The following is a 144,179-nucleotide window of genomic DNA, read 5'->3' on the forward strand; positions in this document are numbered from 1 at the left end:
GATAAGCTTGTAAAATGTGATGCGTGGTTATGAATAAAACTACTCAGAAGTTTATAAAATAGTTAAATTAGTTCCACTTTAACCTACTAAATGAGGTTGTTATATAATAGTATGACACACACAAGGCATTGCACACTTGTATACATTTAGCTAAGGCTACTTTTGCCAGATGAGCTTTTAGACGTTTTCCTGTACTGGAGTATTTAACAAACTTAAGTCAAGTATTTGACTACTTACTCCTGTTACAGAGACTTGTAATGGGGCCACAGTTCTGATTAAATATACGCCTTTGTTATTTTCTTATGAAAAAATTCATAATTTCTGTTTTAGCCTTCAAAAACATGCACTGGACATAAACCTGCAAAGCTGTCCACATATTCCCTCTGTTAGCTGAAATACAAAGATGAAAAAATCTGTCTTCTCCAAACATTTTTAACTTAATTTTACAAGTGCAGAATTCATTGTCAAGCACACATTTATGAATGATGATGCTGAAAACAAGGCTTTCTGTTCCTGTATGAATGAATGAAAGGTTTTGCTGTCTGCTTTAGCCTACAGTACATCCTAACATTGTACTGAACACACATGGTAACACTGCACTCTAGTGGACCGTTTAATTCCATGTTCTCCATGGAGGGCTCTGCTCCAGATGAAGGGCTTTAATGAGTAGGATTGTCCAGACTGAAAATTAACATTTATGTGGATTTATTTGCTTTTTTCAGACTGTGGTGCACTGAAATGATCATTTAGTAGAGTGAGGCTTAATTGAGAGTAAACCTGTTGAGTCAATGTTCAGTGATGAAGTACTGGCATCTTGCTTAAAGAAAAAGTAAAGCTACTGTAATGAAAACACTTTACTTCAAGCAAAAGACTTGTTTTGATAGTTTTACAAATTGGAGGCTGCACTTGTAGGCTGTAATTTACTTAAGTAATATTATGAAATGTAAAACCACTCATGGCGCAGATTCTGCCAAAGTAGGCTAAAAATGTTTTACAGGACAAGTGTTTTATTATTACTGCTGCATTAATGTGTGCATGACGGGCATTTTGACATTACAGCTGGCTGCTTTGCAGCTAATTTTAACTAAGCCTACTTTACAATTAGTTTAATTTATAATTCATAATAATTGTCCTATTTAATAGGCTCATTATAAGATTCGTAAGCCTATGCTATGTAAAACCTCACTGCTATAAATGAATATGGATAGATACTGTAATGAACTGCAAAAACTTGATTTATATTTTGCATTGTATTGTATTGTATGTAAAGGTTCGATAAAGCAGCAGAAAATATATATACTCAACTCACATAGACTAATTCAAAACAGTAGCCTATTTAACCTAATTACAGCAGGATACTTAAGTAAATGTATTTTACTCAGTTACTTTACGACGTTACCTAAATCCTCTGATGAGAGTAGCTCTATTTAAATTAATGCTGTTGCCATGGCGACACCTAGAGGCCAGATCAGGCAGTTCACCTTAATTGGAGGCTTCAACAGGTTGATGATGTCGGTTTATGTCGGCCTAAAATAAAACTGGCGAACAGTTAAAACAGCATGAGGTGATTTTATTACATGTTCCATGTGAAAAATATCGTGACATTTTGAACGGAGACTTGTGGAGCTTATTACAAGAAATGTTGGGCTGGGCGTGGACGTCGTTCTCAGATTAGCCTAACATGCTAACCAACAAACAGAACAACATGAGAGATTGGAAACAATCTTCTGGGGAGAGTTTATTGATTAAAGTGACCAAAACCAGGCTGACTGAGGGGCTTCAGGAGCACATCTGAGATCTAATGGTGAATTCATTCATTCATAGTGTCCACCTGTCATCCAGGTAATATAACTTGCTAATTTAAGTGCTAACTGTAGCTAGCTTAATTTGTTTACACTGTCCAGACATTATTTTGAAGCTGTCTCCTCGACTTAATAGGTTTATCTCTCACTTTATATTAATTTTAACTCATTGGAAGCAGTTTTAACCTGACTGCTCAATTAATGGTGGCTGTTATGTGGCATTTCTGTTTGTAACCCTTTCAAATAGATAGATAGATAGATAGATAGATAGAATTACTTTAATGATCCCAGACTGGGAAATTATTTTGTTACAGCAGTAGTGGGTCCGCAAATAAAACACTTTGTACATAACATAAATAGAATCCAATATATACATAGTGTATATATATAGTGCACAGTGTGCTATAAACAATAAACAATGATAATATATACAACAAAACAAAATATGCAAAATATACTATAACAATAATAATATATACAACAAAACAGTAGAGAGACCAGAGTTCTCAGTCAGGCAGAGGTGAGAGAGTTATTGTATAAAGTGATGGATTGTGGCAGGAAAGATTTCCTGTATCTATTGCTACGACAGCGAAGCTGAAGCAGCCTTCCGGAGAAGGTGCTCCGCTGTCTGACCAGTGTGAGTTGGAGAGGGTGGAGAGGATTATCCATGATGGATAACAGTTTTTTCAGTGTCCTCCTCTCCACCACAGCCTCCAGAGTATCCTGTTTGCAGCCAATCACAGAGCCAGCCTTCCTGATCAGTTTGTTGAGTCTGTTGGTGTCGCTGGCTCCGATGCTGCTTCCCCAACAAACCACAGCAAAGAAAAGTACACTGGCCACCACAGACTGATAAAAGATCTCCAACATCTTGCTGCACACGTTGAAGGATCTCAGCTTCCTCAGGAAGTAAAGTCTGCTCATCCCCTTCTTGTAAACAGCTTCAGTGTTAGATCTCCAGTCCAGTCTGTGGTTGATGGTAACACCCAGGTACTTGTAATCCTTGACCGCCTCCACATCCTTTCCCAGAATGCACAGAGGTTGGAAAGCCGTCTACCTCTTCTTCCTGAAATCTATCACCATCTCTGGTCTTGCTCTTCTTCCTGAAATTATCCCCCTATCTCTGGTCTTGCTGATTGTTTCAGACGCAGGTGATTCTGTTCCATCATTTTAAATGCGCTTATGTAAAAGTAATAAAGTCAGGGATGTTGCGGATATTTTATGAGTTCATGATCTGTAAAACATCTGAATGTTTCTTTTTTTCGGTTTCGTGAATATTTCTTGTCCCCAAAAAATATCTGCATATATGCCCCCACATCCCAAGATCCCTACTAATGCTGCCAGTAGGTACTTTTAAGCATTCTAGGCATTTTACAAAACTACATGCATCCTTTTGCATTATTTTAATGTGGATATTGTTGGGGTGCGGAGAAGCACACAGGTACATGCAACTCTTCAATTACAATAACGTCTGTCATGAGATCTTTCTCTTTTGATAAAAATTCTTCCCGAAACTACACACTGCACACTTTAATATAATGGTGAATTGGATATTTTGTTCAAAAAAATTTAATTGTTAATGCTTTTATTTTTATTGTTGCATTAAGACGCGGCCTTTTTATGTCACTTTTTTCAGTCCAGTTGCTTAACTTGGCAAGTAAATTAATCAACAGTCTAATCAGTGAAGAAAAACAATGTATTTTTAGTAGACTTACATGGAGATATGTGTTAGTTTACGTGAAAACTAACACGTGGTTGATATTAAATACATAGATTCCAGTGTTTTTTAAGACAGAGGAGGAATTATACCCCACCAGCATTGTATGACATTTACAGACTCTTATTATATGGAAAAAGATGCAAACATTTAACTGATGGTGGCTTTAAAATGAAATATTTTGTGCAGGATTTTGCTGCGGCTGATGTTTTCGCCTGTTCCTCCAGTAGAGGGCAGTAGATACACACAATCCTGCTGTCCTCTATTGGCTTCATGCCTTTGCTGCTTCTCTGTACTCTGATGTGAAGTGCTTTGGTTCCAGTTTGGTTTGGATCTAACTTGTATTGGCAAGGTGCTGAATGGTTTCATAAGGGCTTGGCAACAGTAGTTAAACTTAATTGGCTGTCCTAAATTAAGTTTGTAGGGCTGTTATTACAGGCTGCACTGCTGCTATCAACGCTGACGACCTGGTTGTTTATGTGTTACAGCTGCTGAATGAGTGTCGCCCACAAACACTATGTTGTTGTAAATGACTGACCGGCGTGACTGCCATGCTAACGCAGTGGAACTAACCGAGGGTCCAGGGAACCCCGGAGGGCCTTTGAGGGACGTCAGGAGGGACCCTGGTAACGTGGCGGAAAGTTAGGTCTGATAATGATTAACATGAATTTGCCCCTATTGGGAAAAAAAGCTTTAGAAAATTAGTGATTTGAATTCTATTTCTATTTTTGTTTGCATTAACATCTCTTCACACACAATAACTCAGAACAATTAGATGGCAGTTCTTACTAATGATCAAACAGTTAGGTTTTAATTGTTAGCTGTTAGCTTAAATGTGAATAGTTACATCTTCTGTGTAATTTAATTACATACATTCTGGTTTTGGACTGTTGGTTTGGAAGATTTTGTCACTTGGTTTTGGGGAAATTGTGATGAATATTCACAAATTTAAATCCCATATAATTAATCAATTAACAGAGAAAATTACTGGCTGGATAATTGTTGCGGCCCTACTGGTCTGATGTTAATGCAGTGGAATTAAACATGTTGAACCACATTATTAGATTAACGTCTGTAGTGTGAGCTACATTGTCATATCACAATAAATACAACTTTTTATTAAATACTGGAGCTAAATAAATTAGTCGATTACTTGATTATGAGGAAGTGGAGGTTCGGAATCGACTGATGTATTTTTTCAAGGCTTATACCAAACTGATTGTTAGAAATCATGGAAACCGATAACTGATATCTTGGACTGATTTACATGCGCAGTAAAGATAAAAATCTTAGATCAGTATTTCCATTGTCTGCTACTTCATTGTTCCTCTACACTATATTCAGGTTATTCAGAGTCGAAGGTTTTTACTTGATGACGTGTAACCAATCAGGTACAGTTGTGGGCGGGACATTGAGTGAGACCACAGAGTGGTGACTGCAGACAGAGAGAGGATGCTGCATCAGAGCCAAAGTAGCATTTTTATATGAATTAATCTTATCGGCAATCGGACGTGAATCGGAATAAATAAAACACTCATACAGATCAGACAGAATATTAACCTGGATGTCGGTTTGTCCCTAATGAGCGGCTTCTCTCGGCCAAGAGATTTTCATTGCATCTAAACCTCTTCAAAAGAGGTAGTGTTGCTTTAACATGTAGATATTAAACAAATTAGATGCTAATCACTGAGCTGTCATCCCCTTCTTCCAGCTTTTGTGCCAACAAAGCTAACCAGCCACTAAAGCTTATTTACCATATTGTTTTACCATATTTACCATACATCCATGAGAGTGGGCTCCTTATAATCCTTCTTGCAGTGAGACTGGAAATGTGCATATCCCCCAAAATGCCAACATTTGCTTTTTCCCCAACTCTTCGAATGTGTGAATTAAGTTTAAAAGTGTTGTACATTGAACACTTGGACTGTTGAAACAGACAGAACAGAAACTGTGAATGTGTCTCGTTGGGTTCTGTGACGTTGTGATGGAGTTCTCTTCAGACATCACTGTTGTGTCAAAGGTGAGTTGCGACTTTTTTAAAAAAACTGCGCACACTGTGTGAAACCCTTAAACCCTTAATGTTTTTCCTGTTAATTGTTTGTTAGATGATGTTTCTTTACGTCTTCCGTGCCGGCGTCTTGTATGTTTGTGCGTCGGGCCAGCCTGTCTGTCTTTAACCATCATGGCTTCGGGGGGGTTGAGGGTCAAACCTGTTAACCTCTCCATTGAGGAACACATCATCGGGGGGGACGTTGTGCCGTTCGCTACACCTTTAGGCGTACAAGCAGACACCCTGATCCCACAGGCAGAACGCAGCTTTCAACACCGAGCAAACATCAGATCTGTCAGCGGATCAGCTCGCTAACCCTCACCCCCCATTAGCCCGCCGTGTTTCACTCCATTGCTTTTATTTTACGGTGTACGGATAGAAGAGATGCAGCCGATTGAGGGATGATGTGTGCGCCACCAGCAAGCAGCTTCAAAAGAGACCTTTACTGTGTGTGAAACTGAGACATTAGCTGTGTATTTGTAGTGTGATGGCATTTATAGGAGCAGAAAGTGAAGCCCCTGTTGTGGGATTTTGCGGACAACTTGTTTGTTGTTGTAGAGCAGCCGGTGGTGTTAACCCCTGACCCGGCTGCCCTCTGACCCGCGGGAAGACAGCTCCATCCACGCGTCAGGGAGAAGGGCTGTCACAACAGAAACATCCAGAACACGGGGAGGAAGGGGACAATCTGGGCTTGTGTGGCTAACGAAGGATCAAAACCGCCGCACGAGTTGAGAGTGTCAGGCTACCGGATACATAATCCGTCTGCAGGAGAGTGTGAATAGACGCCACAGGCTGGAGAGGAGGGTCAGGATTAAGAGCTCAGCTTTGTTAAAGGTTTCTGGGAGCAAGTGATGTATGCAGTGAAGCGTCTAATGACTGATTAAGTCTGCAGTGTTATCAATAGCGAAGATAGTCAACCGTCAAACTTCAAAAGTAGAGCTTGGAATGTTACGCAGATTGATCTATTTCCTCATTTCTCATTGAGAAAGACTCAGGATCATGTTGATGTTAGAGGCTAAAATCAGCCAAAGCAGCAGTTTAATATTGTATTTGTGGATGAAGTAGAGACCCACACATGTAGGTTTTGGATTATTCTGACATATTGTCTGCAAAAATGCCCAAATTTCACGGTTGCCAGTTTTTCACATGTGACAAATTTGCTGTTTTACCTCTTCAGCGTTTTGGTTTGTTTGTCAGGAAAATTCAAGTATAAAGAAAGTTATCTCATAGATTATGTTCCCAGAAACCATCAAGGACACATCTTCGGTATATGCTTGTTTTGTGCGACCAACAGTAAAGCTTCCTTTGATTTTGAAAAAACATCTTAGTTTGATTTTCTCTCCCACAAACACCAACAACTCCTGCCTTCCAGCATCTCCGAGGGGTCATGTACTTTTTTTGTGCTCTCTGTTGGGGCCTTTTAAATCATGTTGTTGCATCATGTTGAAATGTTACAGGGCTCAGTAGTTGATGACTGTCAGCCAATGGTGATGGACGATGTTGTCGCCTATTGCCGCAAGCCTAGAACATATAGAACATATAGAGAACAATGTCTTACAGTTCGGAAAGAACGTTAAGCCAAAGCTCAAGCTGCTCAGAGGAAAACTTCTGGGTTAAATTTGGGTTCAAATGGTCGAGGTTCCTGCTTTTACATCGGCTGTTTATTTTATCAGGAACTCTGCATCCATCAGATTGTGAAGGCTCACTGAATTTATCACTGTTTCTGCTGATAACTACATTCCACTGAGGTTATAAGTTGCACATTTGTCTGGTATATTTTCAGGTGACAGTTCCTATCTACAGTACCTCGCTGACGTGACCAAACACCGCTTGAGCAACTGCTGATGGAGGGTTTTTTTTCCTATTGGTGAAGCCTTCGGCTGTCACAGGAGAATGTGGAGGTGGGTGACCACAAACATCCGTGTGCCAGCACGATGTCACACATGTATCACACAGGGTCAACATTATCTTCAAAGCCTGTCGCCTCCAACATGTGATACGACTCAGACCTGAAAAAAATAAATGAAACGCACGGCAGACATCTTGCATTCCTGAGCCCATTCCACAGAGTACAATAACTTCCTTGAATTCTTCGACCCTCGACGGCGGAGCCAGGGCACATCCTGTTGTCCTCGCAGCACTTCCTGCTCACGCAGCTCAATCAGTCTTCCTCGTTGCCATGGCCACTGGAAAACACTGTACTCATGCTTAATAGGCACGCTAGCAGGTAACGCTCGGATGACAATGGAGTTGGCAGCAGATTACGTTGGCATCAGTTTGCAAAAAGTGCGAATGATCGATGTGATTTCACAAAGTCCATTACCTTTGTGATGTTTGACTGAATGAAGAATTTAAAACCCAAGGTGGCTTGTTTTCATAGCTGCACCGGTGCATCAAATGGAGATACTCTAGATGTCATTCTGCTTCATTTTATGTCTATTTCCCCCCATAGAAACCCAAGACAAGAGAAACATAATGATGAAACTTTAGAAAGTTTGATCAATGGTGATATTATCTTTTTTCACCCTCATGCTGATGGAAAGTCAGGTGAAGTTTCATAGTCCACAAAAGATTTCTGGAGCGTCACAGCAAAACTGTGTTGCAGCATTCTCCTAAATTGAAGTAGATGGGGATTTGTGTTTTAAATTGTAAAAAAAAACTATTGAAAAATGACTTGAAATGGCTCCATACAGTTTGCCTGCAATAAATCAAGTCTCTGGAAGCCCCAGGATCCAAAATTGATTTGAAAAGATGTTACTCACACTCTTGATGTGCAGTCGAGCCCGTGCACCCACTTTAGACACGAAGCAGCTACTGTTAAAAGTGTGTTATAGTTAGCCAAATCATTGTTTTATTCTCTCTCTCTTCAATTGTTGATTTCCTTTCAAGTGAGGTGCAGACAAGTGGGGGCAAGTCCATTGAAATCAGTCGAGGTTATAATTAGGCAACAAAACCATTTTGTTTAAGGTTAGAAAAGGACTGTGGTCTTCAGAACACGTCACATCTCAATCACCGCAGCCTCCAGCCCTAACCAAGGGCTGAGCGCCCAAACAACACACATGATAAAAGGGGAATATATTCAACTTGACAGATAACGTTGATTGACATTTCCTCTTCATGTCAACAGAAATCCGGTCCGTATCATATTTATCTCAAAATGTATTTTCTGTTGCAAATTACATGTATATAAATGTAATTATAAGAGAAGGGTTATTTATGTCAATGCAGGGAGGTGGAAGAAGTGGTCTATATATATCTATATTTAGTTTCATGGCATACAGTAAGTCTCTGGTGTGTTTTCCTGTTAAGTTTTTAGGAAATTAATTGCACAGCCTGAATAAAACCAGAAGATTTTTAATAGTCTGCAGCACATAAACATTTGTGTTTTGCCTGTGAACATTGTATAAAGTTCAGCCTGTTTATCTGGTTCATCTTCATAGTGTTTGTTGGCGATGTGAACAATGCGAGCAGACCTGCGTGTCTTCCAAGGAAATCTTGTTGTAGTGCTCAGCCCAAAAGGATAAATCAAACAGTACGCCTGACAAGCTTCTCTGAATATTGCATGGCTGCAAAAGCACTGAGACAGTTTGGCCCAAATATCTCCAATCAGGGCTGCTGCTCACTTCTTGACAGCCTGTAATAGCCATATTACTGTATATTTAATTTTTGGATGTGCGCTGCATTGAGCTCAGATCGTTTCATAATCACATTCTTGCTGCCAGCGCGGCGTTCATTTGTCAGCCTCCAGCACGCCGGTCCAGGCCAAACTTTAATCCTGCTTTGTTAGAGAGACAGAAGGAAGGCGAGCAGGCTCTCCAGGGTATATACTCAGCCTGGAGGGATGCATTGAATTCTGCTTCCTGCACTGCTGCGTCTATGCAAGAGTCCACAAGCCGGAGGAAACCAGCCTGGCAATTGACCCCATTAAAGAGATGTTTGGCAGGTCATTTTTTGTATATGTTTTTTTTTATTTCTTTATATAAGAATTTGTGTTTATTTTGCATTACTTAGTTGATTTTTATTGGCTTATTTTGTAATCACTCCACGTGAAGCTCACCTGCAAAACATCCCGGCACTCAGCGCCGGCTTTGAAAGCGGAGGAGGGATGTTACAAGCCCTCATACCCTGATGGGATGAGGATGAGTGACCATTTGGAATGGACAGAGATAGCAGACGGAGGTGGCGGTCCATGACATCATGCGTCAGGAAGGTGATACCACCGCGCCTTGGTCTGGCAGAGTTCGACCCGTATGCCAGGAGTTTAAACGCCACACCTCCGCCTGCTGCCTGTAAACACGGTGACTGACAGCAGCTCTCGTTGCATTTAGTGCAGGAATGTTCAGAATCTCCCATCACTGGGATTGGGACTGCTTGGGATGAGAACTGTTTTGCTATTTTCCTCCAATATCACCAAATGTATTGTTATGTTGTGTAACAACAGTTATGACATCTGAGCCAAACAAGTTTTGACATTCGTCAGACAAAGCTGTAACGTTTAGGGCGGCGATGCAGGTATTCGTGACTGTACACTTTTCCTCGTGATTCACCCCGTATCTTGTCATGCTGAGGAGCTTTCACGCCTCTCGGATTATCCGTATCAGATGGCATACCGGATGCATGCGTCTCGACGAGGGCTTAGGTATGCTTGTATATTTGTAAGATCAGGTTGTTATCTGAAACGCCCCTACACGACCGATCCCAAACACACACAAACATTTTAATGCAGAAACGGGAACGTATGGACGCTCCTGTTTCTCTGTGACGTTTCTTTGCACCGTAAAACTTGGGTAAAGTTTATCTTTGTTAAATGTACGTCACTATGTTGTGTCAGTGTCAAATTTTCCTCTCGTTGTAAATGAAGTTATGGAGGTAGACAATCATTGGAGGTGATCTCTTATCACAGATGGTGATGAAATCTCTTTGGCGTTGTTGTCACATCGGCTGTGACTGTCTTGTGTATATAAAGACGCTCAGAGTACAGGTTATGTCTCAGATGTAATTCAGTAAAAGTCCAAAGGCTAAGATGACATTGTAGCCGTCATTATGCCTAAATTTCTGGTAATTTTTTTAGGTTAAGTTTCAAGGCTGACATAAGAACAATTTCTGCTGCAATATGATTTTTTTAGCATGCCTGATGAACCAGTTTACAGCTCACAAGAGCAACTGAGAGCATGACTGCCAACGATCATAATGAAAAAATAGTTTGTTGATTAACACATCCATTGTTGGCATGTTTGCGCCCTGATGAGGAACCTGGATGTTATCAGAGTTTAGGTTGAAGTTTGCAGCTTTGTCCTCAGAGGTTTACACTACACATTGGTTAGAACTCATCCTCAAAGCCTTTTCTTTCCTTGTATAAGTGAAATGTATCAAAAGAAAAACGTGCATCCGCTGCCTTTTCGAAGATAAATTAGAAGAAAACTCTAGTGTGTGCATGCTGTGCCTTTTCTTTCGCTCCATCAACATCTTATAAGTTAACCTGTAGAAAAAAAAACATTTTTGACATTTTTGAATTGATTCTTAATCGTAGGAGATAAGGATCAAGATTCTGTGAATCTGTTTTCTGTACCCCTACATAGAGGTGCAACAAGGGTGACCATGTGTCTGACTTTACATGGTAAATGAACTTGCATTTCTATAGCCGGTTTCCAGTCTACTGACCACTCAAGGTGCTTTACAACACTCGTCACATTCACCCATTCATTCATTCATACATTGATGGCAGAGGCTGTCATGCAAGGTGTCGACCATCAGGAGCAATTTGGGGCTCAGTATGTTGCTCAAGGTTACTTTCACATGCAGCCAGGAGAATCGAACCTGTTCCCCTCTGATTATTGGACGACCCACTCTGCCTCCTGAGCCACAGCCACCCAACGTTTGGCTGAACAGCTTTTTTTATTTCTTGCCCTCTCTGTTGTCCCACATATTGAGGTGATGACGCCTGTGACACACTTTTCTAAAAATCTGGCTTTCATCCAGTGGCTGTGTTGAGGAAACAGGGAAGGCTGTCATCACGGGGATTTGTTTTGTTTTCTGTCAATCAAACAGCACAAACGTGGTTAAAAGTACTGGTTAGCCTGTCATCATCTTTGCAGCCAGCACTACGCCCCAATGGGATTCAGGCGGAATATGATGGAAACAAGACTTGTTACAGACACTGAAATAACTAACATTTAACACATCGCAGCACTCTCAATCATACCGGTCAGCAGAGTGTTGTGAGTTAGCAATTGCCATTTTTCAAGACAAAAATAGTAATTTAATCTTAAAAAACAGCATGTCCAAGTATAAAAGCATATTTTACGTAGAGGATGAATAGAAATGTCTATTTTTTAAGTTAACTGATCATTAGATCATCATTGTCCAACACAAATAGGCTAATTTCAAGGTATAAATCACAATGGTGTTTCATTTAATGAACACCTCTGCAGGCCTGCTATTGGCTGATACAGTGTTTGAGGGAAGGGTTTTTTCTGGGCAGACATGTTTGTAGTCCTTATTTATGACACTTAAGAGCCACTTTGCTGAAGGTTGCTTTTGTCTTCACTCAACAGAGCTTTTAAGTCGTGCTTTCACTAAGAAGTGTTTGTATTGACCAGTCTTACAAGCTTTTCGACAGTGTTGCCTAAGTCAATATTGTTACGGGCCGTGATGGAAGATTTCTGGCAAGCATCCATTGTGGTTAAAGTGTTATTGCCTTCACATACTTTGAGTTTCAGCCATTGTACCTGCTGTAAAATTAGATGGGATTACACAAAGAACTGAACACCAGGCTCCATTCTGTGTACTGTAACACCGGACATGTTGAAACAGATGACATTAGTGGGTAGAATATTTTTTTAATGTGCTCCACTCTGAGCCGAACACCGTTTATTGGCTCTAACACGATCAGCGAAATCCTCCTTAAGCCTCTTCCCCGCAGCTCTGCACGCTCATCAAACTTCACTCAAATATGTTATGATCTCCTAACTGCTTTCCCCAACAGGGCAGCATGTAAGGAATGCTGCTTAATGTCACTGGCTGTCAGTCCGACTTAACGCGAGCCGCTCTGTAACACTACGAATATGTTCAACCCTGTGATGTCATGGCGTGAGAGCCGGGAAAAGAAAAACAGCCGGCACGCGATGTTATTAATAGAGATATGTACATGAGTGGGTGTCTGCAGCTTGAGCTTGAACAGATTTCTCTAATCAGGTCTCCCGAAGGTATTTTATTAGAGGTGCAGATGTGTGTAGAGATCAATACAGATTAAAAGCCTATGTAAGGATTCATAAAGGATCTTCACATGTTGCATGAAGAGAGATGTTACATGGTATTGCTTGCTTGTTTTCGTGTCTTTTAAATTAAAGACCTATTCGCACTGGGGACCTCAAGTGATTTAGAAATTACCCCACCACGTCTGTGTTTCGTGCGGAGCATTCGCACGGGATAAGCGAAGTCTGTGTTTTAACTCGAATTTACTGACATTATCCCCCGGATCGATCGCACCGGAGCCGTCGTTGGAGCAGCACAACTGTTATATGTTATATAACTGTTATAGATATGGATATTTTTACTATAATAACAACTTGGTGAGCCTGTTGAAAGATAGAAAAATGTTCCTTACCGCATGCTGCCACGCATGTAATCATCTTTTGAGATTTCGCTCTTCTGATGAGCCTCCTGAATTTGCACCCAAAATGCTGTCAAAACTTTTATTTATGATTGCCAACGCAGACTCAATAATTCTCGACCGGGAAAAAGGCAGAAACAAGGCGTGGAAAACACAAAAACCCTTAAGAAAAAACAAAAAACAACCCCAAATCACAGAGATGCCGATTCGCACGGGACTAATATTATCACATGACCTTTGTGTTTGGCGAAATATGGTAGGTAATTTGCGGTGGAAATTTTACTTTACAAATTACAGACATGGCATATTTGCACGGGATTAAGATCACAGACGACCGCCGCAATTATTACAAATTACTGGAGGTCCCCAGGTAATACTAGTCCCGTGCAAATAGGGCTTAATATGAAGTTGAGATTCAAAGTTTATTCCTGACTTTCCCCACCAGAGGGTTCAGTTAGTGCCTTCGCTGGAGCTTTGCAATCATATCACACAATCCTCATCAGCTGCTGTTTCCAAAGTCAAGAATGGATTCTTCTCAGATGGCCTCTCAAGAAGAGGTGGGAGCTTCCACGTCCCGGCCCTTTTATGTTGAGATAGTTAGACACAGATCTTTGATTTCCTCATGCTGTGAACTTAGTAGACGTAGGAGTCAGCTGCATGGTCGTCTGGTGAGTAAACAGTCCAGGGGTACGTGCGGACGTGGGGCATGATATCTGATAACAGCCGCTCGTCAGGTGATAACCTTGATGAAGCTGGCTCCTCCACACATCGTGAGGTTTGTTTTCATGGATTTTACATTAGCCATGAATGTAGAGGGTCGAAGGTGGAAAGGAGAAGATTGGAAAGAGACCTGTGTCCAGTCAGACCAGGTGGATGGTCACAAGGGGACAAGGGCTCCTTATCCAGAGTGTGTTGGCATTTTAAACGGAATAACATTTGCTGGTTTATGTATCATGGAGTATATAATCGCTCCTCGGGTTGTATTCCACTCCAGTAATTACCCCTAAAAATTCAATGTTGATTGAAATGTCCACTGTAATGGCTTTAGAGTTATGACACCATCAGCATTTAGATTGGCTCGCCATAAACATCGCTGCTATTTTGTGTGTACAAAATCTCCGGGGAAAATTAAGGCTGACCGATGGTCCAATCAGGCTGCCACCGTCTCTATCTGCTTCCACGTCTCCATTACAGCGTAAATAAATGAATGAACTAATGTTTTGTCTGAGGAAAACGGAAACCATCCAGCAGGGCAGAAGTTCTGTTTTAAAGATGTATTAACGGATATGAAATTTTTGTTTGTAAGCCAGCACTGAATCTATTCTTCACATCCAAATCATCTGGAAGCACACATCAAATCAGTGTTTTAACTTTAAAAATTTGAAGCTACACAAGTTGTGGAAAAGCTAATATTTGTGAATTAAAAGTCAGATATTGACTTTTTAAGAGCTAAAATTTCGAGTTGCAGAAGATAGATTACTGGAGACATTTTCAGCGAGCAGTAACAAAGGTAAACATGGAATCATATATATAGATAAAGCATGACAAGCGAAAGACAAGAACCACTGACAAACAGCAGAAGATGGCATAAAGAACTAAATATAACAGAAAAATAATGAAAATAAAAACAGATGGAGATGCAAGAGTACAAAAAAGAAATAGGGTTTTATTTGGCTTGTGAAGAAAAATCGGATTGATGAGGAAAAGTGCCTGTCAGCTTCATCAGAAATGACAGTAGTCTTTGGGGATTGGGCCTCTTTTGTGACATCATCGTATTTAAAATGGGTAGTGTGTGGTAGAAATTGTGTGTGGCATAGGAAACCTCCTGATGGAGTCCAGACACTGGTAATGGTGGTGATGGCATGTAGAGAATGCCTGAGATCTGGAGGGATGTGAAGAGGCTTCTGGTGAGCTCAGACCTGGGCACCGGCAGTGATGACACTTGAGGTAAATGGGACGAAGGAGGGTCGAGGTGATTCATACTGAAATTAAAAGCTGCAGAGAAGAGAACAAATTAAAGGTTTGACAACTACAATATGTTTAGCTGATGAAGATCGTGGCATAATCTGGTTGGTTTCAGCTGAAAGAGTAAACCCGCTGACGACAGAGAGAGTCGGAGAAGAAGGTCAGAGAGGGAGCAACCCGGTATGATGGCAAACTGTGTAATGGATCTGCTGGTCCACCTCTGCAGACCGTTGCTGCAGTCAGGTTGATAAACCGGAGTGAAGACAAATTCTCTTTTAATCCCACAAATTAAAAAGTCATCTCTGAACTCTCCTCCTGTCTGTAAACGGATGATCTGATGTGACTCCTGGTGTTTATCCCTCCAGAAGGTCTGGCTCTGCACCGGACACTCTGCAGTGATGCCTTCCTCTCCGCCCGGCCCTCCACGCACAACTCGCTGCAAACGTCTTCCGTTTGTTTTGATAGAGAGCCCCACGGAACTATGACTTACATATTGCGATTGTCTCCTTGTCTTGTACCCTCTTCACACAACTGAGTTGTCATTTAGTTACTGTCAACACTTGGTCTAATTAGTGAGTAGATCACCCTCCCTTTTCCTCTTCAGGAGGTGCTCATGAAGGTTTACTATAAACCAAACTGACAAGCGCTGTGGTTCATTGGTTGGGCTCTTGCTGCGACTTGCAGTCCATGCGGTGTCACCTCTCTGGGAAAGTGGCTCAGGTTCAAAGCATTTGCGTCTGTGTTGGATGCACCACCAAGTTTGCCTTATTGCTTTGGGGTTGATTTTAATTGATGAACCAACTTGTTCACCTGAACCCGAGCACTATACATTAAAGACTCCGAGCTGAACAACATTAGATCAAAAAAATGCCAAGGACCGGGATTGAACTTCAAACTCAAGTGACTCACCGCCAACATTTCGAAGGAGTGTCTTGTTGTGAAAACCATTTCGCCCATAGCAACATTTTTTCTCACAGCTCGTATCCACATACAGTAGCAGCCGGATCAAAGTCTGTTTCTTGCACAGACCTCAAACATAACAGAACCTGTCAGCCAATCACAACAACCTGGCGTGCTTCCTTGTCCTCTTTGCGCAGTCCGTGATTAAGAGGAACACGTGTTCCAGTCTAACCTGAAAAACAAGCAAACAGCACAACAGCAGCAGTGCCAGAGAGTGAGCGCGAGGGAGCAGGGAAGTGCTGGAAATGCTCATTGTTTTTAAGTGTTAGAAAGAACTGATTGTTTCTCTGAGTCACCAGACCGCTGGGACCCTCGCTCACGCTTTCATTTTTTCACATATATTCTTCGACGACCCTCGATTTTGAAGCCCTCCTTTTTGTAACTTCCTCGAAGCACAGTAGCTGTTTTAGCCGATTTGACGGGAACTCCTCACGGGGAGTGGTGAGAATGTGGCTCATTTGCCAGAGGCCTCGGGGCATCCATAGTTCAGACAGATTGATTCTCACCTTATGTTAATGCTTGACTGACTGAGTTCAGCATTGATAGATGCTTCTGTGGAACTTCTCAAAGGACAATTCCAATAATGGCTCTCATAGTTTTGTTTCCTGGTATTCCCTATCTGCACAATCTTAATATCCAATTAACGATACTCAAATTTAGCAGGATTAGATTTTGACCAAGCATTTCAATTCAGTGGCTCAAGGATGAGAAATATAATCTAAGAAAAGTAATGTAATACGAGCTGGGCTTTGGTTTGATTGCCCAATAGTAATTGGTTGTAGCTACTTAAGCAAGATTGTCCCTTTTATGACATTTTGGAAAATTTCTCTTATTGACTTTCTTGCCAAGAATTTGATCACCAGATTGATGCCAGTCTCAGGCCTGTGCATGTGTAGGCCAAGCTAATATCCAGGAGGCTGTTAGCCTTGCTGAGCATGAAGACTGGAAGCAGGCCAGGCAGCTAGCTAGATTCAGAACAAAGCCAAGCTCCGACCAAAGACTTGACAAGGCTAAACCATTTTAGAACGTTGCAAGGAAAAGTTGCAGTGGAAACTTTTGCAAATGCAACCGTCGCAAACAACTACCTACCACTATCCTCGTTCATATTTCAAGGCACAGCAAATTTTGATCCAGCTAGAAAAAGTTAGAGACGAGGTAGAGAGAATCTTTTCTATGAGCACAATTACTGTCATGTTGCATTCGTGGGAACTGGCAGGTTTTCAAAATGTGACAAGTTTCAGCTTGTCCTACAGCAAATCGAAGTGGTTGTTCTAGTTTGCGTTAGATTTGCTCCTTGTAAAAGTTACCTTCACTGTGGAATTTTGTCTGCCACTGGGTATGAAATTTTCGATTGACGGTACAACCCTTTCTGCGCTCTTGTCACCATTCATAATTAAATGCCTGCAAGGAAAATGAATAAATAAATTCATCACAACGATTCTTTTGAATGAACAGGCTTCTTTTCTATTTCTTGATTCCAAAGTAGCGTTGAATTTGTATTAGAAATACATCCAGTTGTCTTTGTGACGGTGGAGAAAAACAATGAAAGCACTTTTAAATGTTTTTCGCTTTGAATTCTTAAGAAGTCAACTCTGACTTTAAGAAGGAGACGGGATGTTTTTACTTTTTCAATATCTAACCAAAAATACAGTCTTTTCCTAAATCCCAATGTGGATTACCAGGCATTTTCATAGATTTGACATAGTTTTCGTTTTGGTCTCGTGATTCCAATTACTGGATTTTCTTTAGAAAAAAAAAGGCGAATAACTTGTGTTGCAATGATCAGACTGGGACCATGAATCATTCTTAAACACACCAGCACAACCGACTTCTGTGCAGTGCGAGAAGATGACATTTGCCAAGACTGGAGAAAAAATTGCTGTTGAACAAGATCCAGGGAGCAATTACATTTCCTTCAAAATGTATTTGGCAACCGTTTAGTAGCATATAATTGTCATTTCTAGCAGACAGGGTTGTTTAGTCCACGATTTTAGCATTTAAAACTCAAATTCAGCGAAAATGATACTTTACTGATTTACTATAATTGATGTTTATGCTCCAATTTCAGCAATTTCCAGATATACCTGCTGTATCCTCCTTTTCTGTCATGTTATTTTTGTGCAGCATGAGGAGGCTTTCATGTACGAGCCGCTATCTATATTTAAAATGATTAATCTAAGTTTGGGATGATTACGAGGCCCTGAAACTCCAGTCGGTGCAAACCACAGGTTTGTTTATGACAAGTATATCCTTCGGAGGAACAGATTCATTTTGCGTCTTGTAATCACAGAGTGTGGTGTCTACAGTCAGCTCTGCAGTTTGTCAGCAGGAGCACGCCCATCACATACCAACTTGTTTCATATAATAAACAAGATATTAAATCAGTGCCATGCTTGACCTCGTTTTGCAACAAAAAATGGGACTTATTGGGATTACATAACATGGTGCAAGGCCCTGTCCCCCGGCCTTCTCTGCTTGCTGATGATAAAAGTCGATAAGTGTGTTTGTTTTTGAAATACTGGTTTGTATTTTCATAATATTTTTACTGGAAGAGACTAACAGCCAAGACGTTTGACATAAATTGGAAGTTGTCCTGGATTCTCGTCCGAAAACGGTCAACCAATCCAAGTCAGCATTCGATTCTTCCACCTTTACATTCGACTTCCTGTTACGTTTACGAGTTTTGGAGGGCGGAGAGGCACAAAAAGGATTTAAAGTGAATGGCATTCCAGAAGTTGTTGTCATCATATATTTTCCATTGCATCAGAACTGCCTAAAGGACATAAAGAGGAGATGATTGCTGTCAATTATCAGGACAAATGGGTCTCCTAAACATGTCATCATTAGCCCAGGCACTGTCTGTAACAGAAGAAAGAAGTGATTCCATGATGCACGCAGGACGCTGCTGAAGGTTGCTGCTTTGATGTGTCACAGTCTGAACATTTTTGGCTTTGTCTTCTCAGATTCCTGCCTGTATATTGTCTTGAATAGCTAAATATTATCGGCGTTATATCATTTCTGGAGCTCTTTTATGAGGCAGCTCGAGCAGCCTCAGGTCCTCATTCAGCGTGGCTCTTATCTGCAGCGCTGCAGGAGCCACTCTGTGGTTCCTGTTATTGCGATCCTGCGTCGTGCAGGCAGATACTTGCACCCACTCCGGCTGCGGCCAAGCGCTCGCCTTTTCCACTGCCTGACAATTCAGATTGTATAAACCTCGATGGCAGAAAATAAGGATTGTTTGTTATTACAATGCCAGTCTACAGTGGCTTGAGCGTGCGTTGTTTTGACTCTGAGAACAATCAACTGTTGCAATAAAAGAGCGTCCCTCCCTCCCTGCAGAGCTCACCTCCTCCCCTCTAACCCCCTTCCCTTCCCTGTTTATTTACAGCAAGGATATCACTAAGACTGTCACTGCCGACTTACTTTTACTGGAACCGGGGAGACAAATCTGTCTTCACAATTCTTTGGAATACAACCAAGTTTTTGGGGTGTCCTGTTGCTGAAAGTTTTCCATCAGTCGCTCTCATTCATTTGATCAAGATTTGCAGGTGTGTTATGTAAGGCTGGAATGAAGGCAGCATCAAAACCACAATACAAGTGTGGTGAATCAGAATGTACAAATGGAAGTCATGGAAAGTGTTCAGTAAGAACCATGCAGACTGGACTGGACACGCTTTGGATTCTGCCACAGCACACTTGCAGTTTGCCATGATAATTGTTGCAGATTTGCTATTAAATTCCTTGAACAGTCAGTCGTAGATTCCAGCTTCTTACGTCTCGTTCTAGCTAGCTTGCTAACTTGTGGTGTTAGGGAAGTCAATGCAAAGACTCAAATTGAATTTAACAGGCGGCACATATTCCTTTCATACTCATACTCCCATGAGATAAAAATGTATTAATATAAACTTTCAGTGTAGAATTCACTTGTTGCAGGGCTGTGCTGAGTGTTGTGTGGGGAGGGCCAAGCAGAGCGTGTGGACTGTGCGCTTCTCAGCTGATGAGAGACGACCAGCTCTGGAGGATGGAGTCAGGTACAGAGCCAGACCTTGTGGAGGAATAAACACCCAGAGTCACGTCAGATTCTGCTCTGATCAAGAGCAGCCAAAAGAAAGGAGGAGAGCTCGGGGATTGAAAAGTGGATTTATCTTCACTCCTGTTAATCAACCTGACTGCAGCAGTGATCTACAGAGGTGACCTCCATTGTCGGGAGCTGGAGCATGAACGTACATTCCTACATGAACGTAACGCTGCAGAGAGGTATTCACTCTCCTAAAGCGAGAACGGGAGTCTCTGGAGAATTCTGAGTTTATTGAGAGGTTCAACTGAATTCAAGCACAAAGATACTCACACAGCCTTTGTTGCGTGCTGTTGCTCTCTAGCTTATGGCTAATGTGCAGTAAAGTATTCTGGCATTATTGAGCGAATAAGTGTGTAACTCGAATAAACACAAATCATCCTGCGATGAAAGTCTCACAAGTGACATCATGTGAAAATTGGCTTCGCATCAGGTGTTAGATTTTGTGTGCCCCATTAATATCAACGAGGATTGGGCTGCAACTATAGCTTCAAGCAAAAATACAATCTAACCTTTTCTGGTTCCAGCTTCTTATATGTGAGGATTTGCTGCATATGTTTTTAATTTATGTCATGAAATAAAGAGTTTTTGGGTTTTGGCCTGTGGGTTGGACAAAAGAAGCAATTTGCAGACTTCACTATGGTACATTATGACATAACTAAATGATTAACTGTGAACATAATCATAAGTTTATTCGATAATGAAAATAATAGTTAGTTGCAGCCATAAATGAGGATGGGTTACGTTACAAAAACACATTTCTGTATGATGCATTACAACTCAACAACACTAAGATCCACATCCTCCAAAATGACGATACAGTTGAATCAACACCTCTCCAAAACAATGCCATCAAAAACTGAACACTTTGATGCAGGTCTGTTGTATAAGACTGCATTAGTCTGAAATTGGCATCTGAGTTTATAACTAGAGGTGATTTAGATTCTTATTATAGATGCTTTATGAAGCTATAAACAAGTGTGGTTTCTTCAGAAGTTCTGTGTTATGATAATTGGTGGAAGCAATGAAATGAAATAAAGACTCTTAAATGGCAGTTAACTGTAATGGTGACAGCATAGTAACAAATCCATCACCTCACAATGTACTGTAGCTTTAAAAACCTGCTGTGTCATTGCGGTTTATACCACTTGTACTTTGGAAAGTCTGGAGTGAACAACAGGAAGCTGGGCGGCATGTTTATGGAACAGGTAGCTAACACACGCTTACGTAGCTTTGTGTGAGCGAGATAAAACACAAAAGCTGTGAAATACGTCTGAAATGGAAAACTACTTACTGATGGAGACTTTGGGCGCTTTTCAGCTTTTCTCTCCAGACTTCCCATCCTTTTTTCCGTGTGTGTGTGTGTGTTTCAGGGGGTTGTAGGTGGACGGTGGGTGGTGGAAAGGTGGGAGTCTCCCCTTTCAAAAGGGCCGAGAACAAAACAGGAAACCATCCCCTTGTTTTGGCTCGTGGTCGCTACAAGTGTTTGGAATTTAGAGGAGGTGAATTCGCATGTTATGTTCATGTCTGCGCTCAGGTCAGAGCATGCACGCACAAACACAAACACATCCACACATTCACATTCGCACACAGATACACACACACACACGGTGGAGGGAATGTCTGGCATGTCTCAATAAGTAGAGACATGAAGACTGTGAACCCCCCGTGAATGTTATGAGCAGCGATCGCTGAATAGACTAAATACCCGCCGAGATGGTTCTGTGACCTTGTTCGAATCTGGACTCATGTTCAGTGTGGGTCAAAGTGCTGTCGATGCTTGTGTGTTCATGATTTGGACTAAAAGCATCATGACCTCTTTTATAAACTGTTAGAGTTACGCGTGTCCTGGAGCTTTATCAGCCATGTATTCTTTAGACTTGTTGTTCTGGAAGAAGCTGTTGTTGATGTTGTTTTTTCTACTTAGAGGAGGCTTTCCTGCACTTCCTCGGGCATCACATTGTTTGTGGCATAGTTGGCATCCTCGTGCACTTTGTGTTTTAATCAGGGACCCTCTGCCTCCACAAAGTGACACCTATTCTTCTCTGCTCATGTGTGGGTGCCTCCCCAGCGGATGCCTTCCTGTAGCTGTCAGTTTTTGACTCCGGCCCTCGTGATAAACAGCATCTGAAGAGATGCCTCTCCTGATATTAAAGCTTTTTAATGCTTCCTATTATTGTGTGGAACAATACAGTTACATCGAGGTCAGAGCCACAAAGAGAGAAAAAAAGAAGGTTTGCCCCGTAGTTGATAGATCGATTGTTTCAGTTCAGGTTAAAGTCACCAATCAAAGTTTTCCCTTTCTCTGTCACATTATTCAAACAGCAAGCTTCTCCCAATGGAAGGTCTTGTGGTTATTTTAAGATTTATGTTATATTAGGGACACTATGTGAGGATGGATGGATGGATGGATGCCGGTTTCATCACCGCCACCAGCGTCACATTCTGGTACGACACTGATTTTGCACAACTGTCATTACCGTCCTAAATGAACAGTGACAACATGCGGTTAAATCAGAGAACGACAGTAACATCCAGTAACTTCTGTTTTCCTCATGCCAAGTCTGGCAACACAAACATGTGGAGGATAAACCAAGCACCCACATTTCTTTGTTGTTGTCTACAAGGACCAATACAAACATGTCGTCATTGACTCCCCCATCAGAGGAAGTGGCGAACCAGTGGATTAACTGTATTTTAAAGGAAACATCAGCTGCAACACTAGTAAATGTTTGTGCTACCCATTTTACTTCAGGCTGCATCCTCAACAATGGCCAGGAACATAAAAAGCATGATGCGCTTTAAAACTCAAACTCAAGGCCAGATCGCTAGAGTTCCATCATAATGTAGCACATCCAGCAATGTAATAGTTTCATAGGACAGTTAAGGGAAACTGATTGCAATTCTGCTTTTTATAAAGTCTGACTTACCAATTCCGATTTCTTTCTAAGAACATCAGAAACATTTGTAGGTTGGTAGATAGTTTGGTAGGGAGATATGTGAGGCAGAACTGTGTTTGAGTGCACTGTCCCTTTAAGTTTTGTTATTACTTGACCATCACCACTGAAAACAAGACAGATACTGTAATGTTAATGGTAGACAGGCTGGTAGGTATGTAGGTTGGGAATTAAAAAAGGTAGGCACATTATGTTGGTAGGTGGATTGGTTGGTTAGTAGTAAAATGGATGGAATTATAGGTTATAAGTTAAGTGACAGAAAGTGTAATTGTAAAGGCAGTCAGTAATTCCAGTTCTCAGGAGCCTCCCACTTCTCTGATGGGGATGAGTTTCACAGTTTGATTGGCACCGGGGATGATCTCCTGTCCTGCTTGCTGGCTCGCCACAGAGACACCAGTGATGTCACGGCGGACGTCAGAGACTTTGGTCACCTCTTCCACCAATGAATGAGCTGGGCAAAGTACTGCAACCAGTGATCATTCTCATTATCCGCTGATTCATTTTGTTGCCAGTGTATACCATTGATTCTAATGAATGTTTTATAAGCGACTCAAAAGTGACGCCTACAATTGTCTTGTTTTGTCTGAACAGCAGTCTAAAAACAGATTCAGTTCGCAAAGACGCCAAAAAATGTGTTTACATTGCTTAGTTTCACCGTGTTGCTGTAATTATTGGGTTCTTTGTCCTCTTTTTTTCTCCTTCTTATTTTAATTTGTTGTTAAAGCTTTTCACACAAACACGGGGATGCACCGTGCCACACACACACTGCCACACACAGACAGAGGGACCGAAAACAACAACAGCCAAGCACACAAAGCAGGTATTTTCACCTTTACTGCACCAAGTGTTGCTGTGTGAACATTGCAGTTTTTTTAGGCAAAGTTGTGAAAAAGTCCCGGGTTCGTGTTTTTATTTTTATTGTAAAAGCCAACAGTCCGACAGAGTAATGAGGCGAGGAGCGACCACATCTTCTTTGTTCCTGTGAACTCAACGTTTCTCTCATTACACTCGGTGTTTCTTGTTTACACATAGACGTTGTCACTCAGGTTCAATAGCTTTGACCTCTGACCCCGCAGAAGTACTTCCAGGTGGAGCCTCTCTGGTCTCGCCCTGACACCGAGCAGAGACCTCCTGCAGCGACACACAGACACTCCAACCCTAAACAAACAGTGATCTGACCGCTCAGCAATGTTGCATGATCCCCGCGAACATGCCAGCTCAGTCGTGCGAACTCCGACATGCCTACAATATCACAAACCACGTCGTCCAAGTTTCTGCTGCTTTATTATTCCTAATGTTGCAACACTGCAGCACGTTACTTTATCTAATGGAACTAAAACGTGAGCGCGACTTTGCACCACAGGTTCCTAGACCACATCAAAGATCTAATTACATACCAGAGCTCTGGCAGAAGTTTACCTTCACACTGCTTTTCCTTAAACAGAGAAGGCAAACAGTGTTGCAGTCTTTTCTGATTCTGCACAACCTTTTTATTTTAACTTGTCTCCTTGGTTGAGTGAGCAATAATCAACTTTAGGCCTGTTGTTCAATAGAAGTGTAGACAGCTCTCTCTGTTAGAACCAAGTTAAATAGCCAAGCAGACTGACTATAGTCGTGCGCCTTGAGATTCATTAATCTTCTGCCTCTTATTCATTTTTTGGAGATGTTTCCAATTTTTTTGTGAGGACATTGCGGGCTGGATTGAGATGGTCTCTGCCAAATTGAACACCGCATGAAAAAATGGCACTTTCACCTGTTTGTACATAGATGAGTCAGTGCAAAAGGTCTATAATATTCCCCTGCGATTACCCTTGACCAACTGATCACATCAGGCAAATGAATGGTTTGAACTCTTGACAGGATTCCCTGTAAAAAAAATTACAGTGTTTCCCTTTAATGTTTTGACAAGGAGCTTATTTCAAGACGTGTCACGTGAGGACAAGTAGGTAAAGTTAGAAATATATTCAAATGAAATCACAAAAATGATTATGTCATCACCACAGGGCAGTTCCATCCATTTGACCATTTAACACCAGGTCGTCCAGTGCATGTTCATAGGTAGTTTTAAGCAAGAGGAAGAATGCGAAGCAAAGAAGCTGCACATCAACAACTGTAGCTGCAACATCGAGGACTTTAATCTGACTCTGGAATGTTTGTTTCACGTCAGCTGTCAAATAAAGATGGACAGACAGTCACTGCTCTGGGCTGCTTAGATTTTCGTGTCCACCTGTCCTGTGTGTCTCTGGCCTGTTGTATGAAGCCCTGCAGACTCTACAGTCTCCACTAAATCTGCAGTCTACCAGCTCAGGTTCACTCTCAGGACCTTTTTTTGCTGTGAGGTAACAGAGCGAACCACGGAGCGCCTTTACAACCTGACACCTCATTCGTCTCTTACATTACAAAGGAGCTGATCAAAGTCGCTTCTGCGCGATGATCCGCTTGATTTCACCTCTTTCCATCACAAACTGCGCCGCTCGTGTCTGCAATCGTCGACAGCGTATCTGCCTGCCTCCTCGTATGCAAAACACTCGCCCGTGGCTCCAAACATCATCGTCTAAATATCAGCTGTCAGGCCATCGTTACCCAAATCTGCTCCATGTGTCAGAGGAATGCGCACGGGACAAAGGCTGCGGCTTGTTGCATTAGCGAAGCTGGAAAAAAATGATCATGCCTTCCTCCAGCACCTCAGGAATGCTGGTGTGTGAACCGAGGGGTCAGTGTGGAGCACACCGAACATGATAGGAATTTCTTTTTCCAAAATCCTTAGCAGGTGCCTGCAAGCATGCTTACTGTACATGTAATCTTCCCTGAGGGGACTGCGGCGCCCCTGATATCACGCAAGTCTGTGTGCGACGTCTTAGTCATTTAATCCGTCGTCTGCTTTACCTGCTCTCTGCAGAGTGCCTGCGTGCCGTTAGCGATCAGGACGACTTGTACAACACTGCCTAATGTTCACCCCAGATGCCACCTGGGAAGTGGAGTCTGAAAAATATGGAAAACATCTCTGTTATTACCTCCACCTGCTATGTGGAAAATGTTCCAGAGGAGCTTTTTTTTTTTTCTTTTTAAAGCATGAAATGTTCACAATGCACTAAAAAGAGTTATGCAAGCGAATCCATCCACCTTTTCCAGCTGATTCCACTCAACCTGAGCGCAGCAGTTCATGGAAAGTTTGCAGAGCTGCAGGGAGGTCTGTCAGCTGTAACGGACCAGTGAACAAACAAACTCGGCTGCGTTAAGATGATGCTGCGAGAGGCGGTGGGCTGAGGAAGAGGATGCTGTTCCCTGTGTGTTGGGGAATGAATGATGCCAGGTGCCACCTGCACTGCTCGGACCTCACAGGCTGAGTCAAGACCCGATTCCTCACATTCAGCCTGTTTATGTGACCGAGTTCCAGTCAGTGGGCCAGGCATTACCGGGCATTCCCGCCAAGGGTTCCTGTTGTTCAACGCCATCTCTCCCTCCTCTTCCTCCTCCTCCTGTTTGTCTTCCTCTTGCCCTGGCTCAGTGAGGGGCGGTAGATTTAGTCAGACTGTAGTCAAAATATGTCTAAAGTGACCATTATGATGACACAGAATTTATTTCTAAAGCTTAGTTAATCTGAAAAGCGTTTTACTTTCAGTGCTCGCAGCGATCACATTACTTTTAATATTCAAGGGTTTAAACAGGCCAAAACCTTTTGCTTTCAAGTCCCCTCTCAGAGCAGCCAGGTCCAATGGCGCCAGTACAAATTGCATGTCACACTGTGGGAAATGGATCTAACAAAATCCTAACAATTTGTGTTGGATTACCATAACAGATTGTGCTACGAATGCATGGTGAATCAGCACTATGATGGGAATAAAAGTTAATAAGCAGGTCATCTACCAGAAAATGACGTGTAAGTGGAGCCTGTCATGGCAAAGATAAGGAGGCAGAGAGGGCAACATGAAATGCCAATCCTGCAAAATCCCAATTATACTCAAGGTGATGGTGCGTTTCATTTGTTCACTGGTAGCTGTAACTTTCCGGGAAAAACAATGTGCACAACAACAGAGTGGACAGAGCTACCGTGACGTTTCTGAAGAGCCAGATTGAAGCTCAGAGTGGATGGTAACCAGCCAGTGCAGACAAGTTGAAAGGCAAGAATGAAGATAAATCCACTTCTTGATTCTTAAGGTTTAAAAATCAAACTGTGAGGTCCTCTCAACTCGGGGTGTTTATTCCTCCAGAATGTCCAGGCTCTACCATCGGCTGTCTCCTTGAGAGTCTGCTAGCTCTGACTACTGTCTGCCGGTCAAAGCTAACAGTCGCTTCTTAATCTAATACAACGGCGTCTGTCCCTCCCCTCCTGTCTGTCAGTACAATCAGAAAGCCATATTATTTGTCCAATATTTGTGTTACAAGTTCCCGCGACTAGCCGTCACTCACGGCGGCCACGTCTTCAATTATACAACTTTAAGTTATACAAAAATCTTGCTGAGCCTTGTTTTCATCACTTTGTCTATTGTAAATCTGTTAGTAATCTCTTTATAACTCTGCTTTATGAATTAAGGCTATTGTTAAGTAATACTGTAATGTCCTTCCTGGTCCCTCTGGGCATCACTGCTGTCTCGTACGCCTTCCACCCTGAACCCTCCCCACACTCCCCTCGGCTCATACACCCCCTCATCTCCCTGAGCCCGCTGTGAGCAGCAGGATTACTCCAGTAAGAAGCTGTCCGTCGACGCCCCCGGCCTGTGGCAGCGCGGTAATGGAGCAGTTAAGAGTGTTTTGAGGTGTGTATCTGTCAGACGTGGCGGTGCTGCAGGCTCATGGCTCTGGGATTAGCGTGACAGAGGGAGAGAAGGGGCTGTTTCCTTATATTAGAGTTGACTGGGTGACCTCATTGTCAGCATACCATTAGCCTATCTGATCGCCTCAGCAACACTCGAAAATATCTCATGGTGCATGCAGTGAGAGGGAACCTATAAAGTTTATTGCATGTGTTTGTGTAGGCGTAGTTTCCGCAGCGTCTTTGATGGCCCTAATCGGCCCACCAGGGACCTGAACTCTGTGACCTCAGGGTCCAGCTTTGATCCGTGCTGTTGTTTCCCGGGATCTCTGAGGGACGGGTCAGGAATTAGGAGAGAGTCAGGCTCCCTTCGACAAACAGGCGGTGTCACCAGCACTTTGCCAAGATATTTCATGCTTAGCCAGACATTCCCCGAAGCTCATTACCTAAGTAAGGCGAGGGGGGGGGGCGGAGGAGGGGCGGGCTGCCGGTGACACCAGCATCGGGTCGAGATGAAGAATGTGGATAACGCTGTTTGTATCTGCCTGCAGAGAAATTTAGAATAACAAATGGAGCCGTCTGGAGTTATGAACTCTATCAGCAGGTGTTTAAAAAGGATTTGATGATTTTTTCTGTCATTCAACAGAAACAACACACAGACATAATGACGCTGTCAGGTGAAAACACTCCAGCTACAAAATAGGGGTCGACAGATACGGCTTTTTCAGGGCCAATAACGATTTGCAGAAAAATTGTAATCATTTTGTCTAGATTTCAAACGACCAGTGATTAAATCAACGCGAATACAATTTACAGAAGTACTGTTCTTGAATACAATTTTGAGGTCCTTTAAGTATTTCCATTTTCTGCTCCTTTAACTACATTTATTTGATAACTTTAGTTACTAGCTTCAGATTATTCAGTGTTTATCGGGTATTAACTGTTATGTGTTATAAGCAATATATTGTTGTATGTGAGACATTGTGTGAGAAGATGCAGCATCAGAGCCAAAGTAGCACATTTTTTTAATTTGTTTCTTTTATCGGCATCCCATCGTGCTGAGAAACTGTATTTTCTGTATCAGTATTCTCCTAACCGACATGTATTCCTTTTTATCTTCATCCATCCAGTGACTGTTGGTGTCATGCAGTTTTCATCAGCAGATTAATTTTGCCTAAATCTCATCTTTTCTGATCTCTTCTCATCCACATTGAGATTAGTGTGTATCTAAAAGTGGAGCTTTCAGGCCAAAGTCGGCCCGCCGGTAGGTGTGATTTGGCCCAGGAGATGTTTCTAGTGGAAAAAAATAAAAATCGATTAGAAAAAACTGTAATATCAGTGGCTGTTTTCTTATTTTGTGAAGTAGAAATGCTGTTTGAATAGATCGTATTCCTAATAATCACTTTTCATAATCTGAGCACAGCGGGTAGAGTGTCATTAGGTACTAAAACTACTTGGCTACTTTAGGAATATATTTTACTTACTTATTCAGCATAACTGAAAAAACTAATCAATCACTCCACCATCCCCGGCTTGGACTTTGTCCTCCATATGACATTAAGCGTAAAGCCACTTGTCAGGTGACATTATTTGACACGTTGGTAGTTAAAACGGGCCGTCGGTGTTCAGTGAGCAGACATGAATCTGTTGCCGATCTTGCTGTTTAACTCTAAGCGAGAAAAAGCAAGGAAACATCTTAGCCGAGATTTTGGACTTGTCCTTTACAGCAGAATTTGCATAGATTTCTGCTGCTGGTATCTAATAAACACAACACGACAACAGTGACGGTGGCAACAGAGCGGTTTCCACCAGGTGTTCAACTGTATTGAACAAACACATCAGAGTTCTATTCAACAAATCAAATGAGCTGGAAGAAGTGCAGCTCAGTGGATCAAATGTGAGTAACGTTTCGGATTAGCAGCGATTTAGCTCTTCAGTTGCGGTTGCATCATTTGAGGGGCAGATCTTTAGGATAAGTGCGGAATGAACGTTGTTTTCTGTAGGTGTGTTTGGATAAAGACAGAATTCGGGATAACAGCTCCGTCTGATACTATCTGTATTTTCATGTCTCTCACCTCTATTTGTCTACTCCTGCCATAACGTCTGTTTTTATCAGGACTGGTTGAGACTTCACCCGGGTTTATCGAAAGCAAGCGATAACATCATTATGGTGAAATGTATTGGGACAACAACAGGATTACGGTGTGATCGCACCACGGCATGCTCGCTGTAAGTTTTAGCTGTACTGTAGTCTGACTCTGAGCGCACTTGGTTCTACTTCACCTCCTGCTGCCTCCTCCTGCGCTCTCTAACCTTCCCGGACAACCTTTCTCTTCTCTTCATTCATCTCTGTCTTTCAGCCTTTTGTCCCCGACTCTTGTCTTCCTCCGGCCTTTCAGGAGAGCGTCCTCGTTTCAGGTTCAGTGACTAACAAGCATTCGGCACAATAGTTTGAGTCTGAGAAATAGGGTTCAACTCAGTTTCCTGTGAGGGGGAATCCAGTTCCTTCCAGTTTGTAAATGACAGAAAATAGAGACATTTTCCTAACAGGGTTTAATGACGTCCCCCTGGTGACAATTCAGTCATCAAAGTCTAGAATAAACATTCCTATAGTCAAGTAATCTCGAAGACATCAAGAAATACAATTAATTGATCGTCTTAGCTATGATTGTATTTGCAGCCAAACCCTCTGTTGTGTCGATTAAAACAAATAAATTAAACATATCAACGAACTGCACTTTAGTTGTTTTTCAGAAAATACTCCCCTTTGAATGAACTATTTACCTCTTTTTGACCAACGTTTTCTAAAATCTGCAGTGCCCAGGTGTTTTATAAAAACACTGCTGAGCTTTTTCTAAAAGTAAAAGTGTTTGTGCAGAGATGAAACAAATTTGTGATTTCCATTGATTGCGATTAAATAAACTTTTTAGACGATGTAATATGAGGATTTGGTGCTGACCAATTATCAGCATCTGTGTTACTAGTGTTCAGTGGCTGATAACATTTTAAAAAGCACTACTCTGACGCAGCCACCTCTTTCTGTTGGTGGTCAATAATGTGTAGTCAGCAGCCTATCAACACTGAAAAATCTGAATTTATGAAGTAACTAATAACTAAAGTTATCAAATAAATGTCGTGGAGTGGAAAAATAAAGTGCAGAAATGAGAATACAGCAGTTCCTCAAAATTGTAGTCAATAAGAGTTTCGCGCCAGCATCTTTTCTCAGTTGTTCCCAATAAGGAGTGAGCGCTGTGGCAGCAGCACCTCCAGCTGAAAATCTCTCAACTCTTTGGGAAGGCGCTGGTGACGTCACCGCCACTCTTTTTCTTCTTCCTGGCATAGGTGATAATAGTCTCCTTATTTTTGTCTCCTATGGATCATGTTGTGAACCCACATCCTCCTTGCTCTGATGTCCCGTTTTCAAATAAAAAACAAAAGGATAGTAAACCTCAAAGGTGAAGTGTCGATCATACAGCGGCAGGTGTCAAGCTAGTGTTGTCAAGACGCTTAATCTCAGAGCTCCTGAAAAAATGCTATGTGGACACGGGCCGTACAGTAGCAGAACAATAAGAATACTGCTGTCTACTAAGATATTAATTTTTCCTTCAAATGTGGATCGGTTCCAAATATCAATTATTGGTTGCTTTCTGATCATCAGTATCAGTAACAGCCTTGAGAAGAAACTGTCAGTCGATCCCTCGGGAGGATTATGTGAGGCCAGAGTAGATAATCACAGCAGTTTGTTTACACATTTGTCAAATAAAGTTTATTAGGTGTGTTTACAGCTTGTTATGGTGACACAAAGCATTCATGCTCTTCCACTTAACCACCAGTCCTCTGCGCTACCTCAGGCTGGCACACCTTCAGTCGACTTTCACTTCTTTCCTCTCCAAGAACAACACCAGTCACTCAGGTGCGGCGACACGCTGGCATGCAGCGGTCGCCTCAGAGAAGTGGCGGTTTTTATTCTGGCTGCGAGTTTGCTTCCGTCGACAAGGAGCTCGGGACATTTTCTTTTAGACTCCCTGGTCCCTAAATGCGCTGTTAAGAATAACAAACAAGCTGCCAAGATAAATCATGCCATGTTTTTCCCTCCCCGTTTTAAAGGCTGCCATTTCATCATGCTGCTGTCATCCTCACAGGCAGATAAAGGGTCAGAGACTAAGAGGGTGTAGAAAGCCATCCGTCCTTCGGCCTCATTTCACTTACATGCAAAAACACATCGGGCAGTTTGCATCCTCCTGTCTGTGGCTTTTGGCAAGTGAGCATGAAAGGGAAATTTACCATGATTTGTCCGGATGTCTGCGTTGCACAGGCCCGAGCGTTGATACGAGGTGTTTTACTAAGCAGATAAAGGAGGCAGAGGAGGACTCAAGAACACAACAGCACGGACTGACAGGATACACTCCGGTGCGTTGATAAATGTGTCACACTGAACATTATCACTTCCACTCACTCTGACAGACGACACAAAACTTTCCATTTTTACATTCTCGGAATGCCAAACAATCATAAAGGACCATACCGCTGTTTATGTATGTCGCTTCTCATTAATCACACGCCTCTGACACCTCTTTAACAATACAATCACCAGAAAAACAACATCAATATTGGACGTATCTGCAAAACCCCAGATCCCCCATCCTTCAAATTAAAAGACACAATTGTTTGTGATCAGCTCCTATAATAACACATGTAAACGTTTCCTCATCTGACATCTCCGTCAACAAGATCGTACAGATTGGAAAGCCCGCTGAAGCATTGTGCTTGTGATTTGAGGCTATATAAATGCAATTTACTTGACTTGACAGGATGACATCATTTGTCAGTGTCCTCTAAAAATGATCTGACGTTTGGGTGGATTTAGGCACAAAAACAAACTCTTAATATTCGAGATGCACCTATTGCGTTTTTCTTGGTTTTTCTGATTCCTATTTTCTTTTTTCTAAGAACCGTGATTAACTTACACAAACACTTATGTTACCTTTTTTTAATGGAAAATTAATTTGCATTTTCATGACTTTTAAATGAAATAACCCTGGAAATAATCTGCTCATTGTCCCCAAAACTCTAAAGATCAAAGTTATATTTGAATGATGAATTGAATAATTCAAAATAAATATGAAGATGCTCTTTGTGTACAAAAGTTATGATTATAATAATGATTAGATCCAGATTTAGTTTTGTGTACCTATACATGTGTTCTCTTTTCTTCAAATCAGTTTGAAATGTTAGGTGTGGCAACTTCAGAAGACAAAAGCAAAATGTTGCGATCAATCTAAAGTAACCCAATCGACCCCCTTCATCTTAAATAAATCAAAACAATTGTCTGATACTCTAAAAGACAGTCGTTCTTTTGCTGTAAAAGCAAAGTACAAAAAGGAAAAGTGCCGATAACGTCATGATTGTCATATTCGTCAATCAACCGATTGGTGACTTGGGATGGAAACTGATAAGATTTTATCAGGACCAATCCCATTATCAACTCTGCTTATAGGTCCATTCTTTATTAGTTTCCTTGTTGATTTATTTTCTGCATGGACAAAAAGCTGCTCAGACTGCCTGTGTGGTGCTGATGTTATTATGACACGGGATATTTACAGCCGGTACCAGATGTGCTGCTGGTTGGGGAGCTTTGACACTTTGGCAAATTATGACATTCCTGGAAATCAAGCCTCTGTTTTCTTGCCACCTTTCTTTGTGAAATGAAGCCGTGCTTTGCACAGTCTCATCATGAAACTGCTGACTTGACTAACAACATTAGTAGGTTCAGAGGCATACGATTCAGCTGGATCGACAAATTTGGACCTGGTTTTCAACTGGAGCAGACCCTCGACCTTTCATCCTTATACTCAGCCTCAGTTGGTTTCTCGCTCCCTCGTTGCTGGTGGTCTGATGCCACCGCTGCTGCTGATGACCTGTGTGGTCTGAAAGGTGGATGTGGGGGTCAGGGGAAAAACCATAAAGTCTAAAGGATTTATACAGCCCAGTTAGAGCCGGGAGAGAAACTGTGCACTGTGAGAAAACTGTGGTGTAACACTGCTAACGCTCAGTTTGTTTGTGAAGTTACTTGTCAGAGCTGATTAAATGATTTGCAGAGCAGAGTGGCAGATTTGTAGCACATCGTTTAAAAACCAGCTGAACAAGTTGATTAACTTCTTGCTGAAGTGTATTAGCATTAAGCTCCAGTTACCACGATGCTGGGCGAGGCAAAACGATCCTCCTCTTTGACTAATCATTTTCAATTTGTCTGATATGTACGCAGGAGGTGAAAGGACATGATACACACTGAATAGCAGACACAGAGCATGTAGAAACACAGCAACGTTTGACAGAGTTTTCAAAGTTGTGGGTGCAGATCATCGTCTGAGCTTCGGCTTATCTGTCGGTGTCTCTCAGCAGAATGCAGCGACTGAGAGGAAGACGGAGAGCAGTGCCAGTTGTCTGAGCTGTTATCACTAAATAAACTCAGAGTGACACAGAAATCCCGCTCAGTGTTCAGACACACAAACTGGACTATTTTTGCGACACATGTTTCTGGTTATGTTCCTTCTTTCAGGGCCGGAAAATTAATTTATTTTTGATTAATTATCTGTCGTTAAAGAGTTTTTTCTTCATGGTGGTCAGTCAGTACATCCAAAGCTTCAGGTTCAGAGTGAGATGTTGTGTAAGATGCCTGATTGCAACACTTGTCCCTAGAAGCTTTTGCAAGAATAAGATTTGAAAAGACATTTTTGGTGACATTTGACCTTTTATTTAGTGTCACGATTATGTCAGAATCCCTCCTAAAATGCACTCTTGTCGGTGATTATGTTAACTCAGACTATCACCACGTAGAGGGAAGTGTGCAGTAACTCATGGAAGAAGGGCGAGCTAACTAATGTAACTCAGCTAGTTACAGTTACAACTCAGCCGAGGAGGACCTCATTAATGTTAGTACTGTCTCTCCACAGGCGACACAGTTAGCAGGTGTAGTCCAGTAAAAAGAAAATATTACCAACATTACATTTTTGTTAGCGCTTTAAGCACCACAAGCTGAGTGCCATCTAGTTTCATTATATTCAACTATATCCACTTTAATAACTCAACACCAAAACAGAGAAACAACGTTAACAATTGGTTGTTTGATTTTGGGGTGAACTTTCCCTTTAAATCTATTTCCTGGACAGGCTGGACAAATTGGATGCGTGTGCAGCGCTGCTTGGCGTGACGTTAACTCTCGCTTTTCACCTCGCCGCCGATGTTAACAGGTTAGACCGGCCGCAATGAATGCACAAGTCGCTTGCTTCTCACGTGCACATCAAGCGAGGCTGCTTCGTCGCTTCATTAAGAGATTCTTGCCAATCGCCACACACGCATTTCTCTGCCACAAACAAAATGAGGGACTGACTTACTACCTGCAAAAGTTAAAACACAGATGCAGATGATGAGAAGACAATCGAAGGTACAGAAACAAATGCTAAGTCATTAGAAAAAACATTTTTCTTTGCAGCGACAGTCCAAAGTTGCAGTTTGACATTTGCTGGCACTCGTAATGTTTTATTTACTGTTTGTACAAAGTGGAAAGAATATATTCAATTCTTCAAAAACCAGAGTCATTCCAGGCACTCCACATATTAGAAAATCATGTTATATTACAGTGGTTTAATGATTAAAACGCCAATCATTAAAGAGCCAAAATGTTTCTACCACTCCGTCTTCATCAGGGCTACAAACAACACGATACGGCCTCACTTATACTGTAGCAACTGCCAATAAGAGGCAATCATGTGACCCATGAGTTACCAGGTGAAACAAATAGAAAAGTAATGAAGCAGAGAAATAACAGGAGATGAGATGTCAAAGATTTGCTGTATATCCTGTGAAAGCAAATCAAGACAAAGGTTTGAGTTATGGATCACAGTGAACTCACGGGGACGCTGTCGGATCTTCCACTTTTCTTGTTTAGACATTTTTCACTGGGCTGTATTTACAACACTCATAAAAGTACAAGTTCAATATTATGGAACAAGCTGCCCGGTGTTTACAAGCCGACAAGACGGAGATTTATTTGGAAACGAGCAGTGTTTGGGGACAGGGCGTGATGTGAGGATGATTACTACAAAGCAGTTTTCAATATTTAATGTTACTGCAGCACCCAAACACGAAGTCTTTTATTCCAGACCAAAACATAAACCTCAAGAAGGAACACTAGCTTTATCTACAGCCAGCTTAATGTCAAAGAGTCACATATAATAAGCTGGTTGGGGTCACACCTGCAAACTCACTACTACTGTACCACCTGCGAGTTTGCAGCTGGTTTCTCCACGTCGCAGCTGCAGATACTGTCCCAGCTGTCAGATGGTCGGCAGTAACAGTTTATATTCAACATACAGTAAGAGTTCATCATGTAAGAGACCATCAGAAGTTGTCTTTGTCTGTGTATGCCTGAGAAAGCCTGACATGTGGCCTCTAACCCTCTTCAGATTTTTAAAGAGCAGCGGTGGCACAAACGCCGCCCTCCTGTCCGTTCCTCAGTGGCTGTCCGTTACGCATTTCACCACCTTCGCCAAATTGAGGCCATTCAGAGCAGCAGAGGTTTAGTTTGACCCCCGTTGTTCCGCCACCCCTCCCACTCTGCCCCGAGGCGGTGTTCCTGCAGTGAAGGTCACCGCGGCCTGAATGGTGGTCCCAGATAGCAGTCATAAAGGCATGGTGGGTGCAGGACCCCTGTAAAGATCAGTTAGTCACCACAGACGAGGCGGGACCGACGCATGAAAAGACCGGCAGGAGAGGAGGGAGAGGTGTGACCCTCCGACACTCATCAGCAGCCATCGTGAAACATCAGATCAATCCAAAAACCACTCTCAAGCTTAGCTTAGCATAAAGACTGGAATCAGTTGGACACAACTAGCCAGGCCGAGTCTAGGTTATGTCTCATTTTAAAAATCTGTACAAGAGCTGATGTATAGAAACGGCAGGTTGCTGTTTTCCGGCTTATTATTTGTCGGACCCTTTCTTGGCCGGTGCCAGTTACTTCCTGGTGTTGCCACTTTTGCAATGGCAAGACTTCCAGGAATGCCCTTTTTCCAAAAAGGTCAAACTATTCCTTTATAACCCAGCCTCAGACAATGGCTTAACGTATCGCCCTCCCGGTTTCATTCTTGGCGTGTTACGCAACATTCCCCCCTATTGTTATTGTAAATGGCGCTTTTGCTGTTAGATACATGAGTCTAGGCGGAGGTTCACTCGAGGCTGCGATAATCTTCCGCGTTATTTGGGTTAGAGATGTCTGTGGATGTGGTGGTTGACAGCTGGCTCACCGGCTGTTGACAGAGTTTGAGTTTTGTTTGGGAACGGCTGCCTCAACATGCTGCAGGTGCACACAATCGTGTTTAGTTTGAGGGGAGATAGCAGCGGAGCAGTGAGGGAGAGGGTACATTGTTGGACGACAGGGCGAAGCGACACCATCAGAGCCGCACACAGACGCTCAAAGCGGTCGCTGAGAGTCAGGGGTGATGGAGCGATAGCCCAGAGTGTAAACACTTTCCTTTTGTGACTGCTGCTCAGTTTGTGTGTGAGTTTTTTGTGGAAGTCAGTAACTGGCTGTTGCTTGCGATGACAGGCCGCAGTGAGTATTGCGGTGACCTCCTTTCACGCCGTGAGGCACCAAAGTAAAGGTATTTTTTCAGGTATTTTACAGGCGGTGTGTTGAACTACTGAGTCCAGACTGCACTTTGGAGTCTTGAGCCAGTGCAGACAGACAGTCACATAATCAAATTAGCTGACTTAGTGGGATATTTATACAAATTTAGGCTACACATAGTTGAGTCACAAAAGACAGCTCAGCAGGTCATACCACAAAACGGCAAGAGGTTCAGAGTTTTGCACAACAGCACAAAATAGATACCCACATGGTGTCTGTGTTTTGTCCAGTGGTTTTGGTGTAGTCACATAAAGACAGTGTTGTATAAAGTACCCAAAGGTCATGCTTGAGTGAAGGTGTTAAATATTGCGTTGGTTAAAGTGAAAGACACCCAAACGAATAGAACTGGAGTGAAATATTATATTGAATGGAAGGAGTGCAATAACTGGCGAAAGTCTTCCAGAAAATGAGAGGTGAATTGTTGTCAAAGTCTGGGTCAGTGATGCTCTGAGTAAAAAGAACAACCCACTTCTTTCCTGCTGCTCTGGGATTGTTTTTCGTCATTTGTTTAAGGGAAAGGATTGTTTCATTGCTGCAGCTCTGACAGTCTTTTTTACTTTTCATGCTTGTCAGGGGAATTCTCGTGTGACTGCAGAGTCCTTCCTCAAAATATTGTGATGTTTCCGTCGCTTGATAGTTGGAGTCACCGGACTGAAATGTCTTTTGTGGTCACATGCGTTTATTTTTAGATCTTTACCTGGTTTTCTTAAATTTGATCAAGCTAATAAATAAGCCCTTGTGTTTCTGTCTTTGCTGTAATTGCTCCTCTACTTCACACATCTATCACTCCGTGATCTACAGTCTCTCACGTGATGGGACCGGAGGAGCTATCAGGCCCTCCAGTGCAGCTGCACCGTCCACACCGCTGCTGCGACTGACTGTGGTATCCAGTGTTGAGTGGGGACATGTGGGGCCTCGGCGCAGACTGACAGATGCTTTGGGAAATGGGACAAAGTCCCCGGGAAAACACGTCTGGAATGTGTAACAGATAGAAGGAGAGAGCAACTTTCATAACCAAACCAAATGAAGGTTAGCGGTTACGGTAATCTGCCGGTTCATCAGTGATGTCAGTGTTCAGCCCCTCGGCCTTGTAGATAACTCTCAAGGATATTAGCCAAGCTGTGGATATCGTGCTCATTTACAATATGTGCTGTAATTTAGTTGAGTAATTTACTTAAGCTTATCGGGGTCAAGGCAGTGGGTCATGTCTGCTGTATGTATGTAGTCCATTCTGCAGTTTGTGTGTCAGTGTGGTAGTTAAAATGTGATTTTATTTATTTGAATGTAAACAGGTGGTCTTTGACCGGATTAACTTCTAAAAGGTCAAAGTAATGAAGAAGAAGTTTGGTGTCGGTTGTGGAGATTTCCAACCTGAATTCTTTAACTGGATCGCAGCCTTAAAAAAAACAACAAAAAAAACAAAAAAGAACTGTTTTACACTTTTTCCTCAGCATTCTTTCCACGCCGCTGACTGATTAAAGGCATAGTTTGACATTTTGGGAAATATGCTTTCGTGCATTCTTACTGTTAGTTAACTGAGACAGTTGATACGACTCTCATGTGTTTTGTAAATATGAAGCGAGACAGTTCAGTTCAGTTAGCTTAGCATGAAGACTGGAAACAGGACAACAGCTACCATCAAACCCTTCGTTTGGCACTACATTCCCTAAACGTACAACATCAATATTCCTACTCACAAGCTCAGCTGTGCCTGACACGTGATGTTCAAAATATAGCAAACACTTAAACAGATATATATTTTAGGAGGCCAAAATACAGTATGTCTTGCTTCCGGTGTCATTGAGCAGTACAGTGCTCTGCTCCCCTGTCGGTGTTAGCGTTGCTTCTCCACACAGGGGATGGGTCATCTACTGCAGGTAACACACTGACGAAGTACCTCATACAACCCTACATCAAAAGACCTGAATTGTCTCTTTAAGAGAAAATCGACATTTCCTTACAGGCACTGTGTGATCAGGAGGGGCAAGAAGGCATTACTTTATATTAAGGGGTCCCACTCATCTAGGAGACCTTATTTGACCTTACAATTTTTAGGAATGTTCTCCAAAAAGCCCAGAAGCCCACAACATACAGCGGATCATCTTGGAAACAACCCAGATTTGAACAGGTTGAGTGCCAGCCATTGTCGGCTCACTCGCTGTGAGTGCACTTTGCTCAGACCTGTTGACCTGCGCTGCTCACGGGAATTTTTTACATCCACGTTGTACCAGTGCACACATGTCCGCAGTCCTCTCGTTCTCGTGGGCTCCCGTATTTGTAGAACGCATTCTGCAGCTCCTCCCGTATTGTTGTAACTCCCTTATTTCCCGCCTCAGGATGGGATTAAATCTCTGAACTTCCACTGAACTACATCAATCCGATCAATCGGACACATCAAAGAAATTGGATACAACATGTTGAGGGATGCTCAAACCAGCTAATTTGTTCTGTTAAGCCCACTTGTAACATTACAGCTCAAAGTGACATGATGTTATTGAGCTAATCGTTACAACAAAGGCTTGGAGAGAGTTCATAATCTTCCAAAGGAACATTTATTGTGATGTAATCTGATTGGCCCACAGTTATCGGTCACTCCTTGAAAACGACTGACTGACGATAATTTTCAAGAGACTGTATCAACAAAAATGTCCAAAAAACGCAGCTCATTTTAGGAGGTTATAAAAATACCTCCAGAGATATGAGACCTGCTCGTGCAGAGCTGAATCATACTGGGCAGAACTATGTGTTATTGTTTTGGCGGAGGCTGCCGTCGGATCCATCCCAGAATCTTTTTTTTTCCTCCTTTTTTTTTTTTTTTCTTTTTGTTGACAATAGAGAGCGATGCAAAATTCGGGAATCCAGCATAAACAATGAGCTTGGCATGACCGGATACGATGAAAAGCAGAACTAAAGAGGATGATGATGATGATGATGAAGGAGGATATAAAAAGACTCGACACAATGAAGTTTATCACCTGGCAGCCATCTCGTCTAAACATCGATCCATGCCAGCCTCGGGATGACTGATGCATCATGTAGAAAATTCAACAATAACTTATATCAGTTTATGTAGTTTTATGTGTTTTGCTCTTTGTATAGGCAATTTTTTCCACCTAAGAACTTGTTTTTGACTGTGTGCACAAAGTGAGTGTAAACAAGGAAATAAGGAACTACAATGAGTTTTTGCCCCTGTTACTTTCAGGCAGGGGTATCTTGAGGTCATAAAATGGCATTTTATTTGCCAAGCACCTGAATATTTCCTCAGAAAAACACATGTTCATTTTCAGTGATAGTGTGATCTAATATGAATTCGGACCATCAGATACTATATGATGCGGACCCATTGTGTCTTGCTAGCTAATAGCAGTATTACAGATCCTCCACAGGCTTATTTTTGCATTAAAAAATAAAAGCGAGGAAAAACAAATAATTCTGTGTGTTCAAACTCCTCGAGATTAATGCCAGCTTCTGACTGCTTGGGTTTAGTTTATTACCTTTCAGAATAGCCCAGAACCATGCCTGTACACCAGATGGTTCGACAACAGCTTTGAATTTACTTTGGGCTACACTGGGTTACACCTTTTAGGATAATTTTGCATCAATTATCCAGTAATAAGAACAGGTTAACTTAGCATTTCTCAGAGACCAGAAACAGCAGGAAACAGTTGGTCTGGCACCGTCCAAGTGTAAAAAAATAAATAAATCCCATGACTTTTTAAGCTTAATAATTAACTTGTCACATCTAATTTGTGTAAAATGATAGTTGTGGTTTCAACAGTGGGTATCTGCCTGACTCATTCTTAACCGGGAGCGGGAAGTGACAAAGCTAAGCGGCTCCAGTTTCATACTCAACATGCAAGTATGTGGGTGGTTTGATCCGATTATGTAACAGGGAATATGTGTATTTCACTTGTTTCCCCAAAATGTCTAGCTGTTTCTTTGTTGCACAGTAACAACATTGATATCTCACTCTGAGAAAGAAAGAAAGTGCCCTTACCAAAATGTTAAACGACTACTTTAAAACACAGATGCTACTTTAAAAAAATATATAAAATCACATTACTATCGGGATTACTCCGGTTGTTTTGTTGATTTCATTAAAAAAGTTACATCTAATGCACCTGGTTAAAAAAGGCCACCATCTTGGCATTTCAAAATCCTTTCACAACCCATTTGTTAATTTAGAAAATACCTTAACAAAACCAAAAACCAAACAAGGCTCTCCTCTTTCATCCCAAGTCGCTGACATGTCATAAACCCGAGCTATATACAGCACAGCAATCTATAGAAGTTAAAGAAACGTTGGCTTAGACTGTCAGGGTGTGTTAGGAAACAGTTTGCTCCGGATAGGAAAATGCCTGAATATCTCAAACAAAGAAAGTTGTTGTGTTAAATCCACTTATTCTAAAGACAGATGTATGGCTTTGATATGTTACATACATTAACCAATGAAAACCGAGATAAAGGCATTGATCTCTGATGAAATGCCCCTTTTTGAAGTGACTCATAGACAAAGGTAAAGGCTTCACCACTTCATACACACCAACATTTACCTTCGGCATCCCTCAGAAGGGATTATCATCAAGTGTTGAGAGAGCGAGAGAAAAAACTAATGACAGAATAAAGGCTTCACCTCCACCTGCCTACCAGTGTAAACAAACACAGTGGCTAGGGAGGGCAAAACAAAACAGGAACGCTTAATAACACGTGTACCAGGCATGTTACAGTAAGTTAGCGTCCCCATTTCCTAACGTGTTTTTCCTTGGAATTATCTTTGCAAGTCCAGCGGCGTTGGCTCCATACACTGTTCTCTCAGATAGTGAGATGTTTGTTCAAGGCCCGATATACCAGCGCTGCGTGTTGACAATTATGGTTGTGAGAAAAATATGGGTCAGCATCCTCGAGCACAAAGGGAAATTCCTATCTGTGCCACATTGTTATTGGAATGAGATAACTTTCTAATGTTAACCATGCTAACATTAGCTTATTAGCACGAAACACAAAGTACAGCAGCTAATGGGAATTCTATTTTGAAGATATTTGGCCATTAACCAAAATATTGGACCTATTTTGACCTTATGATAGCACAAGATGAACGTCAGGGGGATCAAAGTTACCATGATTCATCCTGAGGCGACACTCAATGGATCTCCTAAATGTCATGGCAATCCACCTAGCTGTAGTTGGCGAGATTTTTCAGTAACAAATCAAACCAATGTTGGCACGAGAGGAAAAGTCAGGGAATCTTCAAAGTTGTTAGGTATTCATCCTCTGGGAACCATGAATATCTATACTAATCCACTGAGTAGATTTTGAGATATTTCATTGGACGAGTAAAATATTTGACTAGATGGCGCTAGAGGAAAAGTCATAAGGAGTTACCTAAATCTCTATAGGAAATCTTATTAAGCTCATCCTACAGTCAGATATTCACTAGGAGGAGAGCGAGTCAGGTGCAGAGCCACCTGGAGGAATAAACACCCGGATTTATGTCAGATTCTGCTCTGATAGAGATCTGTTTACTGATTGACTGGAGCTTGAGGAGAAATGTGCTTTTCTTCATGGAATATAAATGTCTGTATTCAATTTTGTTGCAATCAATCCACTAATAGAGACCAGCGTGGTGGACTGACTCACTGACAGTGGCCTCGAGCAGCGCTGCTAGCATGACTAAACATAACCGAAAATGTGTTTCTCTGAAGTTAATTATGCTGTTTTAAAGCTAATGCCAAGATTTAACTGTACTTCTAGATAGCACACCCTCAGGCTCTCTCTCGTCAGACATTGATTAATGTTCGAGTGGGTGAATTACTCCATCTGGAATGCTCTGAGACTTAACACCTGTTAGCCACTATGACAGAAATGCAAATAATTACCTCAAGTGCATTTTTCTCCATGCATTTATTATCTGTGTGCATGAGGTGTATATAATTTGTTATGCAACGTATATATTTTTAAACATCTTTGTAATATGTGTTTCTCATCATGCCTGACTTCGACGGAGCTAATTTTGGATCCTGGCCTGTTACTGATCTTGTTGTACAATTCTTTGCATTCTGAACATTCCCTGCAAATGTGCATATGAGCGGTGGGTGACACGGCCCCCCACTCTCTCTTTGATTTCAAGTTGAATTAAGCCAGGGAAGAGCAGAGCTGCAGACACCACTCATCCTCACATTCGTGTCTGTCAGCAGAGCATTTTTTGAATATCTCGGGGATATTCCTTTAATGCTTTTCGGTATCTGTTGTGCTCCTGGCAGCGAGGGCGGCAGGCGCTGGGCTGGGTTGGACTGAGAGTGGGATTACAAGCTGACAAAGTGCTGAGAGATGCCTGCAGAGATTCCCATAATCAGCCCTCTGAGAAGTGTGTCATCCTCTCCCGCCCAAATGATGACAAATCAGATTCGACGACACGGGAGAGTCAAGTATCAAGACCTTCTCCTGCAAAGCAGACACTAAAAGGGCAACTTCTTCCCCCCCGCTCCTCAAGTCAACCTCCCTGACAGGTTTCCCGCGGTGCTCCGTCACCCAGCTGACTCCTGGTGACCTTTTTCAGCCAAATCCTGAGTTTGACTCATCCAGCACAGTAATTAATCCCCTCAGGTCGGGCTGCAGCAGGGTTTCGTGAGATGCTTTGGCACAGCTGGGAGTGTTGGTTGGAAAACAGGGTGTGTGGAGGTAGAGTCGGGCGTTGGTTAGACGTCAGAAGCCGAGGCCAGTCCTCCCCGCCCAGACGTTCCTCGCAAACAGTCCTATTGTTCGGCTCCTGGGCTCAAGAATTCCTGTCGAGTGGAGGAGATTCCTCGCTGTGTAATGGGGTATTATGTTCGCCTGCTCTATTCAATAGGCTAATGAGTTATTCCAAAAGCTAATGTCTCAGGGGAGTTCCTCGCACAGAGCTGCATAGTTTATAGGGTAAGTGCCATTGTGTTGGGTCCCAGGCCCGTCAGCATGCTGTTAACCTCTTCAGTGTGCAGGTACATGGAGGCATCTCCTCTCAGCTCCTGCAGAAGCTTAATAAAGCGTCGGCCGGCTCGTGACGTACAGAGCACACAATGATTCTAAAGATAAGACTGAAAAAGTCAAGTCACAGAGGCAAACATGCAGCAGACAGTTTGATAAAGGCAATCTGATAACAAGCTGTAGGATCAGTGTGTTAAAGGGGCTGTAGTGATGTGGATTATCAGGAGGAGTGTGGTAGAATAAAAATGTACACCGAGTACAATTATTCTAGTACAATTTTTAGATACTGTACTTTATGCTCACCGGCATCTGTTTGACAGCTTAAGCTTCTTTTCAGATTCCAGTTTTACAAACAAGACATATAAACTTATACAAATTCATCTTTACTGATTAAACTGCACCACAGTATTAAAAAATAGCTCCAATTAGCTTTATTTTGATCAACTACATCAAGGATCTTTGACGTCTTTCATGTCAAGGACCCCTGAGATGATAGAGCGACGGAGCAGGGACCCTGTTATATATTGTATATTATACACATTGTATTGTAGGTGTACATTATTGTGTAGTTGTAGCAGACAAATGTGACACATTCAACTTTAGAAACCACCAGAGAAACTTGAGAGGGTGAGGCTGAGTGTCTTGTTGGATGAGTGACAACTTTTCCAGGATCCATTGTGGCTCACAAGAATGTCCGCACACTCAGTAATAATATTAATAATAATGATGATAATAATGATATTTATGTAATATAGCACCTTTCACAGATGGAACTCACAAAGTGCTTGACAGGTGAAGCTCACTCAATCATCACTTGAGATAATAATACATTTAACTGGCCAATGTGTTTCCGTAATCATTAGGTGGCTGCTTCACTGGTATGGATAGTTGGTGCACAGTCATGGATCATTGGCAGCCTGTCGTCAGCTTTCAGAAGATCATCAAACTACACAACGGTTCTGTGCTCCCCCTGCACGAATGTATCAGGTAAAATAACAGTGATGTGCACCATTTTGCTGCAAAAGGAGTTCTGTTGGAGTGATGTTGGTATAGAAACATGTTTTGCGTCACTTTCACGTCGTGCTTTATCTTCTTGGTCACATTTCCTTAAGCTACCCAAAGGTATGTAAAATAGTTTGAATAAGCTGAATTTCAATCAACTACAAAGTTACAATGCTGCTTAAAGGTAATGATTCGTAACGATAAGCTAATATATGACGTAGCACAATTGCTATCTAGACCGTTCTGCTTGGTATTGAGCACATTAACCTATGAAACATGATGTACATTTTAATTAAAAAAAGGATCTGAATGCTAGGATTTGCTTGACGATGTGCAATTAAATAAGATATAGAATGTGTCTGCAGTCAGATGATGTTTGAGTTGGTTCGTAGGTGTCAATATATCAGGAATATTAACAAATATGGCATAACTTTACATAATGCATCAGATTAAATAAATGTACCAGTGAAGATTATGTGATGGAGCCACTCTATTGTTGTTCACTTTCACTTGTTATGTAACATATTGTGGACAAATACGTTTCTGTGCCGAGCATTATTCTGGATTAATTTCCTTCACGCTCCCAGGAGAGTGCGACATCAGACTTACTTCCATTAACAGGAGCTTAGCTTGGCGAGGTCGAGCGTGCACTGTACCTGCATCACGGGATCAACTCCATTTCTGGCGTGTCATCGAAACTGCCTCCCTATTGTCGCCGGACCGTCTCCTGCAGCAGACGAGTCTTCGAATTGTTTTGCAAACAAAAAGTAGGTCTGTCTGGAAAATCTGACATCAGTGTTATTATGATTTGAATCTGCACGCAGGAGGACGCAGCAGTTTTTCTTCCACTGAGCCTGCGGCACAGAATCCAGCGGGGATTTGTTTGCTAAATGGGCTGGATAGATAAGACTTTTTCAGCCAAGTTGCATTGGGTTGTTCTCCGCTGCCAGCTCGAGCAGCGCCGCGATGACTGATGGGAGTGTGTTCCAGGCGCACCAATGTTTGAACGGAACCCAAGAACAACTTGTTTGACATATATCACATGTACAGCTGAGATATAGAAGGAACGAACCTGACAGATTGATGCAGCATGGCTTTAATCTCGTAAAAAGTGCTTGTGATGATGGAAACAACTTTTTAAGAACTTAAATCATTGTCCAATAGAGAGTCTTATTTTTAATCCATGCTTACTGGGTATAAGTGAGGGATTTTTACTTTGCTCTCCAGTAAATCCACGTTTGGTTGTGACATTTTCACACAAATCGAAGGATTACATTCTCGTCTACTGGTTGAGAAAACCTTTTTAAAAACATATTTGATTGTGGGCTTTTTTCATGATACAGGCTTCTCTTTCATCAGCAGCAGAATTAGCTGGATGAGCGATTAACTGACGTCAAATTAAGCTGATTTATTAACCGAGGCTAAATTAGAGATATCCACAGAAGTTCAAGGCGTTTTGGTTTCATTACAGGAGGAAAAACAGATGGTCGAGGAGTGGTAATGAGTAATTGTGTAAGGATCGGCCCTTATCGGCATTAATCATTACAGGTGAGCGCGGACGCCGAAGCAGGTAGTTGAGAAAATAATTTAAGAGTGAGTCAGGATCTGCTGCATTTCAGCTGAGTCACTTTTCAGCTCAGGGACAGAAATGCTCAGGCTGGAGGGTGGTAGATATTTAAGAGTATTTTAAAACAAAGCAGGTCATAAAAGAGCTGAAAACAAACAATGTGCTGGATGTGTCTTTGAAATCCGAGCTGCTGATGGAAAACCTTAAATCAACTTTCAGCTGATTTGGAAATTGCAGAGTGTAGTCTGGTTTGGCACGCAGATGAAAGGGCAGGGTGAGCTGGGGTTTATGGGCTGTTTGCCTCGCTGTCCTCCACATCAACACTTTCTTGTTATCGTCTCTTTCTTCGTCCCCGTCTCTTGTGTTTTATCTCACTTGTTTGTGTAACTTTCAACTTAAAGGAAAAGTTCACCCACTTCTGATGGGATGCACGCTAGCGCTTTTAGCTTAGCAGCGACGGTGAAGACAGTGACGGTGAAGGCCTTAAAAAGTGTTAATAACGTCTTTTCAAATCAGTTTGAAAACCACCAGAGCTACTGGTGACTTGGCTTACATCGGACAAGCTGTAGGGAGCCCTTTGTGTTCGGGGGAGGGTTGTATTTTTACATTTTTAAACAAGTCCCATCTACTTTTCAGTTGTTTAGGAAAATGCTGCAACACTTGTTTTGTTGTGAAGCTCCAGAATTTTTTTGAATAATGATTACATTTTTTTTTTTTAGCTAAAACCTATCCTTTTAAAGTACAACATGTTAAAATTGGGCCCCTGAAAAAAAGTTATACTCCAAGTAAAAGACAGTATATCACAAGAGTAACCACAAAAGGCTGCTGTCTGAAGTTGCTGTTAGTTAGTTAGCACATTTAGCAATGCAGCTAGCAAACCTGACTGAGAGCTTGGAACACCAGCAGAAAGTTGGTGTTGTTTTGACGGGGAACTAAGGAGCTTTGGACCATCAGGGGGACTTCAGGTTAGCTGGTTAGCATGCTAACTTCAGTAGACATTAGATATCTTTGACGTAACTTAAAACCTGATGTAACCCTGGTGATGATTTTAGTTAATTTAACTGAGTGTTTTAAACTTAAATTCTTACATACTGCACCTTTAAAATAATTTAATACAGAGCTCATACTTGTTCTGTTACATCTCTGATTTGTAGAGCTCAACGTTCACTGAAAGTTTTGTGCTGTGAGTTATTCCTCCAACTTTTAGCCGAAACATTGTTTTTCTGAAGTCACAGTTCCTTGCACGTACAACACAGCAGCATAAAGGCGCTGACTTTTTAAATAAGTGTGTACAAATTTATTTAAGATTGGCCAAAACTTGGCACCTTGGTGACAAAACATTTCACAGAAATGACAAAACTAAACATGTGACGGGCCAATATGGCCATCAAATTACAACATACAAAAAGAATAAATAAATAGTGACATCAACATACATACATAGCATATTTAGTGGACAATTAAATTATGATAAATGAAAGAACTCCCAGCAGCTACTGTACTGCACAGCTACAATGACCTGTGTCCTGACACACAGGGGACGACCTGTTACATAAAATGCAGTAAATAGTTTCAGTCGGTGAAAAATCTTCTTGTGTGAAGCAGTGACAACCGCATGATCCCTTCTATGTAGACGTAACAGTCTGGTTCTGCAACTTTGTATGAGGAAAAGTAATGGCATCTTTAAATATAATGAGTAGGACTGCCCTCATCCGTATACGGCAGTGGAAGGATTTACTGTATGTGGAATCCTTCCAGTAAAGTCAAGTGTTTGAAATGCTCTGTGGTGCTTTTTCTTTTTTAGTCCATATGAGGAGCGGTGATTGAGTCTGACCCTGACACCAACAGGATCAATCAATGTCCTCGGCCGAGTCCTTCGCTCAGCTTATCTACTTTCACCTGAACTCCGTGTCTACTGTCTCTGCCCTCGTTCATCTGACTGATGAAGTGCAACCGAGTCGAGTCGTGAATGCTCTCGAAGCCAACATGGAGGAAGTTTTCCGGCCATATCTGGGCTCTCCTTTGTCTTCCATTGGCTGTAGAGAAAGGGCTTATGAAACCCTTTCCCCCTCTGTATGACAAGGCGCGGAGGTTATCTGTAGTCTTTAGGAGGCCACGCTCTCGCCCTCCCATGCCCTCGCCCTGTGGCGCTGTCTCGCCCTCCATTTCTTCAGAAGCAGGCTGGTCTTCAAGGCGGCCCTGATCGCTAGAGGCGACACCCGTTTCTTGTTGCCATTCTTCATCCTGAACACAAAGACAGAGAACGATTAGACATCTTAACCATCGATCTCTCAGGGTTATGTAAAAGGTAAACCTACACCTGGGTGGACTTGAGCTGTCAGTCAAACATTCAAACCACTAAGTAGGCAGAGTGTCAAGCAGAACACACTCTGGAGTGGTTTGAGGAGACTGAATGTTATGTTTCCAATTATTAATGTGTCAGACAAATGGCGCTGCAAATTTGGGAGTCTCAAACATGATGGTACATGAGTGCTGCTGCAGCACAGGAGCTCATTTACTCCCTCAGACAGGGAGGGAGGGAAAGTGATGCAGCTCAATTCAGGTAAATTCCACACAATCTCATAAGTCTTATGGAATTCATAATGCTGCTCTGTCATCATAATGTACAGGGAGTTTAATGCTTTAGGGACTCTTGAAATCTTGAAATTCCTGCCCTCAACACGTGCTAACTGTTTTCATCTCAGGCTCAGAGGGGTTTGACACAGGCAGATATTAACTTGTTGCCCTACAAAAGACCTCTGTGCGAGTGAGGTTATAATTACCACGTCCATTTATTTCTTTGCAAATACGCTCCGAGCTATTCAGCCTCATTGAGTGTGAGCAGGTCGTCTTACCTTTTAATCCTGCCCGTGTCGGCTGCCAGCTTGTGTTTGCACTGCGCCTCGGCACAACCATCGCCCTGGGCGGAGCGGATCACCGTGTCTGGCAGCGTCGCATACCTGAAACAGCGCACGATGAGAGCGGGATCCCATTAACATTATTCACCAGGCAGTTTCGAGACATTATAAAGACGAAACTTGTCCTCACATGCACGCAAATGATAGACTGAGGCGATTTCGAGTATCAGCGACAAAAACTATGATCCGTGTTTGGGTTGTTGTTTTGATCGCGTGCTCATGAGACTTTTCAAAAGTGGGATAAAATGCAAATTACACACCTGAGGTGTTTTTCCATCCGGCAGAAGTTCCTGCATGTGTTGTCTTCTTCGCGGGAACACTGACACCGGGGTCCGCCGCCGCTGCTGCTGGTTGCCATGGAGCCCACGACCGCGCGCTTCGTCCTGGGAGCGTTGCCCAGTCCGTAGGAGACCACGCGCCTGGAAAGTTAACACAGTTCGAATCAAACAAACTGAACTTAACGGTCGGGGAAAACATGTCCTTTTCACGCTAAAATGCGTTAAAGTCTGCTCGTTTAACTTATAAATGTACAAGGGAATGTCACCCAACGCTAACAAGGTATGAAAAACTCTAGTTTATTTTCAGGTAAACTCGCGAAAAGTGTTTTAAGAAGTCGACAACGTACTCAAAATGTTAGCTTAACGTTAGTGTTAGCTAATCATCCGTCTAAAAATACGTGTTGTATTTCAACGTCTATCCAATATTTGGGTGAGTAATTAGCTGAATACTTGTTTTCTGCGGACACTTTCAATTTGTAACCTTCCTAAAGAAAGGTATAACATTTTACGGCTGTTTAAACATTTACATAACGGTGACTTACTCAGGTGTGTTGACCCATATGATGTCCAGGTGGCAGAAGTAGACACACTCCTTGTCCAGGAAAGTGGCGCAGGAGCAGCGTTTGGTCCGCACATGGCGCCCCTGGGTGGTGGTGGTGGTGGTGGAGGCGGTGGTTGTCTCTCCAGAAGGCGCTGCAAGTACTGCAATGAAACACTCATTATTAAAACACTGCATATAAAACATAAAACATTAAATGTCACGAATGTGCATGAAGTTAAAGTGTAATCTGCGCAGTTGCAGCAAGATTGTGCTCTGCAGCTTTGCAGATAGTATTCCAACTTTACTTTATAATAGTAGTTCAACTATTGCTTATATTATGTATAAAAACGTAATGATTCATTCATGTTAATACATAGGTAGAATAGATAGAGAGAAGCGTTCGGCAGAAGTTACCTGTGCACAAAATCCAGGAGTACATCACTGATAACACGGAAATAAAAACGTGTAAATCCATTTTTCAGGTTCGTCTTGGACAAAAAAATATCGCTCGGCAAAAGTAATAATAATCCTCCTGAAGTGTAAAATTAAAGATCCAGTGATTTTCTCTCCGGTACAGTGTCTCGCTGGTCGTCCTCAGAGATTGACGCAGGAGCGGTGCAGAGTCTCTGTCAGTGTGGCCCCACATGTTCAGCCCTTTGACTTTATACAGGAGCGTTCCACCTCCCCTCCTCCTCCTCCTGCTGCTGCTGCCGCTGCTCCGCTCTCTGTTGTCCTTTGGCTCCTACCCAGACGATGATGTTTGTTAGTGGTCGGCGGCTGATAAGCAGCCGTGCAGGCGGAGTGGAAGATTTTGAGATGCCTTGGCCCTGAGTGAGTGGATGATGGGGGAGACGCCGGGTGATTGAATGCGACCTGTACCACACTTCAGTCGGACTCTGTGGCTGAGCTGCAGTGGCAGTAATCAGACGGCAGGTGGCAGGCAAGCGTTGTAGTGGTGAACATTACATAAAGGAGTATATTATAATGTTGAGAGTATAGATAATAAGTGTACTTAGGTAGAAGTAAAACATAACTTTTGCTGAAATGAGCTCAAATAACATTAAAATAGGTAGGGAGACAATAAAACTCTCAAAAAAGTTTAGACAAAAGCATTCAAGAGATAAAACATTACTTAAAAAAAACAAAGACAAAAATAAACTAAGAACAATTAACAGGAGGAGGAGTCATTTACTGTAAGATTTACATTGTTTTGAATTTGGCAGGAGAAAGAAAAATTCCTTGTTTTAAATCACAAAGGACATCAGGAAGGAAGAAGGTAAGAATTAACATTAATAAAAGCCATTAAGAAACACAGTGAGAGTAGAGACATAACTTGAACACAGCGCTAGTGTTGTCAGGATACGGGCGTTTCTAACTTTGATACAACAATATTCAGTATAATTTTCAATACCGGAGGAACACATTGACTATTGAATATTGAGGGCATTAAATTTTGGATGTTTATTAGAAGACAAATATAACAAAATATCAGTTTTCTTGGTTAACAGCAGAAAGACTGTAGTCAACAATAAATACCAAACTCGTATTCTCTTTACATTAAGTTTTAAAAATGACGCAACTGCAGCCAACATTTTCCATATTAACCAGATGCAAATCCTATTTTTTTTTCAGAGCAGTTGGTGCAGCACATTATTCATTCATAATGATCTGGGTTAACAAGTTTATCGAGTGAATACTACTACTACTGTTATGTTGTTATTATTATTGCTTAGCCCACTCAGCTAACGCTCAAGAAGCCTTGAAAGTCTGGCCGCTTCTTCCCACTAATTCACATTGCAATCGTTATACCTGTCAAAATAATTGCAGTTTGATTTTTGTTTCTTCCATGTTGTGCAGCTCTAGTATCAAAGTACCCTGTACAGTAATAATTTTCAAATGTAAAGATGCTGTCCAACATGGTGAGAAGTTTTCTTTATCAAGCTTTCTCATAGCACTACTTTGATACTAGAGCTGCACAACATGGAAAAAACAAAAAAACGTGCTGCAATTATTTTGACAGGTATCACGATTGCATAGTTCCTTTTCCTTGTGTAATTAAAAGAGAGAGAGTTTCAAACCAAGTGGAAGTAATATCACAAGGTTATTTTTTTGAGTACCATCCTTCAACATGCTCATATTGATTCTGATTCAGATTTTTTCTTTAATCTTGACCACTATATTGTGGTGTAGAGTACAAACATAAAACAAAAGCATAATACAAAAGTAAACAACTAGAATAGACTCCCAAGTTCAAGCCAAGTTATTTAAAGCGAAGCAAAAGATTACTCAGAAATGGTTCTAGTTTACAATCTTTGATTCATCTTCAATTACAAAATAAGTTTAAACATATGCGGATGACTAAGTATATTAAGTATTAAGTATTTTGACAAATATTTCATTGTTTTATCAACAATACTTGTGTTTTTACACTTAAATAAAACAAGATATTCATCTCTAAGACAGTTATCATCACATGAAGAACAAAATCTTTTATTCCTTTCCAGACTTTTGTATCTTTCTGTAATTTTAGGAACTCTGAGATTACAAATAACCTGGGCACAACGCTGATTCTCACAAAGTAGATACTTTTCAAACTTAAACTCCTCTTTCAATTCACAATATACCACTTTTGCAAAAACTGAAGTATGGTAATTACTGAAAAAAATTGAATAAAAAGTATGCCAAAAAAACCCCATCTTGATTAGCAATGAAAGTATTTTTAGTTAGCAGCAATGTTGTCACATAGTGAAGTTTGAACTTTGGGTGCCAGCCCACTTTGTGAACAGACGAAGAGGCTGCCAGGTAGGAGGAGAGTTTGCCTTTTGCATGCTCTGGACTGGAGCAGTGAGTTGGAATAAAACTCAAAGTTTAATACTCCTCATTCTCTGTCCCTCAGAATACAGTATTAAACGGTTATACTGGACATTATGTCCAACATTACATAACCGGCACAGGCATTATAATCTATATTCATTTTTTGAGCATGATTCCTGCTGGATGTTAAACATTTCAGCTGGTAATTAGAAGTATCACATGTAAGCAATGTGGCTTAATATACAGATGTTTACATATAAATCAACATTTAGAGTATATGAGATAATCTGTCGCCCTATAATGTTGTCTCACATCATCCATTTGCAATGATTATAACATCCTGTTTGCCCTTTTGCTCCACAACTGCTGCATTTTATTAATTGATAAATGAAAGTACGAACAAGCTCCTAAGTGGCCGTTGATCTCATGCTCTCCTTCCACTAGTTGTAATAAACTGTGGAAAGCGAGGAGTGCTTTATTTCCCTAAAACACATCAGCAGTGGAAAACTGACCTTGCTTATGTGTTCACGCATGCTCCGAGTGGAAATTTCTTCGGTAAAGTTTCCTGACATACTGCACCTCTGAGGCCTTCAATCACAGGCTGGTGCTGTGACTTTCCACTGGTGAGGAGAACAGCTTGTGCTCATGACAGAATCAGACAAAACTGAATAGCATCAGATGCAGCTTTATAAAGTTTTTCTTAAAATATGGATACCTTAGTTTAGGGATGTTGATAGAGATTTCTTTTGCTGATCAGACGCTTCACTTCATCATCGTTTTTGTTTTCTTAGCACTTGCAGATAATGACCTCTAGGTGTCTCTGTTTGCTTTACTATAGCTTCCCCGTACAGGTTTCATTCAGCTGTGGGGTAGAGGAGGGGGTAGAGCGATGGGGTCTGTTCTGTAGATGGATGAGTCACCTTCTGAATGGGGTGGAACAAGGAGGTTATCACTGTAAAGCCTCTTGAGATGAGAGAGAAGTCTCCCTCATTGAGGCCAGATTGCTATGTTTGGTCACAGTCCTCTGGGAGCTCATTACCCTGACTCCTCCTGCACAGTAGGTGTAAAATAAACCAAATATAGTCATAATAAGTATAAAGTCAAATTAATAAAATACCGCTTTTTTGATCAGCAACTACAGATTTTTAATTCAGAGGCATTATTGTGATAATTAGAGGATCCCGAGGTTGTCTCCTGAGGATTAAATCTCACTGATGTTTTCTGCACAAAAGATCCCCCTTACTGTAGGTGTGGGATGGTGAAGGAGGTTGAATTGTTGTACTGTATACAGCATGAAATTCTTACATTATTCTGTCGTCATATAAGACAAACCAGCAATATTAAAATTCCTCCCTCTGTTGAGCTTCATAGAAACATTTTCAAGCGGAACAGCACTGCTGAAATCTGTTGAGAAAATTACACAACCAGGTATTTATGTAAGAGCCCAACCAATTTATCAGTTGGCTGACAATATGGGCTGACATTGGCCTACCACAGATATATTTATATCTGCATATTTGTTGCTTGATATGGACTGAACTCTTGTTTTTAGAGATTGTATTGCAGAAAAAGACACCTGGGATTCCCAGTAAGTTCACTGTTTCTGTTTTTTCAGCTGATACAGATTAGATAAACAGTAATTTGAATCTTTGTGTTTTAAAGAAGCACTTGTTAAATCAGTAAGATAGTAAGTTAAGCAATCTGGCTTCATATTATTGGCTCCATTTACTGGCTAGAAAAACATGAATGTAAGTATTTCATCAATGCCAATAAATAGCACATAATATAAAGACAATTTTCGGTTCAATGAGGTTTATTTTAAAACTGTAAATTATCCTGCCTTCGTGACATGTCTTCGTCTCAAGCGTTTGATACCACATTTGTATGATCATTGAAAGAAATCTTTGTATTACGACCTATGAATCATATCAGTTTCGTTTTTCACTGAGCTGTGGTTGATTGACATACTTTCTATGTATTTGTTTAGCTGATACCAAATAAAAAACAATTTTGGATTGCAATCCTGGATTTTTTATTTTTTATGTATATATATATATATATATATATATATATATATATATATATATATATATATATATATATATATATATATATATATATATATATATATAGCTTAATTTAAAGTATGTTCTCGTATATCAATTCTGTGTGTAGTGCCAAATGTCAGCAAATTGTAAAAAATAAAATAAATTAAAAAATAATTACCAGAGGCCATGATGTTTCAAATCAACACAAAAATTGTGTTCAAATATGAGAATGAATTTTTGTGTATTTTGTTTGATTAAATATCTAACTAGCTGGATTAGTTTTCTTTGAATCAAATAAACAAATAATTTCACACCGCAGTCCCACATTTAACACTCACCGACTTCACGATAGTTGTAATATAGTTGCAGTCCAGAGTCAACCTGAAAATATCTAGTGACAAACTTTCTATTGCTTAACTGACAAATCACAGTGACACCACTTTAATGTTTGTAAACAAATTTTTACTGATACAGTTAAGAATATTGATACAGCAATGTAAAGCTACCATAATGCACATACCTATGGACTTATGAATCATAATGGGCACTAGATGGATTATAATAAATAGTTGAACACAACATCTGTACACAGAAACATTGCCCGATAATCCATAGAAATGTACATATACCAGTACAACATTTATAATTCCATAAATTTACGAATGACAAATCCTCCAAAATAAAACTGATATCCTCCATTGTTATGCCTCTCTTTAATTTTATTTTTTTCTGAAATAAACACAAGCAACTACTGAATGTATAAGGAATTATGTACAGGTTCCTAAACAAGAAACTCCATAAAGGCACAATTGTCTATACAACATGTACAAAAAAAAAAGAAATTGTCTGGAGCTGACAAAAAAAGTAAAAATAAAATGATTGGTCATCATTATAATTATCATATGATTGCACATACAATATGAATGTCAGCATCTGTGCTTTGAAAGGTGATTTGCAAAGAAACAAACCCCTGAAAAGTGTTTTCAGTCTTACAAAGTGACAAGAATTACAAAAAGAGAACAAGAAGAGCTTTCAACTTGGGGTCTTCAGGTGGCAATGACCAGTCTGTCTTCATCATCACTGGATACCTCATTATCGTCATCAATTACCTTTTGCCAGCTGGTCACTGGTGGTGCTCTATGTGGTGCAGGATCACTCGCTCCCTCAACTGATGACTCCTTAGCACCATCTACTCGGCCCTCAGGAGCTGGTGATTGATGCTGCTGTGGGGATTTCTCCCTCTCTTCTCTCTCAACAGTCTGTGTGAGCTCAGCTCTGCTGCTACCTCCAGGGCTCGCCCTGCTGCCTGAGGTCACTTCTGGAGAGCTGCTGACCTTCAGTGGGGTGGGCGATGAAGCAGACATGCAACTCTGTGAAGAACCGAGCCCGTGTTCACTTTGAGACGGCTGTGCTCCTGGAGCTTCAGGGCTGCCCTGCCTCTCTGACGACCCAGGCAGAGGACTGAGGGTGGAGAGAGGGCTGAGAGAAGGAATGATTGCAGGCAGGGCAATGTTAACTATCTGCAGGCCTGGGACATGTGTCTGGGGGCCAGTGCTGCTTTGCGAGGTGGGGTTGGCAGTTAAAACCTGCAGCCCGAGGGTGGCATTGAGAGTGAGCCCTTGCTGGTTTAATAAATGAGTGGATGCCAGGCCTGTGTTGGTCAGCCCCATGAGGTTAAGTGTCTCCAGACCGACTGGCTGTATCGTTTGAGCCTGCAGGCCAGCAACCTGCCCTAGAGGGAAGCAGGGCAGGACACTGCTGATTGGTTCCTGGACCACAAGTGGCTGGGCTTGCAAGCCTTCTGGTTGGGGTGAGGAGTTGGGAGCTGGTAAAGGGCTTGTGTTTCTGTGAATGACGCTCACTGCTGGGATGGTGAGCTGGACAGGCCCAGCCTGGATTGGTACAAAGGTGGAATAAGCTGCCAGGCCAGCGGGCACCAGCTGGATCCCTCCAACTGGGACCATGCTGTAAGAGGAGCGAGAAGGCTGCTGGGAGTGCAGGGGCAGGTGACTGAACAGGTGGGTCTGGGTCTCTGTTCCTAGTGTTTGGGATAGACCCTGTGGAGGAAAGTGCATGGGGCCTTGGGAAACATAGGAGGAAGTCTGAGTGCTCCGGTCCACCGGTATTCCCGATTCACTGGTTACCACATCAGGAAGGGAAGGGGAGGTATCCTGCGAAGAGAGAAAAAAATCAATGTTAATTCATCATTCTTGACTTAACATTGACTATTTTTAAACCTAGACCCTATATTTTGATTTGCAATGGCTCCCATGTTATCCTTGGGGCAACTCCGATCATTAAAGTTACATCCAAGTTATGTGCTTGTTTTTTGCCACTGACTGAGGTTATTATTATTAAGTGTCTGACCAAGTGAAAAAGATTCCTACAGAGAAATACCTTTTTGTTGAATACTGCAAGATCCTTTCTGTAACCAGAAACACAAGCCTCGCTAAAGGAGAAGTTTCACTCTGAAATCTCAACAGTAGAAACTTGAGTCAGAGAGAAGTTTTGAGTTTAGCTAGAGGAAGTGCCAGCAAGTCTGGTCAAGTCTAGATGAAGTCTGTGTTGTTGTGATTCAACAGCCATGATTAATTAAAGGCTTTTTAACTCGTTACCCTATGAGTGCATTAGTCTTTTTCTATGATTCTGAAAGAACAAGGTCCCTAAACTGATGAGCACCAGAGGGACACCATTTTCCCGTATTCTCTTTTTTGACCTAGATGAAGTCTAGTTCAAGAAGTCTCACTCAAATCTCTCTTGATCAGCTGTCACAGTTGTTGCCTTATCTACATTGACAAAATCAGTTACATACTCAGCCATCTTGCTGCCAGTTCCTCTCTCACACTCTGTCTTACACTTCTACTGTCGTCTTTTAGTGGATGAACTTTTGATGCTCAGAGTTACCCCAAAGAATTACATTGCAGTCATTGCAGATGAGGCGATCTACTGAACTGATTCCAAAAATATTGGTAAGTATGAATTGTTTAAACACTGTAATATGTAAATAAAGGGCCCGGGCTTAAAAATACTGGATTTTCCCTTTTAAATGTAGCACATTCTTAGAAGATGAAATGGTGTTTGGACCAGTCTACGAAAGCGAATTAGGATTATGAACACTTTTCACCTTTTCAGAGCATTCACAGGAGCTTTGTGGAAGTGCCTCGCATGCAGGATTGAAAGTAAGGGTATGGATAGGAAAGAAAGGAGGCAGGCAGGGAGGGGTGAAGAGAGATGCAATGAGAATAGTTGGGTCTCACCTGGCCTAGCTTGGAGCCCTTGCCTGGCACTGGGGGACTAGGGGGCACATCAAAGTCAGGGTAGTCGATGGACATCTGCCTGCACGGTGACACTGGGCTCATCATGTGCACTGACTCTGTGTCTGAGGTGTAGGAGTCTGATGTGGTAGCAACAGGTGGAGGAGAGTAAGGGAAGTGGACTGGGCCACATGATGACCCAGAGATGTATATCTGCTTGCTCAGGGACACGGGGCTCATCATTGGGACAGATTCTGAGTCGGATGTAGGGGGTTCAGGAGCTGGAGGCTGGGAGAGAGGTAAGGAAACTGAGCTGATTGACATCTGGGCGAGGAGGGCGCTAGGAGGGACTTCAGCCTCTTTGGAAGGGATGTGCTGCGGGCTGGCGGAGACAGAGGGGTTGGTGGACAGGCCCGACTCTGCCTGGCTGTCCTCCTCCTCCTCCTCATTGTCGTCATTCTCCTCGTCATCAGGCCCATCAGAGTCATCACCATCTGAATCTTGACGGTCAGCGCTGCTCACCTGGCTGCGGTCTCCTGCAGAGGACAAAACTTGTAAGATGGAATCTATTCTTGGTATTCCACAGAACATATGAGTCATCAGAGCTGGTATGACAATAGATAAGCCATTTGGTAGTATATACTTTTTCATTCATTAAACATATTCTATTATCACACAGCGAGAAATTCCATAGCTAAGTATGCAGTTCAGTAATGTTTTGTGCTGTGGCTGCATAGTTTCACACCCTTGACCACCATACGCCCCTGAGCTCCATCACAGGCAGAGGAGGAAAAACAAATATGCTGGGACCATAGAATGCTTTCAGGCAGCTTCTCTCTCTCACTCTCTTTTTTTTTTTCTAAAATTAGACGCAGCAATTTCCTCTTTCTAAACGCTGTGCATGCCGCCCACATGTGCTTTGAGTTAACAGAGGAAGAAGCTGCATTTAGAATTTCTAATTAGACCGTGGCAAAGCTATTGATCAACCTAGCAACAGAGCACAAGCAGGGACAATCAGGGTTTTATATCTCATGTCATTAACAGGAGAACTATTCTGAAAAGGGCACTCTTGTTTGAAATAAAAGCAAATGGGGTAAACAAGATCTATTACATTTGTAACAATATGGTGTAAATAAACCCTTAGAGAAACAACATAGACATTTTTTTTTTTATAAGTTATAGTTTTGGAGCACACAATGATCCTTATGTACCTGAATCCTCTGCATCCTGATCCTCAATGAGACCTTCAGGCACCCCCATCTCCATGCATTTCTTACTGTGGGCCTTGGACTTCATGTGCTTGGTCAAATTTCCTGCAAGAAGAGAGTCAGTGAGGTCTTACGGGTGGGTAGAGCCTGAACAATAGCACAGCAGTTTATGTAAGAGAATGTGGTCTTTGGGCAAGCTGTATGTAAAGGGTGAGTAACTGATAAAGACATTTTTAAATGAACGTGGGTTGCTGTGACACCAAGTACTGTTCTGCAGCGCGGCGTGGGTAGGGAAGTTCGATAAAGAATGGTGAATCATACTGTCTTGGTTTAAGAGATGGTGAAACACATCTTGAATTTCATAGCTACTAAAAGGAAGAAGTGAGCTGTAGCAGTAGAAGGCTACATATTAAAAATATAGGTAACACGTAATTTTACAGTTCCACAAATTGAAAAGCAAGTAGGTGGTAATTACTAAGCAACATATGTGAAATTTCACAAAAATTTGCCAAAAGTGCATGGAAAATTACCCCAGTAATTAAATAATAATATTCTGCTATATTCAAATTAGCAGTTTTGAAAAGGCTGGTAAAATCATTTTGGGGTAATTTTTGATACATTTTGTGGATTTTTTGGGGGGTGTCATTTCAGTATGTTGCTTAGTAACTAACATGTACTTATCATGAAATTTTCCAATTACCAGAATATGTTCTTTCAAATGTAAATTGTAGTGAAAGAAATTGCGTGTTCAAGTCTAAGATCAGGAATGTAATTTTATTGAAATTTGTGGTACTATATGCATCATGATGTATAGTATATGTGTTTATATATCCAGCAATTTAGAGCCACATACAGTGAAGGCAATTGTTTTGAAAAAAACATCTGGATCATTACATGGATTATATTTATGTAACCTCAGAATATATTCCACGTTCTTGTCTTGAAACCTTTTTATGTAACTATTTGATTTTGTATAATTGTGAAAGTACCTAGACTCGCTGAGAAGATTTAAGAAAATTAATCAACAAATGTGAGTTTGACAAATGATCTACTGAGTTCTAACCTTTTGTCTTGAAGGAGAAGTTGCAGTGGACACAGTGGTATGGCCGGACATCAGAGTGGGTGCGTATGTGTTTGCGTAGCATGCTGGGCTTCTTGCAGCGGATCCCACATTCCTCACAGATGTATTTACCGCGTCCACGCCCACGTACGTAAACATACTCCTCATTAGATTTGTATCTGTGGGATTACAATAGAACCATGAGGGACACATGGACAAACAAACATGTATAACAAAGCAAATACAATTTCTAACTGCAATATCAAATGTTTTTATTGTTTCGAACCATACCCGCCATCGAATATTTTGACCCGTCTTGGTTCTGTTTTGGATGCCATTTCCTTCTCTGACTCAGTGCTGGTCTGAGCTTCTGGTTGCACTTTACTTCTGGTTTCAACAGATGTAGACTTCTGGGATATTGGCACCTGCAGAAAGTCAAAGTGATTGATGCATTTATTGACCCGTTTCAAACACAAGGCGGCAAAAAAGAAAACTTTGCAGAAAATTAATTCGTACCCTGGGCATGACGTCTTTCAGCTTGCTTGAGTAAGACAAGATGTCAGATTTCTCACTGGTTTTTATGGCCGAAGTGTAGTGTATTTTCTTGGAGCTCTGCTTGGAATCGAACAGAGACATGACAACCTTGGTGGGCAACCCAAGTGGGTTTTGGTTGTTGGGGTTGACTGTCCAGACAGCATACGCTGAAGTCTTCAGGTCAGTCTGTGGAACATGAAGAGGCTTCCTCTTCATCAAGAAACACCATGTGAAAGTTGTGGCAGTCTTCAGGCTGGGGAAAGACAGGCGATGACTGTCTTTTGTGTTAACCACAGACACCGATGTAGTCAGCTTCATCTGACCACCTTGGAAACTGGAGGGCCTAGTTGGGGATTTGGCAGGAGTCCATCTCTGTTCCTCAGCTTTCTCTTGGGGTTTCAGAGTGTTATTAGCTGGTATGGCGGTACCTTGGCTACCAGATGTAGTATTCAGGGTGGGGCTCACTTCCCCAATAACAATTCTTGTATCTTTTTCCAGGCCAGCACTGTCAGGTGACATAGGCTTAACATCATCAGTAGCCTCTGAGTCCTTCTCCCCATCTGCTTTAACCTGCGGCAGAGGTGGTGCTTCAGTTTCAATGGGACTGTCCACTGGTTCAGTTGTGCAAACCTGCCTAACGAGTGTTAGCTTCCTCTGTCGGGTAACCTCTGACATTTTGGAATTGAGATAATTGACTGATCTGCCATCAGTGAGACAGGCCACACCATGCTCATCCTTAGCTCGTTTTTGGTGCTTTTCCATGTAGATGTCCAAGCTGTTCGCAGGTGACAGCATTCGTTTACTTGAGGCAGTGGGCTCCTGCTGTGGGCAGAGTGTTACTGATGCCAGTTTCTGTGTGCAATGTAAGGACCCAAGAGAAGGTGTTCTTTCTCCAGTATGGTTGTGAGTGCTAACAGTTTGCGGGTGAGTCCTATCCTTCTTTACAATTGGAACAGCTTGAGTATCACTATCTACACTGTGGGTGGATGAGAGGCTATTTTTATTGGACACAGAGGGAGCAGGGTTCATCTGCTCATGAGTGATGAGGATCTGTGGCAATGGTATAGCACCTGTTTGGGTCTGATGAAACGGATCCCTTCGCTGTTCACCCGACAGAACAACCGTCTGTGTCTTAATGTCAGAGGCCTGTTGATTATGTTGAGCAACATATACATTTTGGAGTACATCTGATGATTTCGAAATGCTTAAAATTGGATTGGCAATGGGTATTGTTAAAACTGGCAAGGCTATCTGAGTTCCCTGTGTGCTGGAGAAAGAAAATGTTTGGCTTGCTCTTAGAGCAGGACACTGCATTTGGTATTTGGGCACAAAACATTTATTTTCTTCAGAGTTGGCTGGTTTGTTTTTTACATTCTCGCGACAAACTAAAATCTGGCTCATCGGCTTTTGTATCTTTTGGCATATTTGAACCTTTGATGTTTGGTGCCAAGGATGTGGAAGGCCGTGGACTTGAGGCTGCTGAGTTGGGCTACCCAGATTAATGCTTTGCACCATTTGCTCATTCTTTTGCAAGAGAGAATCTCCAGTATGCAGAATAAAAGGCTGGGCCATGGTGCGCCTGTTGGCGATGTGAATCTGCTGTGATCTATTCTGAGTTAAAGAGCTAACATTTGTGATTGGAGGTTTGTCTTGAGGTATGACTTTTCGAACAGGTTGCTGACTCTCTGGGCCTATCTTTAAAGACATTTGTCGGACTAATGGCCCCCGCCTTCTTTCAATAAGTGGCACCTGGGCAACTTGTGAGATTTGTCCACTTTTTGGCTGTCCAATTGGTGAGAGAGATCTGCTGGGAGAAACATTGCCACAGTCAAAAGACTTGCTACGGTAGTCACATGATATCTCAACAGAGGGTTGAGTACAAGTGATCTGTTCAGATGCGGCACGCCTCATCATTCCAGGCACACCAAGGGTGTTGAATGCTGTTGGCAGACCTTGAGGCTCTGGAATTTTGCTGACACACTCCCCTCGAGAAGGACTCTCTGACCTAGATGGCTCATCTCTGTCAAAAGAGGCTGAGATGCTGGAACAACGAGAAAGACTGCTGTCCCTACTGAGGCTTCGCGAGAGGCTGGACTCAAAACTGGATTCACCTGAGGAGTGGTCCATTTGAGCAAGACGAATTCTTTTCTTTTTTGGTGGAAGTTTCTCTGCCGGTAACTTTGACAAACTTTCACTTCTCTGAGGCCAGCTGAACTGATCTGCAGGCTTGTCTGCTGGCTCAGTAGTCTGTGTGTCATGCTCTCTGTCGGGCTCTTCTGTGACCAGAATCTCCGGAACTTGTATGTTATTTTGACGAACTAGACGAGACTGATGGACAGGAGTAGAGTTTTCACCAACTGCTGCTACGGTGGCTTCAGTGCATTGTTCTGTCCTTTGTTGTCCATAGTCAGTACTCTTGGGTTTGGATAGTTTTTCATGGTAGCTGTCAGCTGAGACATTTGCTACTGCATCTGTTTTGAGCTTGTTGAGGGGATCCTTCTCCATACTGTCAACAGGAGAGGCCCTGTCAATGGATTCTGTCTCAAATGAATTGGGTCTACTGAGAGAGTTGGTGTGTCTGATGACTGACGTGCCACTGCCTTGCCTTTGCAGTTCACCTTTAGTAGAGGTGCTGATCTGGGTCTCTCGTATTGGTGACAGTCTGGAATCTGGAGTATTAATGCCTCTTGCTATGAGCTGAATCTGAGGTAGCTTTGACTGGTTGTTTTTGGGCTGTATGTCGACTATTACATTATGCTGAGAATAAGTTCTATTTGCCAAAGCTGTAGGTAGCTCAAAACTAACTGAACAGGGTGGAATAGTGTCAGTAGGAGATTGATCATCCTCATCACCAACACTTTTCATTTTCCTTCTCTTCCGAATTGAAGTCTGTTGATCAAGTATTCCTGAGCCAGTAGTTGATCTTGGGACTAGGGGCTGCATTATGTTAACGTGAAAAACATCTTGATCAGATTCTTTGACAGTGATTGGCTTGTTTTTTGGACCATGAAGCTCAGAGCAATAGAATTTCTTGTGAGTTTCAAAATTCTCCAACTTTCTGTACCGGTTACGACAAGTTTCACACTCATACATTGTGCCTTTATTCTGCTGAGGCTTTCTGTTCCGGTCCTGGTGGTGCTCAAAAGATCTGCTTCTTTGCATTAGTTCTGCGGCGCTGCTCGGACCTTGATAGCCATCATCCATGGAGCGATATGTAGGGAGGCCATGCCCCTCACTGGTGGAAAAGTCTTCCACAGCTGCTTGTCTGACTAAGGTACGAGAATGTATTGCTGGATTTGGGGTTGATGGAGCTGATGAAAATACATCATCATTCAAAGAACTAATTTTTTCATCAAATGACTGACAAATTCGCAAAGGGTGTGGGAGGGGGGCAACGTTAAGGGGAAGGGCAGAGTGTCCCGGTGTAGTAGGCATAGAGTTACTCCTCGTTATTGGCAAACAATCCATTGGTGGGTATTGAGAAGGTACAGAGAGAAGAAATACTGGCTTTGATTTATCTGTGGGGGTGAATGGGGACTTGGGGATGTCCGAGCTGGAACTTGACCTTCTTCCCATTGGTTTAAGATCAAACTGAAAAGAGTCTTTAAATATGTATGATTTGGGAGAGTCTATACTCCCTCTCCGTGAGAGAGATGTCCTCCTCGGCTTAACACTGTCCAGCTGCTTGTTGTCAACAACTGCTTCATTATCAGATATCAGCTTTGAAATCCGTTCTTCCAGAGAGAGTGCTTTGGCTTCTAATGGTGGACGCATCTGTCCTTCTGTGGCCCGCTGCTTTTGCTCAGCTGCTACATGCATTACTGTGGTGACCACAGGAGGGACATTGGGAAGAATATTCTTGGCAATGTCAATGTCCACTGGTGGAGTAATCTTAACAAATGGACTGGGTGGACTCATGGCCTGGTCTGCACTTTCAGAACGTGAGAAGTAGCCAGAATCTGTACTCCCCAAACTGCGAGGACTAAGCAGACACTTCACCTGTTGCTGTTGAGAATAGTCTGTTGCTTGCTGCCTCTGAAGCTGAGCATGTCCACCCAACAGCGGAGACTTACACTGATGGTCTTCATCTTCACTCACAGTATCTAGTGAGGGATTTGTACCATCTACCTCTTTCAGAGATGACAGGACTGTGATGCTTGATCTTAGATTGGCAGTCTGGAACTCTCGTTGCCGTTGTGCAGCAGCTTGCTCAGGCGCTGTACCTGTAACTCTTGGGCTGTCTGCCCTCAGAGGGGAGACATTAACTGGATATACAACAACTTTTGGGAGTGCAGCTGTCACTTTGGGCTCATGAGCCCTCTGACCTGAGGCTGGTTTCATTGACTCAAACACAGCTGTTGAGTCAGTTTCCCCATGGCTTGCTTGGGCTGTACCTACACTCTGTAAACTATTTTCAGACAAAGCTGCCACACTGCTCTGCGATGAGTCAGGGTCCAAGTCAGCAGTGCTACCTTCCTCATCACTGTCCCCACTCTCCTCCGCCTCTGAATGTGTACCGATGGCTTTGTCAGATTCTTGAGAGAGTGAGCCACCTCCAGATTCAGAGCGTGCAATGAGGCCCAGTTTTATGGCATGAGCATGTGACTTCTTGTGCTTGTACAAGTTGCTCTTGGTTTTGAATGAGAAGCCACACGTAACACAGGGGTATGGTCTTTCTCCTGTGTGAGACCTAATGTGTTTGAGCAGCACACTCGGTTTTGCACATGCTCTGCTGCAGTATTCACAAACATACTTTCCTGGCTTCTTCGGCTTTTGGTCCTTGTATATCTGCTCAGTGCCAAAGTTCATTACCGTGGTCATCTGAACTTGGTTTCCACCAGGTGTAACTGGGACTTGGATTGTGCTGGGGACACTTGCTGAGAGGGACTGGCATGTGTGCACAACTGGTGGTTGGCTTTGTGGCAAAGTATTGGAGCCCGAGGGAACAGGTGCGTGAGTTATAGTGGATGGCCCAGTGTTGAAGCTCATATGCAAGCTAGGTTTATCTGGATTTGAAGCAACAGGCATAAACTGTGGTGTAGCAAGCGGAGAGGACTGCATGGGAGTAACCTGTGTAGATGTCTGCCCACTTCCCTGTAGTGGTGCTGCAATGCCAATAAAGTTGCCTTGTTTGTCAATATAATAAGTCTGCATGTGGGAAGGTTGAGTCTGGAGACCAACATTGACAGCTGGCATTGTTCTTAATTCACCACTAGATTGAGCAGTAAGTGTGGAAGCTGGTTTTCCAATGGCCTGCAATGAGTTTTTCCTCTCAGCCAGTGTGCTGAAGTCAGGCTCCATGGCTTTAAGTAGAACATCAAGTGAAGCACTGCTGTGGTAAGGATCTCCCTCAAAGCTGGGGTCTTGGCTCTTGCCGTCCTTGGACTGAGACACTTTAGTAGTAATCAAAGTGCCCTCCTCACCATCAGTGGGCTGCAGTGATGGTGGCCGAGAAGATGATTCTTCCTGTTTCAGCCTTTCAGAGTCAGCAGAAGATGACCCCTTGTGAGGGGATGCTGCAACTGGTTGGGCATATTGTTGATCTTTTTTCCCACTGGGTGATGAAGGATTGTGGGAAGGACTGTTGGAGGATGAGCAGCAAGAAGCAGTCCGTCCCTCAGATGGAGCTCTGTGGAGTGCAGTCTCAGATGTTTTCAACTGTAGGGGCTTCTTGACCGGAGATTTGGGAATTTTCTCAAGACGATTCTCTGCAACAACCTTTTTCCTCTTTAGGCCTTTTATGTTATCTGCATTTCTTCGACTGCTTTCAGATATCCCTGAGGAGAGATAGAGAGACAGAGAAGCTGAGTTGGTACGATAACACCATCTTTATCCAAAACTTTCCCAGCACTCTGCAACACACATGTGTGAGCCCAAAAAAACATTCTGTTTTTGAGGTGAATTGTTGAAATTTGTGTATTGGCTTATGAAACTGATCACACTTATGTTGTTCGACTTAGGGATCAGATTTTTTAGACATTAAATCATGCTTTAAAAATAGTGCCAACTTTAAAATATTTTATAACTGCCATTTAAACATCAGTAATATTTACTTGAATTTCCAGCCTTAATTTACATCAGTAGTTAAGCACAGGGACAATGGGTGCAATTTTTCTCATCAATAATGAATAAACAACATTGGATTTTCAAAGCATCGATGGGTCAATTATCAACGCTAATTACTATGCCTGTCACAGTCACAACTAACACAGATGACAAAATTAGGACATAACATTACACCAAAACAGTGTCTAAAGTGTCAGATAAAAGAGTTTTAATTTCTACAGTATTTTGAATTATTATGTATAAGCTAATAACTTCCTGAGAAATATGAATACATTATTTCATTTTAAATATTCAGATCAGCAATTTACTACTTATCAACATACAACAGATGTTGATTTTAGCGCAGTACAATTGCATAATTGATGGCCTACATAAAACTAAATCTCTGGATCATCTGCTATTTAAGTGCTATACATTTAAGATAAAGAACTTCTTTTGTTGAAATTGTTAAAGGGTATATTACCCTATATATTACCCTGTATATCATTTCCAGACATCACTGGTACTTTTATTTATTTGCTGTTTGACTGATACCACAAGGGCCCGCACTTCATTACATAACTTTTACGTTAATTTTTCCCTTTTCTTGCTGTTCATGTACGTAGGCTTAGCTGAATAGAGAATGTAACATAGAATTCAAAGACAGTGAAGAGAAAACACCATTACTATAATAAAGCAGCATTGTTTTTAAAAGGGCGCACCCATACCATGGTGTCCCATAATTGGTTGTGTTGGCCCTACAACAGTGATTCAGTCATTGGAGTGTTTTAAGGACATGTTGCATAAGATTAGCAGTGCCCTGTCACAGTTTCCTGGCTTATGTAGGTATTTCCCAAGATGAGGTCAGGGTTCCTTCAAAGCCTCGAGCATAATTAGATTGAGGAACGCCTTGTCTTTACACAAGTTAATCCGTTCTCCACACAAACATGCAACCAATGAGCATCTAGAGGAGCACACAACCAATGTAACAAGCATTCAAAGCAAACCCTGTGACTTTTAATAACTCAATCTAAAACACTCCTCACAAAGAAGCGCATTTGTATCAACAGCCTCTGAGAGACATGGGAAAAGGATTAGTTCTTCCTTCCCACTACTGGAACAAGTCTTCAAAAGAGATTCCATGACTTCACCGCAGCTTTTCCATCAAAACAAAAAAATACACTGGATAAACAAACAGCATTTTTAAGTGTCAGTCTTCAGTGTTAACTTCTGTTGTTAGAAAAAGTTGTTTAGGCGTCTTTGAATAAATTAAAGTCCATCCAATTAAGATTTAAGCTTGACATTATTTTACTCTCTTCTCGATGATCACACATTTTAAATCCTCTAACTTTTTGATCACCATATAAAGAATGTGACTCAATGTTAAGCCTTAATGTGGTGTGAAAGAGCTCGTAAAAAAAATTAACTTCTGGGCCGTTATCCCAGCGATTAACCTTTGACTGGTGGGCCCTGACATCAGTACCTGCTGTACTGTGAGAGGGGGATTGAGATATTCTCATTCGTACTTGTTTTATTTAGCGCCTCTGTCTCACCTCAATTACCGTGTCTTATAAATAAGCTGGGTGCTTTTTAAAAAGGACAATGTTGTAGCAAAGCTTAAATGGAGACAATGAAGCTGCTTCGGCTCAACAAAACTGGTTTCTCTATTTGAACAAAGTTACATAACAACCACTTCACAAAACAAAAACTTCTTTATGTGTTTAGAAATGGCATCACTAGTGTTACTGCAATGTAGTGTTCCTTCTATATGAAAACACTACTAGCACTGTATATCAAATTTAGAAAAAGATTATTTTCTGTGAAACAAAATAGTAATTAACTTGGTGTTGCAGCATAAAATTATAATTATGACAGGTCACTGCTGAACCACAAGAGCACATTCAGGGTGAAAGATATTAAAAACAATGGTTGTGCCAGCACTGACTTAAACCCTGCTGCTATTAAATATTGCTCAGGAAAGTAAAATTTGAATAGTGCGAAATAGTTTTCCTAAATCAGAAACATTAAGTGTGAAGGCTGCTGCAAAAATCCAGACAGGATCTGGTTTAGTTACAACTAGTAAACAATTATTTTAACCCAGTTTGAATATAAATATAACATTTCTTAAATGACAAGATTAATTATTTCATAATCCAGAATATTTTTTCTGATGAACCAATAATACAATTACACACACACACACACACACACACACACACACACACACACAGTATAACATTTTGCACACCACTGACAAACATTTCGCATTCCAGTGAATTGTATTGTTTCGTGTTTGGTGAAAAAACTGTTTTACCCAATCAGGAAGTTCTGTAAAGAAGTAGTGAAGCTTTATTTTATTCTCCTTTCTTTATGATCACTCATTTTAAAACCTCAAATTGTCTGATTACCCTATGAAGCAAGTGATTGTAATGTATGTAAAGCTAGTAAAATAATTATCAACCAAATTGACTTTTGTAACAGTTGATACTATTGATAAGACTACTGAATTTGTTTTGTGCTTTTGCTGTAAAAAACTATTTTAGGTTTAATCATACATTTAATTCATTCTTAACTGCCAGGTGGTGAATGAGACAACAAACAAACTGCCATGCAAATGAAAGATAAAACAAATATTTCCTTGTTAAATATCTCTTACCTTTCTGTGCGGCTTTGGGATCTTTAAGCTCTTTCTGTGCCTCCTCAATTTTATCTGTAAGACAAGAGCAGAAACCATTTTCAGCACAGATGCACACACACACACTCCTGCTCTACAGTGAAGGCAGCGCAGAATGTAACTAATGATACTGGGGAAGCTTCCCACACGGCTGCAGCAGGATGAAGGTCTTTCAAATGAAAAACAGATATTCTTCCATAGCTGAGAGAATGCGCTATTCCATTATGGAAACTATTGTAATCATGAGGGGGGGGGGGGCAAGCCTGTGTGCACACAGTCAACGATTAAAGCACACCCACTTAAAGAAAAAACAGCACGGACGTGTGTGATATGCAGGTTAACTTAAGTCAATATGGTGGGTTCATTCTCATTATCACACCCTACTGATATATTTGCATATTTCAATGCTGTTTACACCCCTGAGGGAGGTCCAATTCATTCCTCTCAGGTGCTCCACACGTCACAATCCAGCAGGTGAAGAACCTGTTTCTGTATGAAGCATATGGATGAGTGGGAAGTGGCGCAGGACTCACTGTGTGTTGCTGTAATCAATATTAATTATATACACTGCTTAATGTGGCGTGAATGGGTAATACACAGTGGAATAGAGGCAGAGAGACAAGGTAAACCCTTTGTTTCCCTGCCTCTGCAGGGTCACTACCTTCGGCTGTGGTAGGTGTGTTCACATACTGAGCGTGTCAAAGGCTCATTAGGTTTAATTTTTGATTAAAAACTAAATTTTTTAGTTTAAACAACAGGTAAAACAGTGAAGTAGACTGCAAAAATGATACAAAAACCCACGCACACTTTTCTCCTTTTTTTGTCTTTTCACTTTCTATCGCACAAACATACAGAACATATCCTGAGCTGCCAGCACTCAGTTTTGTTAACTATAAAGTCAGGATAGAACACGACGATCTGTATGAAGTAGGTGTATTTTGAGTCCAACTGCCGATTAAATAAATAAATTCAAAAATGTTTTACTTCGGCTCTGCAGCATCCTGTGTCTTGGTCTCACTGCATTTGCAAAGTAACTGGTAACTGAATTTATCAAATACATGTAGAGCAGTGGAAGCATAACGTAGCAGAAAAACGAAATACTCAAGTAAAGTTCCTTAAGCTTGTGAAGTCCATCACTTCTTATTCTGAATTTTGACATGTATATAAGTTTCAGTACAAGTAAAGTTTATTGTTTTACATTTGCTCTGATGCATTTGCATACGTTTTAATGCTCTGATGTCATTTTGGATGCTGAAGTTGATTGTTTCACTTGAAAATACCTGCCTCCCTTGTGGGATCATGGGTCTATGAATACATTCTGTGTATATAAGAATATCCACTAATCTATATCTCCTTTTATTTACTCCTTATATCAGGATCAGTGTTGGCCACAAAAATTCATTATCAGTTTGGCTTTAAATGTGTACTAAAATAATCTGTTTCTTCTGGTCAAAGAAACAGAGACACTTATGGATGTGCAAAGGCATACAAGAGGAAAAACTAATCTTCTTTGAAAAGAAAAGAAGCTTTTTTGTGTAAATTAGTAAACACAAAAAACAACAAGCCTCCTTCATGTGGATGTGCATGAAACACACATTAGCCACAGAGGAAAATGGGCGATTACTGGAGAAGCCTTGCATGTTTCTGTATCCCATGACCATGGAAACTGGATGGAAAAAAATAAACCCACTGTGGCTTTGGTGCCCTGCACATGACATTAGAGTGCAAGACGAGTCCTCGAGGACCAATGGTAACAATTTTTGCCCCAGATTGCACAAACGTTAATGGACGGTGAAAGAGGATGTTCTGTGGTTCCCAAAATCACAGTGCGATGCCGGGAATACTCGGGGGAGGGGTGGACACGAGCAGGCCACAGAGGAGGTCAGTAGATTATGTCATCATATGTGTGTGTGTTACTTTAGTCACACCCTTCTCCATCTCTCCCTCTCTCTATATTCCTCTGTATATCTCAGGCACACGCCACAGATTACATAATGCGTCCCCACCCCTGCGCTGCCGTGGAGGAAAACAAAGGCACCCTGCCAGCAGAAACACAGCAACCGAGGCTCATGAGGAGAGGGCAGAGTGTTTGTTTATGTGCGTGTGTTTGACAGAGAGGTAGACAGAGAGGAGAGAGAGCTGTGTGACCATGTGAACGCCCTCGCCAACAGGAATCAGGTAGGCTGTGTTTTCCTGGCAGCGGCGCTGGCATGGTGTTCCACCAAACAGAGAGGAGCTTCCCTCAGAGTTACCGCGGCTCAACCTCGCAGCTTCCTTGAGTAAATGGCTCCGTTATTGCAAACCAATTTGAGATAATAAATGCTTATTTTAGTGGTTAGAAGATTTGAAGGTAGATGTTTGCTAGCATACGCCTCATTGTTTGCACAGCTTGATACATATGTCTTGTATTAGACCGCACTGGCAAACCGAGGCGCAAGTGATTACTGCCCAACAAAAATCTTATTAGTGGTTCTTTATGTTAGAAGCTGCTATAGATCCGATTGCACATCTTACATAACAAGCCACAAACAAGACCCCTCATACTGAATGACACCCATGAAGTCGAGCTCCGAAGCATGGAAAAGAACAGGAAACACCAGCCCAAATGAGTGGAAAGGGACGCAGCAGAGTTACCCTCAAAAAGGACAGAAAAAATATTCCATCCACAGCGCCCAAGTTATTAAGACAGCAGGGAATGATTATAGGGTTGTTCATATTTCCCTCATTATGGTTGTTGGGGTTTCTGAGGTGGTCTGGGTGATGGCTACATATTTCATCCGAGCTGTGTGCAATTGTCCTGTAACCACAGGAAAACAAAAGGAATGTACACAAATGTTGCGTGTTGTCGGTGATGAAAACCAGAGCTGATTGTGGAACATGACCACGAAATTTGAGGGCAGGGAGAAGAAAACAGCGAATGGTGGTGAACACAAGAAGGCCTCGCTTAAAACAAAACTGTTTACTGTCTACTGAACACACTGCAGACAAGTTACACTGTAATTCTTTCTACAGGAGTTAAAGCTGCTTCCAACCAATAAATGACACACAATATCACCCAGAACCTGCAAAGCACATTGATTCTCTTTCCAAAGGGGCTCAGTACACTTTAACATAAGTTAAAAGCAAGTGAAGTGTCTTTAATTATTTAGTAGAATTTGATTCAATATGCTTAAACATGTGGTTGTGATAGTGCATCTTGATCAAATCACAAAAGAAAATCAATCCACATCTGTTACGATTTGTCTTGTTCAATCTTCCGTCCCTACTTTTATCTACCTGATCTCCCTAATAACTCTCCTCAGTCCTATAAATGTGGGTGAGGACAATGAAAACAGAACAGCAATGAAGCGTCTCAAGATGTCCGACTCATGATCCCTGATCCCCGTGCAACGTGATATCTAATGATACAGGGATCAGGCGGGGAGGGGCCGCAGTGGGCGTGTGCATGTCAATTAGGCAGGTGGGCGAGGGATTCAGTCTCCTCGCTGGTCGCTGTCATGACAACCACGAATCTTTAATGCAAACGCCTCCCCTCCCTGAATCTTCCAGCCCACTGCTCTCTCTCTCTGCGCTGTTGAGGATGAGCGGGAAATGTTATTATTTGTGCCCCAAGGACCAAAAGTGACGTCACCGCACCGGGAAACGTGCATGCTTTTTGAATCCCAACGCCCACCTGATGTGAATTTACAAGACATCAGTTGTGGCCAGGGGGCTGCTCAGTAGGAGGGGAAGCCCATCTCAAGTCCATTAAGGTGTCTGACAGAAGATTATCAGTTAAGACATGGCCGCAGATACAAACACATGCTAATGAGCTAGAGCACTCGATTCGCCCTTTGGAGAATGGACCTAATAGACCTGTGTGTGTAGACCCCTGCCTATCTAATGAATAACAATATTACATTACAGCAAAGAGGCATCTTCAGCACCACTGCCTGGCACTGGATCCCCTCGAGAGCCTGCTCCGCCTGTTGGCTGACAAACAACCACCAGGCTCCACACACCCTCCTCCCCTTATTGCCAGCTTGTAACACATTCATATTTTGCTCAACAGCCTGCCCTGCTGGGCCTCAACATGCCAAATGGCGGCCATCAACAGCATAGTGGCAGCTTTTCATGGAGTCCATATGCACGGCGTTCACATGGTGCTTTGGCTTCTGCTAGCATCAAAGATATATGTTGAAGGACCACGGGGAGGATGAGTTGTTTTGCAAAAACAGCATCTGTGAGGGTTGAGGTGTAATCAGTATGCACGACACAACACCAGTATACCAGCAACAGGCCTGAACAATGCCAGTGGACCTCAGTGTGTGGGCAGATGGGCGTCCAGCAGCACTGCAGCAAACCAGTTCACAGCAAGCAACTTTATCACAACACGTTTAATGCATCAGGACAAATGGCAGCGCAAGTGTTAAAGCCGTAGAGTAAGCTCACACAAACATACAGTGAAGCTGAAGCTGCCAGGAGGATTAGGTTTGATGTTTGGACGATAGCAGGTTGATGTCTGGGTGCGCTGCCAGCTGGATGTGGACTGCACAGTGCAGCGTGTTGTGTTTGGAGAGGAGAGAGCAGGGAGAGATGCCTCAGCAGGCTGAAGATGACGAGATGGGAGTCGGCAGCTGCCCCCTTTCCTGTCACTGTGCGGGAGGGAGATGGAGATTATGTAACTCGAGCACCTTCACCAGCCTGCTGTACACGCCCGGCTGTGTGCAAACACACGCACACACTCGCATCAAACACACCCTCACACTGGCTGATGCATTCTGAGAACAGTCACTAACAAAGACGATTTCCAGTAGACGAAAACAGACACAATGCGCAGATGGAAACATTAATGTAGAGTCGATTACTCAAATATTAATAAGAAATTATTTTGATAATTCATCAGTTTAAGTTATTTTTTCAAGAACAGATTTGCTGATTTTCTTTGTCCTATAGTGAAATGAAGATGTTTCAGACATTCATCTTCATCTTCCTGATGCCTGCTGGGCATTTTTCAATGTTTTCTGATACTGTAAAGAGCAACAAATTAATCAATATTGACAATAATAGTTAGTTGTAGCCCCACCAATCTCACACAATGAATCTGTCTTTGTGTGTTGGGGAGTACAATGTGAAAAAGTAACACTAAGCCTTTTGTGGCTCCAGAGGAAGCTGCATGTAATCTGATAATATGGCTCCAGTGATGTCACTGAGTGGTTAAGTTATCTTTGTCATAATACACATATGATTACATCCTGTAAAAAAAACAAAAAAAAAAACAGTGCCTTTTAAGTTTTTTCCACCATGTTTCAATAATCATATTGGTTGGCAATAATGCACCTTAATGTTGGTTGCTTCCCAGCATAAAATGGAAACTGGAACAGCCCCAGGTGCATTATGGGTGATATACTGTAGGTGCCTGCATTACCCACGATGCATCTCAGCCACTGAATGACACCACTGGAGGAAGTTTATCAGATTACATGAAGCTTCCTCTGGAGCTACAATTGGTTTTATACTACTTTTTCTTTTTCACTTTACCCTTTAAATGAAAACTGTACATCACAGCTGAAGCGACCAGTTTGGAATCGGTTAGTTAATGAACATTAAGTTCATCTGCAACATTTCTGGTATGTGGATTCATTGTTGTAAAGCAAAGTTAGTTCAGTTTTGTCTTATGTAACAGCAGCTTGAAAATGTTTTGGTTTTGAACTGAACTCAGACAAAACAATCTGAAGATGTCTTATCAGCTTCTGGGAACTTGTGATATGAAGGATGTTTTCCAGCCCAAACAAATAATGAGTATTTTGCAGATTAATCCCGAGCTGTGTTAAAAAAGTGTGAATTTATATAATTACAGTTTTATATAACATTCATTGGCAACTGTGAAAAAAAACCCAGCCTTACTCAGTGAAAAGATGCAATCATATGACATTAACTCTATTATTACACAAGGACGTCTCCTCCTATAATAGTCACAACAACAGCTGAGAGAAGCATGAGCTTTGCAGAATTCCTTGTCACCTTTAAGGGAAGTCTGTTGATCTTATCTCAGCTTTCTTCCTGTGGCCTGTGGAGGAGACACAGCATTTTCTGCAGCCCTCAGCAGCTGACCCATGCAGTAAGTGGCCATAAGGGTTACTGTCAGCATCTGACACATTCTTTATCTTCACGGACACGCCCGTACAAAGAGGCCTTGAGGGAGATGCATCCGTCCAAAAGCAGAGACGAGCCTGAGAGCGCTGCCACAGGAAGTACGATGCGCACTCCCTTAGTAATCATGGACAGACGATGATGCAGAGCAGAGGAATCCCCCGACATACCAGAGTGTCCCATTACCCTGCAGTCTATCATCATCAGCTGGCTAAGAGGGGAGCGCAAAGTGACTTCCCTCTCCCTCTCTTCCCTCACATTAGGTGGACTGGGAGCTGGAGTGGCTCGCTCTATCAAATCTAATCAACACAGAAGGACGGAGAGAATGACGTGGAGATGAAAGATGGAGATGGAGGCAGAGGAGACAGTGTAGAGTTACCGATAGAGCTAGATATCCTGTCAGCTGAAATGTGTTCAAGGATATGAAGGAATCAAGGAAATTTTTCAGGAATTTTGATAATCCATCTGTTCGAATTTGAGATATCGAGATTTCGTGACAACAACACACCTCTCACCTGGTGACAGTAACTACAACAAACAATGGTAACAATGTTTCATTTTCTTAATGAAGAGATATGCAGCACAGCAACAGTAGCTAGTGTAACCTGTTCAAATCAAGCCCTTTAGAAAGACGCGGACGTGGCTGTAAAACAGACATCTATTATCTATTAGGTCCAGTAACATTTAAACAGACTTCTTGTTGAGCGATCAATGCAAAAAATGTTTGTATTCGGCCGATACATCAATATCAGAATATTGAACTTCCTAATATTGTTATCAGCATTGGTCCGCATTAGTTGACTTAGTTGATTAGTTGGCAGCGGTATTACATAAAGTTGTCAAAGTTGTGTTCTCAGCAGAACAATGGTTACATACTTCATGACAGCTGTTAATCATGTTTTCCCCAAAGCGATGACCCTGTGATGTTTGTGTTGACGTGCCTCCCCCGGGGCAGTGACCCTCTGATGGATTACAGAACAATAACTGTCAGCCTGTCTAACTTTCTGCTAACACCTTAAGCAAAGAGAATTACCCCTCCTATGAAGCCCTGACCTGCTCTAACCCTGACAACTTCCCTCACCTCAAGTGAAGATGATCTCCCCTTCTCTCCCATCCTGATATGTTCTAATCCATACATTGATTTCTGAATCTAGAACTGTTTAATTCCTACACTGTTTCAATTTAATTTAATTGCTGTAGCTTCCGGGGAAACACCAGATAATCCGTCAGAGTGACAAACGAAATCTGCAAACTAACTAGCCACTCTTTTGTTTACTGTAAGTGGTGATGCCAACTCAAGATGGAGCGTGATTATTCATTGCAGTTTGCTGCACATTCTGTTGAACAATGAAGACAACAACAACTCCAATACAACAGCTAATTGAGAGACCCCCTAATGTCAGAAGTTACATACTCACATGGTAAGCAAATAATAAGGCGAGATCCTCCTGTAGTCTTCAGTCTATTGACATTTTATAAAAGAAAAAAACGTCCAACGTTTGCTGGTTTCAGTCTCTAAAATGTGAAGTTTTTATGTTAACGTCCCAACACATTTAAAGACGACACAATGGCAACTTGTGGTGGAGTTTCTGCGGCTGCAACTAACTTTTTAAGTTAAACAATAATGAGAAATGCCCATCACAGTTTCCAATTCCAAGGTGATGCCTTGAAATGTTTTTATTTCTGTTTTTTTTTTTTTTTTTTTTCCCCCTTTGCTTCTGTCCAAATCTTATGAAAAATCTCAAGACCTCTCAGAGTGAATTTGTGACCCAGGGTTGAGATTAACTGAGACAGAGAGAGCGAGATGAATCAATAACGAAAATAAGTGCTATCTGCTGATTCTATTCTTACTTCTCTTGGAAGCTCGTGATTTTTTTAATACGTCACCAACCGGGCTTCACACCTTCCACAATTTGTGACTGCGAGGGAAGGAAATCATTATTTAGTGTTTCTTGGCTCCGCTGCTCTGGATTGTGTTTGCAGTCTGACTGTTTTTTTTGTCTATTTTGGTGCAGGCAGATTTTCGGGGAGGGAGGTTAAATGTGTTTGTGTTCTGAAAATGATGTTGGAGGGTAATATTCACACTCACGTTCAAATCCACCCGCACCATTAAACCCCCTACACACACACACACACACACACACACTTTTCTACCCACCCAGTAGGTTTCTCGTTATATCAATTTTTCACAAGGGTGCCCACGCAGTCCCAATAATCAGTGGCCTCCAGTCTGCTGCTTCTTCCACCTACAGTTTCCTGCGGGGGAAGCAGTACTGTACAGATACAGCACCAAACCACTGTCTTTGTCTGTGTGTATGTGTGTGTGTGTGTGTGTGTGTGTGTCTGTGTGTGCGCGCAGGAGGGAGTGTGATCAATATTTCATTTGCTCACTGGGTGTTTGCAGCCTCGTCACGAATTATTACAAGGAAGGAGTAGGAACTTCACCTCTAAACACGTCCGCTAATTGTTCTTATAAAAAAACAACAACAGGTAATTCAGACATGTAATAACATTGCATGTATTGTTCGTCTTGTGTTTGTTGCTCTGTGTACAAGATCGGCATCTTTCCCCCTTTATAGCCATACATTATTAAAAGCTGCGTGCCCGGAGCTCTAGTTAATGCTGTATTTTTTTTTCTAACTCATACCTGCCCCGGCTCCAGCATTGCTATTCAACGTGCAGTTTAATGCTGCACATAAACATTCTCCCCCAGTGGAGGGTAAACATCTCGACTGCTCCCTCCCTCCCTCCACCTTGATGCTTAGCAGTCAGCAGCTGATCTCCAGGCTGCAGGGAGAGCAGGACCAGTCTGAGTGCTTTGTTTTAGATTCCTCCTGCTTCACTTGCATCATTTTAAAATGCTCGGTCCTTGTACTGTTATGTTAGATTTGGTGTGTTGTCCCGATACTGGAATTTCTAACTTCAGTCCCTTCAAACTATCAATATTGGATACAATACTGACGGCAATAGAAGTTTAGATTTTTATCAAAACAAGGCTTGAGCAACAGCATCCACCTTAATTTACTTTTGGAGTGGATGGCATGTGGAGACTTTAGCTGTGCATGTTTTAAAAAAACAGGCTGGTACCAGGTATATTTCGTGACCCATCTTAGCATTTTATTCTTTCATTTCTTTTATACATCAGAGAGAATGATGACATCTGCAAATCAATTAGTGGACAGTCCTCCCTCGCTCTACACATCCGTCTGCTGTCAATCACACATGTTTGCATAAAAGAGATGTTCTCTGGTGATACATCGCTCCTGTCAACACACAAAGTGTTTTACGCGTTGTTGTGACACAACAATACCAATAAAAACAAGCTTCCATCACATGCGGCTCACCTGCTGTTACAAGAGAACCGCAGGTGATAAATACTGAAATGTGATATGCAACTTTATAAAACGCGATGTTGATGAAGACAGAAAATAACATTGGTGGGTAAACGTGATATGATATTTCCTTCTGAAATAAAGTAGTGAAGTCAAAGTGAGTAGAGATAAATTAAATACTCACTTCCTCTTCTGACGCTCACACGTGAGAAACTGGAACTTTGGCTTTTTCATCAACATTCACTCCATTATCAAAGTCATTGCCAATTATGTTTCAACTTATCATTTCAGCTCTGGCACACAGCTGCCTCTCTTAAAAAAGCCTTAAACTGAACTCTTTCAGCTTTTCACTTTTAATTTCAGTCCGTGTTTGAGCCTAAACGTTTAAGAACAGACGTGAAACAGTGAATGCAATTCAGCAGCGACCCCTCCACTGTACACAAACACCCACTTCTTTCTTTGCGGAGTTTAAAAAAAGTGGAACTAAAACAAGCCGCACGTCAAACTTGATTCAGTCAGCGTCTTGAGTTCCCCCCTGGGCCGTGAGGGCTGTGACACATAACTAACCAAGCTCAGCGACTGATGGCCAGTGTGTCGTCAGACGACGCCACGACAGGCCTCGTGGGACAGAAAGCACTTTTGATTCGTTCCGAGGCAAAAACTAATTTTAGAACACATACAGTAAACTCTTTGCGTCAGTGAAGGAGTAAAAAGAAGAAGGTAGAGGGAGGAAGGGGGTCGTTTAGACTTATATTGAGTAATCATGTGAATTACAGATGAAAATCTGCTTTTAATAGAAATTTAATCTCCTTAAATTTCTATTAACATGAATTCTTTGCATTTAAAAAAATGTCAAACTCAATGGTGTCAGCTTCTTAAATGCAAACCTTTCTGCTCTTTTTCTTTCTATGATAGCAAACAGAAATAATCTGTTTATTTTCATAGTTACAGTGAAAATTTGTATTTCTTTATTCTTACGACTTGGATATTGGATCAAACTTGCTCAGCATTTATTGTAAAGTTTAGATTTTTGTGAGTTGTTTAGTTGTCTGTATTTAGGATTAATAAATAAATAAGAAATACCAAAAATCTATTTTTCTACAATGTGCTGAGGAAGACCATGTACTACGATCAGAAGCTCCTGAACAGCTACTCAGTGGACGTTGTGGTGAGATTGTTTTGACAGCCAGCAGTCAGTTAGCTTAGCTCAGCATATAAAGACTGGAAATGGAGGGAAATAGCTAGCAGACTGTCTGAAGGATACTAAATCACATACAACACTGGGTTGCATGATGAAATATAAGTTCATGCTACATACATTAAAAGTGTTATTTACATACAAATACACATCAACATGTTTATATTTTGGGCAAAATGATGGTGATGATGATGTGATGGCATCAGTGTTATAAACATCTCTCCTTGTCACGCTGTCGTTGTAACTAGATTAAATAACTAACAAGAAATAGTCAAACACATCGGCCATAGAATGGCAATAGACAATGTGAATGACACTTGCAGTAGAGTGCATACCTCTGCCAAGGCCCAGTTCAAGTCTGTATTTAAATCTGCTAGATTCAGATACTTTTGAGGATCCAGATCAAATTGTACTCACTCAAACACACCAGCCACCGAGTTAGGACTGATCAAAACGTTATTCCCTGAGAAATTAACGCCTCATCTCGCATTATAAATTAAGTTTTTTCTGGAACTGTCTACTATGCAACACTGCTACTGCAACAACAACAACAACAACAACAACAACAACCGGACACAGGTGAAAACAACCTCCTAGGCAACAGTAAATACTTTGCCCACTGGTTTCCCATTATTCTATGCATTTTAAAGATACAACTTTTATTTAAGAGATGTTTGCCAGACACACAACCGGTACAGCAATAAAAACGCCGTCACAAATTAAACGCAGGACTTACACATCAGTCAGTTTCTATTGAGCGGCCGTAGATTCCCGCAGGGCCTGTCGGACCAAAACTGAAAGCAGCGGCGCTTCAGTTGAAGGAGCAGTACTCAACAACAGTGAAAGAAGGAAGGAACACTTTCTTTCTTTCGGTCCCTGAGGCTCGACCGTCCCTCTGCCCACTTGTTGTTGGTTGCCGTGGAGCAACAGTTGAGTGACAGCACGCTGACTACTTCCTGTCTGTGTCTTTCACTCTGACGAGAGCTGCCAAGCTCAGTTTGACGACGGAGGAGATGTCGCTGTAGAAGTCGGTAGAAAAGCACCAGCAAAAGAACCAAACTGCAGCTGCACACACATCTGACCTCAACCTCACCAATGGCATAGTCAAACCCCTCTCAGCGCAGGGTAAACAGTCACTTTATCACTCTGAATAATGCAGCATACATCTCTGGGTACTTCCGAGTGTTTCACAACGGTGTATAGGACAAAATGTTCTTACCAGCTGTTGTTTCATGGCACAAACATTCAGAGGCTCCTTTTGTTCGCAAACAAAAGGCAACTGGAGAAAGAACAACAAGTGCACACATACTCCTGTGTCAACACAAGCAGTCACAAGTCTGTGTTTCCGCCCTATCAGCTGGGGCCGTGCGGCGGGGCGTGGCCAGCGGTTTCCTCAGAATAATGTGACGAGGAGGGGAATTCCTGTAAGGCCCAGGAAGAGAGGGGGGTGGGGAGGGAGGGAAGGGGGAGGAGGAGGGCCTGCCCAAACAGAGCAGGCCGGGTGACGTCACTTAAACCGACTTTGGCACCCTCCAGGGGATCCTTCTCTCCCTCTCCCTCCCTCTCTCTGTTTGTGTCAGAGGGGGAGGAATTTAATGCGCCCTGCCAACTGCTGGTTGCCCAACAGCTTTCTCACCGGGTGAGGACGACTCACAGACGCTTACTAATTTTTATTACGTCTAACTTGCATCCTATGGCTTCTCTTTCTGTTCCTTTTCAACGATGATTTTACAACTTCACCGCTTTATAGTTTCGGTTTACTTTCAGTGTGCTTCGTGTGATCAAGTCTTCTGAAAGTGTCTGTTTGCTTGGTATTAAAATGTCTCTATGTAGTTATGTGTTTAGACACATACTCTGAAATAGGACTCTTGATTTGATGCGACTGAATTCTTAAAATATATTAATAAACACAAGCATGAATATGGGAATATATTTGGTTTCAGAGGTTTGGTCACTGGAAACAAAACATCTCTGACTCCAATGACAAGTTCTTGGTGTTTTGACCCTGTAGACTTTGAGTTTCCACATCAAACTTCTATTTGTTGTAGAGCAAAAAACAACCAGGACAATGAAAGACAATAAATTAGTGACCAGTGCCCGACCAAATTATCGGTGACCGATATGAAAACTTTGGATTTTTTAAAGATAACACAGAAAAAAAGATGCTTTGAGTGTTATTATTATTATTATTGTTAATTGAATATTCTTCTTTGGATAAGAAGGTTCTGTTTTATTGGACTTACTGTAGGCAAATAGTTAAAAACAGAAAACCACTGCTGTTCTCTATCTTAACAGAGGAAATCCATGGTAAACGGAGACACCCAGCAGCAATATTGTTTTTCTTTTAAACTGCGAAAAAAAAAGAAGACATTCAAGGCTGCGTGTGGGCGTTAAACCAGAGTCTGGAAGTGGCCGTGAAAACTGCAGGATCCAGTGAGAAATTCTAAAGTCAACACTCGGCTGTGCCTCTCAGTCGTAGCTCGGAGTGGCAGAGAGAGCCCGGCTGGTAAACAGTGAGTGAGTGACAGAGATGTTGACAGTGACAGGCTGAGATAAAGCTGCAGGCTCTCGGTCACATTCAGCCTGCAGCAGGCCACTGCGGGGGGGTTCACTGTGACCGGCGTCCGTATTTAAAAGGAGGGGAACACCTCGCTCAGGGCAGACGGGCCGACAACTGACAAGCGCTCAGTCTGCTGCGTTGCATGAACATGACTAGCCGGGTGTTGAATGACAAAAGCATCTTCCCCCCCGATTGACGGCCGCCTGTACGTTTCACCTCTCTGTACTGTACTGTGAACAAAGAGGAAGCTCCCTCTGCTTTATTTTTGGATCGGTCGCTATGGGGAATTCTGAGGGTTTTACAGTTTGGCCGCAAAAGAGGTTCCGAAAATGAAGACAAATATTTACCCAGGCCAGGGACAACAAACGGTGTGACCGAGCACTTTTTGCAGTGTCATTGCCGGGGTACAGAAGATAAATACTTGACAGGCAGAAAGTCCAGGATCAACATCGCGCTCTGTAATTAGGGCCGGCCAGAGCAGCAGCGCAAAGTTGGTGTTGGCGGGTCGAGCGCAAAAATAAACACTGACTCACATAAACGGCTCAGAGCAGAACCTCTACTGTCCTTAAAAATGACAGAGACCGGGACCACTCTGCAAACACTGCCCTGTGTACGAGTGTGTGTTAGCCGTGGAGGACACACCGCCTCATCCCTGTGGGAACATCTGAGTTAATGACAGCTGAGCTGGTGATAATGCAACAGAGCCTGAATGAACTAATCCAGCTAGTAACCTCTAATACCCTGCCCTCAGTGTGTGCCGGGTGTCCATTAGGTTAAAGATGTCTACAAACACACACATAATCGGGCTAACGTACACACATATCCTCGCAGTCATTCAGCCTGAAAATAGTCATAAATTGAACCGACTTCGTTGCCAAAAAATTTCGATCCTCTCTCTGAATACAACCAGACGCCCACGCTGACCTCTTCATACTCTGAATACCAAACTGAAACCAATCCAAAACCACGTGGGGAGGGCCGATGAATAACAAAGCTCAATCGCAGTGCTGGACGCCCTTTTTTTTTCTCTCTCTCTGTATTCAGGAAGCTGCCATCATAACCTTCCTTTCACTCCACTTCATCTCAACACTTTAATGCATACAGTCGTGATCAGAAGTGCATTCAGCCGCACACAAAGGCCACATTCAGATGAGGTTTGTTCGTTTGAATTGAGCTGATTTTTTTGGGCAAAGGCTGAAACCAGCACAGTCCCAGTGGATTTACTCAAGTACGGATTTGAGGTACTTTTACTTGGGTGTTTCCATTTTATGCTACTTTAAACCTCAAATCCACAACATTACTAGTTGCTATATCAATTTTAAATCCACTGACCACAGGGGCTTTATTATAATGTAGTGTTTTTACAAAGTATTGTGCTTTTACCTCAGTAAAGGATCTGAATACTGCTTCCACTACCGCTACAGTCCAACCCTTGAGGACCATCTTTGGTGAAATTGTCAGAGATTCCAGTGAAGCCTGTACATGACCACTTACCATCAGAGACAGATTTATAACGCAGAGCAGCGCTGACGCAACCGCGAGTCCAATTGCAGGAATCTAGCACAATTCTGGCCAATAAGTTTCATCCGGTTGACAGATGTTGCTCCCGTATCTCCGAATCTAATCACAGCGCCATCCTCACTGCAGGAGAAAAGACTATTACAGCCGCCGAGCCTTCTAGGAAAAGAGACAACTTTTAATTAGATCTGGAGCTTATGAGGCTGAGTACAGTGAGAAGCAGTGAGTGAAACATAAGGCGGTGAGCTTAAACAGGAAATAAGCATCTAAAAGGTACGCAAGGTCACTGATCATGTTTACAAAACAGCTGTGAGATCCTTCTCAAGATCGTCTTCTGTACCTTGGATGACTCGGACTTATTCTCTGCTGTGTGGATTCCAACACAAGGCTCCTCTCAGCCATCACACTCTCTCCATCCGCTGCCTCCCACTGCTCACCCCTCGGGGGGGAGGTGGTAATGAGGGCTGGTGTGATCGTTGTAAGTGCATGTAAAGTGTTGTACGTGGAAACATGTGAAACAGGTTAGCAGCATGGAATCCATCATGATTTAATTCAAACAAACGTCTTCATCCTCTTGTCTTGGTTACAGAATGATGACACAATTATTATTTCAGCTGATCCCAGTTTAGAGCTGAAATAATGAATGGATCAGTCCCAACAGCAGCCGTACAGAGAGGTTACAGTGTTTCTGCCTTACGGTGCATCTTTACAGTGTGTTGTTAGTGCATTGTTACAGATACTCGTGTTGCTGCCTTACAGTGTGCTTTAATAGTGTGTTGTTTCAGTGCAACATTACAGTGTGTTTTTGCCTAACAGTGTGTTGTTACAGTGTGTTGTTTCAACATGTTTTTAAGTGTGTTGTTACAGTGCGTAATTAGTATGTTGTTACAGTGTAGTGTTAGTGTGTTGTTACAGTGCTTTGTTATAGTGTGGTGTTAGTTTGTTGTTACAGTGCTTTGTTACAGTGTGTTGTTACAGTGTGTTGTTACAGTGCGTAATTAGTATGTTGTTACAGTGTAGTGTTAGTGTGTTGTTACAGTGTGTTGTTACAGTGCTTTGTTACAGTGTGGTGTTAGTTTGTTGTTACATTGCTTTGTTACAGTGTGTTGTTACAGTGCTTTGTTATAGTGTGGTGTTAGTTTGTTGTTACATTGCTTTGTTACAGTGTGTTGTTACAGTGCGTTGTTACATTGTGTTGTTACAGTGTGGTGTTAGTTTGTTGTTACATTGCTTTGTTACAGTGTGTTGTTACAGTGCGTTGTTACATTGTGTTGTTACAGTGCGTTGTTACATTGTGTTGTTACAGTGTGTTGTTACAGTGCGTTGTTACATTGTGTTGTTACAGTGCGTTGTTACATTGTGTTGTTACAGTGTGTTGTTACAGTGCGTTGTTACATTGTGTTGTTACAGTGCGTTGTTACAGCGTGTTGTTACAGTGTGTTGTTACAGCATGTTGTTACAGTATGTTGTTACAGCATGTTGTTAGTGTGTTGTAATACTGTGTTGTTACAGTGTGTTGTTACAGCATGTTGTTACAGTGTGTTGTTACAGTGTGTTGTTACAGCATGTGTGTTGTAATACTGTGTTGTTACAGTGCTTTGTTACGGTGTGTTGTTAGATCGCGTTGTTACAGTGCGTTGTTACAGAGTGCTGTCAGCTGGCCCACAGAGACCAGTAACCAGCTCTGTAGACTCCCGCAGGGCTTTCCTGCAGCTGCTCTCAGGCTCTCTCTGGTTTCTCTTTCTGTGGATGCCGCCAGACAACCATCTGCCTTTATAACTCAATGAGCACATACACGCTCTGACATATACTGTACATGGCTGGTGCTGCATGTAAACACAGAGGGACATGTTTTCAACAGTGGCCACAACAGACTGCCATGTGTATGTCAACCAGTGAAGCATTAGCACCACTGTCGGTATGAACTTTTAAAACACCAACCAAAACAGATGTACACAATATAACCTCAGAATATTTTCTCAATTAATTTTTTACTGAATTAGGCCTCAGTTACTGTACGGTGTCCAACATGGTCCAAAAATGTCTGCGAGGCATTTAAAATGTCATCATCTTACAGTTACCAGCCAGAGTGTAATCGTGCACTCACAACCCTGCCAACTGTCTGCCACATGACACATTAGTGCTGCAACTAACCATCATTGTCCTCGATTAATCTGCAGATTATTTTCTCATTTTCTCACAGAAACAGCCCTAAATCCCACGTTAATGTCCCCAAATAGCTTCTTTTGTCTCAAATCCAAAACCTTCGATTAACTATCACATGTAAGTCAAAGAAAAACAGCAAATCTGAAGAAGTAAGCAGATGGAACCAGAGATTGTTTGTGATAATTTAGTTGACTTTTGTTTGACTTATGTTGTAATCACATTTTGGGCAATACTGCTTTAAAAAAATGACAAAGAATTAAATGATTAGACCACCCTGTTGAGACTACATATTTGATGTTGTTCCAAGCTTCGATGGTCGGGCGAACGACACCGATCATCAGTAGCAGGTTGAATTCTGGGAATTACAGGGAGGTAAAAGCAAGTTTGACCTTTGATATGCCTCTGATGGATACTGCGGCTGCCTCTTCCTCTGAGATGTTGTTTTTGCCACCCACCTCCACGCCATTCACTGCTGTTACTCCGTGCTTTCCTCTGCCATCAGCAGTAGGCAGGAGGTAACGTTACATAACCGCACCGAGCACCAGCGACATGGCGTTCCCTCACTGTCTTTTTCATGTTCCTCCTCCTACTCCTCCTCTCATTTTCTCAGTCCTCAATTTCCCAACCTTGTCCTGTTGTTCTCCTCCCTCTCTCTACCTCTTTCCATCATCATCACCCTCTTTTACTCCTCCGATATCTCCCATTTTCTCTCTCCCTGCCTGCTTCTCCCAGCCTCCACTGCCCACTCCCCTCTCCTCCGTTTCTATCACATCAGAGTTTAAAAACAGTACAAGGACGTGGTAACTAACAGCACGTCTGTGTATTACAAAACCAAACTGCTCACACATTCAGCCGTCCATCAGAGCACAAAAATGACAACTAGAGCCCCACTAATGATTATTTTCATCACTGATTAATGATTTGGCCAATAAAACATCAGGAAACAGTAAAAAACGCCCACCAGAGTCTAAGATATCCTCTTCAAATGACTTGTTTTCACATGTAAGAAGCTGGGAACACCAAATTACTTCAACAATGACTTGAATTATTAATTGACAGCACAATCGGCAGGAAAAAACGTTGGCAGTCTTTCTATGTGCCACAGACTAATTACAATATTGATATTTCTACAATACCCATCATATCACTTCACATTACATGTTTATGACACGACTTTTATATCGTGAGGTGGAGGGGACGATGGCACAGTGATGGAGGAAGGCTGCCAAGCCAGTGACCGCGGCTCAAGACTGCATTTCAACAATTGTAAACGTGAAACCGCTGGATATTTTTAAGGAGGCCTCGGGAGAGTTTCAAGCTGTGTTTGTGGTGACAAAGACTTATATTTTTAAAGAAAGTCTGGACATCACCAGCTGCATTGTTGCTACACTACTGGGTGTGTTTTTTTAACAAAACCTTGGTACAAACTCCAGCCATGTTTGTGGCAGGAAAAACTGATATTTAAGACCAAAACATGAGCTCTTCCTAACCCCTAACCAAGAGGTTTTGGTGCCTAAACCAAACCAGACTAAACCATTTAAACTAAAGAAATGTTAAGTTTCAACATATCTTATTCTAGTTACTGGGTTGTTAAGTTGTAGCTGTACTAACAACATCCTTTTCTCTGGGCTAACAATCAAGTTTTCCATCCAATGCAGCACAAACTTTAACCAAATTTCCAGAAAGGAGCAAAAAAAAAGAGAATTGAAGTTTCCATCTTGAATATATGAATATTGGGAGTTGGTTTTATTCTCCAATCAGTTGCCGTTAAAGCACTGACGAGATGACGCACCAGTCAAACGTCAAAACAGTGGAAACCCGTGAGGAAATATGTTTGTTTCATGTATCAATTTGAGGACGGTTACTTTTTGTCACATGCTTCATGTGTGTCACGATGTATTTGCGAAGTTTGTTTCCGGTGCACTTCTGTTTTTATTGATACATCAGCTTTTCCACTTCAGCCAAGCGAAATAAACTTGCCATCTTCTGACTTTTCAGATTCCTGGCATCAGTGGAAAATGCACTTCACGAGTAAATGAGGCAGACAGGAAATCCTGCAACATCGAGAGGATTACCTGAGGCTACTGCTGAGGTGGATGTTTCCAGGACAGCGAAATAAGATGATGCATTTAAAAGAGCGTAATGAAATTAAAGCGGACAAAGACAAAGGAAGAGCAATTAACAAAAGGATGTAGTCAGGAGCGCAAGAAGCAGCCTCATAGCCGACCTCACAGCGCTCCTCCGCCGTGATAACAACAGGTACATCTATTCTTACATGGACGCGGAGGGAGGGAGGGAGCTAAAGTGAGTCTGATGATCTCATGCTGTGTGGAAGAAGAAGAAGAAGTCAGAAGTGGCGTAAGTTCAGCTCTGCTCTATCTCTGGACCGAACTGTTGCATAACACCAACAGCTTATCCTGTCCTCCCGCTCATGTTGTACGTCAGCTGCTGCCGCATTGAGGACAAGGACCAACACGCCGCCGCAGACGAGCGCCGGAGCGTTGCTGGTCGGTGCTGGGGAGTGATTAATGAGCTGCGAGAGGTGTTAACCCCTTGACCAACATTGTTGTTACTCAGGACAAACGTAAATAAGAAAGATGCCGGATGATGGAGGTGGAATTTAATCATTTTAATGACAACAAAAACTCAAGAAACTCCGATAATATAAAGTTTTTTTGTGATAGGATTCGGTGATTAATTGATTAGTTGGTCAACAAAATATCTGATTCGTCCCGAGCAAGAATTTCAAACATTTCACCGTTCCGGCTTCTCAACTGTGACAATTTTCTGCTTACATTATAGAAAACGATGTGTCTGTGTAAACAAGCAAACTGAGGATTCTTTAGGTTTCAGTTAGTCCGACAAACAAAGACAACCTGAGTATGTCATCGTTGGCTGTAGGACACAGTGATGGATGGACTTTTGGTGCCATTTTCTTATCACAAATCAAGACAATGATTGGCAGATAATCAATAAAAACAATAAAAGCTCTTTTCAGCCTTTGAGTAAGTGAGTAAAATGTGAATCCTGATTAATTTAAATGACTTTTTCCCCTCACAGCAGGATCAGGTCCCCGTGAAGCAACACTAGACATAAAGAGGGAGGCAAACTTTGGCAAAATAAAGGAGAGATGAAATTATGTAATGACATAAAGTGATAAAGAAAAGGAGGAGAAAGATAAAGATAGAAACAGGCAGTGAGAAGCAGCAGAAAAGCCTGCAGCGAGGAATGAAACACAAACTGATCAGCACAAAGACGAGCTCTCTCAGTACCTGTTAGCAGGGAGAAGTGCACCAAAAGAAAGTCGACACTTTCTCAGAGAGTCGCTGCCGGCTGCTGGTTTCCCCTCCCGGAGTCAGACGCGCTTACGGGGGAACACCTGACATTCCCGAGCCAGACAGACAGACAGACACTTCCCGACCAATAACCGCTGACATTCCTGAAACTCTCTCTGTCTCCCAAAACAAAAACAAAAAAACAAGAAAGAAAAAGGGAGGAAACTGAAAAATGCCACAGCAGAGCAGAGAGCCGAGCGTCTGGCCGCCGTCTGTGTGTCCTCACACACTAACACACAGCTGTGTTTCTGCGCCGCGAGCCGAGCTTTCACTTCTCACTTCTGCCTGGTTCCTCCACTGTCTGTCAGCGTAGCAACCACGCTTATTTCTCCTCCCTGCCTGCCTGCCTGCCTGCCTGCCTGCCTTTGTGTTCCTTCTCCCCCCTCCTCTCCTCTCCTCTCCTCTCTTCTCCTCCCTCTTCGTCTTCCTTCTTTTTTTTTTTTTTAAATCCCTACTCCAAGTCAGGGAAAGCCCTCCCTGCCTGCCTGCCTGAGCACTGACTTCCCCGAGCCGAGCAGCAGCGCTCTCTCTTTTTGTAAAAAAAAAGCAAAACAAAGCAGGATGGAGGCTCTAAAAACGGCAACGTTCTCTAATTCCTCAGCAATTCGCTCACGTACACAATGTCAACATCAGATTAGCAGCTAACCTACTTGTGGCGTGCAACCTCACACACCCCCGCAGCGGCTATAAATACCCATCTATCCCTTCTGTGCATTGATCCTATCTGGGCAGGGTGAGCAGCGCCGGGGACACACAGTCGGACTAATGAAGGCGCCAATAGGAGAAGACACTTACTGAAAGGTGTGTGACGTACAGCAGAGAGTTAACCTGCACTTGAACGCAACACCGCCTCCACATTGACACGCAGGCGAGAGGCTGCAGAGCATGAATGCAAGTCATGATTAATTTCGTAGGTGTTTTACCTTTATCACCGCTTTTTCTGACGATTCTTTTTTAATCAATAAATAAATCTGAGTCTCTAACTTAATCAAATAGTGGGAAAACTCTTTAAATGCCTTGTTTTGTCCGATCAACAGTCCAAAACACATATTCTAAAAGGTTTACATCACAATATTGTCCCGCCAAATTATTGCGATACAGCAAAGATGATATGTATTCTCCTTTAAATCCGTTGTCTCGTTACTGTCCCCACACTATAAACCCCAAGGCTTCATCAGGCCTGTCCTGATTATTCCCACTGCGTTAACTATCGACACGTGTCACCTCACAGCTTATTTTTCAAAGTAAAAGCCTTGAAGATGCCATAACAGCTGTATGATATTCGGAGAAAACGTCATGGAAACGATGACCACAGAAATAAAAGGAGGTAGGATTCTTATCTTTTAACTAGAAACAGCCGTTACATCACTCTGTTCGAAGCAACCAGACTCCATTGACAAAACAGCAATTTTACCTGGTAGAACACAAGAGATTGTTATCCTCTGCTGCCTCTATCTGTTAGTTTGATTGTGTAACCGTGTGATCTTCTTGTTTTAACATGTAAGGTTGCATTAGAACTCATTAAATTAAAAGTTTCTAAGAAAGTTCAATTTTATGTCTCATTCCCAACCCAGTATTTGTCGTGTTTGGATGAGAACCAGAAATTTACTTTCTTGCAAATTGTACCTTTAAAATGACAGCAAACAGCAGAAACACAGCAAATTGTCCCGTGTGAGTAACTGACACAGCGAATGTTTAGCTTTCTTGATTAATAAAATAATCTCGATGATTAAGGGAATAATTTTTTGAGATCGACTCACTAAGAAGATCAACCCCAATCTCAGTCCTGTCTGATAAATATGGAGCAGGTCACGCTGTGGTTTGACTCAACACTGCGCCTGACAGATGTTCACCAAAAAGTCGTTACATATCTCCGTCTAAAACCACAAATTTGGCTTCTGTCCATTCCTGTGTTATTATGAATAAAACAAAAGGAGGTACGTGCTAAGCTAAGCTAAGATAGTCACCTCCTGGCTGCAGCCTGACATTTTAAAAAGATGAGAGACGCTTTGATCGTATTTTTCTCATCAATTAATCAACGGTTCATATATCTGACAATAACACACAAACACTCCCACACACTGACTGGACTGGACTGCAGCAACACCTGCACACACATATGAGACTCACTGTTAGTCACGCTGTGAACATGGAAAACAAAATCCTGGTTATAAACAATGCCTGGATTTCATTTTACAAGGCACACCTGAACCAGCGCCTGAGTCACACACCGACGCCCTGCAGGTTCCCACACACACACACACACAACTTCTGACTCTCTCACACAGCTTCACATCGCAGCAGCTTCCTTTTTTTGTGTTTAAGATTTGGTTTGGGGGTGGCCGGCAGCCTTTGCTTAGAGCTTTCGACTGAAATCATCCAGAATGCGAGGTCTAAAAATACCACCAGAGGATTTTAAAATCTCCCTTTTTTTTTCTCTCTCTCCGGCGAGCGTCGTCAGAGGAGGGGAGCTGGGGATCGTCGCAGCTCAGAATTCCCCAGAGTCTCTCCCACCGTGAGGCATCGGGAGCTCAGAAACCCCCCTCCTCCTCCCCCCAACATCTCTCCCCATGGCAACAGCGGCTAAAGGAAGAGATGGCCCGTGTTATGCAAGAGGATGAAGCTTTGCCAGCAGGCAGGCACCCCTTCCTCCTCCTCCTCCTCCTCCTTCTCATTTTCACTGCCTCCTCATTAACCCTCTTTACATTTTGTCCCTTTTGCTCTCCTAACCTGACATCATTCTCCGTCTCTTTCATGCTCTCTTTCACACCCTTAACTCTGGCGCTCTGCCATCTTCCCCCGTACCCATCCTCTATTGCTCCATCGGCCCCTTTTCATTTTCCTTTTCACTCTCTCCTCGAGTCTTTTTCCAGGCGTTTATCTTTGTCCTGTAACTGCAGAAACACTGCTGCTGCTGCTGCTGCACGGCTGAACGGCTTTTTCCATTTGAAAAAAAAAAAGCTATTACTACGGCCAACTGACCCGATACCCGCCATGACGTGATCACTTGATGGGAGCCTCGTTGTGACCGCTTGACCCCGCCGAGGGGAGCAGAGCAAGAGTTTCCCATCGTAAAGCCTTCATCAGATCATCAGAGTTTCTCCAGGGTTCAAGTTATAGTTAAGACATTTAAAGACCTTTTTAATAACACACAGAATGAAAATTTTGCCTGTAAGATCTGAGATTAAATATCAAAGTGTGATGGAAACCCAGTGGGGATGATATGGCCAGGAATGACTTTTTTATCATCACACATTTATTCAGTACTCTCCAGCAGGATAGAGCAATAAATTATAATGATTTAATTAAATTAACGCAGTCTGGACCTGGATAAGAGGCAGAAAAGAACTGAGATCTTTGTTGTGTAATCTGCTGAGTTGTTGTTCACACAATCCAATTATTTTTATTCAGGTAATGTTGCGTTTCATCTGGTGGCATGTTGCTCTGCCCTCCGGGGGAAACATCACATGAAACATCAGAGAGTGAGGAAAGACTGCAAACGTGACTGAACATGAAACTTTAACACATTATCGCGTCTGTAAACATTTTTGCCTGACTCGCATCAGATTTTGATCCGTCACGGTTGTTGTGAAACAGTGAAGAAGAAGAATTAACTCCCATAATCCCTTGCTACTTTACAACATCAAATGATGTAATTAGTTTTCATTGTTTTGATTGAGAGACGTCAGAAATGACTAACTTTGGGTTTAAATGAATTTAAGCTAAAAATAATTATGAGTATGCTAATTATTCTAGCGACAGTTGCTGCTGTGTGGACTTCCTTCTAGTCTTTGAAACAATAAAAGATTGAGGAATGATGTCACTGATACTGTACAGCAAGAATGGATATTTTAACTGGACCTAAATAAATATTTTGTCAATGTATATGTTCAGTATTAATATTGATGCAGCCCAATCAATTACGGGGTCAAAACACAAACACATGTTAAAAATCACCACTGAAACGTGATGTTCTGTTGTGTAGATTGTTCCCTGCTCAAAACGTATTGCCATTTTGACTGCAAACTGCAAACTGTTGACCCTCCAGGCCACCGTACTTAACCGGACATCAGTCAATATCACATTAAACCTGAGCGCTATCTGGTTTCCTTCAAAACATATTTGCTTTTGCAAAATGGAGTTGTTTATAATCAGAATCTCGAGGAGATGAGGTTGCTTGGACGATGCATCACCGTCCTACACCTGTCATCCACCTGTCACTGCTGTCTCCACTCCTGGACCTCCTGACCTCGCTCTAAACGTGTGTGTGTGTGTGTGTGTGTGTGTGTGTGTGTGTGTTTGTTTACGTACAGTATTGTCCGTCAACTCTGTGTACATCTTTAAGTTATTGACCTGACCTCAGTGACCTCGCTCAACCTCCCTGATGACTCACGCTGTTTGTGGGCTTTCAATCTTTCACCATCGACCCGCTGGAGTCCACCGAGTCTGGGCAGCCAAGGACGAACAACCCCCCTACTCCCTCCCTCCCTCCCTCCCTCCCTCACCCCTTCCCCTTCCCTTGACAGACACTTTAGGGCATATCACACTCACTTCCTCCCACTCCTCCTCCGCATCCTCGCTCAGTCGATACCTTACAAACGCACAAACCGCACAGACGAAACAACATATTTCCTGCTGATGGCAACTGGCCTACACAAGCAGCGAGGAAGCGATCAAAACAAAGAGCGAGTTTATGAATGAATCGGCTTCGTGATGTGAGGCAGGCCCGTGTTTTCTTTCTTACTTTTTTTTGAGAGGCCCTACAGAGGGAAGTTGTTTGCTGACATAAGAAGGGTCCACTGATTACTGTAAAACGCCCACAGTCTGGAGTTATAGCTCTGAGCTCCATTATTCAGCATCCTGCTTTCTGCTGACTGACTGCTGAGGCCTGTGTGTGTGTGTGTGTGTGTGCGTGCAGGAGAATCACGCAGAATCACGGCTCGTCTGAAGCGAATATACTAAACTATGTGGTTGAATTCTGAGCTGAGAGTTCATGATTTCATTTCAAAGTGGTCAATTTAAGGCTTTATCTAATTTAGGTTCTTGTACAACAGCGTGTTTTATTTCACATTTGAGGAACTTTGGCTTATTCTGTTGAATGAAAAAGGTGTTTTATTTTCCTCAACCACTGTAAATCAAAATAATAACTGATCCATCAATCAGTCAGTCAACAGAAAAATAACCAACAACGTCACTACAAGTCATTTATCAAGTAAAAATGGTCAAATAGAATCCAGGATATGCAAAATACACATTTGTTTTTCACTACTTTCTGACATGTTATTTACAAAACCTCATAAAAACGTCCAATTTGTAGGTTTGTTGATTTTTGAGTCTAATTACAAATTTTCTTTTTTGGGTGAACTTATCCTTTACAAAATAAAGGATGGGTACAGGTCTGGACTAGAGCAGAAGGAGGGGGGACAGATCTTGTGTTTCATCTTGTTTTTAAGTGAAAGCAGACGAGATGTTTTCACAGCTCTAACATCAGACTATTGTCTCAGCAGCGCTGTATCAACAAACACGGAGCCGAACACCACAAAAGACTCAGCGCAATTTTCTCTAATCATTTCAAATTGCTTGTTGTGCTTCTTTGTACAGCTCCGTCACTTTTAACGCATCAACAGAAAAAGTCAAAGCTTTAAAAGGAGCGGGGAGGCGTGCGATAGGATTGTTGTCTTCAGATTTTATAAAGCCGACACGTCTTCTGACAGGGTCTTAATGTGTCGTGGAGGGGGAGCCGCCTGTAATCAAAGCACAGGCCTCCGTTCCCATGAGGCCTGATGGTTAGTCATCCCCCTGCCTGATGCATGTGACTGTGGGAGCCGCACAGCTGTGCTCCGATTGGCCGCTGTGCTGCAGTGATGATGGCAGACGTCCCACGCAGCAGAGAAAGTGTCAGTGTTGATAAATACAGCCCACGGCCTGACCTTAAAGAAGCCGCATTGCAAGCCTCTGCCTTCTCACCCATCTGCCCACCTGCCCTCTCCTCCACCTCAACATCTGTTGTGCACGGCAGCGCGCGACCCGTCGCTTCCACTCAAGGACGAGGTCTCCAGAAGGCTGACTGGGGCTGACGAACTGAGACTTTAATGTCATTTATGATCTGTAATTCAGCATAACGACTGAAGAAAACACATCAAGGTTAACGTCCCGGAGGCCGTGAGCAGAATTAAGACGCCAACATTGAATTAATTATGAACTATTATGTTGCTGCGGCAAACTGCTCCCATTAATACTAATAGCAGGGTGTTCATCAACATATAGAAGGGAAGACAGAGTCAGCAGCTCTGATAAACGGCCTCATGAATCAATGCATGATCTGACCGGACCAGACTGGAGAGAGGATGACGAGCAGAGCGGGGATTCACAGCCGAGCGGAGGAATGTGTGAATGTACCTCCGGGCTTGTCACTCAAACGAGGGGAAACAGCGGCTTTCCCCGCCTGATCTGCGCCGACATCCACACACATTCAGGAGATCGTTAGGGAGCGACCTCCGCCCATTTTTCTGCATCAAACCTCAGACCTCAGTGCCACGCTCTCTGCCAGGTTCCCGGGGTGAATTGACAGTATTGTTGCCTCGCCTCGTTTTGGAGCGACTCCTCCTTTTTCCCTCTAAACTGCTCTGACAGCACGGGTGGTGTAAAACCTCCACTTTGTGGCCCTTTTCAGTCATGGAAGACGTAACACTGACCTGTTGAAGTGACTGATTTTTGAGTGTTAGACATTTTCCCCACCCCTTTCTCAAATGGTTCCTTTTGTCCCTGTTACATTTTTAAAAGCATAACATCTTGACACAAGAAATGTTAACTATCAGATGAGAAGACATGCTTTGCTCTCCATCAACACCTGGAGTTGAAACTGGACGCTGCTGATTCTGGTGCGAAATTATGACACATTTTTAACCCAGGATGTAGTTTGTACAGTAGCCTCCTCTACGTCGAAGCAACAGCCAACCTTTACAGTTGTATTAAGTTGTTTCCCATCCACCTGTCTGGAAACTTGGAGAAAATCGATGAATCGCAGCCATAAAATCAAAATGCAACAAAGTAAGCTCAACGGAAACAGACTTGCACTCTAGCGACGTTGAACACTTAACGTATGTGGACCGTTACCAGAGCTGAGATGCAGTGGAAAATATTTTGTTGTTGGCTACACCTGCAACGCACATACAGTGAAGGTTTGTATGAGTCACTGGCAAAGCAACACTTTGAGCTTTCGCCTGTGGGATTTGTGTAAAATTGTCAACATCCACAAACTACAGTAAGATAAAGACACTGAACAACCACCAGCTGTTTGTGACACGCCAACATGGTGATCGAGACCCCGAAGTGGAGGTGGAGGTATGATAACCAAATCTGTGTTTCTACAACGCTGATAAATAGCTCTCCTGGTGAAGTGTGTGCCTCATTCAGACGACTGAGGGTTCAAATCCTCCTGTAGCTTCTGCTGCGTCAAGTAAAATGTGTCCGTGATTAAAACTTTAAATTTGAACCACAAGATGTTCTTCAGACGTCAAAACACTTTTGATTCTGGCTCTTCTTCTACACCATCAAAGACGGCGATTTTCCAATTAACTGACTAATCATTTCAGCTGGAGTGGAAAAACAGCTATTGGAGACCGAGCTGTAACTTTTTTCTTTGTGCTCTCTGTGGATGTTTGATCTCGACTGACCCGAGCGACTCTTGAGGGGCGTTTATTCAGACGTGAGACCAACAGGTAAAATTTCCATCCAACTAATGAAACACAATGAAACCAGGTGCACGTCTGAACCCCGTCTGTCACTGTTAATCCCACTTTACGGGTCATAATAATCAACTTTCCAGTGTTTTTCCGTTTGTATCCGTCAGCTCTTCTTTTACCAGTTTTCTCTGAGCCGTTTTCCCCCAGAATGCTCCTCTGCCCTCCTTCGTCTCTCTACCCCTCGCTCCCCCTCCCTCCTCACTCGTAGGAGGTTCCAGCAGTCGGACACAAGGAACAGCACCTGCAGACCGAGACTCATGCTGCTCTGTTTCCCTGGCAACCCCTACATTGGGCTTTGCGTGTGCAAACCATTAAGCAATGCCAGCTCTGCATACACACACACATGCAGCTGCACACATACTTGCACAGACACACACACACACACACACACAGAGAAAGCGCCCCCACACAACAACCCTTTTAAGGGTTTCCGGCTGGCAGGCGTGAGCTGCTTCTTTTTTTAATTTGAGTTTTTCCAAAGCTTTTTTCCTTTTTTTTTATTTTCTACCTCCGACTCCAGCAGCTTAACTCGCGTCACATTTTCCCCACAATCATAAAAAAAGGACCCCCTGGGAACGAGCAGCCCTCGTCTAACAGAGGCTGGTTTTGTTGGGGCTTTTCTCTGACATATATCCTCGGCGTGTACAGGAGCTCTCCACCTCCTCCATGTGTCATGAGCACAGCGCCAAATAATGTGACATCCAGGCCCCGGCTTCAGTCCTGCGTCGCCACCGCAGGGAGAATTTCTTCCACTGTTCTGGGTCTCTGTGCTGACGCCGGCTGAGGCAAATCCTGCCGGCCCCCGCCCTGATTTTTTTCCCCCCTCGTCATTCCAGCTCAGACGCTCACCTTTCGGAGGTGCCAACATCAATGCTGCTCAACCAAGTTTCCAGGAAGTGGCTCCGCAGGCCGCAAAGGCTCACCTGTGGAGGGAAAAAGGTGCGTGTGTGTGCGTGCACCTCAGGTCACCGTTCGTTAGCTCCAATTTAGCTCGGCTTGCCTGAGCCCTTCACTAATGCTTCGGTTTGAAAAGTTTAAGCCCAATAATGTGACTGATTGGGCGGCAGACACAAGACGAAGCCCAGGGCACACACAGGAGGCCGTAAACAGTCAGGTCGTCTGTCTTCAGGGGGTCGTACGTAAACGGGCGAGTGGGTGGCGAGCTTACAGTGACACACACACACTTCTACCTCAGCTGTGGACGTCAGCAGCGACAGGTAAACAAGGCTTTGGCAGGCTGTTGATGAATGACTCCTTGATCATTTGTTGAACATTTTGTCTCGCATGAAAATTCATCTCTGCCTCCACAGAGCGACGCTCGCAGCTCAGATGTGAAGGTGCGCGACTCGACAAACGAACAAATGCAGTTGAAACACACGCGTGCAGGCGGCTGGTGTGAGCTGTGGTATTAGTCACCAACGTCTGGTAAACAGGCGAGTTTGACAGACATTCAAACTGAGAGTCTGCAGGGCGGTTTTAGTCGAGGTGGGAGGAAGAAAGAAGAAAAAACTAGAATGGTACTCAGTAGAGTGCATACCTCCGCAAACGGTCCCCTTTAAAAGAGACCTACCACACTTTGTTTTTTTTCTACTAGACCTGGAAATGTGCATAATATGTCTCATTTAAGCCAATCAGGCCTAATCTAATATCAATTAAAACATGTTTAAATCTGCTAGATCAAATTAAACTCACTCACTAGATACCAGCCACCTGAAAACACCTGATTTTTACCTTGAGATAGAAACATTATTCCCTGAGAAACTGATAAAATGTCAAGAAAGTGAGAAAAGCTTCCTGGATCTGCACCAAGAGTTAATGAGACACATCCTCCATCCAAGTTTCATGAAATTCGGATCAGTAGTTTTTGTGTAATCCTGCTGACAAACCAACAAACAGAGGCAAGCGAAGCATAACCTCCATGGCGGAGGTAATAATTTCTTCTGTCGTATGTGAACATCTTAAACAAGCACTTACAAGTGAATTTGGACTCACTATTTGATTGAAAATGGTTGGAATGTTGCTCATTTATTCAGTTACAGTCTGTCCAAAGGTTAAGCCGGTTGACCTTTCCAGTGCAGTTTATTAAAGAGCCACAGGCGGAGCAACAGATTGTTCAGCATGTTTAGCTCTCAAAGACAAAAGGAGCAGTCGTCACGGGAGACAAACGTGGAGTCACAGCAGAGCAAAAAGCAAATCATCATTAGTTTGAGCAGTGTTGTAGTCAAGACCACCTAAACCGAGACATGATCCAGACCTGGGTGACTTGTCTTCCAATAGAAGCCATCATTAAGTACAGCATGCATTGAACAAATATTTAATACAGTGACATCCCTGGAGTCCTCTTTGTCTGAGGCCGAGACAAGAGCTAAGAAAGATGTGGTCGATTCTGAGAGACCAAGACCAGAAAGTGGTCGTGCGACTGGGTTAGAGGCCAGGAACGGTTTCTGCAACACTGATTCTGAGCAATGAAAATGAAACTGACAAAAAAGTATCTCGGAGCGTGAACAGGATCAAAAGGTGTTTAAAAAAGGAAGAAAAGTTATTAAAATATAAAATGTTTAGAAAAAAAATCTGCCCATTTCAGAAACATGAAACCATCAAAAGTTGCTCAAAAATGTATTTAAAAGATTAACGGATGCTAAACTTTGATGCCAATTAATTTTTTATAGATCAAACTCATTAAGTGAATACTTGTTGCAGCTCTGATTCCTTTAATTCATTAGGAAACACAGATTACAGGTTGTGCTGTCTCTTCATCACCTCACTAAGTGATTCAAATGTCGCCACATACTCAACATTCACCAGGCGGTTTGGTTAAAAACCACTCTGTGGCACAGCTTCAACCCAAATGTAAAATAATAATTAAATAATAATAACATAAACCAGCTGCCGGCTGAAATTAGCCAACTAACAAATTGGTTTCCTCAAAACCAGATGTTGCCAGGTGTTTGGGAGGTTCCCCTCTTCCCCACCACAGCGCAGTTACCCCGAGGGCGGATCTGTCACGGAGCGCCCGCCCTCCACTTAGCAGAGGGCCCGCGGTGATGAGAAACACCACCGATCGTGAGACGAACCTCACAATTAAGAGTTCACACTAAATGGAAAAAGTCTCTGCTCTCTGATAATCACATTTTCCATCATTAAAAATGTATTCTGCATGAGCCGATGTGCCGGCCATTAAAAAAAAACCAGCACACGGCGAAGGAGCACTAAAGCATCTGTCTTTTTATTCCTCCACTAAAAAGCAGGAATAGACATTAACCCACATTTCAGGATGGCAAAGTGAGCGGCGGCCATATTCGGTTTCATTCACACAAGAAGAGGCCGTAAACATTCCTGCGTCCTGTCGCAGCTCTGCTTCTCCGTCAAAGTGAAAGCTGCTCTGAGGTTACCACCAAGTTAAACAGACATCCCTGAACTAGTTTCAGCCTGTCTTGTTGTAGTTACTGTTGCTAAAACCGCGCTCTCTTCCCGCCTCTGGGAGAGAAGTTCCCTTTGTATGAATCTCGCTGCATTCGCACACTGTAATTTGAAGGGACCGTACGGAAACACTGGTTTGGCTGCCTGAGCATGACACAACATGTAAAAATCCATTCAGTCAGGCCGGAGTCTTAACTCTTTGTGCACCGCTTACATAAGCAAAGTGTTTTCTTCAGTCTTACAGCACTGACACCATTTTCGGGGACAGCGCAGCTAAATGTTTGAACAAAAGATTCATCATTAAAACAGCGTGTTGTGATGCAGCTCGGCTTCACTGGTGCCCCCAAAACGTTCAAGCCTCGGTGCTACTAGTGGAGAAAGTTAATCTGCAGCACATTTGAAGTCGAATAAGAATTTAAATCACTTCTCTATACAGAAATCTAAACTTTAATGATTCTGCAGCTACTTGAGCTTTAATGATGGAGCTAGCAAGTGAGGCTAACTACCTTAAAAAGAGAAAGTGCAGCGGTGGAAGAAGTAGTCAGATCTTTTAGAAGAAGCAGTAACACTCTGTTACACATCAAAGTCGTATACTTTAAATGTTAAAATGATAAAGTGGTAAAAATACTTTGCATCATATGTTCTTAAAAGTACAAAAAGTATAACTACTCGATATTTCACAATACTCTATTGATGAATATTTGTGCATTCATGTGTGAACATCACTGTAGCACTGCAGCAGGCAAACATGCCTTTATAATTTTATTTATTTATATACACTACTCAAAAATAGTTAAGGATATTGGGATATGTGCAATAACAGTCAAATGAAATATGTCACATTATTTTCCAGATTATTTACAAAGCACCAAATAAAAATTCTGAAATGTCACAGAATAAATAATCGAGTGAATCATTAAAATGTCCCCCAACTTATTTTGAGTGGTGTTTATTTTTCACACATCGCTGTATAAATACACTGTACACCGCTCGGTCGATTGTGGATTTCCCCGTGGACATCGATGAGGTCTGGCGCCGTCTGCCCACGGAGCTGAACGTGCAGCACAACTTTAATGTTTTTAACAGAGATGTAGAATCGTGGCTGTTCTCACACCTGTGCCTTTACAATACTGCATTTCTTTTATACCTGTATCCTACTTTCCTTTTTTCCTCTTTTCTTCTCTCTACTTTAATTGTAGGTGTAAATTTGCATCGTGCTCTAAACACTCGGTGCAGGTTTTTTAATTTAAGTTTGATTTCGGAAAAATATATCCATTAAAGATGAGACGTGCTTCATGATTTAATCAGATAATGTTTTATGAAGCAGTGTTGTGGTTTGCAGGAGACCCTGACCTGCTCTGACAGTGAGATTTACAGGCGTTAGGAGGGAGGATAGAAGAAGCATCACACACCTCTCTGACCTTCATGAAACATACAACACACAACACACTTCTGAAGGTTAAAAGCTCAGCTCAGAGAGAAAAAGAGGGCAGTCGAGGCCAGAAAGCAACAAACAAAACAAACGTGTGTTTGGTGTGGGAGCGCGTCTGTGCTGCTGTCGTCTGTTCTGACCCTGGATATTTAACCACGGTCAGATGTGCGGTTGAACATTAACAGGAAAATGTTGCCGTCGGTTTGGTGCAAATTACTGAATAACGTGAGCTCTGAACCGGCTCCTGGAGACAATCCTGCACCTGTTTTATAACATGAATCCACATCCCGAGCAAATGAGACCGCTGATCATTAAAAATACAATCAGGTTGATGTGATAAAACACACAAAGACGTCGTTGTCAGCAGAGTGGAGGATGTCGACGGGACGCGAAACTCCGTCTCCCCGCTTCGGCTTTACAGGTTAAACATTTTCCACCTTGTTAAATGTGCTCCCCCCTTTTCACTGCAGTTGTTCCCCATTTATCACACAGCGTGTTCTCGGCCGGAGCGGGAGAGCAGACCTGTTGGGCTCCGGTGTGAGGAGCCTTTTATAAGACACCAGGAATGCAGACTCAGTTCTATAAACACCGGGGCTGCTAACAAGTCTGGGCATTTTCAGGGGCGAGAGAAAAAGAAAAAGAAAAAAAAAGCTGTTCAGACATCGCACACCGGCCACTGATGATGACAACACACACACACACCCACACACCCACACACCCACACACACACACACACACACACACACACAAACACCAGATACGTACAGAGAGGGAGAGAGTGTGAACACAGCTCGTGCGCGTCATCAGAAAAGGTTAATGAACTGCACTCATTTCTAAATCAGTGGGTTTTTAACTTCGGGTCACAGTTTTCCGTTGCAGCTAACTAACTAGGCCACACATCCTACAGAGCTGCACCGCAGTGGCTTCGTGAATTCAAGGCAGAGGTGGAGGTGTAAATTTAGTGCACAGCAACACTTCAGTAGGAATTCAACAACAAAAATCAGGTAGAACAAACTGAATTTTACATAAAATAGCAAATATTAGAAGCTTGTTTGTTGAGGAAGACGACACTAATGCTACTGTCAGGTGAAATTACACCCGTGTAGAAGAAAGGGTTAAAGAATGAAAACCTCAGATGGTGGAAAAATGTGCAAAATGTGATGAGATGAGGCGAAAGTTCACTCAGTCTTTACTCAAGTAGAAGTACAGATACGTGGGTGAGAAGAAGAGGACTCTGGTAAAAGTAGAAGTACTGATTCAACTTCTTTCCTCAAGATAACGCCCCAAAATAAATATAATTTAAACTGTAAAAATATTCAAAAATAATCTATAATTCCCCTCAAATGCATTTAAGTTAAAGTCTCAAGTAAAGTACAGATACCAGAAATATCTACTCGTGTACAGTAACAAACTCTGAGGGTATAAATGTCAGAGTACGGTCTCCTCATCATGCCACACTGATCCGGTGTTTCTTGTCACATGCTTCGTGTACGTCATGATTCATTGGTTAAGTGTGTCTTCACTGCACTTTGTTGTATTTCACGCTGCTTTATAGAATCTCGTCGGCTGAATGAACCACAGGCTTTTTTTCCTTCTGTGTAAAAAAGGCAGCGAGACACTTTGTAAGCTGATATACTTTGTCGACATTTAATTCAAGGTCCACTGACGGGCAGCTTTTCAAATTACGTCTCAAGCTTTTAATCAGAAATCAGAGTTTAGTTGTTTTGCTCATCAACTGCTGGTGGACTATTCAGACCCTTTATTTAAAGGTGCATTTTGTAGATTTAGTGAGGAAAATTTAATCAGAAAAGAAAAATCCAATAACTGACTTTTTTATTTTTTATGCCTGAACAAACTAAACAAACAAACTCTTTGTTTTGAATTTTATATGTGGCGGACCCTGCCACCTTTCTAACTTCAAACAGTGTTCTGGGACCTTATATTTTTTTTTTTTTCCAGAACTGAATAAACAAGCTGTTCTCAGAGATACATTGCTGAGTTTGTATTATTACCTTGTTAATATTATAAATATTAAAATTATCAGTTTGAATTTCTTCTCCAGAACTACACAGTGCCCCTTTAAATTCAATTTAAATGTATTTAAATTTATAAAATAGTGCCAGAATTCTAAAGTGTCTCCAAAAAAACAAACATTTCTCTTCTTGTATCCTTTTGTGTATTGTTGTTTTTGTATTTAAGCTTCTAGATGCCTAAATCAACTGGGATCGATAAATGTTTTATTTCAAGCTGGTCAACTTCAGTAGATGTTTTGGTTTCCTCATATTTTGTTAATAATGTCAGTTAATTTCTTGAATGTTTAAAACTAAGATTTTGGCCGTATCTGCCCAAATCTTCCCTTTAAGCCCGTAAAAATCTAGTAACATTTACTAACAAAAGAAATCAGCAAAATATACTAAAGAATAGTAAAAAATAATTTACTTGTTGCCCCTGTGACTGTGAAATTATATCATCCTTGTTAAAACTCATGTGTTGATGTACAAGCAGGATGTTAGTGTTGTAGTTGCTTAAAGGTGGAAATAAAATTTAACTAGTTTGTCTCCAGAACAGGTTAAGAAACTGTTGTATTCTGAATAAACCAAACTTTAGTTTTTACAGTTTGTACAGTACACACGAAGAAACCCTGGGGTGTGTGTGTGTGTGTGTGTGTGTGTGTCTCTTTGAAGGGGAAACCACTGTGTATCCCGTTGGAGCTGCTTAGAGACCAGCTGTTTGAGAAAAGTAAACACAGTCGGAGGAAGACGGGGACAGGAGTTCCTAACTTCCTGCACTGTTGCCACAAACTGCGTCAGAGGATCATTCCTGACGAGGACACACACACACACACACAGCTAACAACTTAATGAAACATTTCATCATTTATGCACTTTATTTAGTTAAACTGTCAAATACAAAAATAAAAAGATTTGAGGAGAGGCGAAGAAGTGTTGTGTTTACACGATGGAGCTTCCGTCGTCTTAAGAGGAAAAGAATAAATAATAACAGGAAGCTGTTTTAAAGGCGCTTTAAATAGTCATGCTCTCTCAACATCACCGCTAACTCTGGCCTGGAACATAACTTTACAACTAATAAAAACTTTTGACAGCCCGTTTTACAATAGATAATTAATGACTTTCTGCCACAATGCCAACAGAAACGATCCTTACAGCCTTCTTAAAGCTCAGATTTATTGCGGGGCTGTTTTATTGGATGATATTCAGTTCTAACTGCTGACAGCGAGTGTTTAATTCTGCAGGAAATACAGTTCACACTGTTTCTTCTATTAACTGAATAATTGCAAAACTGTATTCAAGAAGTCATAAAATATTCACTGTGAAAACAAGAGAAGATAGAATCTCATCGGGGCTCGTAAAAAGTTTTGCCGAGCTCAGATTTAAGCTTTACTGACAGCGAGCTTGTTCGAATGCACTCAAACATAATTCACCTGATGGATGTCAGCGAGCAGCCGGGTCGCTGGGTGACAATGAGACAATTCATTCTCTGCGTCCCCCGACAGGACAAAGTGTCAAGTCAGATTTCAGACGATCAGGAGGGAAAATGTAAGCGTGGTTTCTTTTGTAGTCAGGCGGCTGCCGAGCCCCCAAGGCAGAAAGGACCCGAGAAGATCCGAGGACCACCGTCTTACAGCCAAACTCTGAATACTGAAACAAACACCACGCTTTCATCTGTGCTAAGATTAATTAGCGCTCTGTAATAATGCAAAGAAAATACTGTGCTGAAGATCACTGAGCTCCAAGCGGAGTGTTTTTTAAAGCAAGTCTTGGACATTAATCATCATAATGTTATGGCCCGAGGTAGTATGAGGAGGGCTCTTTAAGTTCTCAGGAAAAGACATTCTCCACGGCAAAGTTTAAGCATGTGATAGCATGCCATGCAATTATCATTTCCTGTCTGATGAAGGGAAAGCCTTGAGTGCAGGCGAGGGAGGAGAGGTGATGAACTGGGTTAAAAGGCAAAACAAGAAGCCAAACAAATGTCTCAACAAGTTATCAGATGACGAGGAAGTGAGCTGGGTAGGTACTCCCCACAACACGCAGAGAAAATTCATGAGAACTGGAGACAGCAAGCTTGTTCAAGTTGACGTCTCAAAGATACTGTACTGTGTTCAGGACTAAAAAAGAGACGCTGACGCTGCTTCTACTGGGTTTAAATGTATTGTTTCACCAAATTTAAAACATTGTTAGCTCTTAAATTTGAACTGATCTCCTAAAAAGATAACATAAAAAGAAAATAACCTCTGGCAAAGACGGGACACGCAGCAGCATTTTCTTAATCGCAGCTAAGATGGGGGTTCAAAGAGACTACAAAGAGACGGAAACAGCCACAAGGATACACAAAACCCTACATGAGAGACATAAAACGACTACAAAGGAACGCAAGGCAGCCAATAAGAGATGGACAACAGCCACAGAAATACAAATGACTACAAAGAGACACATTAAAACCACAAAGACACGGAAAACAACCGCAAAAAGACAATAAAACTCAACAAGGAGACACAAAACAACTACACAGAGGCATAGAAAAAAAACACAAAAATATGAAAAACAAAGACACATAAAACAACCCAAAAAAGACACAAATGACTAAAAATTAATAAAAAACAACCACAGAGACACAAAGTGACTACAAAGGTACACAAGGTGATTACAAAGAGATAAAACAACAATAAAGCGACCACATAGAGGCATAACAAAACACCGAGACAGAAAGCACCACAATGACAAGAAAGAGACACAAAATGGCTGCAAGGAGATGCAAATAAACAGCAGACAGTAAATAACTAAAGTGAGATGAAAACAACCACAAAGAGGCACAAAACAAATACTAACAGCTACAAATTGACCACAGACACAAACTAAAAAGACGCACAGAACATCGACAAAATGACACAAAATGACCCCACAGAGAATAAATACAAACGACATACTTGAGCTTTATCTTGGTCTGGGTCTCATTTTCTCATCATCTCCAAATAGCTCGCAGCTATTTGGAGATGATTTGGACAAGAAGCTGCTATTTATTGATTGTAATAAACATTCACTGGCTTTCATTCAAAACACTGAATAAACAACGTTGAGCGTATTACTGCTGAGGCCCAGGACTCTGAATCTGAATCATAACACACTTTTAATTGTCCCACTGTGCCCCCTCCCCCTCAAATAATCCAGCCCTGAATCAAGGATCTTCCATCCCAATCAAATTACTGTCAATTATCCTCTCTGAGTCCAAATCTTTGACCCCTGAAGAGAAAAATCCCCGAACACTGCAGCAGCTGCAGCCCTGCAGTCTGCACCGGCAGAAACAAGGAAACAGTCACCATTAAAAATAGAACCGAGTATCATTTGGAGGCTGTTTCTATCGTCCTCTGTCGGGCGATGTAATGAACTGTTCTACAAAAACTTAATTATTTATGTTGTTTGGCCAAATAAGCTGAATGAAAAAAGAGCACAAGCAGTGTTTCCATGATAAACAAACAGAAGGACTCCGGCTCGCTGCTCAGAGAGACGAGGAAGTCTGCCGTGTGCGGATCGACTGCTGGGGAATGGCAGTGATGCACATTTTCACACCCAGCATGTAACGCTGCAAATTCGTAGATCTGTGAACTGCAAACGTCTGTTGACACGTAAATCTGTCAGTTCTCAACATAACAAGAAATCCCTCAAGCCAATTGGTGTTGTGCATAAGCATGAAGGAAATCTGCATCTTCAACATGCCGTCAGTCCGGATATCTACCGTATGGACTTTAAATGCATTTAGTAAGATTTCTGTGATTACTGCTGCCAGAAGATCCCAAAAGATTCACCTCTCTCCTCTCACACAGACCAAATACTGTTCAAATAAATACGAATATTAAACATATTTATTGTATTAACTGATGAGAGATCATAAACAAACACTGCAGATATGACTCTCACACACATGTGCATCAAACCTTAAAAAGACAAGCAGACTCCTTCCGGTAAATTAGAAAGATCCTGACATATAAGTTGTACTTTGATTAAAACGTCATGTCATTATTGATCCGTTTTGTATTGATTTTTCCTCACCATGATTACATACAAGCATGACTGGAGGCAGCTTTTCTCGTGAAGTGTTTGCTGCATGGAAACTAATTAAAACCCTCAAACCCACCAAACTGTGATGAAATGTTTTGCTTTGGACTGGAAAGAATGTTTCTGCTCGTCAAACACATTTATCTATGAAGTTATACTACATTACACCAAGTAAAGGGGGGTCATGACTCTCCGAATCCACCATTCAATTCGAATTTTGAATTTGAGCTTACGATCTAAACAGTTTTAGACTTGTACATTTTCTTCTTTCAGCTCTGACGGCTATTCTTTAGTTTTTATGCCCTGGAAACTGTTATTTACATTTTGTAAATAACGTAACAGTCTTCTTATTCAAGTCTTCTTTCTAAAGATGATAATACCCGTAACAGATTGACTTTATCCTGGATATTTTTTTGCAGGTTTTACCAAAAATAAAGACTCCAGAGTCTAACAGAAAAGATTCCAGCCATTTGAGGATTCAGCCATAAACAGTTGAAAAGACAGGAAATCAGTTTGTTGCATCCAAACTTTCAAAATCTGTCACGAGTAAATCCTCCTCCAAAACCAATCAATAAAGGATCTCTGAAGAGGAAAATCAAGCCAACACCTCCGATGCTGTCAGCTGATGTCCAGTGTCTGACGGAGCGGCTGCAGGCTAACGGTGAGCTAGCATGTAGCCCCTGTGAGATATGTTCTGTGGCAACAAGCGTTAAGAAGCCTCCAGTCTCCAGTCAGATCCACATCAGAACAACACGCCTACACTGAAAGTTCAGTAACACCAACGCCTTCTCACATGTTGAAAAATACAAATCTATGAATCAGGTTCCTTCACCTCCATCATGGTCAAATTCAAGCACGTTTAAAGTTTTTCCAGACAGAGTTTGTACTGTTAATGTGACGGAATAACTAGTGGACACGTGTTTTAAATATCCATATACAGACAAAGCCTTCATTATTTAAGATGGCAATAAACTCTGTGATCCACTATGACTGCAGATGGTGTCGTCTTTTCACAATGTGTCACCTGCGTGTACGTAAACCTTAATCAGGCTGAGCCGATATAAAACAAATCAAAACAATCACTCGACAGATAACTTCCGTTATAATAACAGCACATCAGTTCTCTAGTGCTCCGACTTCTACTGAGCCGACCTCTTCAGCCGGATAGACGTTTATTTCTGACGCAGTTACAGTTTCAAGTTATCCAAATCCACTTTTCACACCTTGAAAACATCACATTAAACTTTACACGAACACCCAGCACCCGTACAAACCCTCATGAATACACAGATAATTTGCAAACGTCTCCTTCTTCACTAGAAAGTGTTGCACACTGGACCACAAGCTCCCACGAGGCTTTCACACTCGTGGCAGTGTAGCCAAACCCTCTCACAGGTGCTCTTGATGAATTCAGATTTATGTTTGGAGAAACTTCAGGTAAAAAAAGCGTTCTAGTGTTGCACTCTGAACCTACTGTACGTCATTCTGCCCGGTGGAGCTCAAACATCCAAAAGCAGTAGCGACGATGAGCGTCTCCACCAAGTCTTCATCAAATCTAATCAATCGTCAGACCACTCTGTGCTCTGTTAATCTTCTTCAGCTTCTTAAACGTAAAGCCTTCAACATTTAATCAGGGAGACGGTCGAAGTCTTACTGTATTTATACACTTAAACATGCTCCAATCTGGCAACCAAGAGAGCGACTGATGTGGAAACAGTTTGGTTAAACTGGAAAAAGGTCAGCGGGCGAGTGTGAAATGGTGAGGAAACTGATTTCTACGTCTCATGCAGAGGACACCAGAGTTCACATCGCTGTTCAGTGAAAACTGAGAGTCTCCAAAATCTTTTAACGAGCGAAGACGAACAACCCTGTCCACGGCTCATGACGAGGCACTTCTCTGAGCATCTAAACATTTTCATCTCCATCTTTAAAAGACAGATAATGGAGAAAACTCAAAATCACAACATTTAGAGAGACTTTAAAAGACATTATTCCCCTTTTTAGCCAAAGTTAACTGAGCGCTGGGAACATTTTACCAACCGGTTCGCTTTTCCACGGGCATGCGAGCCACCATAGAGTCACATCATTCTGTCCCTGTATACGTCTCCAATTACCCAGCATTTCTGAGAACAACTGTGGTGGACTACATGGACTCTTGCTTCTCGCTTCGCATGCCTACACTGGCATCCAAACACGACCAGCGCTCGGACCACAGTTGCTTCGATTAGTGACAACATATCAAATCTTTGATTCATCCTCCCGTGGATGAGTCAGAACAAGCTACATTAACTCTGGTTTTTAAAAATGGACGTCAGGAGTGGTTTGAGTTCGTCCTTGGTCACAATAACTTTGCCCCCAGCCCCTCATGTAGGTGGTTCTTTCTTCTAGATCAACAAAGACTTGGTGCTGCTCGGATCCAGTTCTCTGGCTGATGAAACACAAAGAACTGCTTCCAGAGTATAAACTGGCTCCGAACCAGCACCTGAACCGCCTGTGTCGAAAAGGGGTGAAGTTTTCTTCAGTATTTTATCATGTTACCATGAAAATACAAAAAAATAAAAGGAGCGTCCATTCCATCCAATGTTATGACATCATCATTTTGAGGAGAAATCGCCCACTTCCATGACAAAGACAGAAAACCACCTGCTCTCATCCAAAGTCTCTTCGTGTTTCAGGACACGTAGGAGTGAAATAATCACACTATTTTAAGCCAAACAACACATCTCCTGCCAACAATACGCAGTGATCTAATCGCGTTGTGGTCAGAAGAGACAACTGAGCAGTTCCTCTTTGCACTTGCGTCCAAATCAACAAACCCACCAGCTGACAGGAAATGCAAGACGTCAGACGGAGAGCGAAGAGCAGATGAGTGATCTTACCTTTTAAGTTCTTCGGGTTGTTCTGCTTCGTCCGTGGCATCTTTCCGCCTCGGCTCACAGGTGCATCTTGGGGGAAGTGGGTTCTGGCGTTGGACCTGGAGATGAGTCGACTCTTGAGTTACAGTCTGGGTACATCTGCAGGAAAAAACACACCGAGTCAGGATCGGCTGGACTTGAGAGCTCACGCGGATCAATAAGCTGCAGAGTTGCGAGGGGGTCCAGGAAGGAGGCGCCGATTGAGTTTCTCTTCTCAAACAGGTGCTCGGAGCTGCTCGGTGACGGTGTGCAGTGCAGCTCCGGATCCTGTCAGTGGGAGGAGGTGTGATTATGTTCTCCACATATCAATATAACCTCTGCAGCAGCTGCGATCTGCCACTCTGATCAACAAAAAAAAAGGCAGGCGGAGGAGAGAGAGGAGGTGGAGGATCGGATGCTGATTGACATGTCAGCCCCTCTGACGGACGATGCCAAAAATGAGGTCCAGTGTGTGTGTGTGTGTGTGTGTGTGTGTGTGTGTGTGATGAAGGCTCGGGGGGGTAGCTGGGCGACCCCGAGCCACACATACTATCAGAGAAGTTCGATCAGGAGCCTCCTTCACAGTGGAAACATTTAATCCGATGCCCTTTCCAGAGAACGAAAACACAGACGCTTCAACATGGGTGTCATGCAAATTGTGGCGGTGGGAGTTGAAGTGCAGAAACACAAAAATCACGCATACATATCTTTTTAATTCTCAGCTTTCTCGCCCTTGCATCATCCCCCAACATGTCCCCACAACACCTCTACCCTCCTTGTCAGAGCCGATGCAGGGGAGCAGCACCGCTTCAGGAACCAGCCTTTGTTCAGCCCCCCTTCCTCACCAATATTACATAACACTTACTACAACTGGATGATGTTTTTTTTTCCCTCCCCCTCCTCTATACAGTTGGCACATGTGGCGCTAGAGCAATGACATCATCTCACGGTGGATTTCGGTAGCAGACCTGCCTGGCTGCCTGCACCACCGGGTCGCATGAAAACATCCACGGAAACACGAAGAGAGGCAGCTCACCTGGACGATCACTGCTGCACGGGTCTGTTTCGCTTCGACGTCGCGGAGGAGGACGATGAAGAGGAGGATGAGGAGGAAGGAGAAGGAGATGTGCACATTTCCTCTGGCGTGTCTCTCAGTCTGTCTGCGTGCGTGTGCGTGTGTGCAGATATGTGAGGAAACACCCTGATACCGGTGATTCAAGTCGACGCTGTAACGCAATGTCCTCACCCTGTCAGGCTGGAATGCGACCTGCAGGTGACTAATGAGGGATGATTTCGCCTCACACCTGAGGATCAAGCACGCACAGTCACGCACTGACGGCGCCTGAGAGAGTGTGACATAATCGACCAGTAAAACGATGAGATAGAGTGTGAGATAATAAATAAATAAATAAATCAAGTGATGCTGATTTTTTTTTTTTTTTTTTTTAGTATTTGTATCTGCGCTGCAGGAGGAAGGTGACACCGCGCAGTCCGCGGACCGGAACACAAGGTCGGTTCTGATTTACCTGCATGCAGTGAAGTCAGCAAAAACAATGATAGCGTATTTTGAGCCTGTTGCAACACGTGAACGCCCTGTGAGCGAGGGAGGAGCCAGGGAAAACCCCTCACTGTCTCCGCAACAGCGCTCCAACGGGACGCTCCCCCTCCTCCTCCTCCTCCTTCTCCTTCTCCAACAAAACCCCCCAAACCTCCGAGCCTTCACCCCACTGCACGTTCAACCACACCATAAGCACGGAGGGTGGACACATGAGCAGTCCAGAGGTGACACGAATAACACCCCGGCTTCACCTCCTAAAAAAAAGAGCAACAAAGAGCGGCGCGAGGAGAAGCAGAGGGGTGCTCAGGTTGCGTTCACGGCACCGCTGCACAAGAAACACTGCGCCAAACACAACAAACAACAAACACAACAATAGCCCCGGCTCACCTGCGGCCACACTGGAGCGCCAAACTTCGCGGCGGGTTTAAACCGGACGACAGCGCGATGGGAGCATGTTCGAGTCTCTCCGGCTGCAGCCGCCGACAGCGACCCGGACCACAGTGAGACAGCCGCGGCTCCACGCGACAGGAAGCACGCAGGAGGGCGAGCCGGGCGCAGTGGCAGCGGGGCGGCGGATCCTCACAGGTGCAGGGTTGTTACACACCTTTCGGTGTAAAGAGGAGGGGGTCCGGCTCCGTGTTTTCTCCCTTCACCTTCTCTCTCACTTTCTATTGCAGGAAACAGACAGGCCCTCTGACGTCAACGGGGGTCCCGTCTCCGCCTCTCAGCCACGGGGTCTCCTCTCCGGGACGCGGGGGGATCCCGACGGGCGGCGATCCGCGTTCTGACACCGGAGCAACACGTTCAGCCCCTCTGTCGATCTGTGCTCGCACTGCTGCACCTCCTGCTCCTCCTCCTCCTCCTCCCGCGGTAGGACCGTGCTAAGACTCCCTCTCAGTCGATTTGCACGTCGTGCCGTTTGTCGCGCGCCCCCCTGGCGGACCCCCGCCCGCCCTCTCCCCTGCACATAGTTTGGGACTGACGGTTTTCCCGGAGGTTCCTTGTTGTCAGGTCACGTTGTGCCCCTCCGCCACTACCGACCGGGCTTTCCCATGCACAGACCCGCAGCAGGGACGCAGCAGCGGGTCCGTTTGCACCGCGGTGGTTAATAAAAGAACGTGGATGAACTGTGGCCTCCATTGGTGCCAAACAGCCGCTCAGATCACCAGTAATGAAGGAAGTCGTCCATTACTGCTGCATTAAAATAAATAACTTAAAGGTGCAACATCACACATTTTAATCTTAAGAGAAATATATTATTCCGCCTTAACAAATTCAATAAACAAACTCTTTTTTATAAATAAACTGAATAAACAAACTGACCTTAAAGGACGTCACAGTTTAATACTGTTTCACTGTGTTTATATGTGGCGGACCCTGCCTTATTTTCCTCTGGGAACAGCTTGTTTATTCAGTTATGGAAAAAATTTATAATTCTGAGTTTGTATTATTACCTCATTGATATTGTAAATATCAAAATCCAAATCTTCACAGTGTCTATTTAAGTAAAAGAAGTCTATGTATGTATTTAATTATATCATAAAGATGTAACTGGTTGATATAGTGCTGCCAGATAAAGATCAAAATAAAAACACCAAGAATCAAAATCATGTAGCAGTAGTTGTAGTACCTGTGCTTAAACCAGCTGACAAACCAGTCCATACACCTACATTTTGCACATATTTGACTTTAAACGTTAAACTAATTTGCATTCAGCCTCAGTTGTTAGCATCCTGTCTGTGTGCAGGGAGCCAACTGACAACCACAAACCAGTCAAAAACACAAACAGTACATTACATTTATAACAAATATCATGTCCTAAAGAACTAGCACATAATATATCTGTCTCCTGGCTTGTTGGCAAGCTAGCAAACAAATATCAGTTTAAAAACCTGCTAGCGTCATTTTAGCTAGAATGAGGTAAACTGGCTAACTGGTACATAGTTAACAGCTTGTTATCATACAAAGAAAGTGTTAAGAGCTGCCGTTTTAATGCTTAAAAGTGTTAAACATACATTTCAGTATCACTGTGAATATAACATGATCTGTCAGCTAGCTAACTGGGTTAAAGACAGATCATGGAGGCACAGGAGGCTAAAGGAGCTAGCTGTCTGAGGCAGAAACTTTTATGTCTTCCCTTTTTGAATAAAATAACAACAAAATTGAAACTTACTTTGACATCCTTTTGGACAGCAGAAGACACTGGTGAGTTTTCTGAGGGTTGCCATAAAACAACACAGGATAGCTAATGCTAATGTTTCCCTAATCAGACTTAAGTCAACAGTTAGCTCACATCTAACATAACGTGTCCGCCCCTCTGGCTTGTTGAACAAGATAGCTAACTGGTAAACAGCTGGACAACTGACACAGAAGTGGTAGGAGCTGCCATTTAGATGATTAAAAGTGTTAACCATTACTTTCAGTAGCCTATAACTTCTAACATAAGATGGTCTGTTTTTTAGCCCAGTAAGCACGCCGACAGTTAGCAAAGAAACTGTCTCACTGCTGACTCAGCTAGTAGGAGGCTAAAGGAGCTAGCTGTCCAAACCAGAAAAAAAATGTTCCCATTTCTTTTAGCGTGAATTGAAAACTTACATTTACATAATTTTTGAGAGCAGAAGACACTGATGAGTTTTCTGAGGGTTGCAACAAAATTCAGAACAGGCTATCTAATGCTAATGTTTCCCAGTTAAGCTAAGGTCGAAAGTTAGCTTATAGTTTACATAATATATCTGTGCCCCTGGCTTGTTTAATGATCTAGCCAACAAACATCCCTATATAAAGTCTGCTAGCTAATGTCATTTAACTAGAACTAGAGCTAACTTGTACACAGTGAACAGCCTAACATCAGACAGAGAAGTGTTACGAGCTGCCATTTTAGATGCTAAACAGTGCTAGACATTTAGTTAGTTAGCCGACAGTTAGCAAAGTCTCGCTGCTCACTCAACAAGTTAGTAGGATGCTAAAGGAGCTAGCTGTCCAAACCAGAAACATTATATGTCTTCCCTTTTTGAATAAAATGATAATGTTAGCTTAAATTTAAACTTACTTTTACAGCATAGACCTGTTGTGTTGCTGCAAGATTTTGGGGTCATTTGAGGCCCGAAACTGTTAATACTGCACTAAAATACACAAAAATATAAATTGCTCCCATTTCTCTCACAAGTTGAAGTAAACCATTTTATAATGGTTTTCTTTTTTTATGTAGACAAAATAATTACTTATTTCAGATTCTGAGCACACATTGTTAAAATCCAATAAAATAAGCCATCCACCTGACAGGTGTGGCAAATCAAGATGCTGATTAAACAGGATTCAGGCACAGGTGCTCTCTGCCCAGCATGGCAGCAGGTGATGCTGGTGGACCAGCTTAATCAAAACCAGCACTAATGCTGGTCTATGCTGGTTTTTCCAGCAGGGTATCTGGTGCTAATGTTTCCCAGTGAAGCGAAGCTCGACAGTTAGCTAAACTCTTTGTCTTCATGACTGAATAAACTGAACGAACACGCTGGCTCTGAAGGAACACAGTTTCATGCTGTTGTTTATATTTTGCTCCAGCTCTCCATGAGTGCAAACACAGAGTCAACTTGTTTACAGATGACCTTTACGAATTCACACACTTGTGTTTCCCCAGCACTAACTCATACTTTCCACAGCAGCTTCTGACTTTAGTGAGCCGTTTTGTGGCTGTTAAATGCTAGTGGAGAGAAACACAGCAGCAGCAGCATAGAGGGGAAATTTAACTTCCCGCTCAGTTTCACCTTTCCCCCCAAAAAACATGTGAAAATACCACGAAACGAGGCCAACCCATATCCTTACAGCCCACTCACTCAACTGTAAAACAAGATGACTTGCTTTACAGCAGCTAGGATGGGTTGATGTTTTTAAAAATGATCAGTATCTTCATGCCATTTGCAGCAGGAAGAAAACGGGTTGTCTGGGTGCACTGCTGCGTCTGCTGCCAAGACATCATGATGTTTATTTTTATCCCGCGATGGTCGAGCTTATGACACATCACCCGATGAAAAAGGTCACGCTATTTTCCACCCCATAGCCGGAAATAGCTCTCAGAGATAAATGCATAAAATAAATCGAAAGCCTTTACCTAGCAACCGCAGGAAAATCTATTAGCAGCAGCAGGCGACAGAGAACGTACACGTGCATCAAGAGGCGAGGAAGAATTTGCTAGTTTGAATCTGATGCTACTTAAAAAAAACACTGAACAGCAGCGAGAACAGTTTCCTTATTTTTCTGAGTCAAGTCGCTGCAGTTTCTCACCTAAAAAAAAACTTTGCTGCAGTGAAGGCAAATCTTCCCCATTAATAAGTGATTGTGTGACAGCCGCCCACCATCGTATCACAGGCTTCCTGCAGACTGCAGAGTGGGACTCCTGGCTCAGTCGAGCTTTATGACTCACCTGTTTCAACTGCAACAACTTAAAATGGCACATTTGAATAGTGGAACTTTTTTCTCTCCTCTCTTCTGCAAGAAATAAGAATGAGGTGTTGTCTTTTTTTACGTGGTTTGCTCCCGTGTGGAGGATTTATTATTGTGTTAGGAGACTAATGAGGGGTGTGGATGACTCGGCGCGTGTAGAAAAAGTGACTCAGTTTTTGAAACGCGACGCGGCTTTTTGACAATTAGCATCAACACAAATAGCAACTTTTTTGTCACAGATGCTTCTCATTTTTTTCTGAGAATGAGACACGCTTTTCTTTTTTTTTTTTTGTGCGTTGCATTCTCTGCCGTCTGTACGCCCACAGAAAAATTGAGATGTTTTTGGTTTGGCAGCCCCAGATGAACAAGAACGAGGAGGGGGAGGGGAATGCGTGTGTGTGTGGGTGTGTGTGTGTGCGTGTGTGTGTGTGTGTGATGTGAGAAACCTTTTTTTTTTTTACACAACCACATTTTTCCCGAGAAGACAGCTTGTTTGGTTTCGAGCTAACGCGATGCCAAGAGCAGAACAATTGTTTATTAATTGAGCCCTCAGCTGCCATCCAGTCGGCCAAAGTCAATACGAGCGCCGATCAAATCTGGATTTCTTTTTAGTGGCTGGAGCTGGACGAGATCCATCCGGGCCTTTAAGGTTCAGCAGAAATGCAATACTACTCCGGTTGTGAGACAATTTGGATTAATGAGGTCTGTGATGGGACTTCTCTTCGGAGTAATTTCTCTCTTGGCAGGGAACAAACCTCGGCGCTGGTCATTTCTGTCCTCACCAGTCTGATTTTTCCCAACATTCACAGGTACGATTCCATACGTACACACATAAAACCTGCTGAGAGGTCCATCGCTCCCTCTCGGCCTCCGTCCTTTGCTGCTAATCTTTCCAGACTTAGTTGACTGCTGATGTTACCTCGCTGCAGCTTGCAGGATTTTAACGTTATTTTAGAAGGATAAAAGTATTATCTGTAAGAATTCTGCATTAAAACGTCGGCTGGTGAGTCGTGTTGTGTTCTTACATCAGTCCAACAACGTTCAAACCAAAAGTGAGAGGAGCCCAATGTGTGTGGCGGCCCGGCGCAATAATACAAAAATGTCACCTTTAATGAGTTTGCATGTGCGTCATGCTTCACCCACAGGTTTAGGAACACGTAACGCATCCAAAGTTCATTTGTCGTCTGGTCTTTGTTTTGCTTTGACGTCAAGATCGTGGGTTTTAGTTTTGTTGATGCCGAGGTGCACTTTGCATTTTGAGAAATATAAATACATTGAAATTTGTGGAAGACTTTCAAAATAACTTGTCTTTGATTTGACACTGAAGTAAACAGAAACGGCTTCTCATTGTGTTAGCTGCAGCTAGCTACTGTAAGCTAACGCCAACACTTAAAACCAATTAATTCAACTTCTGTCGGCAGCTGACTTTATCTAATGTTTCCAACTGACGCCTCTAAAATGGTTTTAAATATGCACGTGTATACTACTTAACTAGCGCTAAAGGTCTGAGGCTAAAGCTACGACATCCTCACCAACTAGTAAGGATCCCAGGAGACGAGGATATAAAGGATCCGCAATTTCAGATTTTGCCCCGTCGTATTATCGAGTGTCTTTGTGTCATGAGAGAGAAGGTTTTCAGGATGACAAACAACGCCTGAAGAGTTTGGCAAAAGTAACCCAAACATTAATTTGGCCAGAGTTTATCTGGAGTGTAAACTTCCCCAAAACCAAACGAAGAGCAGGACGGAGAAGCTAACGCTACGTAAGCATCTCGGGCTCCGTCAGACTTGGATGTATCTGAACAGGTATTGTAATGTAACCGACCTGAACCCAGACATGATAATACAGTTAATGTAGGAACAACGCTTGTTAGCTTAATGCATTTTCATCCTCCAAACTCTTCATACACACAGTGATGATTTTATCAGAGCTTGATGCTGCTTCTTCGTCTCTTTTGTCTATTTTCCCAACATGTCATCGTCTCTCCGTCGTTTATTGTTACTGCTGTTGTTTCTGTCGTCTTTGTACATCAGTTGCATGAAGCTGGATCCCTCCTCTGCTGCTCTACATGTGGTTTCTTCCATTTTATTCCCATTAAGGGATAGTTTCAGGAGTTTCTTCTTATCCAAATTGTCAGTACAGACTGTGACTGCATCCAAATGTCCAGTCTCGAGGGCCATCATGTATATCCAGTTCACAAGGACGCTCAAGTGGATTTTCTGCAGACTTTCAGAGAGTCTTCTCGAGGAGTGGATTTCAATGAACCTACCATGATTCATTGCGATCCAGACGACACGTTGCAGATTTATTGTGAATGTGTGAAACATTACTCTCTTGAAAAGTTACTTGAATCGTGTGAGCCAGAAATATTCAAATTTAACCACATCCCGATACAGAAGCATGCAGAAGTAAAGGTCATAGAGGGAAGCAGATTCATTTTATTCTTGCAGTCTTTAGGGCCGTCTGTCAGCGCTGTGTTTGCCTCACGCTCTCACGCACTCGCGGAGTTGACACGATGACAGTAAACGCGTCACGGTACGTATGACTGAGCCCACGAGGCCTCGCTGAGATCGAAAGGGGTGGAGATTTGGATTCAGTCGGTGTCTCATGTTGTCGGATTATAAAACCAAAAATCCAAAGTGCTTGGCGGCATGAAGAGGAAAACAAAATATACCCCAAAAAAGGGACAAACACAAGAAAGGAAAAGGAACTGAAGAGTTAAAGTGTGTGTTAAGACGGCTCTTGAAAAGGTAAATATCGGGGAGAATCTGATGGCGGGAGGATGAGAGATATTTAAGTTTATGATCACTGATTTTAGGCTGTTTTAATTAAACGTAATTGACTTGATGAACAGATAACAGATCTGCATGGAAAAATCGCTTTGACATCCCCAAACTCCTCCGTGTCAGTTAGACCTTTGTCAGCAAGGCAACATAATCTCAATTCAGTTGTATCAAAGACAGGGGACTTCCTCAGCTGCCCCCACAGCAGTGGCAGTGAATGGCGGCGGGGCTATATATATCCCGGAGTGGTAACAGAAAATAAGCACAGCTGCCCAGCAGAGCTGTCCTCCAGAACAATAGCCTCTTATGTTTCTGTTTGTGTCCTTTGCGCGACGATAACTGTTCAGGGGGGGGGGGGGGGGGTCTCTTAAATCTTTGTTTCCTCACGTATCTAAAATAGATATTTATTGAACTTCTAAAGAAAGACGGTATTCATGAGGGAATGCCTGAGTGTCCTATTTCTCTTGGCACCCAGTGAAGCGTTTGGATAAAGACTGATGTTGCTGAAGTATTTATAGGGTGGCGTCCTTTTTATCCTTTTTGTTTTCTCTGTACACTTCCTATTGCTGCAGATATGCGAGGAGCCGGCCGTGAACTGCCCCTGTATAAATACAGTACAATGGCTCTGGCACCCCGGCTGTCCTGTGTAGATAAGCTCTACCTTATACACATATCACACTGGACAGTTTTCCATTTAAACACCATTACAGGATCGCAGAGCGCAGCGCAGACAGCAGCTTCGCTCCTTAACAAACCATATTTCAGGGCTTTCAATTAGAGGCGGCGCACAGGGTTGTAAAAGGTAAATTATGAGGCGATAATGTCCGGCGCTCTCTGTGTAATTTGTATCCGTAAAGTGTGTTTTTTGTTTTATCATCAATGCAGCAAAAAGCTCCAGAGAGCCTCCGACCGCCGTTTAAATTTAACTGCTCTGTTTCTGCGTATCCTCCACAGCGCTGATAAAAAGGCTCTGCACACATTGCTGGATGCTTTTTGTTTACACCACCATATGATGTTACATAACTGAGGCTGTTGCCTTGGCAACAAGAGGACTCCACCCCCACCCAACCCAACCACCACCCATAGACACACACATAAACACAACACACACACGCCCTGCCGAGGCAACAGGACATTCTCCGGCCACATGACTCCGCTGGTTGATTTACAGTCACGATTAACGAGGCGGCCTCTCTCTGGTTGCGTTGCTCCGGAGGGATGTTTTACTGTCACCTGGAGGGGAAACATCTCCGCTCTGACGGCCCACTCCGGTGTTGTTTGATCAAGAAATTAAACATTCACAAAATCTCACCACCTGCACGGAAACAATCACGTTATTTATGGCCGTCCGTCACAGAGATGTGATGTCAGCTCTCAGCCAGCTGCGCGGCACAATGTACATGTTATCATTGGCTGAGTGGCAACAGTGTTAGTCAGTTTTCATTACTTTGTGTGAGCAATCAGCGCCGCTCGTTCAACCCAAGGTCAGAGAGGCTCTCCTGCCTTACTGAGCCATACAATAACAACACCAGGCATCCCCGACACAAGAGCTGTCTCTTTGTGTTGAAGGGTACGGCGCTGAGTACTCCTTCAGCTCTCGACGCCGTCTCAAAGCGCCATTCACATGCCATCTGACAGTCCATCGAATCAGCCTCTGGTGCAGGAGGCAGAAATAGAAGCTGTGGGCCTTCCCTGCTGCCGCGTCTGTCAGCGAACTGATCAATTTAAAGACCAGCTCGCTCCCCGGACGGTTATTTCAGCCGTCTCCAGTTTCAAATAAAGCAGCCCAGAAGAGAAAAGTTTGGATCTGCAGTGCTGCTTTACATCTTTTATACCAAGACAAGCCAGTCGCATTATTATTTCAGCTTCTATAAAATACATTCTTAAAAGTGTCTGACTGAAATATCTCAACACTGACTGAACGGATTACCGTGAAACTTTGCACAGACATTCATGGTTCCCTGATGATGAATCCTGATGTTGTTGGAGTTCCCGTGGCTTTTCATCTTGCTCACATAAACAGATACATTTCTTAGCATCTACTGTGTTGACTGCGATGAACATTTCTACAGACATTCATGGTGCCCAGAGGATGAACCCAAGTGAGTTTGGTGATCCCCTGAAGTTCCCTGTACTGCTACATCAAGGATAGCATTGTGGTTTTAGGTGAAAATTATCAACAACTGTTGGATGGATTGCCCTGAAAGTTGGCACCGACAATCATGTTCCCCTTAGGATGAATCGTAATCACTTTGGTGAGCGGTCAGTGGTTCTTGGTGGTATTACTGTCGAGTAAGACAGCGTTAGCAACATGGCTACTGCTAGCAGCCTGACTATTGTCCAAACAAAAACAACATCAAGTCCAAAAACCTAAACGACATCCCACATCAGCTGCAGACTTTGTTATCAGATGTTAACCGCGCTGACATGCTAAATTAAGATGGTAAACAAGGTAAACATTATACCTGCTAGCATTAGCATGGTAGCATTATCATGGTCGAGCACAGCTAGCAGGGCTGTAGACTCTCAGTCCTGAGAGCTGGCTCCAGTGTTTCAAATCAGAAAAATGGCTCAACTGAATCTTTCTCAGGAAAACTAAGTCAGTTCGTGCTGTGGAGAAGGCAAGTGTGTTCAATGTGCTCATGTCATCTTCACACACATATAAAGAAGTTAAACCGTGAACTCTCGCGGTCCTGCGGACGTCTTCTGGCAAGATCAGATCGTTAAAAAAACTGTCCCAAAGAATGCAGCCGGGCTCGGATCCAGATGTGATTATCAATAAACAGAGTGTATTATGTGTTCGAGTCAGAAGACGTGATTGTTGGTCTTTAGAGGGAGAACATTTGAGGGTATTCCCAAGTCAGCCATCAAGGCCGTGCAGTGAATACATGATGGCAAGTTGGAGAGCTTCAGCTGGCTTTGTTTCAACTGCAGACACATGATGCAGCGAGGAAAACGCTGACATTCAGACCTCTTTCATATGGAGATTTTGTACGTGTAAATCTTCTTCCACTCAAGCTAAAGCCACTAAGGCGGACTCTAAGCGTCGTACAGTTTGTGGATTTCATGTTTAATCAGTGGCGCAGAAGTGGAAAGATGTTGTTAAGTGAAAGATTTTACGCCCTTCTCTAATCCCTGGTGAGAAAATCACTTCGCCAGCTTTAAACGCGGCGCTTCTCGGAAAAGTGTAGCTGAGGTAAACCTCGTTTTTCTGTGCCCTGTTTAACCCCCGGCGGCTCCGTCCAGCTCTCCGTGCCCTGCAGAATGAGCCTTTAGGAAAAATAAATTCCCCTTTTTTCACAGTTCCCATGTGACCCACTTACTGTCCAGAGGAAAAAAAATACATAATGTTTTTTAAGCCTCTCTTTAAAGCTCGGCCAGCATCCTTCTTCTGGGATTTTTTCTTGCCCTGCGTTGAGTCACCGCCGCAGACCTGGTGCCAGTGAATTTACTACAGTCCTGCAGCGTTTCCATTCAGCTGCAGACACAAGCTGCAGGCCGGGGGTACGACACCGAGCCGGAGCTCTGACGACATCTGGACAGCGCCGCGGAGGAGGATGTGAGGCGAAGGGAAGGCCAGACTGAGATCCTGGGTTCTGAAGAAGGAGGAGAGTGTTTTTCGGGAGAAGCCTGGTGTTGTGTCAACATTTCCAGTGACGTTACCGCAGAGGGGAAAAATCCCTGCTGATGGGAAGGCCGGGCTGTGCTAATAAGGGAAAACGCTTTGAGTGTCTTCTTATGACAGTAAATATACGCCAGTGTGAGAGGAGGAGAGGGAGATGAAATTCAATAATTCCTTTCCAGGCTGGAGTAGAAAAGAAATATTGCAGTGAGCAGCTGTAGTTTCTTTCAGATCACTGTAGCTACAAATCTGTATCTATGTTTGTATGAGCAGGGGTTAAAAACTGGGTCACATGAGGACAGGAAGGGCACGTTCTCCGGAGTATTTTTGATGCTTTGACTACCTACAGGTTGGTGCATTAAGTCCTTTATAAGATAACTACTAGCTCGTCTTAAATTAATGGTTTACTGGCACCACTGGAACTTAAAACACACCCTTGCTGATAAAGACCTTAGTAATGTGTATCTGTTTGACAGCTGCATTACCAACTGTATGATACGGTGTTGAGTAATATGTTGAACTTACGAACCTACAGTCTTTTGGGAAGTTAGGTTAGTTTAACTGTGTTTGATGCATAAATGTAGAAGAAATATGTGGTTAAACATATCTGAGTCATTTAGTGTGATGTTATTTGTGTTGTAATAGTAAAACGTAACTAAAAATCTTCCTGGTTTTCATCATTATTAAACAGCATTTTGAGCAAGTGTCTGGTCAGATACAGATCACAGCATGCTAATGTTAGCTTTGTCAGTTGGAGCGGTTAGCTACGCCGTTGACGTTACAACTGGTTGGTAATAAGTGTAAAGTGTAGGAGGACAAATTATAGATTAAACTTAACTGCCAATCTTTTGTAAATTTAGCGAGGCATATGTGGCGTTGTTTTATACGAATGAGTGGGAAATATCGGATAATGCTATTCTAACCAATGCTATCTAGCTAGTCATTTAGTCTGACGTTACTTAATTGATAATGGTAAAATGGAATTTAAAAATCTTCCCATGCTTTTAAAAGAGAATTTGGAATTTTGTCACGTCAGATGCTAGACAGATTTTAGCATGCTAACGTTAGTTTTCTCAGTTGGAGCGGTTAGCTATGCCGTTACATCTGCCAGTTAATGAGTGTAAAAATGAAAATTTCTATTAAGTTAGCTATGACTTTGTTTTATTTACATACAAAAGGGTGGGAAATATTACATAATGCTAACTTAGCTAACGCTATTAGCTTGTCACTTAGTCTGACGTTATTTGTTTTGTGATGGTAAAATATCATTTTAAATCTTCCTGGCTAGCATTATTATTAAGCAGCATTTTGATCAAGTGTCCAGTCAGATATGATGAACTTACTTTACTCCAGAACCTAAATGTATCATAGCATGCTAACGTTAGCTTTGTCAGTTGGTGCAGTTTGCTGTGATGTTACACTTGAGTCTTGAAGAAAAAATCTTGTGGAAGGTGTATTTAGCTCGTCATCTATAGTCCGACATTGTTAGACTAATATAATGTAATTCAAAGTCTTCCATGTCTCTGTTTTGCTTTCAATCTAAACTCGTCCTATGTTAGCAGGCTGACGTGTTAGCTAACGTTATACCTTTATCAACTAGAGAGCAGTCACACGTATCAGGCTGTTTGTTGGCCTAAATACTGTTTTTACTGAGGATTACTGTGGATGAACTAGTTTATGTGGCACAAGTATTTTTAATTAATTGATGTCTAAAACTCTACTTAGCATCTAAAAATGTCTGAACTTACGACAGGTTGGGGCAACTGGCTCTGGAGCAAGATGTCCTTGTCAACAAACACAACATTTCCTCGGTTGTGATTCATCCATTTCCTAAAGGTTCGGTGTTGCAATGTTGCAACGACTCACAAGTCACTTATTCTTCAGAAAAGATTGCAGATTACTTCTAGGAATACTGAAGTGAAAGTAAAAAAAGGCCTTCTAAAACCAAACATGTTGTTTCTTGTCTACAAAGCGGACATGAGAAAATGATCTGAAAGTATTTTTGCAGGGTTTCTGACACATTTTTCTCGTGTATCTGGAGTATGACGCAGCAAAGTTCTAGTATCTTAAAGATCTAATCCCAGTATTCAAATTGAAGTCGTTGTGCCTTTTTCCACTTGTTTGCACTCTGAATGCCTGGAAAACATTTGCGGGAAGAAGACGGAAAAAAAAAAAAGCGTACGGAAAAAATCCTGTCAGCTGTATTGTTGCTACTTTTAGACCCCTCACTGGAAAAGAAGGAGGGCAGGAAACAAAGAAACACACTTGGAAAAATGCTGCATTAGTCAGAGAGGAGAGGAGGAGCCGGATGCAGCTTCCCTGGTACTTCATACATCAGCTGATTTATGGGTAACACACAGCACTTAATAACTCTCTATTGTCCCTGTGAGCGGGGCCCTGGGGAGTGTCAAAGTAGTACAACGCCTGAGGCAGAGGGACCAGCGTGCTGAGGAAACCTCCAGCAGTCAATGCATTGATCCATTAATTGTTCCCTGACTGCTGCGAGGTAAATGTGTCGTGCCTGCATTCAGTCCTGTTCACCTCAGATCCAAACTGGGGAACGTTTCAGGGTCGTTTCACATTAAAATTACAACTTGGTTCTTGGTTTTTGCAGAAGGACGACCAGGAACGTTTTAAACAAGTCAAATCTTAAACACTTTAGTTGGAGGTAAAACTCAAAGTACTACGGTGAGTTAAGTAGGTCAAAGATAAACAATGGTAGTCTGAAACTGTCATGGATGTTTAAGAGTAGACAGTTTGGGTAATAATATATTTTCACCTTTTGTTTTCTTGCTTAGCATAAAGACTGAAAACGGAAAGAAATAGACAGTGGCTATTTTCTTTAACATCATGCTAACATTTCCCAAAATGTCAAAATTGTCACACTTCCGGTGATTTAAATGTGCAATACTAATTATTTTAGTTAAAATCAATTTAAAAAAAACATGACATCTGTGTACTGTGTTGCAGGGATATCTATGGAAGTTAGCATGCTAACTAGCTAGCCCATCCTGGTCCGAAGCTGCAGTGCTAGCAGTTTAAACATCAACACTGCCTCATGCTCCGTGCTTCATGGCTGCATGGCTAATTGAGCTAACGGCAGCTACATTTAGCTGTACTTGTTGTGAGTATGAGATCAACAGGTGGCCAATTCTTACATATTGCACCTTGACTGACAGGCGCTCCATTTATTCTTTGTTTTGTTTGTTTTCATATATGTTTGTTCCACTTTGTTAAGTGTCCTTGGGTACCCTGAAAGGTGTAATCTTAATCTATTATCATTATTATTATTATTATTATTATTATTATTATTATTCTAAAAATAGGTGCTGATAGGTGTGTTTGTTTTGTTTAGCTTTGAACAGACCCTAAGCTAAGCTAAAGCTAACAGTCCCTTAGCTGCAGCAATTCTTACATGTTGCGTCTTTAAATACCCTTTAAATAATCCTGTGTGTTCCTGTGTTTGTCTTGTTTGTGTTAGCAGCCTGACTCAGTCTGTTTTGTTTGGATTGATTTTCTTGGTTAAACTGGTTTGTTTTGGTTTCTTCATCCCCTAACCGTTCGTCATCTGACATCAATTTCGGAAATGAAACTGGTTACCGTTGTTGACATATGAAATACAGTGTTTCCCCAGAGAACCCTGTGCGTGTGAAACTAGGCTACTTCTGTCAGGGTCACACAGAAAGTCTCCTAAAACCACTGGAACTATAGAAGCAAATGACTGTGTGAATCCAACAAAATGTTTCATATTTTATCTCAAGCTGTAGACGGAGTTTCTTCTTCAAGGCTTTTCATAAATGAAGCAAAAACTTCTTTCACTTCTACAATCTTCACTGGGAATAAATCACTCAAGTCTGAGCGCTGCGGACTGGAAACATGGGAGTTAAAGTAGTTTAAGTATATTAGATGTAATTAAAATCAAAATCAGGCGTTCCCCGGAGCGGCACTCTCACAGTTTCACTCCTCTCTTGATACGACTTCTGGCAGCAGCGCCGGCTTTTATGTGTTTCCTTTTTTCTCTCTGATGGACGGACGAGTTAAAAGAAGCGGACGTATCATATATGTCCTCTGGATGAAGAGGAAAAGTGTTTTATGGTGACGCAGCGCACAAACTGGAGCCTGTAAATGGTTTAAATGCTGTGGTGTGATGATGTTAAGGAGGCAACTGCAGCAGAGACTCACACAGTTGTCAGTGAGTTCTCGGCTCTCTGATGCCCCCTGTGGACAAAACACAAACACACCTGCAGCACTTCAGCACTCTGATTGTTCTCTGTCCCTGAATTAACATTGATTTCACACATAAATATGTATTTATAAAGAAGTTATCCTCAGTAATTGCATGTTGATGCGTACATTTACTCAAGTGATGCACTAAAATGTTGAGGTGTCTATATTTTACTTGAGTATTTCCATTTTCTGCTGCTTAATATTTTCACTCCACAACATTCTGGAGGTAAATGATGGACTTTTTATTTTTTTCAAAAGTAGAAAAAGTAAACATATCGTGATAAAATGTTACTCTGATAAAAGTGAAAGTCACTCATACGAATAGTACCTGAGTAAAAATCTTCAGTTATTTATGAAATAACAGTAAATCAGTTTTTCAAACATATGCATATGCATGTTTGTAAATATTGTAAACTATGAGTTAAATGATCATCAGATATAATGTTCAGTATTTTTCTGATTATTGGAATCAATGTTTTCTTTTTTTTTTTGGTCTGATTGCCAAAAAAATTATTATTAAAAAAATGCCCTATTGGCTCTGATGCAGCGTGCAATGTGCAAAGTAACTAGTAACTAAATTTGTAAAATATATGTAGTGAAGTAAAACGTACAGTATTTGCCCCTGAAATGTAGTGCAGTGGAAGTATAAAGCTGTAGAAATTGAAAAATACTCAAGTGAAGTACAAGTACCTCAGAATTGTACCTAAGAAGTTACATTCCATTATTGCTTTTTACTCCACTTCATTTATTTGATAAGTTACTAGTTACTTGGATGCTGCATCAGAGCCGATAGGACATCTTTATTTACTTTATCTTAATTTATTGCCAGAAAAAAACGCTTCTGAGACTTTAGTACGTCAATAATATCAAATACTTTGAAAAATGTGACACTTCTAAGTCATATTTTAACAAGATGTCTTCACTTTTACTCAAGAATGAACAAAACTCTAATAATGATCATCCAAGACTGTGACAGAACCCGCTTCCATGTGTAACAAGTAACTTTTACTACATTTTGCTGATGATACTTACATATTTGTATTAGTAACAGCGTATTTTTTTAAATTGTGCTCTTAATTTTGCTGCTTAAGTCAAAGATTTGAATACTGTGTGTGAGTGTGTGTGGGTTTTCTTACACCTAAGACCTGAAGCCTGATATTAACTGCACTTTAGACATCATGAGTCATGTGATCACAGATATTATAATTATTTTGCCAAATCTGAAAAGTTGTGGAACAAATTTTACATTTGTGAGTGAAAAAATATGATAATAATTTACAGCATCCCTGTAAAAAAAAAAAAATAGTGTTTTAGCCTCAGTCGAAGGAAAAACTCCACCTCAGGATGTTCATATGTTGAGATTAACTGTCTGAACTTTTCTAAGGTAGCAGGGTGTAACTTTTTGAATGACATGGACGTCAGACGACAGTGTGTGTGTGTGTGTGTGTGTATTTTTGGGGGGGGATATAAAGAGAAACGGTCCGGTCGCATTATGAGAAGTGCAGAACGGGAAGTTGAACTCATTTGAACCATTCTTTTTTAAAATCCTCTCTCTCTACTCGCTCCCCTCCCACCGCTGCATGCTGATCTAAATAGCTGGAGTGGCACCTAAAGTAGAAATTTTTCACATCAGGCTTAGTGGAAATGTTTTTTCTGAGCCCTTCGACAGGAAATAATCCAGAGCCTTAACTAAACAGCTGTCCTCATTATTGAATGATTGTCAGAGGATGTGATGCAACAGCGTTTGGCCGCACGGATCAGTCACAACGAGACCTCTGAATTTTGTCTGTTGGAGTGTTGTAACCCCGACAGATATGAATTATGACGTCGACTGAATGATCTCAACGCGAAGTCCGTTAGCAGCTGCTGTATGACACAGTGTTCCTCAGAAGAAGAACATTTGTTGTTTTGGAGTTTCCTTCCTCTGAACTTTAAGGACACGTCGGCTTAAAGGCTGAAACTGAAATTACTGTGTAGTCGTGATGATTTCTTGTGTGGAAAAAGGTGAAATCTACGTATTATTGAGCCTGTCCTCATCAGAAGTACGATCATAAAGGTCAAAAAGGAAAGCAGCTTATGGACCATATGGACATTTGATGTTAGGCAGCGTCCTCTAGCAACTGTGGTTGCGTAGGGATGTCACGTAGTAATATTTGGACTGATTTTACAGGAGCAACAGTAACTTTGAACCACAATGTTTTCCTAAACCTGACCGAACTGTGACGGTACGACCTTTTTCAGGAGAAACAAGATAATCCTCTTATTCAGTCATTTAGGTACCAGGATGTGTTCGGAATTATCATAACAATTAATCAATTAAGCCTTTATTTTACACCTTCAAGTGATTTACAGACTGATTGGAACAACAGCAGGAAATATGAAGATATGAAACAGCGCCCTGGTTCAACGCTCTGAACGCCACATCAGAACATGTTAAACCTGCTGTGAGAAGCAGCTTTGGGTCGTTCATCTAAAATTGTATTAACCGCTGACATTATTTGGCTGAGCGAGTGCCCGGTGACTCAAACTGCCAGAAGTGGTTTATTTTAACTCGCTCCCCCGTCCTCGCTCCGGCAGTAGGCCTGCTCGTTTTACACTTTCAAAAAGGATCGCAGATATATTGTATAAAAAACATTCAGCTGAGGCTTTATTTGAGCTGAGGGTTTGTGTGATTTTTGGATGTCGTATTTTTCACTCCGACGCCTAGCGAGAGAAGAAAAAAACAAAAAAAACGGCGCTTGGGACGGATGAAGTTTTGTAATCGATAGTTTGATTAACTCCTCGTGTTTCTGGAGAAGTTTGAAGAGAAAGTTCCAAGAAAAGATCGCTTCGGTTTTTACGGTTTCCCCCCTGGAGGTCTGTTTATATGAGAGAAAATGATCCTACGAGACTGATTAAACTTTTTTGATTTATTTTAAACGGCCCTCTGGTTAAAATATGTCTTTTGTTTGGGGCGGAGAAAGATGCAGTGATATTGTAACAACACTGTACAGTTGGGAAACGTCTAAACTAATACTGTTTCTGCTCCTCTTCTTCTTCTTCTTCTTAGAAATAGGCGCTCGGTGGGTGGGTGGGTAGATTGTGGGGTAAAAATAAAGAGCAAAGGGAATGAGTCACCGTTCCCTCAATCCCTGTCTGGATATAAATACATCCACATAGACACTCATATACGCATACGATTCTCCACGCGTGGCTGACATTACATAAGCTGGAGCGTGGGAGGTGTGATGCGAGGCATGTATAATTCATCAATGTGGGACTCGACTGAGGGGTAGCTCTTATACCCAAGTGAGCCCCCGGAAACACATCACCGCTGTTTTGGGTCGAATGCGATGCTCGATGCTGTTGCGGACGAAAAAACCTGAGAGTCAAGACCGAAGTGTTGAATCAGTCAGCGGCGGCGGTGAGTGTAAAACTGACAGACGGCCCAGAGGCTTCACATGGCAGCGAGGAGCAGTTATCAAATGTGACAGAAAGCGGGGAGAAAAAGATCAGATTGCCACAGCGGTGGAGCAGAAAACGGAAACATGCTGAACAATCTTTTAAGAAATAAGTTTGGGCAGGAGGAGAGTCGCCGCAGATACACGAGAGTCAGTTCAATAAATCCAGGTGATTGTTTAGCTCTTAACACAACATTGGTATATAATCACAAACGTAACTGATGTTGCGTCGCTTTTTTCCACATCAAGCCGTTATGGAACAACATTACCACTAATCTGGAGTTGTGTTTCTGTCCACCTGATGATTATTAGTATAACATATGCTCTTTTTTTAGCTCTGCTTTTGGTCTCAACCATATCTGACAAATGTATCTGTTTTTTTTAGTAGATAAACGTCATTAAATTCAGGTTTGTCATTCGAAATTAAGCAAACAAAATGGAACTGCTGCCACAGGGCAATGAGTCCAGGGCAGAGCCAGACGTCTGGAGGAATAAACACCCAGAGTCACATCTGAGCTGGATCTGATGACCGACGGGAGGAGAGCTCACGCTGACCCGTCCTGTATGGACTGAATGAGACACACCTCTTTATACATTTTAAAAACATTTTTATCAATAGAATCCAAGTATAATCACTACACAACTCAACAGAATATATAACAAAGGGAATCACACACATTTCTCTCAATTTTAATACAACTCGCTTCACTTTATTTCAGCTGGATAATCTGCTGATTTGCATTTTTGTATAAAATGTTTAAAATGACGAGCAGACACAGAGATCAATATCATGGAGTGAAGAGTTGATACAAGCGGTAGAGATGTTTTATATTTGATATGTTCAGCCAGGGTGGAGTGAAATAAGATTTCCAGCTACTCTGGGAGAAATATAGTGGAAAACTAAACTTTTATGGGTTGACGTAGAAAGTAAAGAGTGGCTCATCGTCCTCATGCAGTAAACACATAGTAAACTACACTCTGTCTCCTCCTCACGCTGCCTCTGATCAGATTTGGTGCATAGTCACTATTTTAAGACACTGCAGTCAGCACAAATCCAGCATTATGTTGTATTACATAATACACCTGCCTGAAATGCTCTCATCCGGCGCCCAGCAACCTGCAGGCTCGGTTCACACCTGCCAGCACATCATTGTCACATTCCTGCTCAGCACAACAGCACTAATCGCCATTTACTTCCAAACCAACACTGGCAGAAAGGTCAGCGTCCCAGCCAGCAGACTGAGAGTAATGGCTGGGATGAGAGTTCCCTCCCCTCGCTGGGTCAAAGTCAAAGGCTGGCAGACGAAGCCCAAATCAGCAGCGACATCTCAGCAGTGGCTTGTTACCGCCACCGACCCAGTGTGCTCAATCAAAATGTCAGGACCCGGGGCCTGGCAGGAAGGCTGAGGTCCGGGCAGGCAGGTCTGGAGCGGGCCTGATAGGGGTCCACCATTGTCCCCTCCGTGCTGAAAGAATGCCATCCTCCCTGTCTGTGACATTAAACCTGTCAGCATCGTGCTGAGCAGGGGTGGAGCTGAAGGCGTGGCCATGGGTGGCACAGTCCCCCTCTGAGTCCTCCTGCCAGAGTCGGACAGTGAGAGTAAGCTGGCTTGTTGTTCTGTGAATGGATTATGAAATGGGCCGACCAGGTTCAGAATCAGCGGCCTAAAGGAGACACAAAAGGACTACAAAGAAGCGAAAGAGAACAACTTCAAAGACATGCAAAAGGACCAAAAAGACACAAACAATGACCACAAAGAGACACCAAACAACCACAAATACATTCAAATGGACAACCTATGCTAACAACCACAAACAGATGCAAAATAGCCAGATTGTGAGCAAAACAACCACAAAGAGACCCAAAACAACCACAAAGAGACGCAAAACAACCACAAAGAGATGCAAAACAACCACAAAGAGACGCAAAACAACCACAAAGAGACGCAAAACAACCACAAAGAGATGCAAAACAACGAAAAAGAGACGTAAAACAACTACAAAGAGACGCAAAACAACCACAAAGAGACGCAAAACAACCTCAAAGAGATGCAAAACAACCACAAAGAGACGCAAAACAACCACAAATATGATGTTATTTCATGCTAAAATGAGAGTTGTTTATTTGCTGTTATAAATATAAAATGATTAGGGCATACATTAATATTGTCAAGACCCAGGGCTTCTGACATCTTTACTAATTCAACACTTCACAGATGCACCCCCCGTCTTTATGAAGCGGTGCCCCAGTCTTACCCTCCTCCTTTAAAAGTTAATAAACCCGCCCTGCTGTTACATAACTGTTCTGGTAGGCTGTGGAGGTCCTGAAGAACAGGGATGACAAACGTTTTTACGGTGGGAATCAATTATTGATGAGGACGAGGCTTGTTTATAGCACAACTCGTTTGGATCAAGAAACCACCAGACACTTTGCAGTTATAACTGATGCGAACACATTACATAACAGAGCGGCGGAGTGGAAGATGGAGGAAATCCTTTCGTCTTGTGTCTGAAAAGCATCCGACATACTCCGACTGTGCAGCGTGATGCTATCTCAGCCCGTCTTATCATCACACTGAGTAAAAACGTGTCATCCTCACACGTCGCATCTGATAGAGATTCTTATCACGACGTCAAATCGCTTTGGTCCATCCGAAAAGAAAGAGAAACTAATTCAAGCAGAAGGGAAAGAAAGAAAAAGCCTCTTCAGAGCACATTCAGTTCTAAGGATGGATGACGTTTCTGCAGCGTGTTTGCAGGAAGGTTTTAGAGGCAGACTGACCGAAGAGGCTCACTCAAATCCCAGTAAAAAGGCTCAAATGCATCCTGATGTTCAGTTTAATTGGTCAAATCCAGTATGTATCTTTAACTTATTGTCTTCCTCCGACTAAATTCTGGAAAAGTAACCTGAAAAACGTCCGGAAGAGTTATGTAATGGAATGCCTTTGAATAATATCCACATGATTTGTCTCTCCTGAAGCCTCAGTTTGGTTGTGAACCAATGAGTTCACTTGGATATGAATTAATTTGACCAATTACTAACTGACTGTAAGTTTCCTCCAAGTGTAAATCAATCATGACGTCTCCCATCGGTTTATGGATGACTGTTTAAAAGCCTTGAATCCGGTATTATGGTCACCATCTTGTTTCTTGGCAGCTCAGTTGCGAGAAAAAATGTAGGTCGTAAACATTTCAGCAAACTATTGCTTCACATTTGTGTGTGTCACAGGCTATGTACCATATTGAGATTTCTACAAAATGTGTCATAACACATTCACAATACATGTTTATGACCTGACTGCCAAGCCAGTGACTACAGTTCAAGACTGTGTTTCAACATTTGTCGTAAGGAGACCCTGGCACAAATTTCAGCCATGTTTGTGGCGACAAAAAAGGGATATTTTTGACAAGATCTCAGGGCATCTGATACCTGTAAAACTGGTATTTCAAGACAAAAACACAATCTTTTCCAGGCCCAGTCCTTCAGAATACAAAGAGTCGTGGAGCCTCTCAGTAGATCACAGGAGTTAGCTGCAAACTGAAAGCAGCCCAGTACCCCAAATCAATAAATCATGTATTCACTACAAACGGCAAAAAATCGTACATCTGTCTCTCTGTAATCTTGCATTTAAATCGCTCGTTTAGAACTTCCTGGAGTTATCTGAAGTCTCCGTGAGTCACGTGACGATCTTCATTTCAATCACAAATTTGCCACATCCTAAAACATACCCTCCTGCTTTATCGTCTACTTTTCTGTAAATGAAACCATCATTTACAAAATTGACATCATGCTGTTCTAAAGAAGATTTGAAACTAGCGAATGAGACCATGAACTCAACAGGAAACTGTTTATCAAGGTAATCACTCAAGTGAGAAGAAGGGTCCTTTTCTCATAAGCTTATATACAGTTGGACTGTTTTTGAAACCATTGGGGTCGCCCCCTGCTGAGAATCAAAAAGAATACAAGTTCAAGACGATTCTGCATTGACTTCACTTTTCAGGTCCTGAAATCTCCGTCCATACTTAATAGAGTCAATGATTTCCTCCTGTGATACAAAGACATGCAGGTTCGTAGGATTGATGGACTGATAACTTGACTCCACCTCTCACCCACTGTGAGCTCTGATAGACTTCCTCCTCCCTCTGGGACTCTGCACAGGATAAGTGTGTATATGTAGATAATAGACGAGGGATGGATGGATAATTACCTGTCAGTCAGCGCTTACATCTGGCAATGACATCTACTTTACCTGGTTGTCACTTACTCACAGGTGTGATGTGCAGAGCTGTCAGTCATTTTCTCTGAATAAATTCTGTTGAATAACAAGAAATGAACCAGTTTGTTTTTCCGGTTCAGATGTGGGAGCAGGCCATCGGTCCCACCGTGAAACCACAGGTGAATATAAGGCTAATGCCTCGTTTACAGGAGATGATCCCCGCTTGGATCTGATATTGACGGGCTGAATGAGTGATGGGCTCTCTGACACAGTTGTCGGTCCCGGCGGCTCTGAGGATGAATCACCGTGGGGATCCCAGAGGTGATGTAAGACGAGCTGGATGGACACGGAGGGAGAGAGGAAGGCGATGCTGCTCTCTGGTGGCTTTAATGGAGAACAACATTTGATGAAGCCTCTCATAGTTTATAAAGTGCTTATTTAAAATGAGTGTAACTGATCATTTATAATCTCTGTAAGTGTTTCAGGAATCGACAGCAGCTCAGAGGATGAAATGCTGATTGTAAATTGCAAACTTCACACCTGGTCAGTGACGACAGATGAACTTTCTGGCATATTTAAAATGATGTTCATTTATATGCCCGACCCTGTGAAATAAACTGGATCGATGAATTTATATGAATTTTAAGAAAAACAAACTGATGAAAGTTAACGTCCTAAAGTTGTTTGGATCCGAGGGAGTTGTGCTGAAGCAGAAGTAACAGTCTTTTGGACTGAAATGCTGAACGTTTGTCTCTAAAATACATAAATTCAGTGTTTGAGCAAAGTAATTTTTTGTAGGAATTTATAATTTTTCGCTTGAAAGGATTTGTTTGATGCCAACAGAAAAAAATTAAGTTATGTTTTTTTTTTTTTACCTTTAAATAGATAAACGATGGGCCAAAAGTGTGTTTTTGGGTGTAAATTTCCTTTAAAAGGAAGGTTTTTCAAGGTTTCCTCTTCAAAGTTAGCAGTCCTTCCTGTCTGCTGCTGGCGACGGAGCCGGACAGCCAGCAGCGTTTGTCACATCGTCCCTCACACGCGACCACTGTTGGTCGAGACAATAGTCCCTCATCAGAAAGTAATCAAGGACGAAGGAGGAACACCAGCGGGGGATCCCACATTGTTCTGATCCGAGGAGGAGAAGCAGGGAGTGTCGAGCGGCGAGCTGCAGAACAATGGAGGCAAAGAAATGGGCTTTTTTTTTTTTTTGTAGCCTTTGATATTAAAGGTCCAGTGTGTAGGATTTAGAGCAAGCCCCCAGGAAGAGCAGCAGACCCTGAAGCCAGTTTTAAAAGCGGCCAAACCGTATAATTACATCATCACGTGACGCGCTGGGGCCAAAAATACTTTTTCCCGTAAGCTCCCATAACATTGTGAAAGAAGTGGCTGTTAAATGGTGGATAAACTTTTTTCAGTGTCACAAACCCTTTAAAATGACTCGTGTGACTGTCATAACTGGAGCCATTCGGTCCGATAAAATGTGGAAAGTCTAGAAGAGCCGCACGATTACATTATTTTATCTCCATTCAAGTTAGCCAGGCAATAAAACGGAAGTAAGCCGGCTCAGTTGTCGACTCAAGGAAGATCCGGGTATTTTCAGTCTTTGAGTTTTAATAGTTGTCAGCAAACCAGCTTATCGGACAGCACAACCGCTCACCAACTTCAATAAAAGACTATTTAGTTCAGACTTCACCTCGAGCCCACATAGCATGACTCATATCTCGTCAAGCAGAGACAACAATGTAAATTTGTGTCAAGTCATCATATAAACCCACTTTTTTTTCTTCATTATACCAGATTTTGATGCTGGTTGGTATTTTTTACTATTTGGTATAACATTATTAAAGCAAATGAATGCGCTGATGACTGAAGCTAGGATAAATAATAATAATAATAAAGTAAAGAAACAATATTCTGATTTTAGAACAGTTTGCATTTACTTTTTTGGGGCGTTTTTTTGCGATAGTGGTGAAAAACGTTAGTCTTGAACTGTGATCCTGAGTTAGAGGAACCATTACCATCATCTTATACTACCACAAACTGCTGTTTTGTTCTGATTGATCCATCAAAAAGATCATTATCAAGTCGAAAACCGAGAGTTCTCTTTGAAATCACATCCACAAACCTAAAGCTGGACTGACTGTAAAACTACAGAGACATTTTTGGCATTCTCGTGACTGTAAACACTCCCGGCTTTTACTCAGATTTCATTGTGTTGACACTGTAGGAGAATATGTTCCATGTTTAGGATATCGGGGTCCAGAAGAGGAAACCCAGGCAGAGATCACAGCTCGGTCCAGACGGCAGGCGCTGCTGTGAGAGCGGGCCGGGCCTCTGATGGAGACTGGCCTCATGAACTGTTTGTCTGTTGTCTGAGCTTTATATACTGCACATTATGAGCAGTGAGCCAACACAAAGGCAAGGTCAATAATGTGAAGTGATCCGCCGGGTCAAACGCCCTGGCCCGGTTCCAGCCATTGTTGAAGGGGTGTTTTTTTCAAAGCAAGCATGCAACCTCCTTGTCTGCACTCAGGCTCAACTTTTGAGTATTTCCTGCGGAGGAATCAATAAGACAATAGCAGCGAGTGGCTCCGTGGTCCGTATGAAGGGACAGGTCCGACGTGTCAAGGATCTTTACCTCATGATTGAATGCTTCTATATGCAAAGTGTCTGCAAACAATAACACTTCGAAAGAATTAAGGACGTTTTCAGGAAGTTTTGATCAAATAAAAATGTTTTCCTCTCGCTTATCTTGTCGTTGGAAACACAATGAAGAATCTGAGGAGACAATTGTACCATACCAACATTTCCTTTTTTGGAACACAAATGAGATAATCATGGCTTCCTGCTCATCACAGCTCAAGGAAATGTACGAACTGATGTTTTCAGGAATTTAGACACTTTTCAGTTCCTCGCCGTGGGCGTAAATCACAGGAGGGGCCGGGAGGACACGACCCCTCCATCCTGGGAAAAATATGACACGATATTTAACTGTCAGAACAACCATGTAATTTAGATAATATTAATGATGTGCGATGAAAAAGCTCCTTCAGCCCTCAGCAGAGGCTCATGATGCAGGCACAGTACACAGACATTAATAAAACACATTTATAATCGTCACCTGCACTGAATTAGAGGCCGCTCTTCATGTGAGCTAGCAGTTAGCTGACATTTGCTAGCAAACCGCAGTAACAGCCATCGTTTTCAGCTGTTTGAATTAGAGTCAATAAGAGAAGCTGGAAAAGCAACTGACTGAGCAAAAACATATCCGAAAGAGTCAATTCAACGTATTTGCTACTTTGAAAGTGCAACCAATGCAGAGCCAAAGTTTTTTTGACATCTTTTCAGTGTTCACTATAGAAGTCCGTGTGACATCCTTACACGGTCCAAAATAAAGTTTTTAGAATGTTATTCCAACATCATCTCAACTTCAGGACGTCTAAAGAACTTCTTGTGGTTCAAAATGTAACTTTTTATGATGGACACATTTTACTCCCAGTAGGAAGATCTGAACCCTGAGCCTCAACCTCAGCATCCTGCATGAGCGACACGTTCTTTAGTCGTCTGTAACTGAAGTTGGAAAGACGTCAAAAAATGTTAATTCCGGCTCTACATTGGTCGTCTTTTCAACCTACAGACTGGGAAGGTTGTGGAGGCTCTAAAAACACCTGTTTGGGACATTTCACAGGTGATAGTATCATGGTTGGGTATGAAAGACCACTTTGTGATGAAGGATAGAACTCTATGGGCTCAACAACACTTTGTTCAATTGATGTCAGTAAACAGTTTCTTTGCGGATGACTGCGTACTGTTTTTGTACAATTCCAACTTTTCTGGAATAAGAGTTGTATATAACCAGAAGTAGTGATGAATTCAAATGATTTTAAATGCAAAGATGCAGCTCTCACAGACTGCAGTGATTCAATGTGATTGAAGGTCAGTTCACATCACAGACTTTATTGTCCCCGCTGTTGTTGTACACTCGCATTTTTTCCAAATAAACAGCACGGCTTCATTCCCTGGCCTCTTATGAAACACTTCCTGCCCTCGTAGCGGCCGCCGACCTCTTATCAGCTCTGCTCAGCCTTTCTCTCTTATTGGTTATAAAACTCCTGTTCACATCGCCGCTGCTGATGAGTGGAAACCAGGAGCTCAGTCTCTGGCTCTGTTCTCCGCCATTAAAGAATAGAATAACAAAAAACAAGGTGATAACAACTCGAGACCTTTGTCCTTACAAATCCACAAGGATGCTGATTAAATTCCAGCTCAGTTATTCATACCACCACCTCCTCCTCCTCCTCCTCACATTATATTCAGTATAGACAGCCGGCTCTGCTTAGGTTTGGGTATGTTATCCAAAAAAACCTTGAAAAAGTAGCCGGCGGTCAGCTCCTTTCAAGCCAGGGAGGAAAGCACATCACACGGTTGGAATGGCAATGAAATGTCAAATCAGATATGAGAAGACGCGATTGTGTTTGGTTCAGTTGTGGAGTCTCGGGTGCAATCAAAATGCTTCAGGAGGCCCTGCCCCTGTCATTACAATGATGAGGCATCACGTACTGGAAGCCTTTTTTGGGTATCTTACCACCAAATGAAAACAGCCCACTTCCTCCGCCGCGGGGCAGACAAAACACGACTTTAGTCTCTCTAAAAATGGTTCATGAGGGAGAGCACGTACGGCGAAAGTGAAGTGCTCGAGTGGCCTCCTCCTCCGATGATCTCCGCCTGCCCCGGTGCCACCAGGAGACGAGCCGCGAATGGAAGATGTCGCGTCTGACCCCAGAGGACAATAGGAACGGAGGCACGGGGAATAACAATGACTCACAAACCGGAGCTGCGTGGTGCCAGCTCGATGCACAAAGGGTCAACACAGCAAATACTAATGAGTTTGATTCTCTACTTTTAGAGCCAGGCAGGCAGCTCGGATTCTTAAATCATCGTAAGAACTGTGCAAACGGAAAGTTTCTGACGGGGAAATAACCTCTGCTGAAAGTTGAATGTTCAGTGAGGTTTATCTTGTGTTAATCAAAGGCAGCGGTGACTCAGGGAACTTAAAAAACGAAGGAAGGTTCATTATGTCACCGAATTAAGATGCTGAGATGCCTGTAGAAACAATCGACCTGACATCTCTACGTCGTTTGACTCCTGATGAAGAAATGCCTCCAGAAAATTAAAGAATCAGAATCAGAGTAGGTTAACGACTGTCCTGCCATCCTTGATCACAATATTTTCGGCCCTGTCAATCATTTTGGGGAAGGGTTAGGGTCTCTGAAGTGTGTTCTTTCATTTTCTGGAGGCAATTCCTCATCAGAAGTCGTATGATGTAGATATGTTGTGTTTTAGAGTGTTTTTCAGTGACGTAATCACCCATACTTCTTCTTTGGGGTCCCTGGCCAGACTCAAGAAGTTTGAGGATGAGGCACCAGCTTGCAGAAAGTTGTGAAGAGAGGGCACCTAACCACACTTTACCCACTGGAGGAGCTCCCTACGGGGCACGTTATCAGGTTTTATTTCGACAGGGGCGTCCAAGAGCACCAAAACACAAAAAACAGCATAGACCAGGTCTTTGCTGGTCTATGTTGTTTTTTTCCAGCAGGGTAGCAGAAGTTAACAGATAAATGCAGTTGAGTGAAATGTGCAATATTTGCCAAAATGTGGAGGAATGGAAGTCAAAAGTATAGAGTAGCAGAAAGTAAAAATTACCTAAAATTTGTGTTTAATTACAATACTTGAGTAACTACACTTAGATATGTTCCATCACACTGGCGAAGAAGGAAGGGGAAAACAAATAAAAAGGGAAAAACTGGAGTTTAGTTGAAGGCCACAATGAAGATAAATCCCCTGAATCAACACTCAACACTTTAAATAAAAGCAGATCCTCCAGCTCCTTCCAACAATAATCTGAAATAACTCAGAAGTCTCTGCTGAATGTGGACTTCTGAACTTTTTCTGGAGTTTAACAAACCCAGGAGAACTTTTTCTGTCTTTAACTAATGAAGTAATTTTGTGCTGTTTCACCTCGAAGCAACGACTGGAAACATGAAGGAGGTGAGCGGACAAACCAGAAACTGAAGAAAGAGTGTTTTATACTGCAAAAGATTTTTATTTTCAACTGACAGTTGAGTATGTACAGGAGAACAGTTTGTACATAAATAGGCAATAGTTATAAATATCAGCGGATCGGCTGGTACAAAATTAAAAAAGAACATATTGTACAGTATCTACATGTGCCACTTTGGGTTTGTTTGTTTTTTATACAACATTGTCTCTTGTTGGATTGTCCGTATCGTCCCATTCACACGTTGTCTTGAGCTGCGCTGCACATGCGGGTCGCAGCGGGTGCACAGTATGTGTCCGGGGGGAATCTGTGGCATTTTGGACGACGGTAGACTGAAGGGGGGGGGGCTTTTTAACTTATAAGCCTGTGAAAAGAGACAAGATTACTGAGCTGAGCATCTCGCTGTGATGTGCGATGGCATTTTTGGAGGGGATTATTAGCTGCTGGGTGTCTCCTTAAGATATTGCAGCACACACACACACACACACACACACACACACACACACACGATCACACAGCCAGCTGAATCACAGAGAAAAAAAAAAAACAATATTCATCAGGAGCGATCATGGCACTGAGTGTGAATCCTCCGACTGTGTGAATATCAAAATACTATCCAGTGGTTAGTTTGTTGGTTACACCTATATACAGCTCAGGATGTACAGTAAGTGCACTCATCTAGCAACTTCAAAATAAAAATAAAAAAAAAAGGTCTCCGACACATTATGTAAGACGTCTGCTCAGCGAGCTGCTCCTCATTCACTTACGATCAGGCCCCTCGACCCCTTTTCTGAAGCTGCGGGGGTCGGCTGAAGAATGCGAACAACCCCCGGCTAATGAGAGAAAAATAAAAATTCACATCCTGGTTCTACTACTCGACACCGAACACGACGACACTCTCCTACACACACACACACACACACACACACGCACGAAACATGCAGAAACTGCCCCTGCGAACAGCTTCACAGAGATATCACTGCTTTGACAGCAGGTGAGTCATCAGCAGCAACTCACATTTGGTCCCTGAAATTGAGCGAAAAAACATTCAAACGGGCGATGTGTGGACGATGTGCAGAGCGTTGACAGAGGGATTCAGGTGATTTATCTCTGATTTTACACTGATTTTTTTTGGGGGGGGGGTAAGTGTAGAAATTTCTGTATCAAAACACTCCACAATCATCTCTCAGGCATTCAGGCTCCCGCTGCCGCTTCATTTCTGTGCAACGCCGCCCTCTCGTGCGCTCAGCCGGTACTGAAGGTGAGCCGTGTCGATTACATAACTCCTATAAATACACTGTTTACCTTTAGAGCCACAGAACCACACACCTAACGACACAAACATCGATTACTTCTGTCAGATTCATATCAGCTGTGGGGGTTTCTTTTGGGAGCCAATGTGCAAATGTTTCTCAAACTAAATGAAAATTAATAAATCGGGGGCTGCGATGTCGATCAAAATGAGACAAACGTGTTAAATAAAGCTAGAATGTGAGCGGTACTTTGGCATTTCAAGCTCTCACCCTGCACAAGACAATCTGTTTGAATTTCA

General features: G+C 42.4%; 3 protein-coding genes and 3 long non-coding RNA genes across 9 annotated transcripts in view; 3 read left to right on the forward strand and 3 right to left on the reverse strand.

Annotated features, from left to right (window-relative positions):
* The first annotated feature begins 1,487 nt into the window (after positions 1–1,487).
* On the forward strand, positions 1,488–45,517 carry LOC115579550 (uncharacterized). 2 transcript variants are annotated; one of them, XR_003983677.1, is made up of 3 exons: positions 1,488–1,842; positions 7,350–7,467; positions 45,400–45,517. It is a non-coding gene; the product is annotated as an uncharacterized LOC115579550 (long non-coding RNA). The 2 variants fall into 2 exon arrangements; XR_003983678.1 differs by lacking the exon at positions 45,400–45,517 and adding an exon at positions 4,005–4,162 and having other exon boundaries at positions 7,350–7,618.
* Positions 45,518–48,379: 2,862 nt separating this feature from the next.
* edn1 (endothelin 1) lies at positions 48,380–51,751 on the reverse strand. The gene is made up of 5 exons (XM_030413098.1): positions 51,257–51,751; positions 50,844–51,003; positions 50,284–50,442; positions 49,961–50,065; positions 48,380–49,349 (listed from the first exon to the last, which is right to left on the reverse strand). The coding sequence occupies exons 1-5, from the start codon at positions 51,315–51,317 to the stop codon at positions 49,211–49,213; spliced, it is 624 nt and encodes a 207-aa protein (XP_030268958.1). The 5' UTR covers positions 51,318–51,751; the 3' UTR covers positions 48,380–49,210.
* On the forward strand, positions 50,436–90,376 carry LOC115579548 (uncharacterized). Its single transcript, XR_003983675.1, has 3 exons — positions 50,436–50,581; positions 50,873–51,000; positions 89,384–90,376. It is a non-coding gene; the product is annotated as an uncharacterized LOC115579548 (long non-coding RNA).
* hivep1 (HIVEP zinc finger 1) lies at positions 56,145–116,036 on the reverse strand. Of its 3 annotated transcripts, none has more exons than XM_030413097.1 (9): positions 114,231–114,359; positions 112,271–112,405; positions 70,462–70,515; positions 61,743–67,537; positions 61,518–61,651; positions 61,230–61,405; positions 60,170–60,271; positions 58,962–59,494; positions 56,145–57,875 (listed from the first exon to the last, which is right to left on the reverse strand). In XM_030413097.1, exons 2-9 carry the CDS (start codon positions 112,308–112,310, stop codon positions 56,751–56,753), a joined length of 7,959 nt encoding a protein of 2,652 aa, XP_030268957.1. In that variant the 5' UTR covers positions 112,311–112,405; positions 114,231–114,359; the 3' UTR covers positions 56,145–56,750. The 3 variants fall into 3 exon arrangements, with proteins under 3 accessions (XP_030268957.1, XP_030268955.1, XP_030268954.1); XM_030413095.1 differs by lacking the exon at positions 114,231–114,359 and adding an exon at positions 116,017–116,036 and having other exon boundaries at positions 56,751–57,875; XM_030413094.1 differs by lacking the exon at positions 114,231–114,359 and adding an exon at positions 113,322–113,650 and having other exon boundaries at positions 56,751–57,875.
* Positions 114,294–115,450, forward strand: LOC115579549 (uncharacterized). The gene is made up of 2 exons (XR_003983676.1): positions 114,294–114,428; positions 114,521–115,450. It is a non-coding gene; the product is annotated as an uncharacterized LOC115579549 (long non-coding RNA).
* A 26,613-nt stretch (positions 116,037–142,649) lies between the features above and the next one.
* The window catches only part of tmem170b (transmembrane protein 170B), a 15,076-nt gene continuing 13,546 nt past the window's right edge, over positions 142,650–144,179 (reverse strand). The window contains exon 3 of the mRNA XM_030412280.1: positions 142,650–144,179. This exon is cut by the window's right edge and continues 2,722 nt beyond it. The gene's annotated coding sequence lies outside the window, so the exon portion shown is untranslated.

The sequence above is a fragment of the Sparus aurata genome, chromosome 3, assembly GCF_900880675.1.
Source record: "Sparus aurata chromosome 3, fSpaAur1.1, whole genome shotgun sequence".
Classification (NCBI taxonomy): Eukaryota; Metazoa; Chordata; class Actinopteri; order Spariformes; family Sparidae; genus Sparus; species Sparus aurata.

Coding starts and splice junctions, on each gene's coding strand:
- edn1 (XM_030413098.1), bottom strand. CDS start 51,317: ATGGATTTACACGTTTTTATTTCCGTGTTATCAGTGATGTACTCCTGG. Junction 50,066..50,283: donor CGGATGGAAAAACACCTCAG/GTGTGTAATTTG, acceptor GCGCTGTTTCAG/GTATGCGACGCTGCCAGACA. Junction 49,350..49,960: donor GACACGGGCAGGATTAAAAG/GTAAGACGACCT, acceptor CTTTGTGTTCAG/GATGAAGAATGGCAACAAGA.
- hivep1 (XM_030413097.1), bottom strand. CDS start 112,310: ATGCCACGGACGAAGCAGAACAACCCGAAGAACTTAAAAG. Junction 70,516..112,270: donor CAACCCGAAGAACTTAAAAG/GTAAGATCACTC, acceptor CTTGTCTTACAG/ATAAAATTGAGGAGGCACAG. Junction 67,538..70,461: donor TCCCAAAGCCGCACAGAAAG/GTAAGAGATATT, acceptor ATCTCTCCTCAG/GGATATCTGAAAGCAGTCGA.